The following is a 143,376-nucleotide window of genomic DNA, read 5'->3' on the forward strand; positions in this document are numbered from 1 at the left end:
TTCAGCTTGTGTTGCTCTCTGTGTGGACAGACACAATGTGAGCTCATTCTTCATGATTCCTCCACAGAGTGGACCAGCAGAGCTCAGAGGGTCCCAGTGGTCCGTCTGCCCAGCAGCATCAAACACAGCTGGACTCCATATTTATGGTCTGTACATGTACAACAACTACTTTCCCATCTGTTCTGCTCACAGCCATCTCCATGCTGCACTCTGTAGGCCAGCGGGTTGTCAGTGTGTCCAACATGGATCTGATGTTTGGCTCCATGGTTTCAGTCTGATGGGCTCATTCATATAGTTTTCTGTTCCAGCTGCTGGAGGACAACATGCTCACTTTTGTGAAGGAGGAGCTGAAGAAGATGCAGAAGGCTCTGAGTCCAGATTACCCAGAATGCTTAGAGAGTCAGAGGGAGGGTGAGGATGAAGAGCAGAGGAGCAGCAGAGAGGCATTAGTGAAGATCACAGTTCACTTCCTGAGGAGAATGAAGCAGGAGGAGCTGGCTGACCGTCTGCAGAGCAGTAAGAGGATTTCTCTAAAGGTTTAACCTGCTGGATAAATGACACATTTACTGATGTCTCAGCACACAGAACAGCAGATGTTCAGATACTCATTCTGTACAGGGTGGAAATGTCTGTTCACTGATGTTATTTCTTGTCTTCATTCAGAACTTGTTGCTCCAGCGTGTCGTAAACTTAAATGTGCTCTGAAGAAGAAGTTCCAGTGTGTGTTTGAGGGGATTCCTAAAGCAGGAAAGCCAACCCTTCTGAATCAGATCTACACAGAGCTCTACATCACAGAGGGAGGGAGCGGAGAGGTCAATGATGAACATGAGGTCAGACAGATTGAAGCAGCATCCAGGAAAGCAGGCAGAGCAGAAACATCCATCAGACAAGAAGACATCTTTAAAGGCCCACCTGGAAGAGATGAACCAATCAGAACAGTGCTGACAAAGGGAGTGGCTGGCATTGGGAAAACAGTCTTAACACAGAAGTTCACTCTGGACTGGGCTGAAGGCAAAGCCAACCAGGACATCCACTTCATGTTTCCATTCACTTTCAGAGAGCTGAATGTGCTGAGAGAGAGAAAGTTCAGCTTGGTGGAGCTTGTTCATCACTTCTTTACTGAGACCAAAGCAGCAGGAATCTGCAGCTTTGAACAGTTCCAGGTTGTGTTCATCTTTGACGGTCTGGATGAGTGTCGACTTCCTCTGGACTTCCACAGCAAGGAGCCCCTGGCTGATGCTACAGAGCCCACCTCAGTGGATGTGCTGCTGACAAACCTCATCAGGGGGGAGCTGCTTCCCTCTGCTCGCCTCTGGATAACCACACGACCCGCAGCAGCCAATCAGATCCCTGCTGGCTGTGTTGGCATGGTGACAGAGGTCAGAGGGTTCACTGACCCACAGAAGGAGGAGTACTTCAGGAAGAGGTTCAGAGATTCAGAGCAGGCCAGCAGGATCATCTCCCACATCCAGACATCCCGAAGCCTCCACATCATGTGCCACATCCCGGTCTTCTGCTGGATCACTGCTACAGTTCTGGAGGATGTGTTGGACACCAGAGAGGGAGCAGAGCTGCCCAGCACCCTGACTGAGATGTACATCCACTTCCTGGTGGTTCAGGCCAAAGTGAAGAAGCTCAAGTATGATGGAGGAGCTGAGACAGATCCACACTGGAGTCCAGAGAGCAGGGAGATGATTGAGTCTCTGGGAAAACTGGCTTTTGAGCAGCTGCAGAAAGGAAACCTGATCTTCTATGAATCAGACCTGACAGAGTGTGGCATCGATATCTCAGCAGCCTCAGTGTACTCAGGAGTGTTCACACAGATCTTTAGAGAGGAGAGAGGGCTGTACCAGGAGAAGGTGTTCTGCTTCATCCATCTGAGTGTTCAGGAGTTTCTGGCTGCTCTTCATGTGCATCTGACCTTCAGCAACTCTGGACTCAACCTGATGGGAGAAGATGAACAATCCAAAAGGCCTAACGTACTTGATCTGAATTATCTCAATCAATGGGCCGTGTACAGGGCCTTAGAGAGTCCAAACGGACACCTGGACCTGTTCCTGCGCTTCCTCCTGGGTCTTTCCCTGCAGACCAATCAGAGGCTCCTACGAGGCCTGCTGACACAGACAGGAAGTAGCACACAGACCAATCAGGAAACAGTCGATTACATCAAGAAGGACATCAATGAGAATCCGTCTGCAGAGAGAAGCATCAATCTGTTCCACTGTCTGAATGAACTGAAGGATCGTTCTCTGGTGGAGCAGATCCAACAGGCCCTGAGTTCAGGAAGTCTCTCCACAGATAAACTGTCTCCTGCTGAGTGGTCAGCTCTGGTCTTCATCTTACTGACATCAGGAAAACATCTGGATGTGTTTGACCTGAATAAATACTCTGCTTCAGAGTGGGATCTTCTGAGGCTGCTGCCAGTGGTCAAAGCCTCCAACAAAGCTGTGTGAGTACAGAGATAGAGGGATGTGTATGAATATCCTGCTGCTGTTTCTATAGGAGAGAAAGTCCCAGATTCCTACTTCTCTCATTATTTCCTCCTCAGGCTGAGCAGCTGTATCCTCTCAGATGAAGGATGTGCAGCTGTGTCCTCAGCTCTCAGCTCCAAGTCCTCCAGCCTGAAACAACTGGACCTGAGTATCTACGGCTCAGGAGTGAAGCAGCTGTCTGATGCACTGCAGAGTCCTCACTGTAAGCTGGAAGCTCTCAGGTCAGGTTTCTCTGCTGTTTCAGCTTCATACAGTCTCTGTGATGCAATAATCTGAAAACATCTTCACATCTGTTTTAAATCCACAAAGTAAAACGTCTCCAGATCTGTGTCCCTTTCCTCTGATCTAGTCTGCAACAACCCAAAGCTTGGGCTGGTGTAATTCTAAATGGTATCAAAGTTTTGTTAAAGTACAACAGTTACATATAAGAAGAAAAAAGATTTACAGAAATCTTGAGGTAGAACATTGACACACAGCCCTTTTTAACCTTAAAAGAGGTTAAGTAAAGGGCACACAAAAAGAAGAAAACATGTGAATTTTTCTTTAATTAAAAGTAGTTGGCGGGCTTATTAAAATCATATATCTGTGGATCAGCCTTCATGAATCCCTAATAAAGTGTTTCTGTGTATAGTGAGATATTTGTGGGCGATGGGAGACATTTTCATCTCTGCTGTGGATCAGTAATTAAAGTCCATTAAAAACATGAATATAAAACACCAAGAATGGAACCATAGTGCACATCACCAGATTCAGAGACTCCTCAGTAGAAGTTACAGAGATATTGTGGCTGCAGAGCAGCTTCACATCATTACTGTCCCTTATGTGACTGTTCTTATTAAATGTGACTGAATGTAAGACTGTTTAACATCTTCTCCTCAGGCTGAGCGTCTGTAACCTCTCAGATGAAGGATGTGCAGCTCTGTCCTCAGCTCTCAGCTCCCAGTCCTCCAGCCTGACACAACTGGACCTGAGTAACAACAACCTGCAGGATTCAGGGCTGAAGCAGGTGTCTGCTGGCCTGAAGAGTCCAAACTGCAGACTGGAAACTCTCAGGTAACAGAACACCTGTGGATGCTCTTTGTATGATTGTTCCAGCAGCTTTAGGCCTCTGACACCACAGGAACTCACCTGAACCTGGAACCTGAACCTGGAACCTGAACCTGGAACCTGAACCTGGAACCTGAACCTGGAACCTGAACCTGGAACCTGAACCTGGAACAATCTGGAAAGTCTTTTTTGGCTCATTTGCTCAGTTTCCTTTTGGGCTGCGTTCTCCTCCAGTAAATAATGTAGAGTGCAGATTCCTACAAAGTTCTTTGAGTGAGTTGTCCTCCTGAGCCCACCTGATGGGCGGGGCCAACCAGCTGTAAACAAGCGTTGGACCTGGTTCCTTCTGCCTGAACTGATACGCATGACATTACGTTCCCTTTCAGTGGATTCCCTCGCTACAACACATACAGTACGGGACACGTATACTCGCCCCGCAGAGCAGCCGTCAAACCTGGCTCAGAACCGTGTTCAGGCTTCTAGGGGCCCATGATTAAGAGGGGCCCAGAGAGGCCCCCATAAAGTTATAACACTGACAGAAAATAATGTGACACTAAGTTATTAACTAACTTACAGTCACAAATATATTTTATTTACAATGTTCCGGTAACAATAACTTTATTTGTTTTGGAAACATTAACCCCCCCCTCTCTATTTATGTGAAATGGTTCAGTCCGACTGGATCAGCTGCAGCGCCGCAGCGGGTAAGAAGGCAGAGAAGGCAATATGCCTCAAAGTCAGGTAGCCACACACGAACAGAAAGGAAAGAAAGAGGAGAAGGAAAAGTAGAAGGAACACATTTTTGAAAACCAAAAACGGACTGAAAATGCCATCAAAAATAGCATCAAAATGCATAGTTTTATGTAAAATAGCATCATAAATTCATCATAATTCCTCATAAAGCCTCCTGACCGGCTGTTTGGGGCCCATGAAAATAATTGTTAAATCCCTAGCGGCGCCCCTGCTGACGAGCGTCTCAGGTTCACATCAGTGAAATCAGCTTCTTCTTCACTGCTGCTCTCACTGTGGTGCAGAGCATATTTCTATCTGAACAGGACTCAGTGGGGAGGGGCTGCATGTGTTCGGGGCTAAAATGGCAGCAGAAATCAGGTCCATCCACGTGTGTGTAGTTTGATTGTGACTCAGATTTCTGAAGACACAGAGTCAGTAATGTGAGACAGCTGCAGACATTCAGCTTCAGAGCAGTTCTCTCAGAGTTTCTGTTGTTGTGTGTGTCTGCAGCCTGTCAGGCTGTCTGATCACAGAGGAAGGCTGTGCTTCTCTGGCTGAAGCTGTGACCTCCAACCCCAAATCCCATCTGAGAGAGCTGGACCTGAGCTACAACCATCCAGGAGCCTCAGGAGAGAAGCTGCTGAGGGCTGCACTGAAGGATCCACACACACTCAGGTATGGAGAGGCCTGCTGCAGCCTCACAATGGGCCTCATGCAGCAACCGTTCGTACGCACAGATTTGTTCTTAAATCGTGCGTACGAGTGATTTAAGAGAATGTGCGCATTCACCAATCTTTTCGTATTTTACATTTTCTTTCCGGTACGAACAGAATTTACGAGTGATCCAGAGCTGTCGTAGGAGTTTCCTAAAATAGTCCGCTGTTATTCAAATCACGTTTGCTTTACTAATGGATTGTATATTTAATTACTTTGAAGAAAACATAAATAAATATACATTATACCCAACAATGATGCTGACATTATTCTGTTTGACTTAAAATATGCACTAATCGAAGGTTCATTTGAATCTTAATGGGAAGTGTAACCAGCGGCTGACTTGCTACTTTAGCGCGTCAGGTTCTTGGAAGAGACCGTGTGGAGACAGACGAATGGCTGACATCGCGATTAAGATCACCAAGGACTGTGCTGCTACAAACATGCAGCTTGCTAGAGCCACGACTCCAGAGAGAAACACGCCGATTAAACCCAATTCCACCACACGTCCAGGTCCTCACCAGCCTTGGATTTTTGGCCACGGGAACCTTTCAGAGGGAGATTGGAGACAGATCGGGGGTGTCCCAGTCCTCTGTGAGTCATGTGCTCCCCTTGGTCATCAAAGCTCTCATCAGTTTATCACCCATGGTACATCAGACTCCCATACACCGCTGTCCAACAAGTACAGATTAAGAGGGACTTTCATCCCGTGGCTGGACTGCCAAACATAATTGGAGCACGAGACACATATACGCATCAAAACACCCGTGAGCTGAAGGCCAGGTGGGTGTGTCTCGATACCTCGTTCATGGCGCAATATTGCCATGAACGAGGGTCTCCCACTACCTGAACCAGCCCAGGCAGACCAGAAGGTGCCAGAAGACCCCCCTCATGGACCACCCCATCAAAGTGCTGAGTGATGAGGCAACAACTGATTGCACGGCTTTAGTTGCAGTCATCGAGCGCCTGGCCATGGCGAGACTTTTTTTAAGCCATTTTCATATCAAACCATTTCTTTTTTTATTTCGGTGACATGGTATTAACAGCACTCCTATTTGCTTCCCATTTCTTGGCTTTAGCAGGTCCCGTTATTCCACTGCTGACACTGCTAAAAATGACAGATTTCCCTTTCTGGATCTCTGAAAGCAGAACTTCAGTCTCAGAGCCCCTAAAGTTGTTCTTTCTGGATCTCTGAAAGCAGAACATCAGTCTCAGAGCTCCTAAAGTTGTTCTTTCTGGATCTCTGAAAGCAGAACTTTAATCTCAGAGCCCCTAAAGTTGTTCTTTCTGGATCTCTGAAAGCAGAACTTCAGTCTCAGAGCCCGTAAAGTTGTTCTTTCTGCACCTTGATGCCATTCTCATGACAACACTCAACACTTCCTGCTACAGGAGAGTGGAAGCACAGCCTAATATGGCATCATTTAGGGCATGGAGTCTGCAAATCTACTATCCTCGTGCACGTGAACTTAAGATACGCACGGGTGGCATTCATCATTTACGCAGGTCGTTTACACACTTTTTACGAAGTTAAGAGCGTTTGTTGAATCTGACGTGGCGTGTTCGTACGAGACCTTCTTACGAAAAAAGTAAGAGAAATTTAGAATAAAAATACGAAAATGTTCTTGCATGAGGCCCAGTGTCTCATAAAGAGCCGACAGGACTCCAGCGGTTAGTAAAGATGGACTTTAGGAGCCTTCATAGATCTGTAATGTGCTCCATCTGATGGAGGCCCCAAACCTTCTGGATCCAGATGTTATATGAAGGGGGGGTTCAGCCATCTAATAGTTCTGCAGCTCAGTGCTGCTGTGAGTAATATATTTACAGATGTTTCTCTGGCCTCCCATTCAGCCCTTTAGGCATCACTCCTAATAGAGCCACAGCAGCATCCCGAGGTACAGAGCATCAGATACCTCTCCCCAGAGTGTCTTTACTTTGGGACATAAGCAGAATATATGGCTATGACTGGCAGCATGTGCTCCACCGTTCCTCCAGCATCAGCTGGAATGGGACCGGCTCATTCTAGATGCTATTTCTGGAGTCCTGAAACATGTGACAGTTATTTTCCTGCTTTCAGGGTGGAGCCTGCTGGAGAACGATGGCTGACACCAGGGCTGAGGAAGTGTGAGTGTGTTCTTTATCTGATTCATGACATCCAGCCATCGCCACACTGTCACATCACTCATTGATCAAAGTGAACAGATGATGGATCAATAACTGCAGCTGGACTGTGTTTGTTCTCTCCATCAGATTCCTGCCAACTCACAATCGACACAAACACAGTGAACAGGAGACTGAAACTGTCTGACAACAACAGGACGGTGACACATGTGGAGCAGGTTCAGTCATATCCTGCTCATCCAGACAGGTTTCATGGCAGGTGTCCTCAGCTGCTGTGTGGAAATGTTCTGACTGGTCGCTGTTACTGGGAGGTCGAGTGGAGAGGAGATGTTAATATATCAGTGAGTTACAGAGGAATCAGCAGGAGAGGAGGCAGAGAGTTTGGAGGGAACGATCAGTCCTGGAGTCTGATCTGCTCTGATGGAGGTAAATACTCTGTCTATCACAATAACAGAGGAACATCCTCCTCCTCCTCCTCCTCCTCCTCCTCCTCCTCCTCCTCCTCCTCCTCCTCCTCCTCCTCCTCCTCCTCCTCCTCCTCCTCCTCCTCCTCCTCCTCTGTCTGTAACAGAGCAGCAGTGTATGTGGACCGTCCTGCTGGCACTCTGTCCTTCTACAGAGTCTCCTCTGACACACTGATCCACCTCCACACCATCAGCACCACATTCACTGAAGAACCTCTGCATCCTGGGTTTACAGTCTGGTTTCCTGGTTCCTGGTTGTCTCTGTGCTGAGTACACAGAGTGTCCTCCTGTCAGAGAATCCCTGCTGAACAGATAGTTCAGGCTGTTCATGTCTGTCTCTTTCACTCAGAAACACCTTTTCAGACTCATGGACTCAGTCAGTTTCTGTGTGAAACTCTTCTGAATGATTCCTTGGAAACTTCTTCCTCTTCCGGTCCTTTAAAGATGGAAGCTGCCATTCTTCCAGGAAGTTGTTTTTCTGTGTGTTTCCAGTCAAAGCTTCACACTGAGCCCATTCAGTTGCTGTCAGCTGCAGTTAGTTTGCTGCACATGTGACAAACTGATACTTTTAATGTAGAATTTCTATGTAAAAAAAAAAAGTTTAAAAATGAGATGAAATAATTTGCAGTTTGCTTGTGAACATGAAAGCATATTTCTGAAATATGTGCTTGATACCCTGAACTATAAGTGGATGTCTGGGCTTTGCCATCAGTGCTGTAATTCAGGACTTTACCTTTAGAAGCCTCCTAAGATGATGTTTGTTGTGATTTATAAATATCATGTCAAAATAAAACTGAACTGAATGTGACTGAATTGTGCTTTTATTTGCACCGGAAATAGTTTTATCTCCACGCTGCAGCACGTCCGAATGAATAGAAGCCAAGTGTGTGAAAATAAAAGCTCCAATGAAGAATATTAGCAAAAAAATGACTGAAAACCACTTTGAGCTGTAGTTCCTGTGGGTGAGTGATGCCACGAGCTGAGCTTCTGTAGCGTTTAAAGTAAGGCACGTCCCATCACACGTGGCTGCTAAACAGGAGCAAACATAAAGAGACCCAAAGTGATCCGTTTTCATACGTAAGGTTTCAGTTTCATCCCATCTTTGGTCTGTGAAATGTGCATTTCTGAGTTGTGTTTCAACACTGTAAGCAGGTGGCATAGCTTTGCTTGGATCTTAATCAGACTGATTGTAATTTGAGCGGCAGGTAAGTTTGGTAAAATAAAGCCAGATATCAGAGTCTTTGTTGGAGAAATATTTTCAGCCACAACTCTGGCCGACATTCTTAGTAAAAGGAAAGAAAAAGCAGGTGCATGAAAACTTACTAAAGCAGGAGTTTTCCCTTCAAAAAGTCCATCTTTGGAGAATAAAACAACAGAGTTATTAACAGAGTTTCTCAGAGTTTGGGGCTGGTTAGGGGCTTTTGAATGGATTCTCCCATTGAATTCTGGGTCCCTGCGAGAGGCCAAAAGACAGCTGATACTAATATTCTTCTCAGCACTGATGAGTTGTAATAATAATAATAAATGAAGTAAAGAAAGAAGAGAGGAAGAGACTGGGCCGGCACATTTCCCATCATGCCTGTGTGTGGCAGAGGAAAAGCCGAAGGAGGTGAAGCAGCCCGAGTTCTCCCACCTTGACCAACTGACAACTGAAACTGCTAACTGGTAAAAAAAAACATGTGTTTCTCAGTGGAGTCTGGTGGCTGAGAGCGAAGCCGTCAGCTGCTGCTTTAAGCGGCTGCTCGACACCAACTACAGCAGAGGAAACATCCCAGATGTAGCGGACACTGGAGTTTCTGCAGGTGGCCTTTTAGGCGTGCTGAAGGGGTTTTTGGGGTTCACTCCTCAGCTGCTGGACTCCTGTCTGCTCCTCCAAAGCCTGAAACTTTCTGCTGCAGCTAACCCTTAAAACATGGAGCTAACTTTCCTGTTAGCTGGAACATTTCAGAGTTCTCCTCAGACTGGATTCAGTGGGCATAAAGGTGTCTTTAACAGAGAGCTCTCTGGATTCATCTCTGTGCTTCAGCCCATCAGGGGGCGGGGCCTGTTCCAAACCCTCCCATTGGTTACTGCTCGTGACGTCAGAGACGGACAGAGCTGCTACTGGCTCCTGCAGCCGGAGCAGCGGAAGTGTTTCTGGAGGAACGGCAGCAGAGCCGCTGGTAATGTTCACAGCTTCTGTTCTCCACCTCAGAGTTTATAAAACTCATACAGCACCATCAGAACACATGGTCACCACATGGACCTTTAGGAGTTCAGGCTTTCTGAACACACACATCAGTTCCATCCAGATGTTTTCCACATCTTTTCAGGGTTTCCTGCTGTGGCTTCATAACTCAGATGGAATCAGTCAGTGAGAAACACAGCCGGCTGTGAGAGAAAGTAAAGGTGTTCACCGAGGCTGAACCTGAGTGTTGCTCCCTTCAGTTGGAATCACCAACACAAGTCCTTCCTCTCATGCACGGGCGTTTATCTGCACAACACTGTGGTCAGTCATGCTGTGAGAACTGGAGAAATGAAAACAAACAAATCATAAACTGAACTTCGCAGGATACAAAGCCTTTCCAAAGAGAATAAAAATTAAAGGTGATAGAGAAAGGTTGAATGGGGCATTAATCCTTGTTCTGTGATGTGATATGTAGCCCAAAAAAAATTGGTTGGGTCTGTAATGGCTCAGAACCTCCCTAAAAGGCTCTCTGAAACAGCTGTTACTATGCTGGGTTTAGAATGCGTCGTTTGCCCTTATTGGCGTCGTTTCAGAGCTTATCTGGCAACCTCATTATGAAATGCAGGTAGGTGTTGGCACTATTCGGTTGCCGTTGCTTGATTGGCTGCCCTTGCTCTCACTGAAAAGAAAGCTCATTCCCTTTAGATGAACAAGCCAGAGCTAACGTGCAATTCTTACAACAGGAATATGGCACAACACACATTTAAAACAAAATAAAATGTGATACCTACATGCTGTACTGATTGCTGGGGTTGATTTGTTCAGAATCAGAATCAGGCTGCAGCCGATCACCTTCTCAGCGGAGCGCACACCTCGCTGCAGTCTGTAGCCCCTTTCACACTGCGACCCGCTACCTTAGCGGGTCCAAATTGCACCTTCGACCCGCGTCGAGCAATGTGAACGCTTGGCGTGTTGGTGACCCGTGTCGCCTGAAGCCGAGTTCAGGGGGCGTTGCGTATGGCGTGATCTTTGTGCCACCAGGTTGAGCGCGCAGTGACACTGATTTGAGGGCACAGATCTATCTGAAGGAACAATCATTTTAAGCGTGTGCTTATGAATCTCACACACGCTCGCTCATAGGTGCTCGGACACGCGCTCAACTCTGACAAACTGCTCGCGCTCGGCTCTATCTCTTCGCTCGCTCGCGGCTGCGTGTATCCCTTTTCAAACCCAGTTTAGACATAGTCAAAAATGTCTCGAACTTGATGTAGGCTAAAACAGAGTGAAACTTGTCCTCACCTGTCGCTGTTGTTCTGAATCAGCTGTCCATTCTGTCTTTTAAACTCCTCACGTCACGCATCGATTGCGTTCACACCAAACTCGGCTCGGCAAAAAGACTAGGGTCCGACGCGGGTCGAAAGGCGAGTCGAGTTGACGCGGAAGCCCGGGTCGGCAGTGTGAACGCAACAGCGGACACGCTAAATTCGCGGATTAAACGCGGGTTATTCCTCAGTGTGAAAGGGGCTTGTCTCTGTCCCTGTCGGAACTGACCCTCACTGAGCATTAAATTCCAACTGAAGCCTGCTCGGAATCCTGCAAGGTTTGTGAAACTGTCCTCCGTGAAATGCGCAGCGCAAAGGAAAAGTCGGCGGTTCAGTGGCGGCTCCTGACATTTTTTTTAGGTAGTGCAATTTCCAGTCTGTGAAAGCTGCATCAGAGTGTGCTGTGTGAAGCTGAACCGATTGCACTGATGCAAACCTGTTATGTTCCCACGCAGGAAATAAAATGTCCAATCGTCCAGAAACTCCTTGTCTTCCTTAAATAAACACAACGCAGTCGAGGGGTTATTTGGTCTGCCAAATAACCAAAGTGACTCTGCAATTTCCCCCGTTATGTCCATAAGTACCATAAAAGTCCATAGGACTGAGCTATATTTGTATAGGTAGCATAATTTATTGTAATAATTTTAAATTATTTTTTGTTATTTTTTGCATAATTTGCCAATCAGTTAATATTACACCTTAACCATTATTTATTTATTTTCCTCATATTGTTCCAGGATTCTATGAAATAAGTAAACACATAAGCCCTTAATGATAAGATTCATTCAATTTTCATTCTAAAGAATGTAATTAAAATGACAGCATATAAATCCAAGTCAAGTGTTTATTGAAGTTTTGGAAAATATGACTTAGAAAAGCATAACCAGTTGTCAAACATGGTTAAGTGCAGCTTACTTTTGTGAGATTTCTCTCTTTTTTAAATATAATACTGCACCATTAACAATGAATGTGTCATTATACATTCTACTATTATTTTCAACATTATATAAAAGATTTCAATCATTACAAGTCAATGACTGAGCACAAAAGGGTAAGTTATTTAGCTACATCAAATACTACCTGGAAAAATAGCAGGGTTGGTGGAGCCCTGGGTTTCATCTTTGCCTCGCAGGGCGAGCCCGAAAATCCTGCAAAATTCTTCCAAACTTCCTTCTCCGCATTAGTACGACGACTAAAGGGTACTTCTGTCAGAAACACTACCGTATTGTTGCACTCGACACTCGCCATCTTCTTCATAGAATGTTTTTTTTTTCTTTCTTTATTGAAAACCACAATGTTACAACAACAAGTAGAAAGTTCATGGTCCCGCGCAACAGACATATGACGAAAGCACGTTGTGCGTCGTTTGTGCGAGCACACAAACCCTCATAGAAAATGCATTGGGAGCAGGATTTTTGAAAAAAACCGAGATTCATGTCAATGGGAGCTTCCTGGTGCAAATTCGACCCTGACAGAAATCGCACAAAATGGGCGTAGCAACACCAGCCGCGACCTTAATCTGATTGGACAATGACATATACAACCAGTTTGCCTAGTAGATCAGTCCCGCCTTAGCAACTAGATTAAAAAAAATAAATTAATAAAAAATCCGTGTTTGGTAGTGCGTCGCACAAATCGCCCCTATGGAGGAGCCGCCGCTGCGGCGGTTGTATGTACTGGGGATGCTGTTAAAAATGAATAAAAGCCATTGATCGCGAACATTGCTTTCCGGGATCGTAGTCCGCATTCACAGCCTTGGGAGGCACACCAGTTCCTGTTTCTTCGCCGAAGGGGCGTGTCTGAAATGGGGGTGGCTGTGGACTTGGGTGTGGGGGGGGCGATTGCTGAAAAAGTGACGTCACTTTTTCACAAAAACGGATTGGCACTTTTTCTGGGGGATATTAAAGCTGCAGTCGGCAGGTTTTCAAAATTGCGAGTCTAAAGTCGGAAAATTCGAACTGACACAACTTTCAGGTCCCTCCCCCAACCTCTAACAAGCTCCGAATCGCCTCCCAAACCCCTCCCCCTCTGTGGGCGAGGTTGTGCACGTGAGTTCACACCAGTGTGAGCGCACACAAGCTGGGGCAGACTCACGCTCAGCAGCGTGTGCACAAGCTGTGATTGACAGGTAGGATTCCTCCACCCTAACTTGATTGGTTAAAAACAGCCGGGAGCGCTCGGTTTTTGCAAGTGTAACACACCTGAAATATTGGCTAAAGCCAAGTATGTGTTAATATGTTTTGGTGCACTAATATATGTTTTAAACAAGAGTTTTAATAAGCATCTAATGCAATGTATTGTATTTCTAACATTGTAGACAACTTGTCATATGAACTTTTATTCTGTTGACGGAGTATTATAGCTTCCTATACGGCCTGCTGTTCGGTTGACAGGGTAACGAGGTTGTCATGGAAACGAAAAGAGAAGCGTGGAGGGGAGGTGAACGGGAGAGACATCGGACGAGACGGAGTTGGAAAAGAGTTTAATGAGTTATTTTTAAGTCAACATGTCAACTACAGACGTTTAGGAGAAAGAGCAGTTCGACACACTGTCTTTCTGTGTCCGTTTGGTTTCAGTTCTTGAGTTATGTTTCGTTTGAGAAGTTTAGTTCACTTTCCACCGTTTGACAGTTGGATACTTTCTACCGTTGGACACTGACAGTTGGATAATGCTATCGAACGAACGGGCAACAACGGAGACTCTGCTAGCCTGTTAAGACCGGGTCGCGGTGTTAAGACCAACAGAGGAGGCTACTTCGTGTCAGAGAACCGTTACCTTGGATGGTCATGGAGTCGGTACTCGGGTGACATCGGTGGACGTTGCGTTTGTGGATACGAGTGTGGATTACATGTCGGCTCTCTGTGAGTAAGCGCTTCAGGTCAATAGACGGTATGAGCTCCATCGCGCGCCATCAGGGTACCCACAATAACTTTGCTTAACCCCGGCCGGGTATTTTTCTTTTTCTTGTTTGTGTATTGTTTTGTCAGTGTCCTGCATTTCTTGCCATTGTGTTTGGGCTTATCATTTTCAACTGTGGGCTCAAATAAATGGTTATTAGTTTAATATAACTTATGTAATGTTTCACTCTGTTTTATTTCTGTGTGATTGATCAGCTAAAATATGAGCAGTGTGTGTTAAATGAATCTCTGAGGTGTAATTCAGAGTGGGGGCTCGAGAGCACAACCTTAGAACGCACAGCAGTCATCAGTAAACATTACCCCAGGCCTCTGGTAAAGTGAATAATCATCTCTAGACCGTTAATAGCTTAACGCCATACAATGCTGATGAGCAGGTTGGTTACACAAGCATGATTACAGGCTTCAGAGGGAGCTACAGATTTCGTTATTTTTCCTAAACAGCCTATTTAATATTCTACTTCCAGAATCCCATTACAGCTCAAGCTAATATGACAAAAAAAAAGTTATTGACCGCAGCTTTAAAAAAGGGGAGAACTTGAAACAGAGGTTCTGACACTTGCTGGCACTTCGTGTGTACTCCCCACAGCGGGGAGACTCAGAACTAACACCAAAAACGGGAAAAAGACGATTTTGATTATCTGTCCCCTTTAAAGAAACATCTCCAGCACAGACAGCTTCCATAATGCGCTCCATTTGCCTGCAACGTGCCGTGTTTGCATGCAGTGAAGCAGGTGATGTGAAAGCGTCGCTGCAGCATCTGAAACACGTGGGAACACCATGTGAACACTCTGCAGACCTCACTGGCCGCGTTAACTCAAGGGCAGCGAGACAGGAAACTTCCAGCGCTGGGTCTCATCCAAACCTCCGAAGCCTTCAGGCTCTAGCATGGTTGCCGCGTCTGCAGGCGCGAGCGGTGTTGATGACGTCACGAGTTCGTGCCCGCCATAGGACCCTATATAGTGGCGCAAGTCGTTGCGCGCCAGTAGTTGCAATCTTCTCCGTCACAGAGGTGGCGCTGCTACGTGAAGGTTACCGCTACTCTACAACCACGAAAGTGGAGAAGAAAACAATGCCGCTGTCAAGAGCAAGAATACTGTAATTAATCATGCTGCTGCAGTTTTCGGATCATTTTAATTTTTTAATTCAGTTAAAAGAGGTGAATCAACACCAACAGAGTCTCTGCCCTCTTCTTTGCCTTCACGTATCTGTCCGGTAGCTTCTTCCACACATTCTTACAGAACTCTCCCTCTTTCCCCAAAGTTCTGCCAATCTCTGTGCACCAGTTTTGGGAGTTTACGTGCTCCCTGTGCTGTTTCACTGCAGTTTCGTACAGCTGTCTGTACAAACGCACCTCCTGACTGAGCCTGGTCTCACATCGGCTCATCCGGTTCGTTGTGCTCGGCGCCGCCAAGTTACAGAAATCGACTGGTGCACGACAACGCGCTGCGCCGTCTGTTCAAGGGAAGCGCCATGCCTGAAACGTCATTTTGACGTCACGGTCCACCACCGCCGTGACAGACGCGGCAACCATGCTACCGCCTTTATTCAGCAGCTGCATGACGTCATCTTCTGAGTAACACGCAGCTGAGGAGCTCTGCTGCTGTGGGCTGATGGTCTGAATAAGGCCCCGCCCCTCTACAACACAGCAACACTCCTTCCACTGTTGGAACATCTCTCCGGGACGTGGTTTACAGCTCAAACATATAAACCCAACAAGCAAATAGCACAGGTGTAACTTTTCTTTGTCCTCTGCTGCTTCTCCTGCTCTGGTAAAACCCACCGGCCCCCGCCCAGCCCATCCTGGTGCTATACCAGTCCCTGAGCTTACAGGAGATGGACCCACAGTTCTTCCTGTCTAACAAAGAAACAAAGAAACACAAAACTAACAATTATTAACCTACAAATAAACTCTGTCAATAACCCCCCAAAATATAAAGTAAACTCAGAAAACATTTGAACCAAATTCAAAGTAATGAAGATCAGGAATAAACAGCTCCAACAGTATTTATGTTTCCAGGATTTATTTTACCGACTCACAGCTCACAGCTCTCTCTCCCTCTCGGCTTTATTTTGAAGGAAGCGGGAGTTCCTTCATTCTGTGCATAATTATTTTATTCTAATGGTGCAGAGTTGAATGTTAGAATATTATTACTTTGCACTATAGTTCAGGTTATTTAAATGTTCTATTTGTGCACAGTTTCATACATTTTATTATAATTTTGCACTGTTTCACACTGAATGTTAGTTTATTGGCTGTTTGGGTTATTAGAATTTATTTAGAGAGAAAGAAAGAAAAATAAATGTTTGGCCTTGGAGACTTCTGGACTTTTAGCCTTTTTCACAATGATTTGGGACGTGCTTTGGAGAGTATCCCATCACTACATTGAAATGTGGGAAATCTTTATGAAATTAAGTTTTATGATGGAAGAGAGCAGTCATATTAATACTTTAACAACACTGTCATAGATAGATAGATCAGTTTCAAACTAAACTTCTCCTAAAGGTTGTTGTACTTTGTCAGTTTGAATGTTTTACTGACAGCATTGTTGTCCCGTTGTGTCTGAAATGGAGGGAAATCTGTTCCAAAGTCATTTTGTTCATATGATGCAGGCAGCCAGCTGCAGTCTGCAGATTCAGTCTTTATGCTGTGAGCAGGGCGTTTCTGCCCTCTAGTGGCCACAGGTGGTATCTACAGAAAAGGTCAAGCTGGAGATGTTACAACCAGAGAGTGTCTATTATGAGGAGAGGGAAAACTGGCGGCTATTTCCGGGTGGTACTGCACTCTAGGGGCGCCAACGAAGCAGTGCAGAGCACGCCGAACTCTATGGTGGTACTATGAAATCCACCTTAGATCCAGCCATTGCTTTGGATATAATTTTTTATATTTTTTTATTTTCATTTTCCTAAAGGCAGGATAAATTATCCTTTCAAACGGCACTTGGTTTGATTTTTTTAGACTCACTAGATTTGTTTAAAATACACATTTATTGTCAGTATTGCCTCACTAGTGACGTCAGGCATGTGGCATCACTTTACGGCATGGTCAGTCCTAGCGCTGAGCTAGCAGAGAGGTGTTAGCTCAAATAGTTACAGATTTCAACACAGCCCATTTCCATACTCTGTGACTAGCCTCTGGTTTAGCTTTGGTTGTTGTTAGCGGCACCAGGTTAGCACTCTGGCACAGTGGACGAGTGCCGTAAAGCAGCCGGTCGTAATCTGCCGTGCGTTCTTCAGATTCCGTTAGCTAGATGCTAGCAGATACTGACTCGCAAATGCCAGACCTGTAAGAAAACAGAAAGCTATAACTCCCAGGTTATTGTACTTTCGAAATAAATCCACATCCCTCTGTCAGAAATCACAGTATTATTTTCAGGTTTCAGCCGCTAGCGGGGACATTTTTTGAGTTATTAGCGCCAGCCCTATGGCCAATGATCATTCTGCACTCGCTCGCCAGCGCCCCCAGAGAAAATCAACTGAACTGCAGCCAAATTTTTTATAATGGGGCGAATAGGAAGTGGAACGGCTGTCTGTAAAAGGGCTGTGTTACAACTGACTGACACTTCCGGTGGTACCTTTCACAATAAAACGCTGTTAACGCTGTGCTGCACCTCACAGACGTAATATAAAGCTGTTTGATCTGTTAACAGCGGAAACTTGTTTTACTCAGGAGTGACTGAATGTAAATAAGTTGGTGGCCTCTTTGTGTGAAAGGCGCAGGTTTTTTCTTCAAGTGTAAACTAAGCTACAGCTAACGCTAGCTAGTTAGCAGCAGTTAGCTAGCATCTGTGTTAGCTCCGGTTATATTTAGTTTAAAAGGTTAAGCAGAGAATGAGTGAATGTGGTGCTAAAACGTGGCTGCTTCATGTGACAGTAAATTTAAACAGAGCAGACTTTATAGTTCTCGCTGTACCATGGTGCTGGTGATCTGACTTCCGGTTAAATCATGAAGCATTGCTTGATGTAGCTGTGCGGTTTAACCGCTAGAGGGCAGTAATAACGGCCGTTTCATTTCCCAGCGCTTCTTCATGGCAGATATGAATGAATAAACACACACAATAAGGTCTGTGGAACACACACATGATGCATGATGAACTTCTCCACTGTAACATGTGTTTAGGTAGAATTAAGACTCTTCTGAGGCTCCAACAACTTTCTGCTTTCAGCCTTTCTGCTGCTCAGGATGCAGAAGCTGCAAACTCTCCTGAAAAACCTGCTTTTTAAAATGGAATTATTATTTTTCAGTGCTTTTGACAGTTCTGACTCTGTGAATATAAGGTGACTCAGACATATTGCATCATAATCAGACCTCTACGTGATGAAGGACACTGCTTGGCCACAGAGTTGGAAACATGGCTGCTGATGGAAACTGAAGTCTCAGCTTTTAACTCAACATGAAACTTTTCTTTGGACACGTTTCCCCTCCTGTGGGCTCATTCACTCCTTCAGGCATTAAGCTGCTGCGCTGCCAACATCTGGACACAGTACAGATGCAGATGACTCTGAGCGGGTCCGAGGGCTCAAATGAAAAGTTGATCTGTATGGATGGGGAACATTTTGCTCAGTTTAACTGAACGCTCACATGTAAAGTAGAAACACACAGTCTCATGTGAGGGAAAGTAAATAAGTGTCCCAGTTAGAACTCATTTGGACAAATAAAAATCATGGTATGAAAGAATAAGCACTAAAGGCTGATCTGATACGTGATTGATAACAGTCGAGCCTGATGGACAATCCCTGCACTTACACACATCTCAAGTAGTTTGTAAAAGGGGAATAAAAGGAACTTTAATCCTTTTCAGTTCTCATATTGTTATGTTTTCATGTTGTTGTAGTGGCTCAGGTTTCTAGCATCTAATAATGAAGCTTTGATCTAACTTTATACTCCCTGTCTCCAGCCTGTGAGCTTGTATTTGGACCCTTCCTTCATTTCTTACGAGACTCTTGGGCTTCCAGCAGAAGAATGGGTGTAACGCTGCCGGGGCCGCCTGAGGTCAACAGGATGCTGAGCTGCATCAGTAACACCAGGACCTTTAACCACTCTGAAGCTGTGAAGGAGCTTCTCTTCTCTTCACACACTGAGTTAGCGGCTCCACCAGCTAAAGCTGACATTTTCAGCAGGTTGTTCAGTGAACAGAGGACCAAAGCAGCAGCCACTTTAAATAAACTCCCTCATTTCAGCTCCACATTCAGTCCGTTTGATGTCATCAGAGATTCAAAGTCCCTGCTACTGAGTGGCATCAGAGTGCAGTTACCCAAACGTTTGCTCCATGTGCTCCATCCATCCATCCAAACAGCTGCAGGCTGACACACAGGAAGTGGAAGAGTCCAACCACATCTGTAGAGGAGGGCTCCACACATAGATGTGTATAGAATGGCTCGATGTGTTACGTCTGAGTTTAGAACGTCCGCACAAGTCGGCCATCTTACCACAGGCAAGCTGCCTGGCGGGAGACAGTCAAACCTGAGGTAACCATAGTTACGCTAAGTGATCTGCTCTGACGCTGTTACTCTTATCTCGCAGAAATCTCCACCATTTTACACTGTTTGTTTTCCACATTCAGTACTTTACATACTAAAAGACCCTGTGTGATATTTTATTTATTCGGTCATCTGTGCAATAATTCACGTCACTACTGTGCAATATCTTTTCTATTTATGGTCAGACTGTGTGCATACAATGTGTAATTAACACAAGTGTAGTGCAATATGGGCAATAACTCAACCATAGTGCTATAACTTATTTTATTTAACTCTCTTTACTTTGTATATCTTGTATAGCCTATATTCTTTTTTACACTTTGTTTTAGATTATTCTATATTAATTATATATTATATTAATTATTCTATATTATACTGTATTTTAGATTTATAGAGATCCTATGTGTGTGTTTGGAGCTACTGGGGACTTGAGTTTCCCTGAGGGAGTCATCCCAAGGGGTAAATAAAGTTGAGTCATGGGGCAAATAAACGTGAAATATTTACGTTTTTATTTAAAAAAATAAATATGGACTTCGTCTGTAGTGTGATAATTAGCTTACTACTTTGATGTTTATAATAACCTAAACGTTTGAGAATTAAGCAAGTTATGTCTTGAATGTTTCACCATCAACACAACGAGAGAGCTGCCTGTGGTAAGATGGCCGCCATCTGCGGACGTTCCACTGCGTTGCCCAGCAACGCGGACGAGACATCTAGCCATTCTATACATATCTATGATTCTATATATATCTATGATTCTATACATATCTATGATTCTATACATATCTATGATTCTATACATATCTATGATTCTATACATATCTATGGGTCCAGATTGGACCAAGAGCGGCTTCACTGGCAGCTGGAAAACCAGCTTAAAGGTGGATTGTTGCCCCCTGGTGGACTGGAGTGAGGGACATGAGCTGAGGCAGGAAAAGGAAAAGGAGATTCTTTTACCTCCACTTGTCTTCTAAAAGTGAACTAGAAGTAAATCCGTCTTCTGATGCATTTTGCAGTGATGTCAGAGTGATTTCTCTCCCCTGTGGTGTCCCACCGATGTGTCTCCTGCTCCAAAAGTCTCTGATCCAGTTAAAAGCTGTTCTGTGACTGCTGCTCAGTGTTCTGCTGTGTCCACATGAGGGACATTAAGCCAGCGGCTCTGTAATCTGCAGGATTACTTCTGTCTTTGCCTCGGTTTCAGAAGAACAATCAGTGGTTACAGGTTATTAAAGATGGATGCCATCACAAAAGTCTGGAACAACAGCTAAAAACAGCCCCTTCCAGTGGTTATTGATGTATAAGTTCCCCCACTGGAGACTGCGGTGATCTACACTTGAAAATCGAGTGCGAGTCTACATTGCGTCTTACGGTAAAGAAGTTTGAGCCCAATGCATGGTGTATATGGCCATGTTAAAATATTCATAACAAATAAAAAAAGGATTGTTTTCCGCAAACTCCACCAGATTCTTGTTCTACATGTCCACAGCTACCTCTGTGGTGATTTTCAAGTTGTTTCACTGCATCATTGTTTAATAATTTAATGCTGAAATCATACCCAATGCATGATGTATATGGTTTAAGGTTTATAGTTTCAGGTTAAATATTTTGCTGATAAACTGATGTAAAACGCACATTCAGTTCTATACATTACAATGTTTTTATTGAATAACTCAAGTATCTCAAGTTATCCAGAAACAACTTTCAGCAGAACATCATCATATAGCAGAACTGAAGCAAGAAAAAACAGCACACCACACCACACACACAACACAGAGGGAACAATCCAAGGCCGACAGGACCAGGGCCAGGCCCCACAACTTTCACTCTTGATTTGTGCAACTTTTACAGTTCCATTCTTCTGCAGTAGTGTCCAAAGCTTTGTGTGGGACAGACACACAATTGGGGTGGTACCAAGTACTGCAGTTGCTGCACTGCACCATCACCTCTCTGTTGTGTGAGGTCCTGCAGATGCAGTGAACCTCAACTTGAACTGAGGCCCTTTCAGGTTTTACCTTTATGTTTTTATACTGAAAGACTGGAGCCATTTTGTTCAGCAAAGCTCTGTACAGTCTTTGTCTCAATTTTTTTTCCTGAAACTGGCACTCCTCTGGCCTTACTCCCTCACATAACACTGACGCAAAAGCCAATGCAAAAAGTCCACAACTGCTAGTTGACTGCTGCATCTGCACAGCAGGCCTTCTGATAAGGAATTGAGGTGCTTGTGGACGAATTAACCAGGAAAGTTTTTGCTTTGTCTTCTTGTTGGTGTTCGTATTCAGACTGTCATAAATGCAAAGCTCATTGGGTCCACAGAAAATATTACTAGCTGTGACCCAGTGGTTGTCATTTACATTTAATATTTGCACAAATGACTTCTCTGGTGTCCCAACCACCCCTCCCTGGTGAAGAGCCTGATAGCAAAGGCAGGACTGAAACCCATCTACATCAGGGAACTTCTGCGCAAGATGAAAACAGGCTGAATCCACTTCGTCACTACTGAGCCACGTTTTGTGGTCCAGGATGCTTAGCATTTGGTCTTGGTGAATGAATGGCTGTTTTTTTAATTTGATGGTTTGGATGACTTCCTCTGGTGAGTGCTTTGTCCAAAGTGGTCCATGGCTCCTTTGCTTTTTTCCTGTAGGCCTATGCATTTTCTTCCTTTTCTATGAGACAAACAGCATACAAACACACACTTAGTTTCCTGTAAAATTTTGGCCTACAATTGACTGTCCAGCTACCCTCCTTCTTAAACATTTCTTTCATCAGTCTGTTTGTGTAACCTGTTCATGCCATGTGGATTACATAAATCAAGTTAGTTTTTGGATAAAAATGTGTTTATGCATACAGATCTGAGACATCATCAAGTCTGTAAATGTATCCAGCATTTTTGGCAAATCAAAATCAATCATTTAATTTGCTCTTCAACCGCAAATCCCATTTTTTGCAATGAAAATGTTCTATGAACATTACAAAAGGCAATTAAATAAAGTGCACCTTCAAACCATGTGTGTCCTGGCTAACTGGTTTTTGGTCCCCATGGTTCTTGGATGCCACTGATGCTGATTGGTTATGAGCTGGAGCTTGGCTTGTTGTCACCGGAGCTGCAGCCACCTGATTCATTTAAGGAGAAGCATTAGAAACTTGCATTTAGTTTTCAAACTTTTTTATATGCTAAGTACCATTTACAAAGGTGCTTCATATTACCTTTTTTTTTTCTGTTTGAACTGGAATGGCTGTTTGATGGAGGTAACATAAACTCCTCTCCTACTTTGCTTTCGCTGCCTCCACTTCTCCTTCACAATACGGTGCTCCTTTAAGAAGAAACATATGAATTCACATATAAGTAATATAACTCGTTTTGTGTTCAAAGTGACTCTTTTAACCTATGGTATGTAACAGATACATTAGAAAAAAGATAATCTCCATCTTTAAATCTGTATTCAATACTTGAGTTACAACTAATCACAAATTTTGTATGTCTTTGAGTGTTACTCTCCATGTTAATTTCCCAACTGTCTTGGAACGTGCCACTCACTGACTTAAATTAATTATTGTTAGAAGTTATTCATTTTGACTGTAACATATATACCGCTTAGCTGGCCAGCTGTTGATGCTACTTTTGATTAAGGCATTAACTACTGGATTACAACAAGCCACTGCCTTCTGGAACTGTTCCCTGCTGCTTTTGACCAGGTCAGGAGAGTGGAAGCAGTAAGGGAAATAAAGTTTGTTCGTGATGGTTAAAGGGTGGTGAAAGGGAAAAGATCACAAGGTAACCTAAACTGAAAAATGTCATCATATGGTAAATCATATGAATGTTATTATATGAATGTGCTTTCCACATTTCATTGACTGTCTGCTGATTACATTTTGAAGGCATGCCGTAGGCCTTGGACTTGAGCCCCCCTCCCCTTTTTATTTAAAAGGATGGACTGTTTTATTGGCATTCTAAAGCAACACGTTACAAGTGTCTGTGTCACACACAAGTGACACAGACACAAGCTATCAATACATAATGATAAAAAACACTTTCCAAGATTTATTTTGTGCATTGCGAAGCACAAAACAAACTTGAATTGCACTCAATGACATATTGTGCTTGAAGCATGGATAATGTTTTAGTCTCTGTAGTAATATGGTGGTAAATTAACATCTTTGTCAATTATAACCTCTTTTTTAAAGCTACAGATATATAAAATATACTATTAGGTGTCTCACCTTTCTTTTAGTGATTCGTTGCGAGTCATGGAATTCCCTTAAAAGGGCTTTGTGAGTGTCTTTGTAAGTATTAATGAAGTCATCTAGTCTGGTCAGTCGTCTTCCTTTAAAGCGGATTTTTTTCAAGTCCCACTGACTCTTTTCCATCACTCCCTGTGTCTTGTTGTCTTGCGTGAAATTCTGATCAAAACAAAAGAACAATTATTGTGTTACCAAATTATTGTGTAAAATGCATTCCACTCCGTTACACCATAACGTTAAAATCAAAAGTTTAAAATGTCAGGAACCTTAAGAGAAAGCAATTATTGTGAAAAAGGCATCTTCTACTTTACTATACTTTATGACTAAAGTAATAGGTTTAAACTCTCAATGAAATTTCTAATATTCATCCAATTTATACTTCACCTGGCTTTTTTTCACTGATATCTTGGCAAATTTCTTTGAGAAGTTCTGATAGGGGAGCCCTTCACCATGCCTGCCGATGTCACCTGAAGATGTAAAACATTAATTTTAGATCATTTTTGGACACAGTTAAAGGACATATGCATACATTGTACTCAATCAGAATTGACTGGGTTAATCCTCAGGGGACTGTGAATGTGCTTACCACAGGTCTCAACAATACACCCAATATACATTGACATGTAGATTTTTATCAAATGTTGGTGGGAGAGGTAAGGTGATTTCATGTTTAGGATGGAGGAATAAGAACAGAGTCACCACAGCAATCCACTAATTGTATTTCCTGATAGCTGACATTTTGACTTGATGTTTACAGGAAACTGGCAAGGTTCATGACCCTTGAATTTATTAACTTGATTTCATGTCAATCAAACAAATAGATGGCAAGATATGTTGCCTTTTGAGCAAAGCCAGTGTTAGTTACTGCAGTGGCAGTGGCAGTTAGGGACAGCTGACAAACAATTTTGGGTCACAGGAAGTGATGTCTTTTTAACCATAAAAATTTTTAGGTTATTAATTGGTCTCATCAAAAATGAAAACATTTAAAAGTGTAACTGACCCAGCATCATACTTGTCCAAAGAGCTGCCTGAGGCAAGAAGTAAGCTTCCAATGACGAGATGAATGTCTCAGAGTAATAGACATTAGGATCCCCTTCTTTGTCTAGGGGTGCGTTGTTTATGACATCCATGAAGTGTTCTTGAAATGGTGTTGGCCCGAAGGTGTCCTAAAAGAAGAAAAAGAAAAAGAAATGTATATATATATATATGTATATATATATATATGTATATATATATATATATATATATATATATATATATATATATATATGATTTTCAAAGTAAGTTGATTAACAAAAGACATTATTTCAAAACATTAATTAGAGATTTAGTGGGTACCTCAAGGTCCTCAGGAACAATGCTGCTGTCATCAACAGTTGAGTCCCCAATGGTTGTCAGCTTTGTTTGAATGTTGTTGAAGTGCTTCTCAACATTTTCTGAGCTGCACGGGCTGGAGAAGATGACAGTGCAGCTGAGGAGCCTTTCATCTAACTCACCAATGGAACTAGCTGATGTCAACAGTCCAAACACATGCATGGCCAGCTTGTAGTTCTTGGGTGCACTACGAGAGAAATACAAATTATTGCATTGTCTTAATCAACACTTTGTTGCTAGTAGTGTAGAGATCTGCATTCTTTAAAAAAAAGTGTTTCACTTACTGCTTTTTGCACAAAGTTTTTGCATTTTTCATGATGTGACTGAGACAGCGGTGGAGGATAGGATGGCTGAAGTCTTGAGCAGTGCCTTTCCCTGTTAATATGTTAAAATAACTGTGGAGCAAGGCATTGAGGTTTGTTTTGCAGAAAGCCATCGTTAAGGCCTGCATGAGGACCATGGAGCCATCACATATAACCATGAGTGGAATTATGTTTTTTTGTCCATATTGTTTGGCGTGATCTGTCTGAAAGGAAGTAAGAAAATAAAGGACAGAGGCCGTTGTGTGGTCACAGGTCACAAACGTAGCAACAGGAAAAGGAGAGGAACCCTTCTTTGTGTTTCTGACCACCAACTCATACACATAAAAAGGACCCTCGCAGTGTTTGGATTTCTTAATAATGCTTCCAGTTGCATCTAGGTAGACTATGTCCTCTTTGGATCGGTTGTGGAATATGCTAATGCTTCTCTTGGACCAAAGCATCACACCCTTTGGATGAAGTATCACTTTCTGAAGCACTTCATCAGGTTCATCTTTTTTTTCTTCCACCATCTTCAGGAGACTAAGAGTTTCATTTTTATGTTTCCTTTCCTTCATTCTTAGTCGATGTGAAATGGATTTAAGAACACCTGATGATGGTGCTTCATCTCTACAACCTGACTCAACCACTGATTCCTCCAGTTTTTCCAAGCTTTCAAGGTAAAGTGCCCTTGGGAGAGTGCTTAGAAGTTGCTGGTGTATTATTTTTTGATTGTCTGCTCTGACAGGTCGCCTTTGCAGCTCTGTTTTACAATGCACTACTGTTTCGCCTCTGAAGTACACATCTGCTTTAAGTGTGGTCTCACTGTGCACAATGACATCAACTTCCACTGGGCAGTCACTGAACAAGCAATGTGCAGCGCATTTAAAAATAGGTGCATTCCTGGTTGATCCACAAACTTTGACCCGGTGTCCTGAAAATGCAAAACTGCAATGTGGATTGATTTTTCGAATACCGGCTGAAATTATGTTAGTCCATTGCAGTCCCTTGAAGTGGTCCTTCTTTTGAGTTTTCCGTAGTTTTGTCCAAGCATTGCGAGGAACAAAAAAAAATGAAGGTGGTGCTGGAAGACTCTGTATAAAGAATTCCTCTTCTTTGTCAGTGTCATCATCTTCATTGTCACTCCAACTGTCACTGTCTTCTTTTTGGACCTGCAAGACAAAAAATATTAATTTATGAAACTATATTTTGTTTGTAAAGTAGTTTTACACATTTTATTGTGTAATGATTTGAGATTAAACATTTGAGATGGATTTGTAAAGCCGGCTACGAGTAGTATACATAGTAATAAATGTGTACCATATGTATTAAATGTAATTCCTTACATATTCCTCTGGCTGTGCATATTTCGTCTCCTGTGCAAAATCCTCTTTTAAGTCCATATCTTCTTCCTTTTGAAAAACATCCATCTCTTGTGTGTCTTCGTCCTCTTGTGCAGCTTCCATCCGTGGTGCATCTTCTTCTTTTTGAACCATTTGTATCACCTTTGATTCCTTTTTATTTCCATCCTCTTCAAATTCTTTGTCTTTTAAAGCTCTGTCCTTTTCATTATCCTCTTTTTTTTGTCCTCATTGGGAACAACTCTCAACTCAAGTGCATCTTCACACTCTTGTGTTAGGTCTTTTTCCTGTGCATCCTCTCCTGTTATGTCCTTGTTACTTTGGACATTGCACCTCTCCTGTTCATCTTCCTTCTCTGGTACGAGTTCTGGTACATCATTGTTGTCCTCAACAGTGTCAGGCTGAGCCTGATATTTAAAACATGAAAAACAGTTTAAAAATATACTATTACATAGATAGATAGATAGATAGATAGATAGATAGATAGATAGATAGATAGATAGATAGATAGATAGATAGATAGATAGATAGATAGATAGATAGATAGATAGATTTGACAGACCTTAATACTTCTAATGTGTGCCCTCTTCAGTCGATATCTATTTGTCGATGTGTTCGGTACACCCAAAGCAGTGCACAGTTCTGGCCAGAAGTTATCCTCGCTTGATGGACATTCCCCTGTTTTCTGCTCAGATAAGGAATCCTTAAGTTTCCGGATGTGCTTTGAAATATCCTCATGAGCTATATATTTTCTTTTGGACTGTTGAGGCAAAAGCACATTTTTGTACCAGTGAAAAACAGGTATGTTTTACACATAAATATAATATAAAAATATATTATAAAACACAAATAATTTACCAGCTTAAAATGTTTTGTTATTGTCAAAAATTATTTGCCTCTCTTAGTGCATATTAAAATTTGGAAATGCATTAGAGTCTGATTCTTACCTTTCCAAATGTTTTGAAGACAATTCTAGATGGAAAATATTCAAGAAAAAAGCACAATTAATTAAGAACAGTTAGTATTAATAGTAGGGAACTTAGGCAATTCTTTAGTCTATTTCATGATAATATTTTCCTAGACACTAACGATATAAATGTTGTCCAATTCCCATAAAACAACAACACTGTTATTAAAAAACAAAGAGCGGGCGCGGTCGGTGGCGCAGTGGGTTAAGCAGCCGCCCCATGTATAGAGGCTTAGTCCTCGATGCAGCGGGCCCCGGTTCAACTCCCGCACCGAGCGGCCCTTTGCTGCGTGTCTTCCCCATCTCTCTGACTCCTGCTACCTGTCTCTCTCACACTGTCCTATCATTAAAGGCATAAGACGCCCCAAAAAATACTTTGAAAAAGACAAAACAAAGAGCACCTAAACAAGAATCAAAAGCAAGCACAAAAAGTTCATATCAGTATGAAAAAACAAACTCACCCATGTTTTCCCTTCTTCTCCGTCATTCTTTCAGATCAATAGAAATTTCCAATGAGAAGAAACGAGGAGTTGCGATTCAATATTAGGAGGGTTTGTCAATTAAGCTCGGCCAATAGGATAGCGTAATGCATGCATGCATTAAAGGCATGCGTTAATCATGTAGGCTAATTACAACTCTCGTGAACATGTGTCGTACAGTCATGCAGGATATTTACCTATGGGTGATCACTGCGTGTTTATCCAGGTGGCCTCTTAGTCTTCCTTGTTTAATTTCACATTAATTGTCTATATTTCACATTTTATGCTTTTTCTCTTTATACTTCTTTTAATATTTTCTTATATTAAGACTTTTTGTTATTCAGTGTTTACTGTTTATTTTACCGTGGTGAAGTTGGTTTGATATTGGATATTCGACAGATATTCGACAGATATTCACAATAAGGAAATAAGGTGTCTTTTTTCCCCAATACCTCCCAAGCCTTGTGACTCCAAACCAATGCAGAATAGTTCTCCTAGTACCAACCACACACACCTTTTTTAAAGCTAATTGTATGAACACGCTATTTTATAGAGACCATTCCCTATAGGAAATAATGGCCTTTCCTTTAAAAAATCATATAAAATAGAATGTGAATACAATTGATGTAAAAAAAAAAAGGTGTGTGTGGTTGGTACTACATAGGAGAACTATTCTGCATTGGTTTGGAGTCACTAGGTCACAAGGCTTGGGAGGTATTGGGGAAAAAATATGTTTATTTAACAGTGTATGTTTTAATTCCAAAATGTCTTTATAGGAAATTCCTGCAGTAAAGCAAAATTAAAAGCTATGTCAGAAGTAGCCGTCAACCTTGTGTTTGAAATCTCAATATTTAGGAATATGCAGCAGTAAAGCAACATGAAAGCCAGGAGCCATAGGAGTATCTGGAGATGTGTTGTAGATTACATGCTGCATATATATTTGTCACATCCACTGTTGCTCTGAGCTCTGGAATTGCCAGTCCATGGTGCTAAAGCTCCACAACAATATTTTAATATGCCCATATACGTCATGCATTTCAACATCAAATTATTAAAAGATGATGCAGTGAAATGACTTGAAAATCACCACAGATGTAGCTGTGGATATATAGAACAAGAATCTGGTGGAGTTTGCGGAAAACAATCCTTTTTTTATTTTTTATGAATATTTTAACATGGCCATATACATCATGCATTGGGCTCAAACTTCTTTACCGTAAGACGCAATGTAGACTCGCACTCAATTTTCAAGTGTAGATCGCGCGACCGTGCCTCTCTGAAGCGCAGATGGCGTGACCGCAGTCACTGGAGCTGGTCTGCACTCAGAAACACTCTGTGATCAGACTGTCTCTGCAGTTAGGTGGAAACAGAGATTAAATACACACACCAATAAATACAGAGTAAAAGAACTGAAGCAAAGCAACCAGCTGACTGTCCCAGGAAGACACGATGAGGGGAGAAGAAGAAAAGCTCGAGTTAGCAGCTGTTAGCTGCTGTTTATTTCCATAATGAATATTTTTCATTGGAAAAAACAAAACAACCAAAATCATGACTCAGCACATGTGAACAGAGAATATTTTTAAATACAAAAAATATCACATTTCTGAAGAAAATACATTATTATACACATAAATATAGGATGAAATGTACCTCATGAATATAAATGTAGAGTATTATGGTAATATATTCTGTTCCAGCACTTAGACTGATCCACTGGAGAAGTTTACTCATATTAAAATAAAACTAACAAACAGAAATCAGTAAAAATGGATCTGATACTTTGGGAGTCTTTGCTTGTTTGTCCGAAATTAATTCTTTGTGAAGCTTTTATTTTCTGTCCTCACCGGAAGTGATATCTAACTGCGTCTCTGCTAACTTAACAGCCTCTTTGCATCTGTCTCTGTGCTTCCCTCTGGTGGCCATAAGCTGTAACTACACCCTCAGTCAGGATGAACATTGAAATGTGGGAAATCTTTCTAAAATGAGGTTTTATGATGAAAGAGAGCAGTCATATTAATACTTTAACAACACTGTCATATTTAGTTCATGCTGGAGTTTCACCACAGCTCACATTTCTCATTATTACTCAGTGAAGATGGAAACTAGGAGCAGTTTCAAACCTGCACAGTAACTGGAAAAAAGCTTTAAGGATGAAACTTCTCCTAAAGATTGTTGTACTGTGTCAGTCTGAATGTTTTACTGACAGCATTGTTGTCCCGTTGTGTCTGAAATGGAGGGAAATCTGTTCCAAAGTCATTTTGTTCATATGATGCAGGCAGCCAGCTGCAGTCTGCAGATTCAGTCTTTATGCTGTGAGCAGGGCGTTTCTGCCCTCTAGTGGCCACAGATGGTATCTACAGAAAAGGTCAAGCTGGAGATGTTACAACTGACTGACACATCACAGCAGCTTTAAAATCTTTACTCTGGCTTCCAGTCAGTCACAGAATAGATTTTAAAAGCCTGCTGATGGTTTACAATCTGATACTGTTCAGAGAATATAAAGCAGGTGTAACGTTGTTAAAAATGCATCTTATTATTTGTTATTTCCAAATCGTATTTGTAAGTTTTATTTATCATTTCATGATTATTTTGAGTCTTTATGAATTTTATCTCCGAGTTATATTCATTTACCATTATTTTATACATTTTCCCTGAGCACACCTGGGCTTCTGTAGCCCCTCCCCTCTGCCCTCACAGTCCCGTTGTGTTTTGCTGAGGATAAGTTGTGTGAAAAATACAGCAGTGACATCGTGTTATTTTCTTTGAAAATTTAGCCATTTATGATTTAAATATTTGTTGTACATTATTCTCTGTTATATACTTTATGTTACCAAGCTGTCTTGTGTTAATTGTTTTATCGTTAATATAAGTTTTATGGATGTTTTTAGGTTCGCGTTTTTGGCGCGATTTATCCATGCGTTAGGTTAGCATCAGGTTGCTGGTTTGCACTTCCTGGCGGCGTTAACATTCTATGTGTGCATGTTTACGAGCAGAGGTGTAGGGAGAGACAGAAGGCTAACAACCTCTGTTGATGTCTTCTGCAGAAAATTAAATACAGAAAAGCAACGTCTTGAGTCCTCTTCCTACAGGCCCAAATACACACCGGTTACACCAGCAGAGCTCTGAGACCCAAGGCCTCAGGTCAGCTGGTCCAGTCCAGAGTCCAGACTAAACATGGAGAAGCAGCATTTAGCTGTTATGCTGCAAACAAGTGGAACAAACTGCCAGTGGAGATTAAACTTTCACCAAATGGAGACATTTTTAAATCCAGGTTAAAGACATTTCTGTTCTCATGTGTCTATGCATGAAATCTGCACGATATCTTTGAACTTATCTGGACTGTTGCTGGTTTTTAAATTCATTTAAAAGATTTTATTTGTTTCTCTTTATATTCTTTTATGTATTTTAATGCTTCTTCCACTCCCTGCTGCAATGCTTTTATTTTATGTAAAGCACTTTGAACTGTTTGTACATGAAATGTGCTACAAATAAATTTGATTTGATAGATTTCATAATGCACACAAAACTTAAAGGCAGGAATGGACATCTTTATTTTGCACATAAAAAAATGAACTCTGAACAAAGTATTACAGTTTCTATGGAACATTTTCTCTACAAACTTCCAAAATATGATGGGGAGTGTGAAACGGTGTGTTGTGATCAGCTGGAAGGTAACGCACTCCAACTCCTTCAGCATCTGCAGCAGGTGTTTGTTGGAATATCTGGCTGCGGATAAGGGTCGTCTCCACTCCTCTCGATACTCCTCACCGTGGCTTTCAGAGGTTGTGAAGCACACAGCATGTGAACACCATGGACTTCTCTCTCTCAAGGCTGCAGTCATTGCGCTTTTGTAGGCTTCGCCATCTTCCTTTCAGTCTGCCAAAAGCATTTTCAACCACAACCCTTGCCCTGCTTGTTTTCAGGTTGAACGTCTCCTGTTGGTGAGTGAGGGCACCGTTGTCTGGGAAGGGCTTCATGAGCCAGCTCGTCAGTGGATAGGCAGCGTCTCCGATGATGTAGTAGCCAACATCCTGTCCTCCAATGCCCCTGTGCTGCTGTGATAAAACCTTCGCTCCCTCTCCCAGCTCCCACTGTGCAGACAAACGTAGAACTCTGGCATCATGCAAGCTGCCAGGTGGCCCAGTGTACACGTTCCAAAACAAACCTCTTCCATCAACGACTGCCTGCAAAGTAACAGAATACCATCCCTTACGGTCGAAAAACTCTGGGTGGTACTCTTCGGGTGCCAAAATAGGAATGTGTCAAAAGCACTGAAAAATAATAATTCCATTTTAAAAAGCAGGTTTTTCAGGAGAGTTTGCAGCTTCTGCATCCTGAGCAGCAGAAAGGCTGAAAGCAGAAAGTTGTTGGAGCCTCAGAAGAGTCTTAATTCTACCTAAACACATGTTACAGTGGAGAAGTTCATCATGCATCATGTTTGTGTTCCACAGACCTTATTGTGTGTGTTTATTCATTCATATCTGCCATGAAGAAGCGCTGGGAAATGAAACGGCCGTTATTACTGCCCTCTAGCGGTTAAACCGCACAGCTACATCAATCAATGCTTCATGATTTAACCGGAAGTCAGATCACCAGCACCATGGTACAGCGAGAACTATAAAGTCTGCTCTGTTTCAATTTACTGTCACATGAAGTAGCCACGTTTTAGCACCACATTCACTCATTCTCTGCTTAACCTTTAAACCAAATATAACCGGAGCTAACAGAGATGCTAGCTAACTGCTGCTAACTAGCTAGCGTTAGCTGTAGCTTAGTTTACACTTGAAGAAAAAACCTGCGCCTTTCACACAAAGAGGCCACCAACTTATTTACATTCAGTCACTCCTGAGTAAAACAAGTTTCCGCTGTTAACAGATCAAACAGCTTTATATTACGTCTGTGAGGTGCAGCACAGCGTTAACAGCGTTTTATTGTGAAAGGTACCACCGGAAGTGTCAGTCAGTTGTAACATCTCCAGCTTGACCTTTTCTGTAGATACCACCTGTGGCCACTAGAGGGCAGAAACGCCCTGCTCACAGCATAAAGACTGAATCTGCAGACTGCAGCTGGCTGCCTTCATCATATGAACAAAATGACTTTGGAACAGATTTCCCTCCATTTCAGACACAACGGGACAACAATGCTGTCAGTAAAACATTCACACTGACACAGTACAACAACCTTTAGGAGAAGTTTCATCCTTAAAGCTTTTTACCAGTTACTGTGCAGGTTTGAAACTGCTCCTACTTTCCATCTACACTGAGTAATGATGAGAAATGTGAGCTGTGGTAAAACTCCAGCATGAACTAAATATGACAGTGTTGTTAAAGTATTAATATGACTGCTCTCTTCCATCATAAAACCTCATTTTAGAAAGATTTCCCACATTTCAATGTTCATCCTGACAGAGGGTGTAGTTACAGCTTGTGGCCACCAGAAGGAAGCATAGAGACAGATGCAAAGAGGCTGTTAAGTTAGCAGAGACGCAGTTAGATATTAGTTATCTGTAACAACAGCTGATCTTTAATAAAAAAATAAATAAATAATGCAACGTGAATGTAATCCCCATTTAGGGCTTAATAAAGTATTATTTAACCGAATATAGCTATATTTCCACGTTTATTTGTTGTTTGTTCAGCAGGTTTGTCCTTTTTGTGGCTAGTAATCCCACAGCTTTCACCACATGGCTGCAGAAGCTCCCCCTCTTATCGCTTTTTATTGTTTTTCTAGTTTCTGCTCCCTGAGACTGCAGAGAGAGTCGGAGCTGCTCTCCAGCGGCTGCCTGGTCGAGCTCAACCCGCATTTAGTGGCCCAGACGGCGGGGAAGCAGCAGAAAAAGCAGTCTTCAGATGACCGACCTAACTGTGCGGATCCTGCTCACCGCTGATTCTTCCTCACTCCGCCTTCAGTTTGACTCCGGGTCCGCTAACCGGAGCCGATGAGCAGCTGCTTTCACTGTTAAATGACACCAACTCTTTGCAGCTTATATAAACGAGTCAAACATTAAAAACTGCTTCCATTAGCTTCAAATTGGTGGTTTAGGCGGAGAAAATCACCTGCGTCACAACACTGATGAAATAAAGCATTCTCACCTCTCTTGAAAATGGTCATTTATTTATTTATTTATCATATTTTATCAATGGAAATAAGTAATATCTAAGAATATAAATAAATCTACTGTTAACACTTTTCTAATTATTACTTTTGAATTGGTGCATTTAGTCACTCTTTTGCGTTTCATTGTGTGAGTCACCTCTTCAATAGAAGATCTTTGAATTCTGCATCACATTTCTGCTCCCACGATGCTGGAGTTGGTGCTTCACAGTCACAGTTTAAGAATGAAATAAGGGATGGGCACGGTGATCACATGAGTAAAACACTAAAAAGTAAAGTCAATAAATAAACCCTGTATGAAAATTACAGCTCAAATCTGGACCTACTGTGGCCTGCAAAAAAAAAAGCAGTGAAATGGCCCATGTATCAATAGACGATCTTTGACTCGTGTTAAACCAACGCGGGATTATGGAAGTATCGCGATACCGACAGGTTCAGCAGCAGTCTCCGCAGGCTGCGGGCGGTGTTGGTGTTTTTCTGTAAATATCGCCTGAAAATGCCCGGTGAACTCGACTGTATGTAAAGGAATAATTCGACGGAAACGTTTTTCATCCCCAGCGCTGAGAACTGACGGCAACATGGAGGCAGGAGACGGTGAGAACAAGGGTTTATCGTGCTAACGATGCTAAGTTAGCTTCAGATGCTAACGTAAATAAAGCTGCGGAGCTTCATGTTTTGGTGTTATTTTGAGCTGAATCTTCGGCCTGCGGGCGGGTTCATCGCAGTCCTCAGTCTGGTGATGGTGTCCTTCCCCCCCTCCCCGGCCAGGTGTCAGCGCTTCCACGCCCACAGAGGAGATGAACGGAGCTGGAACCCTGATGGACTTCCTGGACGAGCCTTTCCCCGACGTGGGCACGTACGAGGACTTCCACACCATCGACTGGCTCAGAGAGAAGTCCAGAGACACGGATCGCCACCGCAAGGTGTTCTTCCCCCGTCATGCAGCAGGTGTGATGAGGTGTGGGAGGCGGTGCTGACTGTCTGTTTGTCCCGCAGATCACCAGCAAGAGCAAAGAGTCCCTCTGGGAGCTGATCAAGAGCCTCCTGGACGCCTGGTCGGGATGGGTGGTGATGCTGCTCATCGGCCTCCTCTCAGGTCGGCACATTTGCATTCATTAATGCACACGGCCCACAGCGAGGTGTCAGAGCTCTGTCTGCTGAGGGAGGGGGGCCTCGTCAGTTTGGTGGAGAGACGGAACATTTATGAGCAAATGTGGGGTTGAATCTGTCTTCCACTTTCTGGAAAAGCATCAACAATGTTGTCTGCTACACGGAAGAGGATTTACTTTCCATTTCAGTTGGAAAACAGGTTGAGCTTTTGATCATCCTGGTGAAGTCGAACCATTAAAACCCGTTTTTAAACATTTTCAGTGCTTGGCTCTTTATCTGTTTCCAGTGAAAAAGATAAAGTTGTAAAAGCTGTTTCTTGCGCTTAAAGGGATAGTTCGCCTCTTTTGACATGAAGCTGTATGACATCCTACATCAGCAGCATCATTTCTGAACATCTTCTTACCCCCTGCTGCGTCCTGTGAGCAGAGTTCCAGCCTCGTTTTGGTGTTGATGAAGGTAGTCCGGCTAGTTGGCTGGGGTTTAAAAAATAAAGCATTTTGCTTCTCAAAACAATATGCGCTCAAACCGTGCGTCTGCACGGTCTGCACCGCAGGCAGTGATACGAAGGGAGAGAAAATAGGGCCAAGCGATTGTGAGTTCTGACTTTTTCCTCAGTTTTTTCGAGTTTTATGTGGATTTAATGACAGAAAAACATGAAAAAGATCCGACTGAAAGACATTTTACTGAGTTTTATGTGGATAAAATGACAGAAAAAGGTGAAAAAGATCCGACTGAAAGACATTTTACTGAGTTTTATGTGGATAAAATGACAGAAAAAGGTGAAAAAGATCCGACTGAAGACATTTTAGTGAGTTTTATGTGGATAAAATGACAGAAAAAGGTGAAAAAGATCCGACTGAAAGACATTTTACTGAGTTTTATGTGGATAAAATGACAGAAAAACGTGAAAAAGATCCGACTGAAGACATTTTACTGAGTTTTATGTGGATAAAATGACAGAAAAAGCCTGCCTGCTGTGTAGACCGAAGTGCAGAGCGAGCAGCAAACACCGAAACAAGCGCGGCAGGCGGCATCTCGGGACTTGGTGGCCTTTTATTTGTACCTATCTGGGGACTTGGTGGCCTTTTATTTGTACCTATCTGGGGACTTGGTGGCCTTTTATTTGTACCTATCTGGAGACTTGGTGGCCTTTTATTTGTACTTATCTGGGGACTTGGTGGCCTTTTATTTGTACCTATCTGGGGACTTGGTGGCCTTTTATTTGTACCTATTTCAGGACTTGGTGGCCTTTTATTTGTACCTATCTGGAGACTTGGTGGCCTTTTATTTGTGCCTATCTGGGGACTTGGTGGCCTTTTATTTGGACCTATCTGGGGACTTGGTGGCCTTTTATTTGTACCTATCTGGAGACTTGGTGGCCTTTTATTTGTGCCTATCTGGGGACTTGGTGGCCTTTTATTTGTGCCTATCTCGGGACTTGGTGGCCTTTTATTTGTACCTATCTGGAGACTTGGTGGCCTTTTATTTGTACCTATCTGGGGACTTGGTGGCCTTTTATTTGTACCTATTTCGGGACTTGGTGGCCTTTTATTTGTACCTATCTGGGGACTTGGTGGCCTTTTATTTGTACCTATCTCGGGACTTGGTGGCCTTTTATTTGTACCTATCTGGGGACTTGGTGGCCTTTTATTTGTACCTATCTGGGGACTTGGTGGCCTTTTATTTGTACCTATCTGGAAACTTGGTGGCCTTTTATTTGTGCCTATCTGGGGACTTGGTGGCCTTTTATTTGGACCTATCTGGGGACTTGGTGGCCTTTTATTTGTACCTATCTGGGGACTTGGTGGCCTTTTATTTGTGCCTATCTGGGGACTTGGTGGCCTTTTATTTGTACCTATCTGGGGACTTGGTGGCCTTTTATTTGTACCTATCTGGGGACTTGGTGGCCTTTTATTTGTACCTATTTCGGGACTTGGTGGCCTTTTATTTGTACCTATCTGGGGACTTGGTGGCCTTTTATTTGTGCCTATCTGGGGACTTGGTGGCCTTTTATTTGTGCCTATCTGGGGACTTGGTGGCCTTTTATTTGTACCTATCTCGGGACTTGGTGCCCTTTTATTTGTGCCTATCTGGGGACTTGGTGGCCTTTTATTTGTACCTATCTGGGGACTTGGTGGCCTTTTATTTGTACCTATCTGGGGACTTGGTGGCCTTTTATTTGTACCTATCTGGGGACTTGGTGGCCTTTTATTTGTACTTATCTGGGGACTTGGTGGCCTTTTATTTGTACCTATTTCGGGACTTGGTGGCCTTTTATTTGTACTTATCTGGGGACTTGGTGGCCTTTTATTTGTACCTATCTGGGGACTTGGTGGCCTTTTATTTGTACCTATCTGGGGACTTGGTGGCCTTTTATTTGTACCTATCTGGGGACTTGGTGGCCTTTTATTTGTACCTATCTGGGGACTTGGTGGCCTTTTATTTGTACCTATCTGGGGACTTGGTGCCCTTTTATTTGTACCTATCTGGGGACTTGGTGCCCTTTTATTTGTACCTATCTGGGGACTTGGTGGCCTTTTATTTGCACCTATCTGGGGACTTGGTGGCCTTTTATTTGTACCTATCTCGGGACTTGGTGGCCTTTTATTTGTACCTATTTCGGGACTTGGTGGCCTTTTATTTGTACCTATCTCGGGACTTGGTGGCCTTTTATTTGTACCTATCTGGGGACTTGGCGGCCTTTTATTTGTACCTATCTGGGGACTTGGTGGCCTTTTTATTTGTACCTATTTCGGGACTTGGTGGCCTTTTATTTGTGCCTATCTGGGGACTTGGTGGCCTTTTATTTGTACCTATCTGGGGACTTGGTGGCCTTTTATTTGTACCTATCTGGGGACTTGGTGGCCTTTTATTTGTACCTATCTGGGGACTTGGTGGCCTTTTATTTGTACCTATCTGGGGACTTGGTGGCCTTTTATTTGTACCTATCTGGGGACTTGGTGGCCTTTTTATTTGTACCTATTTCGGGACTTGGTGGCCTTTTATTTGTGCCTATCTGGGGACTTGGTGGCCTTTTATTTGTACCTATCTCGGGACTTGGTGGCCTTTTATTTGTACCTATCTCGGGACTTGGTGGCCTTTTATTTGTACTTATCTGGGGACTTGGTGGCCTTTTATTTGTGCCTATCTGGGGACTTGGTGGCCTTTTATTTGTACCTATCTCGGGACTTGGTGGCCTTTTATTTGTACCTATCTGGGGACTTGGTGGCCTTTTATTTGTGCCTATCTGGGGACTTGGTGGCCTTTTATTTGTACCTATCTGGGGACTTGGTGGCCTTTTATTTGTGCCTATCTGGGGACTTGGTGGCCTTTTATTTGTACTTATCTGGGGACTTGGTGGCCTTTTATTTGTGCCTATCTGGGGACTTGGTGGCCTTTTATTTGTACTTATCTGGGGACTTGGTGGCCTTTTATTTGTACCTATCCGGGGACTTGGTGGCCTTTTATTTGTGCCTATCTGGGGACTTGGTGGCCTTTTATTTGTACCTATTTCGGGACTTGGTGGCCTTTTATTTGTGCCTATCTCGGGACTTGGTGGCCTTTTATTTGGACCTATCTGGGGACTTGGTGGCCTTTTATTTGTGCCTATCTGGGGACTAGGTGGCCTTTTATTTGGACCTATATCGGGACTTGGTGGCCTTTTATTTGTACCTATCTGGGGACTTGGTGGCCTTTTTATTTGGACCTATCTGGGAACTAGGTGGCCTTTTATTTGGACCTATCTGGGGACTTGGTGGCCTTTTATTTGTACTTATCTGGGGACTTGGTGGCCTTTTATTTGTGCCTATCTCGGGACTTGGTGGCCTTTTATTTGGACCTATCTGGGGACTTGGTGGCCTTTTATTTGTGCCTATCTGGGGACTAGGTGGCCTTTTATTTGGACCTATATCGGGACTTGGTGGCCTTTTATTTGTACCTATCTGGGGACTTGGTGGCCTTTTTATTTGGACCTATCTGGGAACTAGGTGGCCTTTTATTTGGACCTATCTGGGGACTTGGTGGCCTTTTATTTGTACCTATCTGGGGACTTGGTGGCCTTTTATTTGTACCTATCTGGGGACTTGGTGGCCTTTTATTTGTACCTATCTGGGGACTTGGTGGCCTTTTATTTGTACCTATCTGGGGACTTGGTGGCCTTTTATTTGTACCTATCTGGGGACTTGGTGGCCTTTTATTTGTACCTATCTGGGGACTTGGTGGCCTTTTATTTGTACCTATCTGGGGACTTGGTGGCCTTTTATTTGTACCTATCTGGGGACTTGGTGGCCTTTTATTTGTACCTATCTGGGGACTTGGTGGCCTTTTATTTGTACCTATCTGGGGACTTGGTGGCCTTTTATTTGTACCTATCTGGGGACTTGGTGGCCTTTTATTTGTACCTATCTGGGGACTTGGTGGCCTTTTATTTGTAACTATCTCGGGACTTGGTGGTCTTTTATTTGTACCTATCTGGGGACTTAGTGGCCTTTTATTTGAATGTTGGCCGACGCATGCAAGCGACGGAGAGCGTCTCCGTAGGCGACCATAAATCAGCCTTAAATATTTCTTCTTCTGTCTGTGCTTGACACGGACAGAATTGGATTGTCAGTAAGTCTCTTTTCTCGTTTTTCCGGCTCCCCACAGGTACGCTGGCCGGCGTGATCGACCTGGCGGTGGACTGGATGACGGACCTGAAAGAAGGCGTGTGCCTGTCGGCCTTCTGGTACAGCCACGAGCAGTGCTGCTGGACGTCCAACGAGACGACGTTCGACGACCGGGACAAGTGTCCGCAGTGGCAGAAGTGGGCGGAGCTGATGACGGGCCACGCCGAGGTGGGACGCGATCGGACGGGTTTTCATCACGGGGGCAGAGGAATGAAATGAACCCTTTTCTCATGTTTCAGGGGGGCGGAGCCTACGTGTTGAACTACTTCCTGTACGTTCTGTGGGCGCTGCTGTTTTCCTTCTTGGCGGTGTCGCTGGTGCGAGTGTTCGCTCCGTACGCCTGCGGCTCAGGAATCCCAGAGGTAACTTACAGATGTTACGCCCTGATGTTGAGCTCTTGATGCGAGGAGTAAAACCAGTTCAGGAGAGTTTTGAGATGGTTCCATCTTTTGGTTTCCGTGTAGATCAAGACGATCCTCAGCGGCTTCATCATCCGGGGCTACCTCGGGAAATGGACCCTGCTCATCAAGACGGTCACCCTAGTGCTGGCGGTGTCGTCGGGCCTCAGCCTGGGGAAGGAGGGTCCTCTGGTCCACGTGGCCTGTTGCTGCGGAAACCTCTTCTGCAGCCTGTTCTCCAAGTACAGCAAGAACGAGGGCAAGCGGCGAGAGGTACGCCGCGTCCGAGTCGCTCGACGATTTGCTTGCCGATTCGTAGAAAGCAGCAAAGTTGGGCTTCTGGTCTGGGTGGGACGGGTCTGGTCTGGTCTGGTCTGGTCTTGTCTGGTCTGGTCTGGACGGGACAGGTCTGGTCTGGTCGGGACAGGTCTGGTCTGGGAGGGACAGGTCTGGTCTGGTCGGGATAGGTCTGATCTGGACGGGACGGGACAGGTCTGGTCTGGACGGGACGGGAAAGGTCTGGTCTGGTCTGGTCCGGACGGGTCCGGTCTGGTCTGGACGGGTCTGGTCTGGACGGGACAGGTCTGGTCTGGTCTGGACGGGTCTGGTCTGGGCGGGACAGGTCTGGTCTGGTCTGGACGGGTCTGGTCTGGTCCGGACAGGTCTGGTCTGGTCTGGTCTGGACGGGTCTGGTCTGGAAGGGACGGGACGGGACAGGTCTGGTCTGGTCTGGTCCGGACGGGTCTGGTCTGGTCTGGACGGGTCTGGTCTGGACGGGACAGGTCTGGTCTGGTCTGGTCTGGACGGGACGGGACGGGACAGGTCTGGTCTGGTCTGGTCCGGACGGGTCTGGTCTGGTCTGGTCCGGACGGGTCTGGTCTGGTCTGGTCTGGACGGGACGGGACAGGTCTGGTCTGGTCTGGTCCGGACGGGTTTGGTCTGGTCCGGACAGGTCTGGTCTGGTCTGGTCCGGACGGGTCTGGTCTGGTCTGGTCAGGACGGGACGGGACAGGTCTGGTCTGGTCTGGTCTGGTCTGGTCTGGTCTGGTCCGGTCCGGACGGGTCTGGTCTGGTCTGGTCTGGTCTGGACGGGACAGGTCTGGTCTGGACGGGACAGGTCTGGTCTGGTCTGGTCTGGACGGTTCTGGTCTGGACAGGACGGGTCTGGTCTGGTCCGGACAGGTCTGGTCGGGTCTGGTCTGGACGGGTCTGGACGGGTCTGGTCTGGACGGGACAGGTCTGGTCTGGTCTGGTCTGGACGGGATGGGAGGGGACGGGTCTGGCAAAGTTGGGCTTCATTTCGCTTTGTTCCTTCAGGTGTTGTCGGCGGCGGCGGCGGCTGGAGTGTCGGTGGCCTTCGGCGCGCCCATCGGCGGAGTTCTGTTCAGCCTGGAGGAGGTTGGTACCGACCCGTTTTGCCTTGTGTGATTCAGGACTCGGCTCTGAGAGCACTTTCTCCCGCAGGTCAGCTACTATTTCCCCCTGAAGACGCTGTGGCGTTCGTTCTTCGCCGCTCTGGTCGCTGCTTTCACGCTGCGCTCCATCAACCCGTTTGGCAACAGCCGCCTGGTGCTGTTCTACGTGGAGTACCACACGCCCTGGTACATGGCCGAGCTGGTTCCCTTCATCCTGCTCGGGGTGTTCGGTGGTCTCTGGGGGACCCTCTTCATCCGGGCCAACATCGCCTGGTGCCGACGGAGGAAGACTACCCAGTTGGGGAAGTATCCGGTCCTGGAGGTCATCGCCGTGACGGGGATCACCGCCGTGCTGGCGTACCCCAACCCCTACACCCGCCGCAGCACCAGCGAACTCATCTCGGAGCTCTTCAACGACTGCGGGGCGCTGGAGTCGTCGCAGCTCTGCGACTACGTCAACAACCCCAACATGAGTCGGCCAGTGGACGACATCCCGGACCGCCCGGCCGGGCCCGGCGTCTACAACGCCTTGTGGCAGCTCGCGCTGGCGCTCGTCTTTAAGATCGTCATCACCATCTTCACCTTCGGCATGAAGGTGAGTGTGACGGCCAATCAGAACGCAGAGGTGGATCGTCCTTTTAGACGATGCCAAACACGTGAGCCGGTGCTTCTGCTTCCTCCTCAGATCCCCTCGGGGCTCTTCATCCCGAGCATGGCGGTCGGAGCGATTGCTGGGCGGATCGTCGGGATCGCCGTGGAACAGATGGCGTACCACCACCACGACTGGATCATCTTCAAGAACTGGTGCCGGCCAGGCGCAGATTGTGTCACACCGGGCCTCTACGCCATGGTTGGAGCGGCCGCCTGTCTGGGTGAGTTCTGCAAAGGGAAGGTGTCACGTGAAGCCCCCGAACTGAGGTGACCTCTTTGAGCCCCCAAACGGGGCAATGGACGGGTCGGGGGGAGGAGTTTGGATTGGGTCGGTTCGGGACCGGTCAGTTCGGGGGAGGAGTTTGGATTGGGTCGGTTCGGGACCGGTCAGGTCGGGACTGGATGGGTTGGGTTGGGTTGGATCGGGACTGGTCTGGTCGGGTTGGGTCGGGACTGGTTGGGTCGGGACTGGTTGGGACTGGTTGGGTCGGGTTGGGTCCGGTAGGGTCGGGTTGGGTCGGGACTGGTTGGGTCGGGTTGGGTCGGGACTGGTCGGGTTGGGTCGGGTTGGGTTGGGTCGGGACTGGTCGGGTTAGGTCGGGTTGGGTTGGGTCGGGACTGGTCGGGTTGGGTCGGGACTGGTTGGGTCGGGTTGGGTCGGGACGGGTTGGGTCGGGACTGGTTGGGTCGGGACTGATTGGGTCGGGTTGGGTCGGATTGGGTCGGGACGGGTTGGGTCGGGACTGGTTGGGTTGGCACTGGTAGGGTCGGGTTGGGTTGGGTTGGGACAGGTTGGGTCGGGACAGGTTGGGTCGGGTCGGGACTGGTCGGGACTGGTCGGGTTGGTTCGGGACTGGTTGGGTCGGGACTGGTCTGGTTGGGTTGGGTCGGGACTGGTCGGGTTGGGTCGGGTTGGGTCGGGACGGGTTGGGTCGGGACTGGTTGGGTCGGGACTGGTTGGGTCGGGACTGGTTGGGTCGGGACTGGTAGGGTCGGGTTGGGTTGGGTCGGGACTGGTTGGGTCGGGTTGGGTCGGGACTGGTTGGGTCGGGACAGGTTGGGTCGGGACTGGTCGGGTTGGGTCGGGACTGGTCGGGTTGGTTCGGGACTGGTTGGGTCGGGTTGGGTTGGGTTGGGTCGGGACTGGTCGGGTCGGGACGGGGCCGGAGTTTGGATCGGGCCTGAATCAGTGAAAGATCACCACATGGCTTCTGTTTCCGTGATAAAGCCGCTGTTGTTGCGTCCCTTCAGGCGGCGTGACCAGGATGACCGTGTCCCTCGTGGTCATCATGTTCGAGCTCACCGGCGGGCTGGAGTACATCGTGCCTCTGATGGCCGCCGCCGTCACCAGTAAGTGGGTGGCGGACGCCTTCGGGAAAGAAGGCATCTATGAGTCGCACATCCAACTCAACGGCTACCCCTACCTGGACGTCAGGGACGAGTTCACTCACCGCACGCTGGCCACGGACGTGATGCGCCCCCGCCGGAACGACCCCCCGCTCGCCGTGCTCACGCAGGACAGCACCACGGTGGAGGACGTGGAGACGCTCATCAAAGACACCGACTACAACGGCTTCCCGGTGGTCGTGTCCAGGGAGTCGGAGCGGCTCATCGGCTTCGTTCAGCGCCGTGACCTCACGCTCGCCATCAGTAAGTCAGACGATCAAACATCAAAACTGTTTTCAGACGCGGAAATGTGATTGGCTCCTCCCTCCCCCAGAAACCGCCCGTCAGAAGCAGGACGGCGTGGTGAGCAGCTCGGTGGTCTACTTCACAGAGGACGCGCCGCAGCTGCCGGCCAGCAACCCGCAGCCGCTGAAGCTGCGCCGCATCCTGAACCTCAGCCCCTTCACCGTCACCGACCACACGCCCATGGAGACGGTGGTGGACATCTTCCGCAAGCTGGGCCTCCGCCAGTGTCTGGTGACCAGGAGTGGGTGAGTCTGTCCAAAGGGCCGTTCCTCTTACAGCGAACCAACATCGGTTTGCGTGTGATGAGCGGAGTCGTGGTCGCTAAGTAAGAAGCAAAAGTTCCGTCCTTTTTGTCTCAGTCGTGTTTATTCTGTCGAAGCAGAAACTAGAGATGCACCGATCAGGATTTTGGGGGCCGATCACCAAAAGCAAGATTCAAGATTTATTGTCATTTGTACAGAGAGACACAGGGTCATACTATACATTGAAATTCTTGGTGACGAGGCGTCGCCAAAAGCATTGAATAAATTGAGAAGGATGAAAGAAAACCAAAGAAGAAGATAAAGTAGAAAAATTGTGCATTAAAAAAAAAAACAATTTTTTAACTGTGCATAAAAATTTAAGTGAAATGTGCAAATATATACTGTGTGTGTGTATATATGTATATATATATATATATATATATATATATATATACAGGTGGAAATAAGTACATAGTATCTGCCGATCACAGCGTCAAATCCATAAATTCTTCAACATTGTTGTCTCATGTACACAACATTGACATTGTATCATGAAGTATAAAAATTAGGAGATGAGAAAGTATCATGAATTGACCGCTGTTTTATTCCAGGCTGTGCAATATTTCACACTCTAGAGACTCTCTTAAGCCGCATTCGGACAGAAAAGCTCTAAGGACGGTCCTCCTGGAATCCCGTTCTGATAACTGTCCTTCCCCAGGGGAACTGTTTCAGTTTGCAATTATCGATGACTCAATTGTCCATCCTTTCCATTCTCCTGACATACGTCAGTGTTAGACGTAACTGAGTGATTAGTTTAGCTCACTTCTTCTCTGGATGACCGTTCTTTTTTTTAAGGCTGAATCTTTCTGGGTCTCTGCAGGCGTCTTCTGGGCATCATCACCAAGAAGGACGTCCTGCGCCACATGGCTCAGATGATGAACCAGGATCCAGAGTCCATCATGTTCAACTAACCACAGACTGAAGGTGTAAATAAAGCTGCTCCCCCCCCCCTTTCTCCCCCCTCATGGTAACCACAGCAGCCATTCATCATGTGTCTCGTTTATTTATTGTAGCCGGTTTGCAGGATCTTCATCAGATTCCGTGCTGACAGGAAGAAGCTGCTTCCAGATGTAATGAAACGACCTTTAAACAACCCGTGGAAGGCTTCGGCCTCGGCACCGGGACCAGTCTGAGCAGACGTGAAGCTCACATGTATGGAACGCCATTTTAAACCGGAAAGCATGCAAAGATAACTCCAGGAAAGAGCCAATCGGGTCGGCGTTAATGTTGTTTTGTTTGTATTTTTCAATCTTTTAAAATGAGAGACGGTGATTTATTCATTTTTTTTTAACTTGGGATGAAATGGCTTTCCATACGCACTTTATTTTGCACTTAGAATTTTGTGTCCTCGTTGTTGCCATTTTTCTGGTGTGGATCTTTCTGCGTCCGTGGACCCGAGCCGAAGGTCCGCGGGGTCGTTTCGGGGTCCGCAGACGCAGGCGGTACGTCGGTCCGCGCTCTGAAGCAGGAAGAGATGGTACCAGAAGCTCCCTGTGCACAACACTGTACCTCTGACACTAAAATGAAACATTAAGGAGGCCGTTTCTGCTGAAGGAGTTATTTCAGTGTTCGTCCCCTCCGTTAATCTGTTGTGATTGTTGTCGTAGAGCTGCTGTCGCTTCAGACTGAAAACACGCTCCTTATCGTTGCTTTCAAATGCCAAGAGAATGTACTGTAATAACAACTGTCTTTTTTCTATATATATATATATTATATATATGTGTGTTGCAGATTTATCGTGGGGTTTTTCTTTTTTTAATTTAAATGTGTTGGAACACAAATGTTGAAGCCTGGATGATCAAATGCACTTTTTGTTTTCCGGGTTTGTTAAAGAGGGGGAAAAAATAAACGTTTGAACTGTCCGGAGACGAATTTCTGCCTCTTTAATGTGGTCACGGGTGAATTATGTGTCACCCTAAAGGTCCAACTGAAAGAAAAGAGCCTGTAATGCCCCTTTTCCACCGAACATTTTCGTACCGGTACGGCTCTACCCTGATTGGGAGCTTTTCCATCGCGGGTTGAAGGTGGGACCCGTTACGATTTTTAGTACCGGCTAGTACCTGCTTCAGAGGTGGGTCTAGTCGGTACTAGCCGATATTAAAACGTCACGTGATCAGTGCTGTCCACTGATTGGTCAGGTGAAATTACGTCATACACGCGACGAAGCTCGGGGAGCTTTAAATAATCACCCGCCATGTATGAAAACACACCTGCGAGAGCAGAAGAGAATAAACAGAATTGCGAAAATGGAAGACCAGAGAAGGAAAGCCAACCCATGGACGATGAGCGAGGTGCAGACCTTTCTGTGTGTGGTGGACCGCATACAGAAGGAACTGGACAGAGCAACACGAAATGAGAAGGTGTTCCAGGATATAGCCAAGCTGATGGCTAACCATGGCTATCACTGGAATTCTCAGCAGTGCCGAGACAAGCTGAAGAAGCTGAAGAGCGATTACCGGCAGTTAAAGGACCACAACAGCCGGAGTGGGTCAAACAGAAAGACATGGAAGTGGCTCAACCAAATGGACGGCATTTACGGTCACCGCCCGGCGAACGGCGTGGATACGGCGACGTCTTTGTTGGAGGCGATGGAAAATGGTAAGTGTTGTTCTTATCCCCTTGGTGCAACGCTTATATCTTAACAAATGCATGTTTTATATCGTAACAAATACATGTTCAGTCTTTAACTTGTGTAAAACGTTACACAGGTGTCTCATGTAAGTTGTTCTGAGTGAGCTAGCAAACAACGCTGTTTTGGAAGGCTAGCACAGTGTCTCACCTATGCGGTTACGTGTATGCGTTTCGTATGTTCACACTTTTTATTTTTTTCCCCTCAAGACTCGGTTTGTGCAACCGATGAGTGTTCGGTTGCTGAGGTCAGCGAAGATCCTCCAATCCCACAGGCTTCAGAACCGACACTGGCATCGCAATCTGCAGCTGAGCAACAGCTGCTATCTGCATTCCACCGGCACCAACACTCCTGCTGTTTACTTTTGTATTGTCTTTTTTAATAAAGAGCTTGGTTTAACTAAACAATATGGATTGTCAACTGCATTACACATTACACTCCATCGTTGTGTTTACTTTTGACTAACCGCGGCGTGACACTTTGTAGTCACCTGAAACTGACGTCACGTTAGTGGTGAACGGGCCGACTCCGCCCACTTCCAGGCCACAGTTTGTGTGGAAAAGGAAATGGTACTGGTGCCGTGTAGTGTCGCGCTATATCGAACCGAGTAGAGAAGGGCTAGCTCGGCGGTGGAAAAGGGGCATAAGTCGCCACATTTAGACACGCTTTATGATCAGTTGGTTTAAAAAGACAGAAAATCTTTGACCCTACCTCTCTGTGTTTTAATGATTTAGTTTCTATATTCTTCATTACTCCATATGAAAGCACCACTTTAAGTGTTAAAGCCTAAAAGAACATGTGAACTTTCTCATCCTCCCTGAGAAGAGAAACCTCACGTCAGTGATTAAAGATGCGTTGGGCACAACTTTTAAACGAATAGATAAACCACGACTCTTCACTCTGGAAAAGGTTCTTTTTTGGGACTGAACAGAACCGAAGATGGAGGTTTCTATTTATTAATTTATTTTTGTGTCTGAACCTAAATGTTGGCCACATCTGTAGTTTCCTTTGCCTCACATTTGATTCAGAGTGACTTTAACTGTCTAAACTCGGACACGTATTCCACCAGAAATTTAGAAGATTATTTGTAATTTTTGAGGGGCATTTGGACCACAATTAACCTCACAACACATGCAATATTTGAGGGGGGCTCCGAGTCCAAGGATTTTATGATCTTTTAGCTGGTTGCTTTAAGAAAAATCAGATGAGACCGAAAAGTTGCTCGATGTAGCCACATAATCGCTAGGTGTAGTTACGCGTTGCTGCCAGCAGGTGTCGTCGTTCTGCGGTTTTATTTAGTCTGTCCGACGGCGTCTGATAAGGGACAAGCTTTATATCAAAAATAATCACTTTATTGTCTTTTTAATCCAGATGAATGACTTGTTTTCACCCAACTGGAATTTATATTTGTTAAACCGAGTAAGGTTTGAGTGGCTGTCGCTGCAGTTTGTGGGACGGTGAGCGCCGGGCTGTAATGTGAAGTAACGGTAGTTTGTAGCCAGAGGCAGCATCGCCACTTCGGACTTTTTTCCAGGGAGCGAGTCGGTCCATCCGGTGAGTGGATGTGTCGCCGGTCGCCGCATTAATAACTGATTAATTAACCCGCTAGAAGCCGGTAAGTAACGTCACAGGCCAACGGTTCTTACTCCATTAGTCTCCAGAAAACTAGCTTAGCCCGCTGTGCTAACACTAGCTTCACCGTGTTTTGCATTGAAGGGGGTTAGCTGGTGAGCTAGCAGCAGGAGCTAACACTTTATCTCAATGTTTACCTGTTAGCCGAGAGGTTAGCCGCGCTTAAACTAGCTCTGCTGTCAATGATTAAGAGCTGGGAGTCGGCAAGCTTGATTCCTACCAAACATTCAGTCACTACATGTGAATTTAAATGAGCTAGTTTGGAAACTTTGCCTCATTCTCGCTGTTTTTCTTCTTGTTTAAATAAAGGACAATGAAGTGCATCCCATCTCAGGACATTATGCTGCTCATCTCACCGTCATTAGCTGCTTCCTAAAGACTGTCACCAGTTTTTTTACGCGGGGCTCAGTGTGAGGACTTTTCCCGGACCTAAAACCCTGAGGAGAGACGCCGGCTGATCCCAGAGCTGCCATGGAGGAGGAGGAGGTGAGCATGGAGTACCTGCTGGAGCAGGTGATGCAGAAGGACCTGGGGGGCCGGCTCCAGGTGGGCCAGGAGATCACCGAGCTGGTCCTGAGCCCGGAGAGGTGCCCCGAGCTGGAGCAGGACCAGAGTGCGCTGGACAGGATGGTGGACACGGTGGCCAGCTCCTGGGTCAACTCCAGCAACTTCAAGGTGAGCTCAGCCCCGTCAGAGGTGCTGCTGAGGGCCCCACGTGTGGGCTGGTTCTGGGCCTGAAACCAGGCACCAGGACCCTCTGTGTGGGCTGGTTCTGGGCCTGAAACCAGGCACCAGGACCAGGGTAAAGGCAGCAGCTCTGTTCCCCACACAGACCAGGCTGTAAGGGCCGGTTTCCTGTTGATAAATGTCCGCTGAGCTGCAGAACAAAGAGGAAAAAGAACTAAGTGAACCCCCGATCCAGCAGCTGGCAGCAGCAGTGAGTGAGAAACTAAGTGAACCCCTGATCCAGCAGCTGGTAGCAGCAGTGTGTGAGAAACTAAGTGAACCCCTGATCCAGCAGCTGGTAGCAGCAGTGTGTGAGAAACTAAGTGAACCCCTGATCCAGCAGCTGGTAGCAGCAGTGATAAACTAAGTGAACCCCTGATCCAGCAGCTGGTAGCAGCAGTGAGAAACTAAGTGAACCCCTGATCCAGCAGCTGGTAGCAGCAGTGAGAAACTAAGTGAACCCCTGATCCAGCAGCTGGTAGCAGCAGTGAGAAACTAAGTGAACCCCTGATCCAGCAGCTGGTAGCAGCAGTGAGAAACTAAGTGAACCCCTGATCCAGCAGCTGGTAGCAGCAGTGAGAAACTAAGTGAACCCCTGATCCAGCAGCCGGTAACAGCAGCGAGTGAGAAACTAAGTGAACCCCTGATCCAGCAGCCGGTAGCAGCAGTGAGTGAGAAACTAAGTGAACCCCTGATCCAGCAGCTGGTAGCAGCAGTGAGTGAGAAACTAAGTGAACCCCTGATCCAGCAGCTGGTAGCAGCAGTGAGTGAGAAACTAAGTGAACCCCTGATCCAGCAGCTGGTAGCAGCAGTGAGTGAGAAACTAAGTGAACCCCTGATCCAGCAGCTGGTAGCAGCGATGAGTGAGAAACTAAGTGAACCCCTGATCCAGCAGCTGGTAGCAGCGATGAGTGAGAAACTAAGTGAACCCCTGATCCTGTTGATGAGCCAGTTTCAGCCCAGCTTTAGCTGTCGGACAGACGGCCTCACATCTGGCTCATTTCAGCCTAACAGCAGCCTAGCTTTAAATCGTTGTGGCTTTATTTTATAGTGGTTTAATTTGCTCATCACGAACAGATATTAGCCTAAAAGTTGAAACGTTGTGCAAGGAGTCAAACTATCTTGTAAAGATGCCGGTAAAATATGTGGGAAAAGTGAATTAAATCGCATCAAAAAAGAAGGAATCAAAGGTCTCACCAAACACCTGAAGGACTTACAAATAAAACTAAGTCCCTGTGTGTTGCTAATGAATGATCGGATACTAATCTAGAAGTACTCAAGATTAAGAGTGAAATCTGGGTTTAATCTTCATGATTAGTGAGTAAGTCATGCCGTGACTCTGTGCTGAAGGCACACGACACTCAGCTGTGGTCAGACTGCCTTCTGTAACGGGGCCGCGGCTCCCTGGTGGCTCTGAGCTTATTTTACCGGCACCATTAGCCCAGTTTCCTTCCCTCTGGGACAGAGCCGGCAGAGGGAGGAGCCGCAGTGACGTGTGGAGAAGAGGCGCTTTCTGGGTGCTGACCACGCACTTTATCATCTGCACATCTGAGGGAATCAGAAGATGATCACAGTCGTGACATCACTGTGAAATAGTCTGATGTTGGGGGCGAATGCAACTCCTCAGAAACTCTTCTTCCTTTCATACCGTTTACACGTGTTTTATTCAGCGTGTTCCCCTGTAAATATATAAAGGTGATAAGACCCCCCGGTCTGTGGTTTGTGCCTGAATTTAGTCTTTATCTGGATGAAATGATGAAATAATTTATCTGGATGTGTCAGAAGGTCCTTTGTTCCCACAGCGATAAGGCTTTATAACAGTGACTGCTGAGTTCTTCTCAAATTGATTGATTTTTATTTATTTGTTTATTTTGTCATTTATTATCATTTATTTAGTTAGTAGTAGTATTATTATTGTTGTTAATACAATCATTGTAAATATTAAAAAAAATGTTGAGCTACTTGACGAATTTGAATTTCAATTACTTTAATGAATAAAGTATTTTTCTATTTCTATTCTATAATGAATGAACGAGTTGGAATTATATTACCATGACAACCCGGAAGTCGGCTGCATTCTATGCCACTCTTATGTATTTCTACCACGTGGCCACAAGATGGCGGCGGAGCGCGTGCGATCACATGTTCCAAAAGTTTCCAGGTTTTTTTTACATTTAGAAAGAGAAGTTTGTTCCAAAAATTGCACCATAATCCGAGCACGCGGCTCAGGTGATGCGAATGTGTCGATTTGGTGTCAGCGGGAGACTCTCACTATACGTTCATTGAGCTTCCCATACCACCCCATGACAAGGAAAGTTAAACTAAGCATGCGCTGTGAGAGTCTAGTAAGATGCGAACAGCGTCCTCGGTCACGGTTTGTGTGTCCTGCTCGTGTTTCAGTCCCTAAATTCAAAGGTTACACTCTTATATTTCCATTTAATTGATTTAAAACCGTAAGTCTGGTTTATTTTGTGGTTTTAATAACAAAGATTCCTGCTTATGTCTGATTACCCATGATGCTTTGCGGCGCAGCTTCACACACAGCGCTGCCGTAGTGATCAGCTGTGGGGGTGGGGGGGGGGGATAAACCCACTCAAACTGCGCTGATGACGGCTTAATTTGAAGTTTACTTTTTTAGTTTCGTGCTGGGTGTATTTTAGTTGTAATTAAACTGCAGAAAAGCAGAATTTGTAGTGGGTTTTTTGGTACTTTTTACTTAAAAGACACATCAGAATGTGTTCAAGCTTACCAACATGCTTTGTTCTTATTTTATGGGTTACAACAAAATTAAGCCTCAAATATGATTTATAATAAGCTTAAACTTTATCATATTTGAACATATATTTGAAAAATATGCTAAATACTGGATGTTTGGCTTAAAATCTGAAGTAATTACGCGTACTTCAGTAACTGCAGATAAGTTCAAAGTGTGACATTAGCACTCTTATGTATTTCTGCATATTACACTCGGATTTATTGACAATGTTTGTGTTGCAGGTGGTTTTGCTGGGGATGGACATCCTGTCAGCTCTGGTCAGCAGACTGCAGGAGAGGTTCAGGACACAGGTGGGAACAGGTGAGCGGATACAGGTTACAAAACGACCTTTATGGTGATAAAGACCCTGTGTGGGTGTCTAAGACGACAAAACTTCTCTCATTTTTAGTTGATCAAAGCTTCTTATTCCCTCGGCAGATGATTTAGCTCATTTTAAGTCACTTACTCCTCATTTTCTCACATTTTTCATATTTTTTAAAGCTGAATTTTTAAAATAAAACGTTAAAAACCAGCGGGCCCATTGTTCTGGTGACAGAAAATAACACGTAATGTGATGAAAGAGTGGATCCATGATCATAAATGTAGGTGTGAGACCAGATTTCAGTGTGTAAGCTGACAGTTTTGATGTGGATCCACAGAAATCAGAGCAGAAATATAAACGGTGAGCGCTGATATGACGGAGGACGCTGAAGTTGCGTGTTTGTGCTTCTGTGTTGGCTCAGTTCTGCCGAGTCTGATGGATCGCCTGGGAGACGCCAAAGACCAGGTCCGAGACCAGGACCAGGCGCTTCTGCTGAAGATCATGGACCAGGCCGCCAACCCGCAGGTACACCGCTGGACGCTCACTCAGATTACTTCTTCATGAGTCTTAGTTTCACACGGCTGCTGTGTTTCTGTGCCTCCTCAGTATGTGTGGGAGCGAATGACGGGCGGCTTCAAGCACAAGAACAACAGAACCAGAGAGGGCCTCTGCCTCTGCCTCATCTCCACCTTGAATGTGTGAGTCCACATCAGATCCATGAAATGAAAACAACTTTGCCAGATTTTCTTGGTTGTTTTGTCTGTAAAACGTAAGAAAGGACTCGTCAGAGGTCTCATTTAGCTCGTTTTGTTCAAATAAAACCTGAACATTTTTCAGGTTTGCAGCCACAGAATCAAAGAAAAGCAGTAAATTTTCCCAAATGATTGATCCCAACTGAGAAAGTTCTGTAAAATACGGAGGATAAAACATGATGATAGAACGTCTTGAAGAAACTATGGTGAGCGGTCCAAATCTGGAGGCAGCTTTTATGGCTAATAGTTGTACTAAAACAGCAGGGGTCCTAGGATAGACCCCTGGGGAACACCGCAGAAAGAACCAAACCCAGCCGGGGCCATGAGCCACATAACCACATTAAAATCAATGTTTTTGTTCTGTGCCGTTTCAGGTTTGGATCTCAGAGTCTGACGCTCAGTAAAATCGTCCCTCACATCTGTAACCTCCTCGGGGATCCAACAAGCCAGGTATGATCACGTTTTCTGCTCATTGACTCATTAGATTCAGCTCACAGGTACACTTCCTTTTCAAAGTGTTAATAACGGTACATTCAAGGATCGGGCCGGGTTGTAGCAGCAGGATTATTGGTCTGTGAGCGACGCTGCAGCTCAGAAGGGTTAATGAGGACATTTGAAGGGATAAATGCTTCTTCCCTGAACATCAGAGCCTCTCACTACAGTTGTCTCAGTTTGTTGCTCCCTGATAGGCCGCAGACGTCTGTCATCACCTGAATCTTACTTCCTCCTGACGACAGGAAGCCCTGCCCATGAGCTTCACATCCTGAAGCCAAGCACACTCTCTAAAACAGTGGATTTTAGAGAAAAGTACCAACGAAAAACTATTGAAATACTTGACTTGACTCGAGAAAGTCGAGTTTCACATGCGGTGAGCTTAGTGATGTTTGTGGCAGCCCATTTGGTAATAAATACTCACATGTTAGCAGCTGTGGCTGGTTACTGTTAGCTGGTTACAGTTAGCAGCTGTGGCTGGTTACTGTTAGCTGGTTATAGTTAGCAGCTGTGGCTGGTTACTGTTAGCTGGTTACAGTTAGCGGCTGTGATTGGTTACAGTTAGCGGCTGTGGCTGGTTACAGTTAGCGGCTGTGGCTGGTTACAGTTAGCGGCTGTGGCTGGTTACAGTTAGCGGCTGTGACTGGTTACAGTTAGCAGCTGTGACTGGTTACAGTTAGCGGCTGTGGCTGGTTACAGTTAGCGGCTGTGGCTGGTTACAGTTAGCAGCTGTGGCTGGTTACAGTTAGCAGCTGTGACTGGTTATAGTTAGCAGCTGTGGCTGGTTACAGTTAGCGGCTGTGGCTGGTTACAGTTAGCGGCTGTGGCTGGTTACAGTTAGCGGCTGTGGCTGGTTACAGTTAGCAGCTGTGACTGGTTATAGTTAGCAGCTGTGGCTGGTTACAGTTAGCGGCTGTGACTGGTTACAGTTAGCTGGTTATAGTTAGCAGCTGTGACTGGTTACAGTTAGCAGCTGTGGCTGGTTACTGTTAGCTGGTTATAGTTAGCAGCTGTGGCTGGTTACTGTTAGCTGGTTATAGTTAGCAGCTGTGGCTGGTTACTGTTAGCTGGTTACAGTTAGCGGCTGTGATTGGTTACAGTTAGCGGCTGTGGCTGGTTACAGTTAGCGGCTGTGGCTGGTTACAGTTAGCGGCTGTGGCTGGTTACAGTTAGCAGCTGTGACTGGTTACAGTTAGCGGCTGTGGCTGGTTACAGTTAGCGGCTGTGGCTGTAGCTGCTTACAGTTAGCGGCTGTGGCTGGTTACAGTTAGCGGCTTTGGCTGGTTACAGTTAGCGGCTGTGACTGCTTACAGTTAGCGGCTGTGGCTGGTTACAGTTAGCGGCTGTGGCTGGTTACAGTTAGCGGCTGAGACTGGTTACAGTTAGCGGCTGTGGCTGGTTACAGTTAGCGGCTGAGGCTGGTTACAGTTAGCGGCTGTGACTGCTTACAGTTAGCGGCTGTGGCTGGTTACAGTTAGCGGCTGAGGCTGGTTACAGTTAGCGGCTGTGGCTGGTTACAGTTAGCGGCTGTGGCTGGTTACAGTTAGCGGCTGTGACTGCTTACAGTTAGCGGCTGTGGCTGGTTACAGTTAGCGGCTGAGGCTGGTTACAGTTAGCGGCTGTGACTGCTTACAGTTAGCGGCTGAGGCTGGTTACAGTTAGCGGCTGTGACTGCTTACAATTAGCGGCTGTGACTGGTTACAGTTAGCGGCTGTGGCTGGTTACAGTTAGCGGCTGTGACTGCTTACAATTAGCGGCTGTGACTGCTTACAGTTAGCGGCTGTGACTGCTTACAATTAGCGGCTGTGACTGGTTACAGTTAGCGGCTGTGACTGGTTACAGTTAGCGGCTGTGGCTGCTTACAGTTAGCAGCTGTGGCTGGTTACAGTTAGCGGCTGTGACTGCTTACAGTTAGCGGCTGTGGCTGTAGCGGCTTTGACTGGTTACAGTTAGCGGCTGAAGCTGGTTACAGTTAGCGGCTTTGGCTGGTTACAGTTAGCGGCTGTGGCTGGTTACAGTTAGCGGCTGTGACTGGTTACAGTTAGCGGCTGTGACTGGTTACAGTTAGCGGCTGAGGCTGGTTACAGTTAGCGGCTGTGGCTGGTTACAGTTAGCGGCTGTGGCTGGTTACAGTTAGCGGCTGTGGCTGGTTACAGTTAGCGGCTGTGGCTGGTTACAGTTAGCGGCTGTGGCTGGTTACAGTTAGCGGCTGTGACTGCTTACAGTTAGCGGCTGTGACTGCTTACAGTTAGCGGCTGTGGCTGCTTATAGTTAGCAGCTGTGGCTGGTTACAGTTAGCGGCTGTGGCTGCTTACAATTAGCGGCTGTGGCTGGTTACAGTTAGCGGTTGTGGCTAGTTACAGTTAGCGGCTGTGGCTGGTTACAGTTAGCGGCTGTGGCTGCTTACAATTAGCGGCTGTGGCTGGTTACAGTTAGCGGTTGTGGCTAGTTACAGTTAGCGGCTGTGGCTGCTTACAGTTAGCGGCTGTGGCTGCTTACAGTTAGTGGCTGTGGCTGCTTACAGTTAGCGGCTGAAAACCTCAGGTATGCATTGTGGTTGAAGCTGGTTTAAAATCAGTTGTGATCAGATGAAAATACTGGGTTGTATCACCATGTTTGTTTACTTTCTGTTTCACTGCGTCTTTGTTTCAACTTGTGAGTAATAAAAGGTCTAAAATGTAGTTCTGTACTGTTGACCTGAAGGTGCGCGATGGAGCCATAAACTGCCTGGTGGAGATCTACCGCCATGTTGGAGAGCGAGTGAGGATGGACCTGGGGAAGAAGGGGCTGCCTCAGTCACGGTGCGTTCAAGTGCTCTCAGTCATTCCTGAGAAGTTTCATTCCATTGAAGTCTTCTGCTAGCTTTTATCCGCCTGAGCAGACAGCAGAAGCCTTTAAGACTCTTATAGGCTGAAAACTCTTTACAATGATGGCCATAAAGGACCAGTAACAGGACGCCATGGCAACAGGTCTGTCACATGATTGGGTATAACGAGAGCACCTTAGAGAGGCAGAGGTTCAGAAATCTGTGTCTACAAATTGTAGTAAAACTGAATCCTTTGAAAAGATTCTGTGAACAAGGGCATATTTATTGATGAGATTTTAAAATCCCTGATTTCTGTTTTTCTCTAAGTCTTCCACACCGTCTCGACTCTTTATGAAAGGGGGTCGAGCCTAAAAAGGTTCTGCTGCAGATAAAACAAACTGAAGTGCGGGTTTAATCTAAAACTGTATTTTAGGATGACCCAGGATGGGGTTTGATTTGTCCGACCAGCAGTCCAAAACCCAAAGACGCCCATTTCCCAGCAAGATGAACCATCAGTTTGTCATTTGGTCAATGAAAAAGTAAAAAAATGTGGAAAACACCCAAATATTTTGTTTGATGTCGGTCCAGAAGTCAGACTGGCTGTGTTCGAAACCGCATACTTCTCCTACTATTCATACTAACTTTTTGAGTTAGTATGCGAGTTTGAGTAAGCAGAAGTTCCCGGATGCATACTAGATTCTCTGAAATGTTGGGTATGCATCATGAGGTTACTACTCATACTCAAACTACCCAAGATGCAACGTAACGTGACGTCACCGATCGTCATTTCCTGTCAAAACGGCACTTTCAAGCTAGCTACAACAAGGGTAGGTTCACTTCCTGTTTTCAAAACAAAAGCACCAATTGTATGGTAATGGCTTTCCCTATGATAAAAGGCAACGGGTATTTTATTTTGTGAAAATAACAGGAAGTGCGTTGCTCACTGCGGCTAGCTTTAGTAGCGCCGAATTCGTGGGAACTAAATTGTAAACAGCCGGTATTTTGTCAGGTTTTCAACACGTTGGGGATCTAAACGACTACTTTCTCACCTGAAAATGTTTCAAATGTTGCTAAAGTTTACAGAGTTTAGAGCTTAAGGGAAATCAGCTTCAGGCCGGCTGATTTCGGCTCGGGCAGGAGCAAAATGCATTGTGGGTAAACGCTCTGCATACTGTGTGATCGATGAGTATGTAGTATGCAGTATGCAGTATGTAGTATGGAAGTATGTAGTATGCAGTACATAGTATGTAGTATGTAGTATGCAGTATATAGTATGCAGTATGTAGTATGCAGTATGAAGTATATAGTATGTAGTATGCAGTATATAGTATGCAGTATGCAGCATGTAGTATGCAGTATGCAGTATGTAGTATGCAGTATATAGTATGTAGTATGCAGTATGCAGTATGTAGTATGCGGTTTGGAACACAGCCACTGAAGTGTTTTCAGTTTGAACTGAAATCCTCCAAACAGGAAGTACTTTTGTCTCATGTCTGGTTCTCTGTGTGCAGGCTGAACGTGATCTTCAGTAAATTCGATGAGGTGCAGAGGTCGGGGAACATGGTGCTGTCGCCCGTCTCAGGTAAGATCCGCGTCACCGGGACAGTTTCACGCTCATCAGCAGATCCTTTGCTCTTTGTTCGGAGGAAGGCCTCGGACTAAGGCCCGACCGATTATCGGCCCCACCGATATATCGGGGCGATATTTAGCATTTTGGGGATATCGGCATCGGCCATACCTTACATAAATTTCCACCGATAAGTTTATATAATTTTCACAACAAATTTTGCAGCCGTTTGGTTCTGAACGCGTCTTCTGCTCTCGCTCTCGCCACTTTGAGTTCATGAGCATTGCCCCGCCCGTCACAGCATCTGATTTGTTTGGCACACGGAACCAATCAACACGCAAGGCTGCGAACGGTTTCAAGGCGGCCGCGGCGCAAGTGGGGGGCGGGGTGGCAGTACTACTTGAAGCAGAGAGAACAAACTCCCTTCAAGGTAAGCATATACGAAGCCTTATCCCCTGCAATATGTCACAAACACACCAACGTTGCAAAAGCACGGCACCACGTCTTTATTAGTGTATACAACTAGTGAAAATGGTCCATTTGATCTGTGTAACGACGCAAACCTTCAGCTCACTGAAACGGTTGTCCATAAAGCAGTCTCGGCATAGTGTACAGTCATTTTTAAACCCCCACATGGAAACGTGAACGTGTCTGTAGTTCTACACGAAAGGTGGACTGAAAGCCATGGTCAATGAAGACCAAATAAAACGTGTTTGTGTTTGTTCCTGCGACTAACCGTTTGTTAGTGCAAGCCTGCTAGCTACTTGGTAGCCTGCTGGTGTGAGAGCCTATCTCGTTCCGTAACGACTGGTTACCAGCACGTTAGAACCAACGGTGATTGGTCGTAATGTCCCTCATAATAAACTTTAATAGAATTAAGTTTTGGCCAGTCGCTGCGTTTCAAACATCTGGAGTAACATCTTGTTACGGGTAGCCAGACAGGCTGTCACACCACCACCAAGTAGCTAGCAGGCTTGCGCTAACAACCATGGTGTTAGGTGAACAACTTCATGAAGCCGAACGCGACGCGACTCAGATGGTGCATTGTAAAGTTGTACAGGGATGTTTATGTTTATTTTACTGTTTAATAAAAATGCTATAAGCAGCTCCCTACACTTGCTTTTTAGTTCTCAGTCAGTTCATTTTCTATTACTTCTTAATATAAAAATAGCATATATTCAAGTATTCTCAGAATCAGAATCAGAATCAGAATTCGTTTTATTGCCATTGTTAGTGAACAGTGTTCACTAACTAGGAATTTGCTGCGGCGTAAGGTGCAAACATGTAACAGGGATACAATGATAAAAAATAAAGAATAAAAATATATGAATACAAAATGTACAAGGTGTGTACAACAATACACAGTAACCAATATACAGAGCAACAAGAGTGCAGCTTCGTTAGTGCAATTTTAATGATGGTAAAGTAAAGTGAAGTAAAGTGACTTGGGCAGGTTATGAGGTGATTATGAAGTGTTTATAAGTCTGACTGCAAATGGGAAAAAACTGTTTTTGTGACGGGAGGTTCTAGTCCGAATGGACCGAAGCCTCCTGCCCGAGGGGAGTGGTTCAAATAGCAGGGAGTGATTTATTTTTTTATTGATAATTTTGTATTTATATTATTATTTTATTACATTACATTAGTTGTGTTTTGCTTTATTTTACAAATGCTGCTGGCAGCTCCCGGCACTTTTCATTTTTACAATTAAAAAGACTAAATGGATATGAAAGTTTGTGTCAGGGCATGCTATTTTTAATTTATCGTGAATAATGTTTCTATTTAATAGTTGCACATATCGGTTATCGGCCTCCCATTTCCATAATTATCGGTATCGGCCCTGAAAAAAACATATCGGTCGGGCCCTACCTCGGACAGCCGGGTTCCAGCTCGTCTCATTTCTCATTTAAGAATAAAGTTTGGAATTCTTCCAGCTGGGGCTGCTCACGTGTCTCAGAACCAGAATCCGGATTCGTCTCGGTCGGTGTCTCCTCAGCTTTTTCACTCTTTTTACACCTATGATGTAGTTGCCATCTCTCGTGTTCTTCACCAGCTTTATGCTCTTCGGTATCTGTCAGGGAGAAAACAAGCACCCTTCTTCTTCTTTGGTGCCCTCAGAACAGAAGTCTTCTTGGTTTTTCCTCTCAGAGACGTTTACAGCCCCTGACGTCTCACACTGAGACTCACAGCTGCCCACATCTGCGTCTGAATCTCAGGACGTAAACGCACCGAAGTCATGCTGAGGTCTGAAATATTCCACGCCCTCGGCTCCGGAGGCGTAGATTCCTTTAACAAGCAGACTGGATTTCTGACCAAAGCGTGCTCTTATTGCTGAATATCAGTGGGCAAAGAATCCCAGTCCAAGCAGGAGCTGACTCGTCAGACAGTGTTCCAGCTCTGGTCTCATCGTAGAGGGGAAAGATGCAGATGGAGCTTCGGTCTGCAGATATGAGCTGGTCTGCAGCAGCAGTTTGAAACATGATGGAAGCCCCACGCTGTGCTGAGACAAAGTGATCTGAGCTGAAGATTCAAACCGGTTCGATCAGTCATGATGCAGAGCTAAAAAGAGGTTTAAACACGATACTTTTGGTTTCATAGACTAATGAAACCAGTGATGTGAGCAAAGAAGAAGTGAGAAGATGAGTCTGAGCATAAAACCCAACATTTGGGCTGTGTTCGAAACCGCCTACTTCTCCCACTACTCATACTGACTTTTTAAGTTCCCGGATGCATACTAGATTCTCTGAAATGTTGGGTATGCATCATGAGGTTACTACTCATACTCAAACTACCCAAGATGCAACGTAACGTGACGTCGCCGATCGTCATTTCCTGTCAAAACGGCAGTTTCAAGCTAGCTACAACGAGGGTAGGTTCACTTCCTGTTTTCAAAACAAAAGCACCAATTGTATGGTAATGGCTTTCCCTATGATAAAAGGCAAAGGGTATTTTATTTTTGTGAAAATAACCGGAAGTGCGTTGCTCACTGCGGCTAGCTTTAGTAGCGCCGAATTCGTGGGAACTAAATTGTAAACAGCCGGTATTTTGTCAGGTTTTCAACACGTTGGGGATCTAAACGACTACTTTCTCACCTGAAAATGTTTCAAATGTTGTTAAAGTTTACAGAGTTTAGAGCTTAAGGGAAATCAGCTTCAGGCCGGCTGATTTCGGCTCGGGCAGGAACGAAATGCATTGTGGGTAAACGCTCTGCATACTGTCTGATCGATTAGTATGTAGTATGCAGTATGTAGTATGCAGTATGTAGTATGCAGTATGGAAGTATGCAGTATGCAGTATGGAAGTATGTAGTATGCAGTATGGAAGTATGCAGTATGGAAGTATGCAGTATAGAAGCATGTAGTATGGAAGTATGCAGTATAGAAGCATGTAGTATGGAAGTATGCAGTATGGAAGTATGTAGTATGCACTATGGAAGTATGCACTATGGAAGTATGCAGTATGGAAGTATGTAGTATGGAAGTATGCAGTATGGAAGTATGGAAGTATGTAGTATGCACTATGTAGTATGCAGTATGTAGAATGTAGTATGCAGTATGCAGTATGTAGTACGTAGTATGCAGTATGTAGTACGCAGTATGTAGTATGCAGTATGCAGTATGTAGTATGCAGTATGTAGTATGTTGTATGTAGTACGTAGTATGTAGTATGCAGTATGTAGTATGTAGTATGCAGTATGTAGTATGTAGCAGCATTCAAGAGAAGGTACCACTGTTGTGGAAGACATCCTGTCTGGTTCCGGTACCAAAGAAAACTCATCCTTCAGTCATCAATGACTACAGACCTGTTGCCCTGACATCCCACATCATGAAGGTCCTGGAGAGACTCCTGTTGACCCACCTGTGTAAGCAAACCAGCACACATCAGGACCCCCTGCAGTTTGCTTATCGCCATGGAGTTGGAGTTGAAGACGCTATCATACACCTGCTTCAACAAACCCACTGTCATCTGGACAAATCAGGCAGCACTGTGAGGATCATGTTCTTTGATTTCTCCAGTGCATTTAACACAATTCAGTCTGATCTGCTCCGTCTGAAACTCCAGAAGACTCAGGTGGAGGCCTCAACAATCACCTGACAAACAGACCACAGTTTGTCAGACTGAAGAATTGTGTGTCTAACCAGGTGATCAGCAGCACAGGAGCACCACAGGGGACTGTACTCTCAAGCTGAGTACAGAGAGCTGGTGGACCGCTTTGTGGCATGGTGTGGGAACAATCATCTCATCTTGAATGTTAACAAAACAAAGGAGATGATTGTAGATTTCAGGAGAAACAGGGTCAGATCAAACCCTGTTTCCATCATGGGAGAAGAAGTGGAGGTGGTTGAGGAATATAAATACCTTGGTGTTCATGTGGACAACAGACTGGACTGGAGACACAACAGTGAAGCCATCTACAAGAAAGGACAGAGCAGACTGTACTTCTTGAGGAAGGTCGTTCAAGGTTTGCAACAAGATGTTGCAGATCTTCTACAAGTCTGTTGTTGAGAGCGTCATTTCCTCTTGCGTCATCTGTTGGGGCAGCAGCATCAGAACCAGGGACCTAAAAAGACTCAACAACCTGATAAAGAAGGCTGGTTCTGTTCTGGGGACGACTGTGGAACCTCTGGAGACAATAATGCAAAGAAGGATTTTGCATGAAATCAAGAGAATTATGGACAACCCTGAACATCCTCTCCATGAGACTGTTATCGGAAAACAGAGTCTCTTCAGTCAAAGGCCTGCCCACAGCCATCAGCATCTATAATAACTCCTTGATTTAATTGAGTTACATCAACATTTAATTTCCCTCTGGGATAAATAAAGTATTTTTGAATTTGAATTGAATTGAATTGAATTGCTAACACCAGAGCTGAGCTGAATAAACACGGCTCACATTCATACCACACTAACTGAACTTAAGAATGTGGAAGCAGTCACCTGTGAGAGTATCAGTTATTATCGCTTCACCAGGGGGGGGGGCTTGCTGCCTTTCAGGCCTGATGCAACCTGAGGCGCTGCCTTTGTTCACCCCTCTGAAAGCTCCTGGAAAGGTTTCTCCCACAGAACCAACACACGGAGAACAGAAAACTGGAGTTTTCATTGTCCCTAAACTTCCTGTTCACACAAACATGGGTGAAGGAAAGAAACAAAAGAGTCAAACCATCCAGCTGGGACAATAAATCCGAGTCAAACAACCCAAAAACAGTCGAGCAAAGGACCAAATGAGCCTATTCCCGTCTCATTTAACACGCTGTTTTTATGGGATTTCATTCATTTCACCTTCTATTTGATTTAAAATGCTTGCAATCAGATCAGTTCTCAGCGTTAGCCTCTGGAAAGGTAAGCGAAACCCAGAGGAAGGAACTCTGCCACCTGCTGGCCGGCAGCGATGTCCCTTTACTGATCTTATCTGGGGCTTGGATGCACCAAAGTCCCAGAATGCTTCAGTGTCCTGTGGTCGGGGGCGTGTCCCCAGCCTGCAGAAGCCTCAGACCGCTCCATTATTAAACCTGCGGAACGCTTCAGCTGAGCAGGTGAACAGGAAGCGTCGCTCTGAGCTCTGAGCTGGATGTGTGGCAGAGGGAAGAGACAGGAAGTGACGGGACAAAGGAAAGTCCGGAGTCAGAGAGTCGGAGCAGAAAGCAAAGAGGAAGAAAGGCAGAGTGAAAGCAGGGCTGTTAGTTAGGGGCAGCAGGGAGGAGGCGGGGGGGCATCAGCTGTGGGTGACGGGACGCAGACTTTCTGCTCCGCTGGATCCTCAGAGGACGGATCGTCGGGCAGAGCCGGGCCGGTTCTCACAGGTAAACCCGTCATCTTACATCTTAAAGGGACAGTTCGCCTCTTCTGACATGAAGCTGTATGACATCCCATATCAGCAACATCAGAACATCTGAACATTTCTGAACATCTTCTTACCCCCTGCTGCGTCCTGTGAGCCGAAAAGTCAGACCTCCCTATTTTCTCTCCCTTCGTATCACTGCCTGCTGTGCAGACCGTGCAGACCGAAGTGCAGAGCGAGCAGCAAACAGCGTAACAGGCGCGGCTGTCGGCAGGCGGCAGCAGGCAGTGATACGAAGGGAGAGAAAATAGGGCCAAGAGATTGTGAGGTCTGACTTTTTCCTGGAGAACCATTCTGTGATGCAAATGTATTACTCTGTTGAACGCATATTGTTCTGAGAAGCAAAACGCTTTATTTTTTAAACCCCAGCCAACTAGCCGGACTACCTTCATCAACACCAAAACGAGGCTGGAACTCTGCTCACAGGACGCAGCAGGGGGTAAGAAGATGTTCAGAAATGATGCTGCTGATATGGGATGTTACACAGCTTCATGTCAGAAGAGGCGAACTGTCCCTTTAATGCAGCTGTGTGGCCGGCTGCTGAACATCTGTCAGGATCTCTGTGCTGATGGAGCCATCAGAAGGAGCTCCTGCTGCTCTCTGCAGCCTCACATCTCATATATGTCACCTCCACAGCTCCCCTCTCGGCTCATTATTGTCTTTTTAATTCTGCACAGTGACCTGGAAGTCTTGTTTTAAGGGATTTCTGCTTGTTAAAGGTGCTTTTATGCTTCGGGAAAGGAGATAAACCAAAGCAGATAAAGCAATTCTGCAAAGGGAAACCCATGAAAGCTGATTTTCCGGCCACTCTCTGGGGAACACGAGGCTTCTTGTGGGTCAGAGACATTAGCTGGAGTCGGCCCAGCTGCTTATGAGTGAAGAATTGATTTTCTGCAGTTGTCCTGAAGCCAGTGATTGTGTTTCTATTTTAATCCGGCTGCCCTCTGCACCACCTGAGCACAATTTAGAGGCTGAATAGTACCAAAAAGCCATAAATCACGTTAAATTCCTTCGCTCCTGGGAGGAGTTCTGCTTTTATCTGCTGGTTTCATGTGTTGGTTCTGGGCAGGATGGCCGGCGGGGGGCCGGCGGGGGGGGGAGCTGAGAGCCTGGGACGGGTCCTCTCTGCTCGCAGCACTTGGGTTGCATGGGTGAAACCTCCTGAATAATAAAGGCTGAGCAGAGATGGGGAGGACAGGGCTGCAGCCAGGAAATAAAAGATGCAATTCATCCCGACATGAAACCAGAGCCAATGATCAAATGCCACAAGACTCAAGACAAAGTTCCAGTTTCTGCCTCTTTCAGAACATACTGTTGAAAGCAACCTGCATCCAATCAGTGGCTTTGCTGAGAGAACGGGAGGCACATTGTATAGAAAGACGAAACAAGCTTTAGGTGGGCGAAGACACCAAAGATCTCCCCAAACATCCGCGGCCATTTTGTGAATCTGCATCTGGGGGATCGGCTGTCGGACTGCGTCAGGCTCTGAGCAGCAGACTTTGGGAGGCTGACAGGAGGGAAACTTGTGACCTGGCATGCAGAGGAGCCGCGCAATTACCATGGGGATTAACGGCCATCGGTAACTTTGGTTTAAATGGGAACGGGGAAGTTTAGAGGATACGGGCGCTGGTTTCACACGTCAAACCAACTCCAGTGATGTCAATAAAGGACAGAGAACAGAGAAAAACACCCATCACAGCCGAATTAAAAGAGAAATACTGGACAGTCAAGATAAAATAGAAACCTTTACAGACATTTAACCTGTTGGAGTCATAGGTTTTAATCATTGCTGCTGATTTACCAGTTGATCTACGTTCCAGCTGTGTGTGGTGACCAATGGATGGATGGATAATGGATGGATGGATGGATGGATGGATGGATGGATGGATGGATTAATGATGGATGGATGGATGAATGATGGATGTATTGATGGATGGATAAAGGATGGATGGATGATGGATGAATGATGGATGGATGGATGGATGGATGGATGGATAATGGATGGATGGATGATTGATGGATGGATGAATGGATGGGTGGATGGATGGATTGATGGATGGATGATGGATGGGTGGATGGATGGATGGATGGATGGATTGATGGATGATTGATGGATGGATGAATGGATGGGTGGATGAATGGATGGGTGGATGGATGGATGGATGGATGGATTGATGGATGATTGATGGATGGATGAATGGATGGGTGGATGGATGGATGGATGGATGGATGGATTGATGGATGATTGATGGGTGGATGAATGGATGGGTGGATGGATGGATGGATGGATGGATGGATTGATGGATGATTGATGGATGGATGAATGGATGGGTGGATGGATGGATGGATGGATGGATGGATGGATGGATGGATGAATGATGGATGGATGATGGATGAATAAATGGATGGATGGATGATGGATGAATGGATGGGTGGATGGGTGGATGGATTGATGGATGAATGAATGGATGGATGGATGATTGATGGATGGATGGATTGATTGATGGATGGATGAATGGATGGGTGGATGAAGGATGATGAATGGATGGGTGGATGGATGATTGATGGATGGATGGATAATGGATGGATTAAAAACATTGGGTAAAAAGAAAGGTTGTCAGGCCTGTTTTAAAGTGTTCCACAGTCTGTGGAGCCCTCGGATGTGGAGGCAGAGCGTTCCACAGCCGAGGGGCAGCGCAGGAAAAGGCCCGGTCTCCCATGGTGCGGGAGCCAGTTCTGGGAGTGTGAAGAAGGGTGGTGTTGGAGGAACGGAGAGAGCGTGAAGGACAGTGAAGGGTGAGAAGGTCTTTTAAGTAAGATGGAGCATTACCATGCAGGCAGTGGAAGGTGAGCAGAGAGATCTTGTAAGTGATCCGGGCAGAGACGGGAAGCCAGTGAAGAGATTGGAGAACAGGGGTGATATGTTCATGTTTACGCACTCTCATCAGGATCCTGGCAGCACAGTTCTGAACATACCGTAATCTCTGTATGTTCTTGCCAGGAATCCCAACGAGAAGTGCGCTGCAACAGTCAAGTCTGGAGGAGACAAAGGCATGGACGGGCCTCTCTGCATCAGAAAGAGAGAGTAAGGGCCGAAGTTTTGCAATATTTCGGAGGTGAAAGAATGAAATTTTGCAGATATGCTTAATATGGCTTTCAAAGGTGAGCTGTGGATCAAAAATAACACCAAGATTGGTGACCATACTGGAAAGAGAAATGTTCTGGCCAGAGAAGGTAATGTTGAGAATTTTTTGTTGTTGAATTTGATGTAAGGTACCAATTTGAATCATTTCAGTTTTTGAACTGTTAAGATGGAGAAAATGTTGCTGCATCCATGCCTTTATCTCCTCCAGACCAGCTGTAAGTGTGGAGAGAGAGGATAATTGGCAAGGTGAGGGCGCTGGCAATGATGAAGATGGAATGGGTTGGGTCTCAGGTACATTGCTACCTAACTTAAGGTAAAGCTGAGTATCATCAGCATAGCAATGAAAAGAGACCCCATAGCTGCTGATAATGCGCCCAAGTGGGACCATATATAGATTAAAAAGAAGAGGTCCAAGAACTGATCCTTGGGGCACACCACAGGAGACAGGATGGCTCAGTGATCTGGCACGACCAATGGAGACAAATTCGGATCTGTCCATCAGGTATGATCGGAACCAGTCCAGGGCCGTGCCAGTGAGTCCTGCAAGGTGCTGCAGGCGGTGGAGAAGGATGTGCTGATCTACAGTGTCAAAGGCTGCTGACAAATCAAGAAGGATGAGAAGTGAAGAAGAGCCACGATCAGCAGTCATCAACAGGTCATTTGTGACCCGGACCAAAGCTGTTTCAGTACTATGGGCCGCACGGAAACCAGATTGAAATTTGTCCAGAATTCTATTGTCATGGAGGTGCTCTTGAATGTAAACTGAGACTAATTTCTCCAGAACCTTAGCGAGAAAGGGAAGGTTGGAGATGGATGAAGTCCTTCGGGAACCTTTGACCTCCCGGTGAAGGACACATGAGAGTCCAGCTGTGGCTGTGGTTATAACATCAGGACTTTATTAGAGCAGAGCGACAGCCTGGAAATGCTTTTAGTGAGCTGACTCATAGTCTCAATGGGCTGTGGTGCAGATGCTGTTTTACGTCATTTAGCAGGCCGCTGAGTCACTGATTTGACTCGCAGCGGTTTCCCAGACGAGTTGCCACTGATTAGTGGGGGCACAGCGGACCCAAATCAGAAGATTTAACAAGTCTAACTGAATCTAAAAGGAGAAAACAAATAAGCAACAACACAAACATCGTTTTTAACATTATTAGAGAGACTCTCATCATTTGATTCAGAGAAAACATTTTAAAAGTTTCACATGAGACTATTGTTGATTAAAAATAAGGCAAAAATATTACTTTTTATTCAGTTTATTTACTTACATTTTATATTTTTAATCTAATCTAATCAGTTTAAATTGAGACGTTTTTTAAATTTTCTTTATTTTAAATGTGTTAAATTTAATAGATTTTAGTTTTTTTTGTCCATTTAATCATTAAATTTTAAGTTTGACTTAATCTAATTTAATCAGTTTAAATTTAGACATTTTTTCAAATGATTTAATTGAATTTTCTTTATTTTAAATGTGTTAAATTTAATAGATTTTTTTTGTCCATTTAATCATTAAATTTTAAGTTTGACTTAATCTAATTTAATCAGTTTAAATTTAGACATTTGTTAATTATATAATTTAATTTTCTTTATTTTAAATGTGTTAAATTTAATAGATTTTAGTTTTTTTTTAGTCCATTTAATCATTAAATTTTAAGTTTGACTTAATCTAATTTAATCAGTTTAAATTTAGACATTTTTTCAAATGATTTAATTGAATTTTCTTTATTTTAAATGTGTTAAATTTAATAGATTTTAGTTTTTTTTGTTCCATTTAATCATTAAATTTGAAGTTTGACTTAATCTAATTTAATCAGTTTAAATTTAGACATTTTTTCAAATGATTTAATTTAATTTTCTTTATTTTAAATGTGTTAAATTTAATAGATTTTAGGATTTTTGTATTCCATTTAATCATTGTGATTGATTTCTGTTTTACTTCAATTAAACAGTTTAAATTTTAATCAGTTTAACAGAATAGATGTTTGAATTTTTTAGTTTTTTCACACTTTAAGTTTGAGTTGGTTTAATTTAAATGTGTTAAACTGATTCGGCTTGGTTTTATTCAGTTTTTTAATGTATTAAACTTGATTAGATTTGCTCCATTTTTCCATCTTTAACTGGTTTTAACTGAAGCTTCAGACGGATGAAGCGAGGAGCAGCTCCCTCCTCCTCCTCCTGTCCTGACTCATCACTTCTGACTCCACCTCCACTGAAGGCTCCCCTGGCTGACCCCTCCCTCCTCCTCTGATTGGCCGGCTCCTCTCCACCCTCTCCATCCTCTGTCCTCCACTTCCTCCGTCCTGTCTGCTGAAGTGGCTCAGAGGACGCAGGCAGAGGAGGATCGTGTTGAAGCTCACGCTGCCCGACAGGAGACGGGGGAGGCCGGCCTCCCTGCTCCCCTCTGGGCTCTGGGACCCCCGGAGAAGCCCCGGAGAAGCCCCGGAGAAGCCCCGGAAAAGCCCCGGAGAAGCCCCGGAGAAGCCCCGGAGAAGCCGAGGACCTTCCCTCCCTCCGTCTGCCGGCATGCTGAGGAAGCTGGTCTGCAGGAGGATCTGCTCCTGTAAGCTGCTGCTCCTCCTCTGGGTCTGTAGAGGACGCTCAGGGCAGGAAGTGGAAACGGCTCGGGGGGGTTTGCACGCCGGCTGGGGGCCGGATTGTTGTGTGGTCGCCCGCTGCTCAGGACGGGACGCTGCCGTGTTGTCAGGAAACAGGACGGCGGGCTCACTGCTGCTGCTTTCTGTCTGACTTGGGAAGACGGAGGGTGTCGGGGTTAAGACCTGAGGCTTTTAAAGTGGATAGAACAGCTTCTATAGGCCATGCTGCAGGTCATCATCAGCTTTAAAGGGACAGTTCGCCTCTTCTGACATGAAGCTGTGTAACATCCCATATCAGCAGCATCATTTCTGAACATCTTCTTACCCCCTGCTGCGTCCTGTGAGCAGAGTTCCAGCCTCGTTTTGGTGTTGATGAAGGTAGTCCGGCTAGTTGGCTGGGGTTTAAAAAATAAAGCGTTTTGCTTCTCAGAACAATATGCGTTCAACAGAGTAATACATTTGCATCACAAAATGGTTCTCCAGGAAAAAGTCAGACCTCACAATCGCTTGGCCGCCTGCCGACAGCCGCGCCTGTTACGGTGTTTGCTGCTCGGTCTGCACAGCAGGCAGTGATACGAAGGGAGAGAAAATAGGCCCAAGCGATTGTGAGGTCTGACTTTTTCCTGGAGAACCATTTTGTGATGCAAATGTATTACTCTGTTGAACGCATATTGTTCTGAGAAGCAAAACGCTTTATTTTTTAAACCCCAGCCAACTAGCCGGACTACCTTCATCAACACCAAAACGAGGCTGGAACTCTGCTCACAGGACGCAGCAGGGGGTAAGAAGATGTTCAGAAATGATGTTGCTGATATGGGATGTCACATAGCTTCATGTCAAAAGAGGCGAACTGTCCCTTTAAGCTTTATCTGATGCCTCCACCTGAGGCTTTTTGAGCTTTTTCTGTGATGTATTCTGAAGAAGGGCAGGTAGACGGCCTTCAGACGTTCAGGACGGGACGGGAACGCGGTCTGGAGACGCGGTTATGGTCCAGGAAAAGTGTCCTTTAGCTGCGTCCAAACTGCGAGAAGGTTCCCTTATCCCAGTCTAATTAAGTTTAATACATGAAAACTACATTTAAATAATCTAATTTAAATTAACTCAAACTCAAAGTGTAAAAAAAAACTAATAAATTCAAACATTTATTCTGTTAAACTGGTGCAAATTGAAACTGCTAATCAAAGTAAAACAGAAATCAATCACATGAAATAAAAAACTCAAATTTAATTAGTTTAACACATTTAGAATAAAGGAAATTCAATTAAATAATTAAAAAAAAGGCTAAATTCAATCTGATTAAATTAGATTCAGTCAAACTTAAAATGGAATGATTAAATGGAATTAAAAAAAAACTAAAATCTATCCAATTTAACACATTTAAAATAAAGAAAATTTATTTAAATCATTTAAAGAAAAAGGCTAAATTTAATCTGATTAAATTAGATTCAGTCAAACTTAAAATAGAATGATTAAATGGAATAAAAAAACTAAAATCTATTCAATTTAACACATTTAAAATAAAGAAAATTCAATTAAATAATTAAAAGAAAAAGGCTAAATTCAAACTGATTAAATTAGATTCAGTCAAATTTAAAATGAAATGATTAAATGGAATAAAAAAAACAAAAATCTGTTAATTTCCCGCCACGCTCTGTGTGCGTAGTTCAGTGGCTGCCCGCGGTTTCTCTGGGGAGGGAGGGAATAAGGTGGATAGAGCAGCTTCTATAGGCCGTGCTGCAGATCATCATCAGCTTCTTTAACCATCCACCCACCCATTTTCTACACCCGTTTAACCCAGTTCAGCTTTGCTGGGGGGCGGAGCCTATCCCAGACGCCACTGGGCCAGAGGAGCCTTAACCTCTGACCTCAACTGGCTGGATTTAAACTGTAACTACAGAACAGGCGGAGGAAAAACTGCCGCCTGATGGGACATGACGGATGTGGGGGCTGCTGGGTGGGGGTGTGATGAATAATAAAAAAGGATCGATGCCTGAGGGCTTCAAACTGAGCTCCTGGTTCTGTGCTCAGTAACCTGATCACTTCTGAGCATTCTGCTCTGATAAAGATGATGCCAATCAGGCTGTTTGCTGCACCCAGTTCCCTTCATCATTCTGATGTTGGAATGGGAGAGTTTGATGGTCGGGGTTATCTTTTTGAACCAGAATACACTGATGAAGAGTTGTTGGCACAAGATGCAGCGAGGATGTATCATGTATGTCTGTGCTAGCTAGCGGTATGGTTAGCCCCTGGGTTGAATTGTGTTGCTACTGACAACGCGGCCAATTCGGTCAAAAGTATTTTGATACACGTTAAGAGCCTCAGGAAAGGTTAAATGCTTGCCCGATAGAGCCCACTTTCATGGAAATCAGCGCAATTGGACAACTTTGCGCGGCGGGCATGAACATTTCTCGCGGTTTTCCCTTTGGCCAACTTCCCTGGGTCTCCAACAGATGGGATATGTTTGTAAAATGGCCGGAATTCTCCTTTAAGTTGCTTTATTTTAGGGCTTTGGTAGGGCGGGTCATTTCTGACCCGTAGGACAAAGGGGAGTAAACACAACATTAAGACCACACAAAGGGTTAAGTTTGATCATATTTCTGAAATCAGAGCTGTGGCACCTTCCCACAGGGTGGTGCCAGCTCCACCCGCTCCGCTGCCATCGTTCCTCTCAGCTGAGATGAGCCGGGGCGATGGCTCAGAAAGGGAATAGATGCAGAAGTTTCCCGTCTCTGACATCTCAGAATGATTATTCAGCTCAGTGTGGGAGGCTCCTGTGTGAGAGCAACACAGGGCCGATTGTTGGGCGCCTCCATCAGCTGCTGCGGCAGCAGGAATGTGAAACATGTCCTCCGTCAGTGCAGGAATGTCCCGTCTCAGCTCCCTCCTCTTCCTCCTGCAGATAAAACCTTCGAGGACGATGAATCGGTGGACGGCGGCCGCTCCTCGTCCTCGTCCAAAGGAGCCTCGCTGTCCGGCAGGAAGGCGGTGAGCATGGGCTCGTTCCGGAGGCCCGCCCCCGCCGGCAGCAGCAAGCCTGCAGGTCAGAACCGGGTCAGAACCGGGCCGAACCGGGCCGAACCGGGTCAGAACCGGGCCGAACCGGGTCAGAACCGGGGCCGCCCCCCCACACATCTGGCTGGGCTCAGGTTTGCAGCGTCTCACAGCGTTTTGTGTGCAGGGCGGGACGGGTCGGCGGCCGGAGCCGTGGACGAGGAGGACTTCATCCAGGCGTTTGAGGACGTTCCCACGGTGCAGGTAGGACGCCGCCATGATTCCACACACCTCTCACACCTCCCCCCCCCTCCACCCGCAGTAAGCCTCCGTCTCCCATCAGATCTACTCCAACAGGGAGGTGGAGGAGGCCATGACCAAGATCCGGGACGTGCTGTCAGACGACAAGCGGGACTGGGAGCTCCGAGTGGCCGCCGTAAGCCGCGCTCGCCTTCTCACGCCTTCTCTCGCAGTTTGAAGCATCACTTCTGTCCACTAACCGCCTCTCCTTCTTCCTCTCCTTCTTCCTCTCCTTCTTCCTCTTCCTCTCCTTCTTCCTCTTCCTCTTCCTCTCCTTCTTCCTCTCCTTCTTCCTCTCCTTCTTCCTCTCCTTCTTCCTCTTCCTCTCCTTCTTCTTCTTCCTCTTCCTCTCCTTCTTCCTCTCCTTCTTCCTCTCCTTCTTCCTTTCCTTCTTCCTCTTCCTCCTCCTCTTCCTCTCCTTCTTCCTCTTCCTCTCCTTCCTCTCCTTCTTCCTCTTCCTCCTACTCTTCTTCTCCTTCTTCCTCTCCTTCCTCTCCTTCTTCTTCTTCCTCTCCTTCCTCTCCTTCTTCCTCTTCCTCCTCCTCTTCCTCTCCTTCTTCCTCTTCCTCCTCCTCTTCCTCTCCTTCTTCCTCTTCCTCTCCTTCCTCTTCCTCTCCTTCTTCCTCTCCTTCTTCCTCTTCCTCCTACTCTTCTTCTCCTTCTTCCTCTCCTTCTTCTTCCTCTTCCTCTCCTTCTTCCTCTTCCTCCTCCTCTTCTTCTCCTTCTTCCTCTCCTTCTTCCTCTTCCTCTCCTTCCTCTCCTTCTTCTTCTTTCTCTCCTTCCTCTCCTTCTTCCTCTTCCTCCTCCTCTTCCTCTCCTTCTTCCTCTTCCTCTCCTTCCTCTTCCTCTCCTTCTTCCTCTCCTTCTTCCTCTTCCTCCTACTCTTCTTCTCCTTCTTCCTCTCCTTCTTCTTCCTCTTCCTCTCCTTCTTCCTCTCCTTCTTCCTCTTCCTCTCCTTCTTCCTCTTCCTCTCCTTCCTCTCCTTCTTCCTCTTCCTCCTACTCTTCTTCTCCTTCTTCCTCTCCTTCCTCTCCTTCTTCTTCTTCCTCTCCTTCCTCTCCTTCTTCCTCTTCCTCCTCCTCTTCCTCTCCTTCTTCCTCTTCCTCCTCCTCTTCCTCTCCTTCTTCCTCTTCCTCTCCTTCCTCTTCCTCTCCTTCTTCCTCTCCTTCTTCCTCTTCCTCCTACTCTTCTTCTCCTTCTTCCTCTCCTTCTTCTTCCTCTTCCTCTCCTTCTTCCTCTTCCTCCTCCTCTTCTTCTCCTTCTTCCTCTCCTTCTTCCTCTTCCTCTCCTTCCTCTCCTTCTTCTTCTTTCTCTCCTTCCTCTCCTTCTTCCTCTTCCTCCTCCTCTTCCTCTCCTTCTTCCTCTTCCTCTCCTTCCTCTTCCTCTCCTTCTTCCTCTCCTTCTTCCTCTTCCTCCTACTCTTCTTCTCCTTCTTCCTCTCCTTCTTCTTCCTCTTCCTCTCCTTCTTCCTCTCCTTCTTCCTCTTCCTCCTCCTCTTCTTCTCCTTCTTCCTCTCCTTCTTCTTCCTCTTCCTCTCCTTCCTCTCCTTCTTCCTCTTCCTCCTCCTTCTTCCTCTTCCTCTTCCTCTCCTTCTTCCTCTTCCTCCTCCTCTTCCTCTCCTTCTTCCTTTCCTTCCTCTCGGGTGGTTCCAGCTGAAGAAGGTGCGCTCGCTGCTCCTGGCCGGCGCCGCAGAGTTCGACGGGTTCCCGCAGCAGCTGCGGCTCATGGAGGCGGCGTTCAAGCTGTCCGCCAAAGACCTGCGGTCTCAGGTGGTCCGGGAGGCCTGCATCACTCTGGGGTGAGACGCCATACTATGAATGAACTATGAATAAACTATAATATACTAAGCGGTCTCAGGTGGTCCGGGAGGCCTGCATCACTCTGGGGTGAGACGCCAGGAGAGAGCTCACAGAGCTGCTGCATCAGCTTCCAAAGCTCTACCATATACTATGAATAAACTATAAACTATAATATACTATGAATAAACTACAATATACTATGAATAAACTACAATATACTATGCATAAACTACAATATACTTTGAATAAACTACAATATACTATGAATAAACTACAATAAACTATGAATAAACTATAATATACTATGAATAAACTACAATAAACTATGAATAAACTACAATATACTATGAATAAACTACAATATACTATGAATAAACTACAATAAACTATGAATAAACTACAATAAACTATGAATAAACTACAATATACTATGAATAAACTATAAACTATAATATACTATGAATATACTACAATATACTATGAATAAACTATAAACTATAATATACTATGAATAAACTACAATATACTTTGAATAAACTACAATATACTTTGAATAAACTATAATATACTATGAATAAACTATAAACTACAATATACTATGAATGAACTATAAACTACAATATACTATGTACTTTAACTTTTCTGTTTTTGTTCATTATTCAAAGTGTTAAAGCTACAAGAAACAACACAAGAAACAGCAGATTATTACCCAGAATCACAGCTGTGTACATCTCAGACCTCGTGAAATCAGGATTTTACCCGAGCAGAGCTGCAGGTTCCACAGACAGGGGAACAGCTCAATGAGTTTGGGTTTTAGAACATTTAAACAGCTGTAAACTTGCTCTCACCAGACTCCATTGAAAAAAAGTCTAATTTACCTGTTGGAGCTGTTGCTCCGCCGCTGATCGGGCAGAGTAGTATTGGAAGGCCGACGAAAGCACAAAGTTAGTGAGTTAGCTTGAAGCCAAAGAGGTGTTGGGAGGTTTCTTTGAGCAGAGGCGTCAGACGCGACCGGATTTTTGCTGTTGTTTTAAAGTGCAATGAGACGTGACTGACAAACGGACGAAACTTTGTGTTTCCTGTTAACTGGACCGATCGGCTTAGCTGACCAACCGCCCAGTCTTAGAGGGGAATTATGGGTAAAGTTGGGTATCATCTGCAAAGCAGTGATACCAAAAGCTGTGAGAGAAGACGACTGAGCCCAGTGAGGTGCCGTGGAAGGCAAAAAGAAGTGGTCCCAGTACCGAGCCCTGGGGCACCCCGTTAGAGAGGAGATGCAGCTGTTTGACCTTCATGATACTTTGAATAAACTATAATATACTTTGAACAAACTATAATGTACTTTGAATAAACTATAATATAGTTTGATACTTTGAATAAACTATAATATACTTTGAATAAACTATAATGTACTTTGAATAAACTATAATATAGTTTGATACTTTGAATAAACTATAATATACTTTGAACAAACTATAATGTACTTTGAATAAACTATAATATAGTTTGATACTTTGAATAAACTATAATATACTATGAATAAACTATCATATAGTTTGATACTTTGAATAAACTATAATATAGTTTTCAATAAACTATAATATACTTTGAATAAACTATAATACAGTTTGATACTTTGAATAAACTATCATATAGTTTGATACTTTGAATAAACTATAATATAGTTTTCAATAAACTATAATATACTTTGAATAAACTATAATACAGTTTGATACTTTGAATAAACTATCATATAGTTTGATACTTTGAATAAACTATAATACAGTTTGATACTTTGAATAAACTATAATATACTTTGATACTTTTTTTAATAAACTATAATATACTTTGATACTTTTTTGATAAACTATAATATAATTTGAATAAACTATAATATACTTTGATACTTTTTTTAATAAACTATAATATACTTTGATACTTTTTTGATAAACTATAATATAATTTGAATAAACTATAATATACTTTGATACTTTTTTTAATAAACTATAATATACTTTGATACTTTTTTAACAAACTATAATATACTTTGATACTTTTTTAATAAACTATAATATAATTTGAATAAACTATAATATACTTTGATACTTTTTTGATAAACTATAATATAATTTGAATAAACTATAATATACTTTGATACTTTTTTTAATAAACTATAATATACTTTGAATAAACTATAATATACTTTGATACTTTTTTAATGAACTATAATATACTTTGATACTTTTTTAATGAACTATAATATACTTTGATACTTTTTTAATAAACTATAATATACTTTGACACTTTGAATAAATATAATATACTTTGATACTTTTTTAATAAACTAATATACTTTGATACTTTTTTTAATAAACTATAATATACTTTGACACTTTTTTAATTAACTATAATATACTTTGATACTTTTTTAATAAACTATAATATACTTTGATACTTTTTTAAATAAACTATAATATACTTTGATACTTTTTTAATAAACTATAATATACTTTGAATAAACTATAATATACTTTGACACTTTGAATAAATATAATATACTTTGATACTTTTTTAATAAACTAATATACTTTGATACTTTTTTAAATAAACTATAATATACTTTGACACTTTGAATAAACTATAATATATTTTGAATAAACTATAATATACTTTGACACTTTGAATAAATATAATATACTTTGATACTTTTTTAATAAACTAATATACTTTGATACTTTTTTTAATAAACTATAATATACTTTGACACTTTTTTAATTAACTATAATATACTTTGATACTTTTTTAAATAAACTATAATATACTTTGATACTTTTTTAATAAACTATAATATACTTTGACACTTTTTTAATTAACTATAATATACTTTGACACTTTGAATAAATATAATATACTTTGATACTTTTTTTAATAAACTATAATATACTTTGATACTTTTTTTAATAAACTATAATATACTTTGATACTTTTTTTAATAAACTATGATATACTTTGATACTTTTTTTAATAAACTATAATATACTTTGATACTTTTTTAAATAAACTATAATATACTTTGATACTTTTTTAATAAACTATAATATACTTTGAATAAACTATAATATACTTTGACACTTTGAATAAATATAATATACTTTGATACTTTTTAATAAACTATAATATACTTTGATACTTTTTTAATAAACTATAATATACTTTGATACTTTTTAATCAACTATAATATACTTTGATACTTTTTTAATGAACTATAATATACTTTGATACTTTTTTAAATAAACTATAATATACTTTGATACTTTTTTTAATAAACTATAATATACTTTGATACTTTTTTAATAAACTATAATATACTTTGATACTTTTTTAATAAACTATAATATACTTTGATACTTTTTTTAATAAACTATAATATACTTTGATACTTTTTTTAATAAACTATGATATACTTTGATACTTTTTTTAATAAACTATAATATACTTTGATACTTTTTTTAATAAACTATAATATACTTTGATACTTTTTTTAATAAACTATAATATACTTTGATACTTTTTTTAATAAACTATAATATACTTTGATACTTTTTTTAATAAACTATGATATACTTTGATACTTTTTTTAATAAACTATAATATACTTTGATACTTTTTTAATAAACTATAATATACTTTGATACTTTTTTTAATAAACTATAATATACTTTGATACTTTTTTTAATAAACTATAATATACTTTGATACTTTTTTTAATAAACTATGATATACTTTGATACTTTTTTTAATAAACTATGATATACTTTGATACTTTTTTTAATAAACTATAATATACTTTGATACTTTTTTTAATAAACTATAATATACTTTGACACTTTGAATAAATATAATATACTTTGATACTTTTTTTAATAAACTATAATATACTTTGATACTTTTTTTAATAAACCATAATATACTTTGATACTTTTTTTAATAAACTATAATATACTTTGATACTTTTTTTAATAAACTATAATATACTTTGACACTTTGAATAAATATAATATACTTTGATACTTTTTTAATAAACTATAATATACTTTGATACTTTTTTTAATAAACTATGATATACTTTGATACTTTTTTTAATAAACTATAATATACTTTGATACTTTTTTAATAAACTATAATATACTTTGATACTTTTTTAATAAACTATAATATACTTTGACACTTTGAATAAATATAATATACTTTGATACTTTTTTTAATAAACTATAATATACTTTGATACTTTTTTAATAAACTATAATATACTTTGACACTTCGAATAAATATAATATACTTTGATACTTTTTTAATAAACTATAATATACTTTGATACTTTTTTTAATAAACTATAATATACTTTGATACTTTTTTTAATAAACTATAATATGCTTTGATACTTTTTCAATAAACTATAATATACTTTGACACTTTGAATAAATATAATATACTTTGATACTTTTTTTAATAAACTATAATATACTTTGATACTTTTTTTAATAAACTATGATATACTTTGATACTTTTTTTAATAAACTATAATATACTTTGATACTTTTTTTAATAAACTATGATATACTTTGATACTTTTTTTAATAAACTATAATATACTTTGATACTTTTTTAATAAACTATAATATAATTTGATACTTTTTTTAATAAACTATAATATACTTTGACACTTTGAATAAATATAATATACTTTGATACTTTTTTTAATAAACTATGATATACTTTGATACTTTTTTTAATAAACTATAATATACTTTGATACTTTTTTTAATAAACTATGATATACTTTGATACTTTTTTTAATAAACTATAATATACTTTGATACTTTTTTTAATAAACTATGATATACTTTGATACTTTTTTTAATAAACTATAATATACTTTGATACTTTTTTTAATAAACTATGATATACTTTGATACTTTTTTTAATAAACTATAATATACTTTGATACTTTTTTTAATAAACTATAATATACTTTGACACTTTGAATAAATATAATATACTTTGATACTTTTTTTAATAAACTATAATATACTTTGATACTTTTTTTAATAAACTATGATATACTTTGATACTTTTTTTAATAAACTATAATATACTTTGATACTTTTTTTGATAAACTATAATATAATGTGATACTTTTTTTAATAAACTATAATATACTTTGACACTTTGAATAAATATAATATACTTTGATACTTTTTTTAATAAACTATAATATACTTTGATACTTTTTTTAATAAACTATAATATACTTTGATACTTTTTTTAATAAACTATAATATACTTTGACACTTTGAATAAATATAATATACTTTGATACTTTTTTTAATAAACTATAATATACTTTGATACTTTTTTTAATAAACTATAATATACTTTGATACTTTTTTTTAATAAACTATGATATACTTTGATACTTTTTTTAATAAACTATGATATACTTTGATACTTTTTTAATAAACTATAATATACTTTGATACTTTTTTTAATAAACTATAATATACTTTGATACTTTTTTAATAAACTATAATATACTTTGATACTTTTTTAATAAACTATAATATACTTTGACACTTTGAATAAATATAATATACTTTGATCCTTTGAAGGAACAACCAGAGTTTTTTAATCCCATTCCTGTGATTCCCCTTTGATAGGAATGGAAGAAGTGCATTTGGTCGGTGGTTTCCAGCTGTTTTCAGCTGTTTCCAGCTGTTTCCAGCTGTTTCCAGCTGTTTTCAGCTGTTTTCGGCGCATCACACCATTCATTTCAGCTGCTTTTGTACTCTTAGCGGTTTCTAACGTCAGTGAGAAACACTGAAGATGGGCCTTTCAGGGCGGCTTCAGGACCACGCCTCTACTTTAACCCGACTTTAGGAAATAAAACTCGTTTTCTGTTTTCTCTTGTGTCTCCAGCCACCTGTCGTCGGTGCTCAGCAGCCGCTTCGACCACGCCGCGGAGGCCATCATGCCCCCCCTCCTCAACCTGGTCCCCAACTGTGCCAAAGTCATGGCCACGTCCGGCGTGGCCGCCATCCGCCTCATCCTGCGGGTACGTTCCAGCTCTCCTCCTCCCTATTCTAATGGTCGTCACGGTGACACCACCACGACCGTTAGATCTCACAGCTGAGCAGGAAGGAACGACTTTTAATGGCTTTTAAATCAGCCGCCACATGGCCTGAATACGCTCACGAGGCAGCGTGTAACGACGTTAGCTTGATGTAATAACAGCATGGAAGTCACCCACAGATGTCATTTGGTTATGAAAATCAGATTTAAGGTCCAAAAGAAAAGACAGGTCAGAGCGAGCAGATTCATTCCTGTGAGAGTTTCAACACCTGATGGTCAGGAGCTCCTGGTGGTCACCGGTGGTACTGCAGAGGACTCTGTTCACGGTTTATTTACGGTTTATCTGACAGACGCTGCGTTTACCTGCGCTGCATATCTTATTTATCCCTATTTATCCTGCCTTTTAAAGCATTTTGTTTTGTTCTGCAGCACACACACTACCCACGCCTCATCCCCATCATCACCAGCAGCTGTACCGCCAAATCTGTGGCTGTCAGAAGGTGAGAAACTTTTATTTTATTTTAGTCTATTTTATTTTATTTAGTTTTATTGTTTTATTTTGATATTTTGATTTTACTTTATTTTACTTTTATTTTGTTTTATTTTATTTTGTTATTTTATTTTTATTTTATTTTATTCTGTTATTTTATTTTATTTTATTCATTTTATCATTTTATTTTATTCTGTTATTCTACTTTATTTTTATTTTATTTTTATTTATTTATTCATAAAATCTTATTTTGTTTTTTTATTTTATTTTATTCTGTTATTTTACTTTATTTTAATTTTATTTAATTTGTTTTTATTTATTTATTCATAAAAATCTTATTTAGTTTTTTTATTTTATTTTACTTTACTGTATTTGCCTGAATCTGCTCCTCCTCCCGTCATTCTTATATCCCTCTGTTCACACAGGGTGGTGAGTTCAGGGTCACCTCATTAAATTGATAATCAGTACAACCAGCGGAATGTAATTAAGGTTCTGGTCTGGTTTGCAGGCGCTCCTTCGAGTTCCTGGACCTGCTGCTGCAGGAGTGGCAGACGAGCTCTCTGGAGAGGTGAGACCACCAAAGCTTCTTCATTTGTACAAAGTGAAACCCTGAAAGAGAAGCCAGGGTCAAACCAGCAGAGGACAAGGCGAAAGCTGACACAGACGGGTGGAGGCTGAGCTCAGGGCTGGCTGAGTTCTGCCCGGCTGCTTCCGGCCACCGGAGAGACACCCGAGCCGCCCCCCCCCGTGTCAGGGGAGCTCTCCGGTTGGGATGGATCAGCCTCCCAGAGAAGCTCGGCTTACAGAAAGATCCTCGGCTCTTAAGGCGTGGAGCCTCCCTGACTCCACAGTCAGATTCCTCCTCCTGTTGGTTGGTTTTCTGATCAGATAATCTGATTTGCATCTTCTGGCAGATTCCCCGCGCAGCTGCTGGTGTTTACAGCGTGCTGGTCCAAAGTAGAGTTAGATAATAAGATAAAATGCAGCGATTACTGCAGCTTTAACAGCCCAAAGTGTTGCTTTTACATCTTAACGCAGCTGCCTGACAGCAGAGTCCGACACATGAGCGTCTGCTGATGTGGAGGCTGTTAAACAGCTGTTTCCACTCATAAACAGCCCTGATCAATGAAAATAAGCTCATGTTCATTTTCTTTTAAGTGATTATTTGAGAGAAACGAAGCAAATGTGTCTCAGCTGAATTATTTTTATGGTGATTCTGACTTTTTTATTTATTTGAGCAGTTTAAAGGTGAGATATCCCCTTTGTTTGAAAGTTCCTCATCTAACGAGCCGTTCTGATTGACTCCGCCTCCTCTGCTAAGCCCCGCCCACTTACATCCCCCCTGCCGGACACATGAAGCCAGCTTCTGGTGGAAATGTTTTGCTGTCAGCTGCACTGAGGAGCATGCATCTTCCATCCAGCAGCAGCAACAGAGGATATCAGAGCCCAGTGGATAAACTCTATCTGAGGCTAATGTTCCAGCAGAGTTAGCTAAAGACTGTGGATGAACTCTATCTGAGGCTAATGTTCCAGCAGAGTTAGCTAAAGACTGTGGATGAACTCTATCTGAGGCTAATGTTCCAGCAGAGTTAGCTAAAGACTGTGGATGAACTCTATCTGAGGCTAATGTTCCAGCAGAGTTAGCTAAAGACTGTGGATAAACTCTATCTGAGGCTAATGTTCCAGCAGAGTTAGCTAAAGACTGTGGATAAACTCTATCTGAGGCTAATGTTCCAGCAGAGTTAGCTAAAGACTGTGGATAAACTCTATCTGAGGCTAATGTTCCAGCAGAGTTAGCTACAGACTGTGGATGTGCAGCAGCCACTTTTCATCCCACTGTTTTAACAACTTGGTCCAGTTCAACGCTGGATTGAAGAAACTGAGCCACAAAGAGGGATCAGTTCCAACTCTCAGAGCCTGGACTTCAGAGCAGGGAAATGGAAGCATCTGAGAAATAACTCCTCATGGTTTATTTATTGAGTTATTTTCTCCTTTAGCAGCAGGTAACGCTAACAGCTTAGCTAATGAAGCTGACGTACACCAGCTTCTAAGGAGTTATTGCTGTTCCTTTAGCAGCAGCTAACGCTAACAGCTTAGCTAATGAAGGTGACGTACACCAGCTTCTAAGGAGTTATTGCTGTTCCTTTAGCAGCAGCTAACGCTAACAGCTTAGCTAATGAAGGTGACGTACACCAGCTTCTAAGGAGTTATTGCTGTTCCTTTAGCAGCAGCTAACGCTAACAGCTTAGCTAATGAAGGTGACGTGCACCAGCTTCTAAGGAGTTATTGCTGTTCCTTTAGCAGCAGCTAACGCTAACAGCTTAGCTAATGAAGGTGACGTACACCAGCTTCTAAGGAGTTATTGCTGTTCCTTTAGCAGCAGGTAACGCTAACAGCTTAGCTAATGAAGGTGACGTACACCAGCTTCTAAGGAGTTATTGCTGTTCCTTTAGCAGCAGCTAACGCTAACAGCTTAGCTAATGAAGGTGACGTACACCAGCTTCTAAGGAGTTATTGCTGTTCCTTTAGCAGCAGCTAACGCTAACAACTTAGCTAACGAAGGTGACGTACACCAGCTTCTAAGGAGTTATTGCTGTTCCTTTCTGAAAGATGAACATTATTGTTCCCACATTACTTTGTTAGCTGAAGCTTTATAGCTGAACGGTTCCTTTGTTTGCTAGCATCTCCTGCTAGCTTACAGCTAGCTACGCTGCTTGGTTATAATTAGACCAAAGTCTGTCTCATTCGTCTCAATAAAACCTCAGAAAACTGAGTCAAACTGTTAGAAAGGGCAGAATATGTCACCTTTTCAGTACATTTCACATTGTTTTTCACACAAAGCTAATTCAGACGGTTTCCAACCTTCTTCCCGTAGACACGGCGCCGTTCTGATGGAGACCATAAAGAAAGGGATCCACGACGCAGACGCCGAAGCTCGCTCTGTGGCCAGGAAGTAAGTAGCGCCCCCCCCCCCGTCTTCCTGAATGAGTAAGTGAACTGGCAGAGAGGAAGCGGCTGATTTTTGGCCCTGCGGCTTGCCGTTGTAGGTGTTACTGGGGTTACCACGGCCACTTCAGCCGGGAGGCGGAGCAGCTGTTCCAGGGCCTGGAGTCGTCCTATCAGAAGGCTCTGCAGGCCCACCTGCGGGGCGGCGGAGACAGTCTGGTGTCGCTGCCGGCCTCCGATCGGTCCTCCTCCTCGTCTCAGGAGAGCCTGAAGTGAGATTCCTCTTCTCCGATCCATTTATTGATCAACCCTGTCTCGTCTTTCTTCACTTCCCTCTTTCACTTATTTACCCTCTAAGTCAGGGGTGTCAAACTGGTCCATGAAAGGGCCGTGTGGGTGCAGGGTGCATTTTGTTCCAACCCTGCGACAGCACAGCTGACTTGTTTCATTCAATCAACTGAACTGTCTGCACTGAAGGTCTTACCAGTTCAGTTGATTGAAGGAAACAAGTCAGCTGTGCTGTCGCAGGGTTGGAACAAAAACCTGCAGCCACACGGCCCTTTCATGGACCAGTTTGACACCCCTGCTCTAAGTTATCTTTGTTTTCTCTCACAGTCGCCCCCTGTCTGTGAAAAGCAGCATTGGAAGCAGCACCAGCAGATGTAAGTACCTTTTACCAAGGTTAAAGGTCACCCCAAGGTCAGAAACCCAAGAGCTACATCTCAGACTCTGCAGGCCTCAGATAGCATGTTAAAGGTTAAAGGTCACCCCAAGGTCAGAAACACAAGAGCTACATCTCAGACTCTGCAGGCCTCAGTTAGCATGTTAAAGGTTAAAGGTCACCCCAAGGTCAGAAACCCAAGAGCTACATCTCAGACTCTGCAGGCCTCAGTCAGCATGTTAAAGGTTAAAGGTCACCCCAAGGTCAGAAACACAAGAGCTACATCTCAGACTCTGCAGACCTCAGTTAGCATGTTAAAGGTTAAAGGTCACCCCAAGGTCAGAAACCCAAGAGCTACATCTCAGACTCTGCAGGCCTCAGTTAGCATGTTAAAGGTTAAAGGTCACCCCAAAGTCAGAAACACAAGAGCTACATCTCAGACTCTGCAGGCCTCAGTTAGCGTGTTAAAGGTTAAAGGTCATCCCAAGGTGATCAGGTCATCAGCATCAGCTTTAAATAAAACCTTCCATCAGTCAAAAAATGAAATTAAATCTCTTCCTCCAGCCAAAGCCGCCCACTCCTCACGGACGTCCGCCGCGGCCTCCTCTCCGGGCTCGCTCCAGCGCTCCCGCAGCGATGTGGATGTCAACGCTGCAGCCACCGCCAACGCCCGCACCAGGATGCCCGCCGTTTCCTCTGCCATGCCGTCGTCGAGCTCGCCGTTCAGCTCAGCCTCCGCTCTTCCCCCCGGATCCTACGCTTCACTCGGTAAGACGGCATCAGAAGCACGGGTAGCAGCCTGAGCGGCGTGCTGCTCTTGGGTGTGTTGGTGCTGTTGTTGGTCCTTAAAGCTGCTCTTACACTACATGTCGTCGTGTTTATCACGGCTGCCTCGTGTATCCTGTGTTTCTTTGGTGCGTCGGTTGTGCACATCCTCAGAAATTAACGCTGCAAAATGCAGGTGTAAGCTAACTTTTGATGTTTCAGTGCTTGGTTTAGGGGCCTCACAAGCCGCCTAGGATAGCGTCGCGGTCACTTCTTCTGTCCCGATGTCCACAGAATGATACCCACACCCCAGCCGGCTGTTCCTTCAGGACTTTATGACTTTATTTTATTTTCACAAACTCCTGTATGGAAGTATGTAGTTTTTAGTATGGAAGTTTGTAGTTTGGAAGTATGTTGTTTGTAGTATGGAAGTATATATTTTGGAAGTATGTAGTTTGTAGTATGGAAGTATATATTTTGGAAGTATGTAGTTTGGAAGTATGTAGTTTGGAAGTATGGTGTTTGTAGTATGGAAGTATATATTTTGGAAGTATGTAGTATGGAAGTATGTAGTTTGTAATATGGAAGTTTGTAGTTTGGAAGTATGGAAGTATATATTTTGGAAGTATGTAGTATGGAAGTATGTAGTTTGGAAGTATGTAGTATGGAAGTATGTAGTTTGTAGTTTGGAAGTATGTAGTATGGAAGTATGTAGTTTGTAGTATGGAAGTTTTAAGTTTTGAAGTATGTAGTTTGGAAGTATGTTGTTTGTAGTATGGAAGTATATATTTTGGAAGTATGTAGTATGGAAGTATGTAGTTTGTAGTATGGAAGTTTGTAGTTTGGAAGTATGTAGTATGGACGTATGTAGTTTGTAGTATGGAAGTATATATTTTGGAAGTATGGAAGTATGTAGTATGGAAGTATGTAGTTTGTAGTTTGGAAGTATGTAGTATGGAAGTATGTAGTTTGTAGTATGGAAGTTTGTAGTTTTGAAGTATGTAGTATGGAAGTTTGTAGTTTGGAAGTATGTAGTATGGACGTATGTAGTTTGTAGTATGGAAGTATGTAGTTTATAGTATGGAAGTTTGTAGTATGTAGTTTGTAGTATGGAAGTTTGTAGTATGGAAGTATGTAGTTTGTAGTATGGAAGTATATATTTTGGAAGTATGTAGTATGGAAGTATGTAGTTTGTAGTATGGAAGTTTGTAGTTTGGAAGTATGTAGTATGGACGTATGTAGTTTGTAGTATGGAAGTTTGTAGTATGTAGTTTGTAGTATGGAAGTTTGTAGTATGGAAGTATGTAGTTTGTAGTATGGAAGTACAGTGGAAACCGCTTATAGTGATCACGTTGGTCCAGAGCCAATTTGAACACTATAAGCGGTTGATTACTAAAACCGAAGTTGTATAACAGTACAGGTATTTCACTTATTTTTTATGGAGAATATCATCTAAATGCCATTTGTATCGTTTTTCAATGAGAAAAATTAAATAAAACGGATAGCTTCAGCATTTACTGAATTTTATTATCATGCAAGTTTAATTACAGTACTGCGCAGTGCGCAGACATACTGTAGGCTAACTCAAATACAGTACGTTACTTATTCTCTGCTGTGCCGCCGGTGCATTTTTTTTCTTACAAGTCAGAAAATAAAGTTTGAATTCAATCCGCCTTTCAGCACCCCTGCTCGGATCTATGCTCCTCCGTGCCGGTGTTCTGTCGATTTGTGCTACTTGGCGTGAAAACGAAACTTAGAAAATCGGCTCGGCGCATGCGCAAAACCACAAAGTAGCAATTCTCGACAAGTAGGAGAAATCGAATGAACACCGGCCTCCCATCTTACAAGAACCAGCCTGGAGCTTCCAGCGGTCACACGCGCATTCAATCCGCTCTCCAGCACCCATCCTCGGACACATGCTCCTCCATGACTTCCTTTTTCCAGCCATGATTCGCGCGCTTGCTGCCCGGTGTCAACTCGTTACGTTAGCTAGCGAGGCAGAAGCAGATGTCCAGAAAGGAATCAAGGGAGTAAAAAATAAAATAGCTACACGTAGTTTTAAAATCATTTTTGCACATGTTTACATTGATAAAATGGCCAAAAATGAACATTATAAGCGGATTTCTTGATCACTATAAACGAATTATTTAAACAGCATTTGTATAGAAATGATTCCGTCCCAAGCCTTTTGATCCATATAAGCGGTTGATTACTATATCCGTGACCACTATAAGCGGTTTCCACTGTATATATTTTGGAAGTATGTAGTATGGAAGTATGTAGTTTGTAGTTTGGAAGTATGTAGTATGGACGTATGTAGTTTGTAGTATGGAAGTTTGTAGTTTGGAAGTATGTAGTTTGTAGTATGGAAGTTTGTAGTATGGAAGTATGTAGTTTGTAGTATGGAAGTATGTAGTATGTAGTTTGTAGAATGGAAGTTTGTAGTATGGAAGTATGTAGTTTGTAGTATGGAAGTATGTAGTTTGTAGTATGGAAGTTTGTAGTATGGAAGTATGTAGTATGGAAGTTTGTAGTTTGGAAGTATGTTGTTTGTAGTATGGAAGTATGTAGTTTGGAAGTATGGAAGTTTGTAGTTTGGAAGTATGTAGTATGGAAGTATGTAGTTTGGAAGTATGTTGTTTGTAGTATGGAAGTATATATTTTTGAAGTATGTAGTATGGAAGTATGTAGGATGGAAGTATGTAGTTTGTAGTATGGAAGTTTGTTGTATGGAAGTATGTAGTTTGTAGTATGGAAGTTTGTAGTTTGGAAGTATGTTGTTTGTAGTATGGAAGTATGTAGTTTGGAAGTATGGAAGTTTGTAGTTTGGAAGTATGTAGTATGGAAGTATGTAGTTTGGAAGTATGTTGTTTGTAGTATGGAAGTATATATTTTGGAAGTATGTAGTATGGAAGTATGTAGGATGGAAGTATGTAGTTTTTAGTATGGAAGTTTGTAGTTTGGAAGTATGTAGTATGGAAGTATGTAGTTTGTAGTATGGAAGTTTGTAGTATGGACGTATGAAGTTTGTAGTATGGAAGTTTGTAGTATGGAAGTATGTAGTTTCTAGTATGGAAGTTTGTAGTTTGTAGTATGGAAGTTTGTAGTATGGAAGTATGTAGTTTGGAAGTTTGTAGTATGGAAGTATGTAGTTTGTAGTATGGAAGTATGTAGTTTGTAGTATGGAAGTATGTAGTTTGGAAGTTTGTAGTATGGAAGTATGCGGTTTCGAACACAGCCACAGTTTGACAGACAGAAAATGCTCCGTACTTCCTACCACAAAACAAACAGTTAAATCTTTGATCTGCTGATCAGTTTGAATGTTAACACACGTTAAAGTTGTTTCAACTGAAAATATCAACAGTTCAACAAGTTGTTCTGGAGTCAGAGAGAGACGGGTGTTGGAGCCGGTCCATTAAGTTGGAAAATAACCGTTTTAACGTCTCACTGGCCTCAGAACAACCTTCCACAGACGAGTTGTTACCTGAACCCAGGAAGCCGAAACCCTTGGTGATATAAGTTTAAAGCTCTGTGGGGAACTTTGGTCTTTCAGCATCCACACAGCAGAGTACAGTGAACCGTCACCGTGATCAATACAGCCACGTGGGCTGAGGAGGAGCCGGCAGAACCACGTCCACTCAACAGGGTCCAGACATGTGAGCTGAAGCTGCATCACACCAGCAGCCTCCACCTTCACCTCTTCTGTTCCCGCCTCCGCAGGTCGAGTCCGGACCAGGAAAACCAGTTCGGGAACCGCTCCTTCGGTGATGGACAGCCGCGGTCGGAGCCGAGGAAAAGTCGTCTCGCAGTCTCAGCGTGAGTAACCTCGAACAAAGCGTTCGGTTGGGACCTCTTTCTGTGGAATAGATGCGTTCCATCAGATCTGATTTATCCGAGTATTTGACATAAAATATATTAAATCCTGTGTTTCAGCCGGCAGTCGGTCGGGTTCTCCGGGGCGACTCCTGGGTTCCACCTACGGCAGGATCCCCAAGACGAGCATGGCCGCCGCCGCCGCCGCCAACACCCTGACTGAGAAGAGCCGACCTCGAGGTCACCGCAGCCAGGGCTGCAGCCGGGAGACCAGCCCCACCAGATCAGGCCTGGGTAAGGAGCCGTTAAAGTGAAGGGGGGGCAGCTAAAGTGGTGGAGTTAGAGCAGCTGTCGGCAGCTCAAACATCTGTTTCCAACGCTGAGACGCTCCATGAGGCTGATTCAACTCGTTTATTCAAGAGTTAAATCAGTCAAATCTGCTGTTGCTAACCGAATAATTCTCAAAGATGGGGCTAAAGTAGAGACCAGAGGACATTTTCTATCTACAGTCAAATAAATTCAGCATCGATTCTTTAAAAAAAAGCCCCTTTAAATGAATAAATACGGCCAAAAATGTCCTGATCCGAAGCCTAGAGAGTTATTGGTTTCAGTCTCTGAGTATCTTTGAGTAAAAGCAAATTAAATAATAAAGTAAATATCTTTGAGCGTTCACCAAAGCTGTTCTCAACCCGTAAACGCTCATTTTCTTCGCACCGATCTTGCTGAATCAGTGGGTGATCAGTGGATATCCAAACTGGCTGATCAGCTGTTAAAGGTGGATCTCTTTTGAATAAGAGGATGGTTTTCCTTCTAAAAGACCAACCAAAAGGAAGTCTAGCTGACCGTGTTCGAGCTGTTTGGGTTCCCATGACCTGGAGCGTCTGCGCCGTAATATAAACCAGAGATCTTCAGATCTTCCATCTGTTGTTAACCAGCTCTGTGATCCTCCTCCTTTCCTGTTAGCGTTCTGTCTGCGGTCTCTGTCTGCCTGGATAGTCTTAACCCATTTAGGCCGGGAAAGCATTGCTGCATTTCTACCTTTAAAGCCGGGGGCGCTGTTGCGTTATTCTACTATTAGGCTGGGAAAGCGTACACGTCTTTTTTCCTGTATAAGGGTTGTTTTGCACCAATTTTCTTCAGATACTTTTATTTTCTTACATTTCTCCATACTTGGCCTACCTGGGGTTGAAAGTCTTAATAATTGCACAGCGTTTTAGCGGGCATATACCGGCTTTCAGCGAGTGATTTTGAGCGACAAAAAAAAAAAATCTATATGTATACATATATATATAAAATTTATTTTAATATTTCAAGATCACAATAATCTTCCAATTTAGAACTACAATAAAAAAAAAGTTTAAAAAAACACAGATAAAATACACTTCAATTGGATACTTTTTAAATTTATTTTCTTAAGCCAGGCGGAGCTGCAGCATCAGGATGAAAGAGCCGCATGCGGCTCCGAAGCTGCGGCTCGCCGACCCCTGATGTAGCAGAAAGGTGTGATTCTTACAAACTCAGCGTACCGAGTATAAAACGTAAACTCACTTTGAAGTAGTGCTGCAGGTCTCGGCAGGTGAGTTTTACTCCAATTTCTTTTTCCACCAGATTTTCAGGTGACAGAAATGCTGGGATGAGGTTAACCAGCGTAACAGCCATGTTTTCTACGTACAGGAAAAAAGACGTGTACGCTTTCCCGGCCTTAATGGTAGAATAACGCATCAGCACCCCCAGCTTTAAAGGTAGAAATGCGGCAACGCTTTCCCGGTCTAAATGGGTTAATGCTGAGCAGAGAGCTGTTAGAGCTGTTCCTGCAGCCAGGTCTCTGCCTGATATTCCAGCTGTTTCTTCATCAGGGCTCCAAGCTCAGAGATCTCACATTCCCCCTGATGATCAGGGGAAGAAATGCTTTAAACTTCCTCCTCCTTTTCCTCCATTTTGTTCCTGCTCTGCATCCCAGACGTCTCCTCTTCTTACTCCAGGCAATTCTCGGGCTTTTCTTCACAGCGAATTCCTTTCTACTTCCAGATGTTTACAGATTCTTTCTGTTCCGAGAATAATCAGGATTATCTAGGACATTATTATTATTATTATTAACGTACATTTTTAAGGACTGAAACTTGGACTGTTTAGAGCGGACGATAAGTTTCTGAAACTTATCTGACATGTATGTTTCCTCCTGTTGGTTAACGACCTGCATGCTCCTCCCACTAACCCCCCCAGAGCGCCGCCTGACTAACGTCTGTGCAGAGCTTCAGGTGTGCTACCAGCTAAACTCTGCCCTGCACTGCTGTCTGTCTGTCTGTCTGTCTGTCTGTCTGTCTGTCCGTCTGTCCGTCTGTCTTCTTCTGGCCTCTGCAGCCCGGAGTCGAATCCCTCGACCGAGCATGAGTCAGGGCTGCAGCCGCGAAACCAGTCGCGAGAGCAGCCGTGACACCAGCCCCGCCAGGGGTTTCTCTCCCCTGGGTGAGTAGGGCACTGAGGGCCCCTGAACCCCTCCCAAACTGTTTCCACCCCTGTTTCTCTGCATGCTCTAATAAAACTGCTGTAGGCTCTGAGAAAGGTTTTTAAGTGTTTGTTTTTTTACCTTAAAGGGATAGTTCGCCTCTTTTAACATGAAGCTGTGTAACATCCCATATCAGCAGCATCATTTCTGAACATCTTCTTACCCCCTGCTGCGTCCTGTGAGCAGAGTTCCAGCCTCGTTTTGCTGTTGAAGAAGGTAGTCCGGCTAGTTGGCTGGGGTTTAAAAAATAAAGCGTTTTGCTTCTCAGAACAATATGCGTTCAACAGAGTAATACATTTGCATCACAAAATGGTTCTCCAGGAAAAAGTCAGACCTCACAATCTCTTGGCCCTATTTTCTCTCCCTTCGTATCACTGCCTGCTGCTGCCTGCCGACAGCCGCGCCTGTTACGGTGTTTGCTGCTCGGAAGCAGGGGACTGCTCGCTCTGCACTTCGGTCTGCACAGGAGGCAGTGATAGTAAGGGAGAGAAAATAGGGCCAAGAGATTGTGAGGTCTGACTTTTTCATGAGTTTTTTCTGAGTTTTATGTGGATAAAATGACAGAAAAACATGAAAAAGATCCGACTGAAGACATTTTACTGAGTTTTATGTGGATAAGATGACAGAAAAACATGAAAAAGATCCGACTGAAGACATTTTACTGAGTTTTATGTGGATAAAATAACAGAAAAACATGAAAAAGATCCAACTGAAGACATTTTACTGAGTTTTATGTGGATAAAATGACAGAAAAACATGAAAAAGATCCAACTGAAGACATTTTACTGAGTTTTATCTGGATAAAATGACAGAAAAACATGAAAAAGATCCGACTGAAGACATTTTACTGAGTTTTATGTGGATAAAATGACAGAAAAAGGTGAAAAAGATCCGACTGAAGACATTTTACTGAGTTTTATCTGGATAAAATGACAGAAAAACGTGAAAAAGATCCGACTGAAGACATTTTACTGAGTTTTATGTGGATAAGATGACAGAAAAACATGAAAAAGATCCGACTGAAGACATTTTACTGAGTTTTATGTGGATAAAATAACAGAAAAACATGAAAAAGATCCGACTGAAGACATTTTACTGAGTTTTATGAGGATAAAATGACAGAAAAACATGAAAAAGATCCGACTAAAGACATTTTACTGAGTTTTATGTGGATAAAATGACAGAAAAACGTGAAAAAGATCCGACTGAAGACATTTTACTGAGTTTTATCTGGATAAAATGACAGAAAAAGGTGAAAAAGATCCGACTGAAGACATTTTACTGAGTTTTATCTGGATAAAATGACAGAAAAACGTGAAAAAGATCCGACTGAAGACATTTTACTGAGTTTTATGTGGATAAGATGACAGAAAAACATGAAAAAGATCCGACTGAAGACATTTTACTGAGTTTTATGTGGATAAAATAACAGAAAAACATGAAAAAGATCCGACTGAAGACATTTTACTGAGTTTTATGTGGATAAGATGACAGAAAAACATGAAAAAGATCCGACTGAAGACATTTTACTGAGTTTTATGTGGATAAAATAACAGAAAAACATGAAAAAGATCCAACTGAAGACATTTTACTGAGTTTTATGTGGATAAAATGACAGAAAAACATGAAAAAGATCCAACTGAAGACATTTTACTGAGTTTTATCTGGATAAAATGACAGAAAAACATGAAAAAGATCCGATTGAAGACATTTTACTGAGTTTTATGTGGATAAAATGACAGAAAAAGGTGAAAAAGATCCGACTGAAGACATTTTACTGAGTTTTATCTGGATAAAATGACAGAAAAACGTGAAAAAGATCCGACTGAAGACATTTTACTGAGTTTTATGTGGATAAGATGACAGAAAAACATGAAAAAGATCCGACTGAAGACATTTTACTGAGTTTTATGTGGATAAAATAACAGAAAAACATGAAAAAGATCCAACTGAAGACATTTTACTGAGTTTTATGTGGATAAAATGACAGAAAAACATGAAAAAGATCCAACTGAAGACATTTTACTGAGTTTTATCTGGATAAAATGACAGAAAAACATGAAAAAGATCCGACTGAAGACATTTTACTGAGTTTTATGTGGATAAAATGACAGAAAAAGGTGAAAAAGATCCGACTGAAGACATTTTACTGAGTTTTATCTGGATAAAATGACAGAAAAACGTGAAAAAGATCCGACTGAAGACATTTTACTGAGTTTTATGTGGATAAGATGACAGAAAAACATGAAAAAGATCCGACTGAAGACATTTTACTGAGTTTTATGTGGATAAAATAACAGAAAAACATGAAAAAGATCCGACTGAAGACATTTTACTGAGTTTTATGAGGATAAAATGACAGAAAAACATGAAAAAGATCCGACTAAAGACATTTTACTGAGTTTTATGAGGATAAAATGACAGAAAAACTTGAAAAAGATCCGACTGAAGACATTTTACTGAGTTTTATGGATAAAATGACAGAAAAACGTGAAAACGATCCGACTGAAGACTTTTTACTGAGTTTTATGTGGATAAAATGACAGAAAAACATGAAAAAGATCCGACTGAAGACATTTTACTGAGTTTTATGAGGATAAAATAACAGAAAAACATGAAAAAGATCCGACTGAAGACATTTTACTGAGTTTTATGAGGATAAGATGACAGAAAAACGTGAAAAAGATCCGACTGAAGACATTTTACTGAGTTTTATCTGGATAAAATGACAGAAAAACGTGAAAAAGATCCGACTGAAGACATTTTACTGAGTTTTATGTGGATAAGATGACAGAAAAACATGAAAAAGATCCGACTGAAGACATTTTACTGAGTTTTATGTGGATAAAATGACAGAAAAAGGTGAAAAAGATCCGACTGAAGACATTTTACTGAGTTTTATCTGGATAAAATGACAGAAAAACGTGAAAAAGATCCGACTGAAGACATTTTACTGAGTTTTATGTGGATAAGATGACAGAAAAACATGAAAAAGATCCGACTGAAGACATTTTACTGAGTTTTATGTGGATAAAATAACAGAAAAACATGAAAAAGATCCGACTGAAGACATTTTACTGAGTTTTATGTGGATAAGATGACAGAAAAACATGAAAAAGATCCGACTGAAGACATTTTACTGAGTTTTATGTGGATAAAATAACAGAAAAACATGAAAAAGATCCAACTGAAGACATTTTACTGAGTTTTATGTGGATAAAATGACAGAAAAACATGAAAAAGATCCAACTGAAGACATTTTACTGAGTTTTATCTGGATAAAATGACAGAAAAAGGTGAAAAAGATCCGACTGAAGACATTTTACTGAGTTTTATCTGGATAAAATGACAGAAAAACATGAAAAAGATCCGACTGAAGACATTTTACTGAGTTTTATGTGGATAAAATGACAGAAAAAGGTGAAAAAGATCCGACTGAAGACATTTTACTGAGTTTTATCTGGATAAAATGACAGAAAAACGTGAAAAAGATCCGACTGAAGACATTTTACTGAGTTTTATGTGGATAAGATGACAGAAAAACATGAAAAAGATCCGACTGAAGACATTTTACTGAGTTTTATGTGGATAAAATAACAGAAAAACATGAAAAAGATCCAACTGAAGACATTTTACTGAGTTTTATGTGGATAAAATGACAGAAAAACATGAAAAAGATCCAACTGAAGACATTTTACTGAGTTTTATCTGGATAAAATGACAGAAAAACATGAAAAAGATCCGACTGAAGACATTTTACTGAGTTTTATGTGGATAAAATGACAGAAAAAGGTGAAAAAGATCCGACTGAAGACATTTTACTGAGTTTTATCTGGATAAAATGACAGAAAAACGTGAAAAAGATCCGACTGAAGACATTTTACTGAGTTTTATGTGGATAAGATGACAGAAAAACATGAAAAAGATCCGACTGAAGACATTTTACTGAGTTTTATGTGGATAAAATAACAGAAAAACATGAAAAAGATCCGACTAAAGACATTTTACTGAGTTTTATGAGGATAAAATGACAGAAAAACTTGAAAAAGATCCGACTGAAGACATTTTACTGAGTTTTATGGATAAAATGACAGAAAAACGTGAAAAAGATCCGACTGAAGACATTTTACTGAGTTTTATGTGGATAAAATGACAGAAAAACATGAAAAAGATCCGACTGAAGACATTTTACTGAGTTTTATGTGGATAAAATGACAGAAAAACATGAAAAAGATCCGACTGAAGACATTTTACTGAGTTTTATGAGGATAAAATGACAGAAAAACATGAAAAAGATCCGACTAAAGACATTTTACTGAGTTTTATGTGGATAAAATGACAGAAAAACGTGAAAAAGATCCGACTGAAAGACATTTTACTGAGTTTTATGAGGATAAAATGACAGAAAAACATGAAAAAGATCCGACTGAAGACATTTTACTGAGTTTTATGAGGATAAAATGACAGAAAAACGTGAAAAAGATCCGACTGAAGACATTTTACTGAGTTTTATGTGGATAAAATGACAGAAAAAGGTGAAAAAGATCCGACTGAAGACATTTTACTGAGTTTTATGAGGATAAAATGACAGAAAAACTTGAAAAAGATCCGACTGAAGACTTTTTACTGAGTTTTATGTGGATAAAATGACAGAAAAACATGAAAAAGATCCGACTGAAGACATTTTACTGAGTTTTATGAGGATAAAATGACAGAAAAACATGAAAAAGATCCGACTGAAGACATTTTACTGAGTTTTATGTGGATAAAATGACAGAATGCAAATGTATTACTCTTTATTTTTTAAACCCCTGCCAACTAGCCGGACTACCTTCATCAACACCAAAACGAGGCTGGAACTCTACTGATATGTTGCTGATATGGGATGTCATACAGCTTCATGTCAAAAGAAGCGAACTGTCCCTTTAAAATAAACGTGTTGACTCAAAGGAGACAGAAGTGATGCATTAAAAGAGTTCCCTGTGGTTTTTTACGTCCTCCTCCAGCGACCCGCCGCCACTCCCGCTCCACCGGCGCCCTGTCCTCCGCAGAGGGCTGCTCAGGTGACCTGTTAGCCGGACACAGCTCCAGCTCTCTGTGCCGTCCGCCTGCATGGTTACAGCTCATGTGGTCAGAGAGGGACGCTTTCCTCAGAGCGGTTTCTGCTCTGATGGAAGTTTCCCACTCGGATGGACCTGAAGCAAATCAAATCAGATTTATTTGTAGCACATTTCATGTCCAAAACAATTCAAAGTGCTTCACATAAAATAAAAGCATTGCAGCAGGGAGTGGAAGAAGCATAAAAAATACATAAGAGAATATAAAGAGAAACGAATAAAATCATTTAAATCAATTTAAAACCAGCAACAGTCCAGATAAGTTCAAAGATAGCGTGCAGATTTCATGCATAGACACATGAGAACAGAAATGTTTTTAACCTGGATTTAAAAATGTCTCCATTTGGTGAAAGTTTAATCTCCACTGGCAGTTTGTTCCACTTGTAGTGCATCTCATTCACCTGCAGGGGGCGACGTCACCCTGTTCTTGGGTTAAAAACTGCAGGAAAAAGACCTCAGATTTGTTCTTTTTGCTGTCCAGAACATGCTTTCTTTCACTCTTTTTTTTCATTTTGAATGAGCACGCCTGAGTTCTCGGCCTCTTTTGTGTTCTTTTCGCAGCGTTGACCATTTGCTTTGCTGCTTTTTCTGCTGGTTGCTTTCGGTCGGTTTAAATCTGTAACCGTTGAGCCGAGCCCAAAGAGTTGTTGGGTTTTATGTGACTCTGATGTGTCTCCTTCCTCTGCTGCAGACCGGCTGGCCCATCAGGCTCGGATCTCCGCCTCCGTCAACGCCATGAGGATCCTCAACACCGGCACCGAGGTGGAGGCTGCGGTCGCTGACGCTCTCGTAAGAACACGCACGTGCACACGCACACGTTTTATGATGACCAGCTCTGATTAAAGGTGATGTTGATGCTCCTTCTTTGTCTGAACTGTATTTCAGCTCTTAGGGGACTCCAGGAGTAAGGTACAAACCCGCCGTGTGGCTGCATGTGGAGCATGAGCTTTAGCCTTAGACAGTTTAGTGGTGTTAGCGGGTACAGGTGTGTTAGCGGGTACAGGTGTGTTAGCGGGTACAGGTGTGTTAGCGGGTACAGGTGTGTTAGCGGTGTGTTAGTGGGCCGGGTGCAGGTGTGTTAGCGGGTACAGGTGTGTTAGCAGGTGCAGGTATGTTAGCGGGTACAGGTGTGTTAGCGGGTACAGGTGTGTTAGCGGGTACAGGTGTGTTAGCGGTGTGTTAGTGGGCCGGGTGCAGGTGTGTTAGCGGGTACAGGTGTGTTAGCGGGTACAGGTGTGTTAGCGGGTACAGGTGTGTTAGCAGGGTACAGGTGTGTTAGCGGGTACAGGTGTGTTAGCGGTGTGTTAGCGGGCCGGGTGCAGGTGTGTTAGCGGGTACAGGTGTGTTAGCGGGTGCAGGTGTGTTAGCGGGTACAGGTGTGTTAGCAGGTGCAGGTGTGTTAGCGGGCCGGGTGCAGGTGTGTTAGCGGGTACAGGTGTGTTAGCAGGTGCAGGTGTGTTAGCAGGTGCAGGTGTGTTAGTGGGTACAGATGTGTTAGCGGGTACAGGTGTGTTAGCGGGTGCAGGTGTGTTAGCAGGTGCAGGTGTGTTAGTGGGTACAGGTGTGTTAGCGGGTACAGGTGTGTTAGCGGGTACAGGTGTGTTAGTGGGTACAGGTGTGTTAGCGGGTGCAGGTGTGTTAGCGGGTGCAGGTGTGTTAGCGGGTGCAGGTGTGTTAGCGGGTACAGATGTGTTAGCGGGTGCAGGTGTGTTAGCGGGTGCAGATGTGTTAGCTGGTACAGGTATGTTAGCAGGTGCAGGTGTGTTAGCGGGCCGGGTACAGGTGTGTTAGCGGGTACAGGTGTGTTAGCGGGTACAGGTGTGTTAGCGGGTACAGGTGTGTTAGCGGGTGCAGGTGTGTTAGCGGGTGCAGGTGTGTTAGCGGGTACAGGTGTGTTAGCGGGTGCAGGTGTGTTAGCGGGTGCAGATGTGTTAGCTGGTACAGGTATGTTAGCAGGTGCAGGTGTGTTAGCGGGCCGGGTACAGGTGTGTTAGCGGGTACAGGTGTGTCAGTGGGTACAGATGTGTTAGCGGGTACAGATGTGTTAGCGGGTACAGGTGTGTTAGCGGGTGCAGGTGTGTTAGCGGGTGCAGATGTGTTAGCTGGTACAGGTATGTTAGCAGGTGCAGGTGTGTTAGCGGGCCGGGTACAGGTGTGTTAGCGGGTACAGGTGTGTCAGTGGGTACAGATGTGTTAGCGGGTACAGATGTGTTAGCGGGTACAGGTGTGTTAGCGGTGTAGGTGTGTTAGCTTGTTTATGAGTGTTGAACCGCCTCCACCCTCATCAGAACTCCAGCCCACTCCATCTGCTGTAGCTTCTCTGAACCCGTGTCTCCTCCCACCCAGCGGCGGCCCGTGAGGCGGCGTTTCGAGTCGCCCGGCATTCACTCCGACGACGACGCCAACAGCGACGCCTCCAGCGCCTGCTCGGAGCGCTCCTACAGCTCGCGCAACGGCGGCGTGGCGCCGCACTTCCTGCGCCAGACAGAGGACGTGGCCGAGGTGCTGAACCACTGCGCCAGTGCCAACTGGTCCGAGAGGAAGGAGGGTCTGCTGGGCCTGCAGAACCTGCTCAAGAGCCAGAGGACGCTCAGGTGGGTCAGCAGGCCGGGGCAGCTTAAAGGGACAGTTCGCCTCTTTTGACATGAAGCTGTATAACATCCCATATCAGCAACATCATTTCTGAACATCTTCTTACCCCCTGCTGCGTCCTGTGAGCAGAGTTCCAGCCTCGTTTTGGTGTTGATGAAGGTAGTCCGACTAGTTGGCTGGGGTTTAAGAAATAAAGCGTCTTGCTTCTCAAAACAATATGCAATCAAAAGAGTAATAGTGATGCGAATGTATTACTCTTTTGAACGTAAGAAAATGTTCATAAATGATGTTGCTAATATGGGATGTCATACAGCTTCATGTCAAAAGAGGTGAACTATCCCTTTAAGGCCAAGCCCAACAGGTGGAACCCCTCAGAGGGTAGGGCCGAGAGGAAGTGGGGTTCTGTTGGGTTTCTGTTGGGTTTTCTTGGGTTCTGTTGGGTTTATGTGGGGTTCTGTTGTGTTTATGTGGGGTTCTGTTGGGTTTATGTGGGGTTCTGTTGGGTTTATGTGGGGTTCTGTTGGGTTTATGTGGGGTTCTGTTGGGTTCTGTTGGGTTTATGTGGGGATCTGTTGGGTTCTGTTGGGTTTATGTGAGGATTTGTTGGGTTCTGTTGGGTTTATGTGGGGTTCTGTTGTGTTTATGTGGGGTTCTGTTGGGTTCTGTTGGGTTTATGTGGGGTTCTGTAGGGTTCTGTTGGGTTTATGTGGGGTTCTGTTGGGTTTATGTGGGGTTCTGTTGGGTTCTGTTGGGTTTATGTGAGGATCTGTTGGGTTTATGTGGGGTTTATGTGGGGATCTGTTGGGTTCTGTTGGGTTTATGTGAGGATTTGTTGGGTTTATGTGGGGTTCTGTTGGGTTCTGTTTGGTTTATGTGGGGTTGTGTTGGGTTTATGTGGGGTTCTGTTGGGTTTTGTTGGGTTCTTTTGGGTTTTTTGGGTTCTGTTGGGTTTTGTTGGGTTCTGTTGGGTTCTGTTGGTTTTTGTTGGGTTCTGTTGGTTTTTGTTGGGTTCTGTTGGTGTTCTGTTGGGTTTTGTTGAGTTCTGTTGGGTTCTGTTGGGTTCTGTTGGTTTTTGTTGGGTTTCTGTTGGTTTTTGTTGGGTTCTGTTGGTTTTTGTTGGGTTCTGTTGGTGTTCTGTTGGGTTTTGTTGGGTTTCTGTTGGGTTTCTGTTGGGTTTTGTTGGGTTCTTTTGGGTTTGTTGGGTTCTGTTGGGTTTCTGTTGGGTTTCTGTTGGGTTCTGTTGGTGTTCTGTTGGGTCTGAATCTGCTGCTTCTTCCTCTCTCAGTCGTGTGGAGCTGAAGCGACTCTGCGAGATCTTCACCCGGATGTTTGCCGACCCACACAGCAAGGTGAGCCTCACCTGAGCGCAGCCCAGAACTCCAGGAGCCCCCCGACCCGAGCGCCGCCTTAACCTTTCAGTCCAAGTGTCCGTTAAACCCACTAACAGCCTGTGTTTTCTGTTGCATGCCTCCTCGCTGCCGGACTCTAACAAACACCAGAGAGTAAGTGTTGCTCGCCTGCCCACACGGCGGCTCTCCTGTAGCCCAACCTCCTGTAGCCCAACCTCCTCTCTCTGTTTGCCGCAGGTCTTCAGCATGTTCCTGGAGACGCTGGTGGACTTCATCGTCCTGCACAGGGACGACCTGCAGGACTGGCTGTTCGTGCTGCTCACCCAGCTGCTGAAGAAGATGGGGGCCGACCTGCTGGGCTCCGTCCAGGCCAAAGTCCAGAAGGCCCTGGATGTCACCAGGTCGGCAGCACAGAAAGCGTCTCTGACATCTTTAAAGTCTTCTGATGAATGGTCCGGTGTTAATAACCCGATAATAACCGTGTCCCCGCAGGGAGTCCTTCCCCTACGAGCAGCAGTTCAACATCCTGATGCGCTTCATCGTGGATCAGACGCAGACGCCCAACCTGAAGGTGAAGGTGGCCATCCTGCGCTACATCGAGGCTCTGGCCCGCCAGATGGACCCGGCCGACTTCGTCAACTCCAGCGAGACGCGCCTCGCCGTCTCACGCATCATCACCTGGACCACTGAGCCCAAAAGCTCCGACGTCCGCAAGGTAGGAAGGCGTTTGGCGTCCGAGCCCTTCATCCGTTCATCCTTTTGTTTTGTCACTTCAAATTTCTTGGTTTTGTTTTTCCAAAAACGCCGTTCTGTCCACAACAAACCCCAGACCCTCCATAGCTGGGCAGGGGAGGAGTGTTCAGGCCGGGCCAGCACCGTGGCCTCTCTGCCTGGGGAGGGCAACCTGGAGGAGAGGTGCAAGCAGGTAGATTCTCCCCCGAACAGCATGAGCAGCTCAAATAACCTGCCGGAAAGCTCCCAGAGGACACAGCTAACTGCTCTCTAACCGCAGCCTGAATCCTGTTTGGGGTCTTGTTCTGGTCTGAGCTCTGAGACTAACCGTGACGCCTCTTTTTCAGCAGCGTCTGCATGAGTTTCTGTTTGAAAAAAGGTTTGAATCCTTCTGAGGAAGGCTCGGAGCGGGAGCTGCAGTGGAGCTGCATGACCTCAGCAACAGATTGCGCTTCTTAACATCAACTCTAACTGCTTGTTTTTCGAAGCTGTGTCCTGGTTTTTTCTGTATTTCAGGAGCAGCCGGCGTGCTAAAAGGCCCAGATGCTTTGTCCCTGAAGCATCCTAACCATAAAGGGTTGTTTGCAGTGTTCCTAACTCCGCCCACAGCAGAGCGTAGCCTTTAGAGCGATGCCAGTAAAGTGATGTGTGTGTGCAGGCGGCCCAGGTGGTGCTGATCGCCCTCTTTGAGCTCAACACTCCAGAGTTCACCATGCTGCTGGGCGCCCTGCCCAAAACCTTCCAGGACGGGACCACCAAGCTGCTGCACAACCACCTGAGGAACGCCAGCAGCGGCATCAGCATGGTAACCCCAGACGCATCGCTTCTGTTCACGCCGTGGTCAGCAGGTGGCGCTGTGATGGCGCTTAGTCCCACAGTCAGGATACAGGAAAGAACACCTGGTGGAAGGAGACTGTTCGTAGTGACACCAGCGTCATAGAAACTAATCTGGCTGTGTTCGAAACTACTTACTACATACTACATACTTCCATACTATATACTACATACTACATACTTCCATACTACATACTACATACTTCCATACTACATACTTCCATACTACATACTTCCATACTACATACTGCATACTCATCAATCAGACAGTATGCAGAGCTTTTACCCACAATGCATTTCGCTCCTGCCCGAGCCGAAATCAGCCGGCCTGAAGCTGATTTCTCTTAAGCTCTAAACTCTGTAAACATTAGCAACATTTGAAACATTTTCAGGTGAGAAAGTAGTCGTTTAGATCCCCAACGTGTTGAAAACCTGACAAAATACCGGCTGTTTACAATTTTGTTCCCACGAATTCGGCGCTACTAAAGCTAGCCGCAGTGAGCAACGCACTTCCGGTTATTTTCACAAAATAAAATACCCGTTGCCTTTTATCATAGGGAAAGCCATTACCATACAATTGGTGCTTTTGTTCTGAAAACAGGAAGTGAACCTACCCTCGTTGTAGCTAGCTTGAAACTGACATTTTGACAGGAAATGACGATCGGCGACGTCACGTTACGTTGCATCTTGGGTAGTTTGAGTATGAGTAGTAACCTCATGATGCATACCCAACATTTCAGAGAATCTAGTATGCATCCTGGAACTTCTGCTTACTCAAACTCACATACTAACTCAGAAAGTTAGTAGGAGTAGAAGGAGAAGTATGCGGTTTCGAACACAGCCACTGTGTGAGCCCTGCACACGCACAGCCATGAACTTATTGTCACGTGGAAGAGCCCACAAAGATGTTCAGGGTTCGGTTCTGTGCAGGACAGGAAAGCAAAGCTGCGAACTTTGGTATCTCAGCTGCTGGTTTAAGGTCAGCGATGGTCAGGACTGTAAGTGGTCCGCTCCACGGAGGCCCCACCTCCCAAATTACAGAGATTAAAGGCAGGTGGTCATAATGTTATGGCTGTTCGGTGCAGTCGGCTTCCACTTTGTGGACCCGTGTAATTCCTGAAAACAAGTGAAAGAGACAGTGCACGCGTTTGAATGTTTAAATCAACTTTAAGCGCTGTCATTTGCTCAGTAAAGCCGTGTTCTGATTCATCAGAATCCCATGAAATATATTTCTCTGTTTTAAAGGTATTTATTCTCATTTTTGACCATGTTTTTCGGATGGATGATGGATATTTGAGGCTTTTTTCTGTGTGAATGTGGCTGAATTGAGGGAAATCTGGTGAGTGGGTTGGTTTTGTGCTCAGCAGGCGTCTCCCAGTAACCCGGCCGGTCGAACGCCTCCACGCCAGCCCGGCGGCCGCAGCAGCCCGCTGACCTCGCCCACCAACTGCTCGCACGGCGGCCTCTCCCCCAGGTGCGTTCAGGAGGCCTGTTGTGGTGAACACTGTGAACACTTTGAACACTTTGTGTGCAGCTGATCCTCTCAGAGTTACAGTTTTCAGGGCGTCACTAACAGACTGACAGCAGCTGACTTTTCTCACATCTCTCTCTGGGCTCCTCTTCTCCTTCCTCTTCCCCTCCCGGCCGGCTGCAGTCGGCTGTGGGGTTGGAGCGCAGACGGGCTCTCCAAGTTCCCTCCTCCACCCTTCCCCTCCCCTCTTCCTGCTCCTCCTCCCGCTGCCCACTCCTCCCACAAGGCCCTGCGGCGAGCCTACTCCCCCAGGTAACCCCGCCCCCTTTCTCCTCGCCTTCCCTCCCCCTGACGGGGTTTCACAGCCTAAAAGAAATAAAATGGAATCGGTTTAGCTGTGAGACCCCAAAGCCCCCTCTGTGCCTCCATCTGCTCACGTCGTCTCCGCTGTCCGCATGTTTACCTTCTGTTTCCAGCTTCAAACTGTTTGTCTGTCAGCTGTTTGTGAGCCGGGTCGCAGAAAAGGTGGACGCCGTGCTGCCTCTTTCTAGTCATGGACTAAACCTTTTGTGGTTTTACCTTTTTTGGAGAAGTTTAAAGGAAAGAAAGTTTTTCAATCTGAAGATTTGGAACCAAAATATTCACAGATACCAGCCAGGACTGTGTTTGGTCCATGTCTACGAAGGTTCATCTTTCACAAGTAAATAAGATGTCAGGGTCAGGTTCAGTGAAGACTGAAACTGCAGCATTCAGATGTCTTTTTCACAGGTCAGGATACTCCAAACATGTTTAAGCTTCCTAACAGCAACTATGGACAAACTCTGCTGTCCAATCTTAGCTTTCTGATCATATATATACATATTTATACACCAAAACCCTGTTAAAATCTGCCTTTTCTGCCTAATTCTGAGTAACCAAGATTTTATTCACAAGCAAAGCAAATCTGAAACAGTCTTTTGAAAAGATGCATGAAAGAAATGTGAGTCGGACACTTCCCGAGACCTCGAGGACAAACAAAACAACAACAACTGCGGTGGACACCCACAGGAGTAAGATATCAGACACTCCTCGAGACCTCGAGGACAAACAAAACAACAACTGTGGTGGACACCCACAGGAGTAAGATATCAGACACTTCTCGAGACCTCGAGGACAAACAAAACAACAACAACTGCGGTGGACAGCCACAGGAGTAAGATATCAGACACTCCTCGAGACCTCGAGGACAAACAAAACAACAACAGCTGCGGTGGACACCCACAGGAGTGAGATATCAGACACTTCCCGAGACCTCGAGGACAAACAAAACAACAGCTGCGGTGGACACCCACAGGAGTGAGATATCAGACACTTCTCGAGACCTCGAGGACAAACAAAACAACAACAGCTGCAGTGGACACCCACAGGAGTGAGATATCAGACACTCCTCGAGACCTCGAGGACAAACAAAACAACAACAGCTGCGGTGGACACCCACAGGAGTGAGATATCAGACACTTCCCGAGACCTCGAGGACAAACAAAACAACGACTGCGGTGGACACCCACAGGAGTAAGATATCAGACACTTCTCGAGACCTCGAGGACAAACAAAACAACGACTGCGGTGGACACCCACAGGAGTAAGATATCAGACACTCCTCGAGACCTCGAGGACAAACAAAACAACGACTGCGGTGGACATCCACAGGAGTAAGATATCAGACACTCCTCGAGACCTCGAGGACAAACAAAACAACAACAGCTGCGGTGGACACCCACAGGAGTAAGATATCAGACACTTCTCGAGACCTCGAGGACAAACAAAACAACGACTGCGGTGGACACCCACAGGAGTAAGATATCAGACACTTCTCGAGACCTCGAGGACAAACAAAACAACAACAGCTGCGGTGGACACCCACAGGAGTAAGATATCAGACACTTCTCGAGACCTTGAGGACAAACAAAACAACGACTGCGGTGGACACCCACAGGAGTAAGATATCAGACACTTCTCGAGATCTCGAGGACAAACAAAACAACAACTGTGGTGGACACCCACAGGAGTAAGATATCAGACACTTCTCGAGACCTCGAGGACAAACAAAACAACGACTGCGGTGGACACCCACAGGAGTAAGATATCAGACACTCCTCGAGACTTCGAGGACAAACAAAACAACGACTGCGGTGGACACCCACAGGAGTAAAATGGAGAAAGCTCTTCTTCACTATTGACTGTAATCAGTGGAAGTTCTGTTCATTCTTATGGTTTCCATTCACAGTTTTTAAGTGTTTAGCAGCATTTATTCCAGCGTCAGGTGACTGCGGTTGTAGCAGGTATTTATTGGCTCTGGCTCTGATTGGCCTTCAAGGGAACCCAACACCAGGGTGCACAGGCTAACGTTTAACAAGGCTTGGCACGTTGAAGGCTTCAAGAGTGTTCCCTTTAGCCCTTTCCCTTCATTTTAAAGTAAAGTAAAGCTCCCTCTGGTCGGTCTTAGTGTTGTTGGCTTTTTCTATTGCTAACCAGAACCACGCGTTTACTAACCAGAGGTTCTGAAATTGACAGATGTGGTTAAACACAGCCCACACGATACGGTGCTATGACATCATCTCCTCTAGGTGTAGTTTACAGGTTTGTCCCCTGGGAGGCTCTTGTTTCACCAGCAGCACCAGGGATAAACGCACCACACCAGGCAAAGGAAAGGGTTTAACCAGCCTGCTTTAGTTGGTTTTCCAAGGTTTAAAAACACTGCTTTGGGTGTAAAAGGGGCGTTAATGACCAAAGGCCCAGAGGCAACATGTGATGGGTATGAGAGCAGTGGCGTCCCGCTCTACCCTCAACACTTCTTCCTTCATCACCTCTAACACATCTTACCCACGTTTGTCCGTCTCTCCCAGCTCTACTCGTTCCCTAACCTATAGAACCCTTTAGTGGCGGGATGTCTCGCTGTACTGAAGCTTCAGTTTGGTTCCCGCCTGTAAGTCGCTTTGGATCAAAGTGACTCCCAAATTACAGCCTGTTTTTCCTCAGCTGTGAAGGTGAAACAGAGATTCTACCCGGCACGAAATGTTAAGCCCCGGTTCCACTATGCAGTACAGTACGGGTCGGTTCAGAACAGTACGGAACGGGTCGCTTTGGGGTCAGCTTGCGTTCCCACTGCACTAGGGGGACCCTCGGGTGGGCGGAGCCGAAGCGTAAATAGCAAATAAAAGCAAACATCCATAATGTGGAACCAGCTCCCAGCTTCTTCAGCTTAACGCCACACCGGCTCGCGGTCCGGTTGAAACCACTCTCTGCCATTTCTGCGGCAATCAGCTGGAAAACTTTTTGGTTTGGTACAGCGCCATCGAGCTCCGGCTGCACAGCCTCCTCACCGACACCGGAGAGCAGAGCCTGGAACCGGTCCTGTGTGCCCGGTACCCCAAGCAGAAGGGTTACAGACATGGTAACGGCTTCCATGGTAACGGCTTCTATGGTAACGGCTTCCATGGTAACGGCTTCCATGGGACCGGTACGCTTTGGTGGTAGTGTAAACACTGAAATAAGAGAACTGTTCTGAACCGACCCGTACCGTTCTGAACCGAGCCGTACCGAACTGCATAGTGGAAACGAGGCTTTAGTAAATCTGGCCCCAAAGCGGTGCCGATTCCAGGCCATCACATGAACCCCATCCAGGCTTCAAGACCTGTCTCTGCACATCCCCAGATCTCTCAGTGCAAGGTTCCTTCAAAGAACCAGGGCCTACTTCTTTCAAGCGGCCCGCCTCTGCTGATGAAGCCTGAGCCCTGCGCCTGTTTTATATCCTGCCGTCTGTTTCTGGCCCTGCAGCATGCTGGAGTACGACAGCGAGAACTTGAACTCCGATGAGATCTACAGCTCGCTGCGCGGCGTCACCGAGGCCATCCAGAACTTCAGCTTCCGCAGCCAAGAGGACCTGATGGAGCCGCTGAGGCGGGACAGCAAAAGAGACGGCATGGTGAGGACTCTGGGCTCAGGGAGCGGGTCATTGCAGCGTTGAAATGATGGAAGTTCCAGCTTCATTTGTCCGTGTCGCCTCAGGCCGGCGTGGCGGCGTCCTCGGACTCGGACCCTCGTCACGGTGCGGATGTGGTGGAAGGTGGGCGCACGGCTTTGGACAACAAGACTTCCCTGCTCAACACTCCCTCGCCGCGATCCTTCGCCGGGCCGCGCTTCCGCGAGTACAACCCGTACAACTACAGCGACGGCTCGCTGGACAAAGCCGCCCTGTACGACGACGCCATCGAGCAGCAGCGAGACGGTGAGGCTCTCCTCTTCTCTCTCTGTGCTCTCCTATCAGTTCCCAGAGTCAGAACCAGACATGCTGCGTTCAGCTTCTATGCTCCACATGTCTGGAACAAACTCCCAGAAAGCCTCAGATCAGCTGAAACACTTAGTGATTTAACCTTGTAGCACCCACAGTTGCAGACAACAAGCTTTTTCTTTATTTACATTATATTTTTATTTATATTTTGATTTACATTATTAGATTTTTTTTAAATTGACATACATTATTTACATTCATGTGTTATATTTTTTTACATTACATTTGATGTGCCGACAGTTGTCACAGCATCATTTTCTTGGCTCAGTGAATTACACTCTGCTTTGCGGTGGTCTGTTCTAGTTCCTTCTGCTCTCGTTTGGTGTGCTCTGCTTTGTCCACCTTTCACAGCGGTAATGGGAGCTCAGGTCTCCAAATTGTATTATTACAAAATTAATCAAGAAAGCCCACAGTTGCATATATGCAACATTGCCTAAAATGATCAAAAATAGCCCAATTCCAAAAATTCCAAAAATATTGGTTTATTCCCACCCAAAAACATGCAAGAACAGCCTAAATGATTTTTTTCAATGATTATTCATTTGCTTGGGTGCTACAAGGTTAATTGTGCCGTACAGATAAACCTGCCTTGCTTTCATCGCCTTGTGTTTTCATCACGCTTACGGTTTCTGTTTGCAGGCCGCCGACAGGAATGCGTGGAAAACAAGATGCTGAACCCCAAAAACTTCCCAGGTAAGCGCATGTCTGAGAGCTCTGAGAAACATGACAGGAGCAGTTTGAGGGAACCCATGTTGTTCCCTGTTGGTGCAGCCGGGCCCGCGGAGCAGCTGGAGCTGGTCGGGGAGCTGCTGAAGGGGCTCTCCCAGGGTCCGGCCGGAGAGAAGGGCCCAGAGGAGCGCCGGGGGACCCTGCTGGAGCTGCTGAAGGTGGCCCGAGAGGACAGCCTGGTGGTGTGGGAGGAGCACTTCAAAACCATGCTGCTGCTCCTCCTGGAGACGCTCGGAGACAAAGACGTGAGGAAAATCTGTCCTTTGAGACGACTGTTGAAATGTTTCTGGGGTTTCTGACTTGTCGCTCCGCCCTCAGCACACGATCCGAGCGTTGGCGTTACGGGTCATGAAGGAGATCCTGAGGAACCAGCCGGCCCGCTTCAAGAACTACGCCGAGCTCACCATCATGAAGACGCTGGAGGCTCACAAGGACTCGCACAAGGAGGTGACGGCAATACTCGCACATCTGTATTTTACACTCTTCTGTTTGTGCAATTTCCCTCAGGCTGAGTGCATTTTATTTATTTTTTATATTTTTTTATTCCGAGTGCTGGCACATAGCACTTCCATACCGATTTTATATTGTACAGTACTGTATACACTGGAAAAAATGCCACTCCAAATATAAGTAAAAAAACAACAAATAAAAGAAATCTGCCAATGGAACTAGTGAAAATCGGCTTGTCCAGATTTCTTGAAATAAAATGTGATATTTAGGACTTTTGAGATAAAAGTGATCTTGAAATTAGCTTAAAAACCTCTTCAAATGAAAAAAAAAGCTTGTTTCATATGATATGTGACTCAAAACAATTTGTTTTCAAGACTTTTTCATTTAACAAGATATTCCAGATGTATTGTATTAAAACAAGTCCCTATATCTGGCTGAAATGGTACATTAAGTGTAATGAGATACTCAATGAGACAAATATACTTGGTAAGAATTAGATTTTTTCCAGTGTAGCTTAAAATTTAGCGCTGTTGACCGGAAGTCAAGTAACGACATTTCGTTGTCAAGACTCACCTGTGTTATTTGTGCGATGACAATAAAAGAAAGTCTTTGGCTGTGTTCGAAACTACATACTACATACTACATACTGCATACTGCATACTACATACTGCATACTGCATACTACATACTACATACTACATACTACATACTGCATACTGCATACTACATACTGCATACTGCATACTACATACTGCATACTACATACTACATACTGCATACTACATACTGCATACTACATACTACATACTGCATACTGCATACTGCATACTACATACTGCATACTACATACTGCATACTACATACTGCATACTGCATACTACATACTGCATACTACATACTACATACTGCATACTACATACTGCATACTGCATACTACATACTGCATACTACATACTACATACTCATCGATCAGACAGTATGCAGAGCGTTTACCCACAATGCATTTTGCTCCTGCCCGAGCTGAAATCAGCCGGCCTGAAGCTGATTTCCCTTAAGCTCTAAACTCTGTAAACTTTAACAACATTTGAAACATTTTCAGGCGAGAAAGTAGTCGTTTAGATCCCCAACGTGTTGAAAACCTGACAAAATACCGGCTGTTTACAATTTTGTTCCCACGAATTCGGCGCTACTAAAGCTAGCCGCAGTGAGCTAACACACTTCCGGTTATTTTCACAAAATAAAATACCCGTTGCCTTTTATCATAGGGAAAGCCATTACCATACAATTGGTGCTTTTGTTTTGAAAACAGGAAGTGAACCTACCCTCGCTGTAGCTAGCTTGAAACTGCCGTTTTGACAGGAAATGACGATCGGCGACGTCACGTTACGTTGCATCTTGGGTAGTTTGAGTATGAGTAGTAACCTCATGATGCATACCCAACATTTAGGAGAATCTAGTATGCATCCGGGAACTTAAAAAAGTTAAAGTTAGTAGGAGTAGTAGGTGAAGTATGCGGTTCCGAACACAGCCATCGTCTATATCTCAGGACCGTTTGCTCGCTAATGATCCTGGTTCGCCCCCTTATCGCGCTCTCTTCTTCTTCTTCTTCGTCTGCTGCAGGTGGTGCGGGCGGCCGAGGAGGCGGCCTCCACGCTGGCGGGCTCCATCCACCCGGAGCAGTGCATCAAAGTGCTCTGTCCGATCGTGCAGACGGCCGATTACCCCATCAACCTGGCCGCCATCAAGATGCAAACCAGGGCCATCGAGCGCATCACCAAGGAGCCGCTCCACCAGCTGCTGCCTGACATCATCCCCGGGCTGCTGCAGGTGAGGCGCGCTGCTCCCGGAGCCGCCGCTTTCTCAGCTGTACGCAGTGTTGTGAGTCATCCTGTTTGGTGCGGTCGCTTGTTGTCAGTTAACATCGTGTGCTGTCGCAGGGCTACGACAACACAGAGAGCAGCGTGAGGAAGGCCAGCGTCTTCTGCCTGGTGGCCATCTACTCCGTCATCGGAGAGGAGCTGAAACCGTACCTGGCCCAGCTAACTGGCAGCAAGGTACCCTCACTGTGAACTGCCATGAAAACTGAGCATGAGACAGGATTTACTGCATGAGTTCAGAAAATCAGTACGTTTAAGGCGAGACAAATCAGGCCAGGAATGATTTATCAACAAATCCTTCTGTAAATATCTTCAGAATACTGCTAAGTGTATAACTGAAAAGTTTGATGTTAGTAGGTGCTCCATAGGCTGAGATATTGATACTGGAAAAATACAAAAAACTGATTTTGAGAAAACGGCATTTAAAGATTTAAATAGGGGAATTCAATACATTTGTATTGGAAACAATTGCTCAAAAACAGAATAAATGCTCAGGCCCTAATACTAATATTGAATAAAGTAATCTTATTAATAAAGAATACAAGCTGTCGCTAACTTTGCGTCTGAGCGAATCACGTTAGCAGAAACGAGCAGCAGCCAATGAGATTTTTTCATTAGCTATAAATCCGCCTTTAGACATTCCTGATTGGTTACTGATAGAAAGGAAGGGCCGTTATTTGGGTGACATATCATCGTGCAGGAGACTCAGAGCTTTACAACTATACCGGTCATGACTTCAGTAAACAGACGAAGCTCGGCATGGCTCATTGGAATGCTAACGTTTTGGTAAATTCAGGCGAAACGTGCTGCCGCGAGTAAACAAAATGTAATAAAATAAACATTTTAATTTATTAACGTTTTCTTTATAGCAGGTTGAAAGAACACATGTTGAAGGAGTAGACTGGCCCAAATCTCAAAATCACTGTTTTTTCCGGCCGTGTCTCGCCTCAAAAAGAAATACGGACAGCCAAAAGGGTCATAATTCACCTGCCCTTCGATGTGCAGCTGTTAGACATCAGGTGGTGCTTATTTAATGCCTGGCAGCGGCTTCTTAAACACAACGACTCCCTGGGAAACTGACGGGTTGTTCTGAATGTTTCCCTCCTGCAGATGAAGCTGCTGAACTTGTACATCAAGCGAGCTCAGACCTCCACCAGCAACAGCAGCAGCTCCTCCGACATCTCCTCCTACTGAGTCCTGGGCTCGCATTGTGCTGCTCGGTGATGAATCTAGAGTTAAGCGTCTGTAGGACCAGGCCCTGTGCCCACACTTTCCAGCCAGCTTTCTTTCACCCATCTCATTTCCTCAGCAGCCTCGCTGCTGAAGCCATCTTGAGGAGCTGGTGCCACCACGGCACCAAGCTCGGTTCCTAGGAGCAGATCTTCCACACTACCCTTAGAGTCATGAGCCTTAAGACGTCTTCTTCCGTCATCGTGTGAAGGAAATAAGAGTAGAAACCATTCTTAGAGGCCGTGTATCCTAAAATAAGTTCTCCTCATGTTGAAACCAAGACTTTTTGTCGAGTGGAGCTGAAGAGTATCTCCGCTTCGTCTTCTTAAACCCATGAAGGACCTGAGGTGAGTCTGGGATCCTGCACGAAGCAGCAGGAACCTCGTGGCTATCAGTATTTGTGTTGTTTTCGGTCCCTTTAATCCGCTTCTCGGAACAATGTTTTGCTTTGACACATCAAACCTTACAGTATATCGAATGTAAAGAGCTCCTCCTCCCTCCTGGACCACTGCCTCGTTGCACCCGGTGGATCGGTCTTAGAAGAGTTCCGCTTTTTAACTTTGAGTGAATTTTAAAGAAAAGCAGCTCTGTGGTCTTTAAAAAGGCTGTTCTCCTTTTTTTTTTTTCAAAATTAGTACAAACGACGAGCTTCCATTCAAAAAGTGAACGATGGGAAGCTCGTCTTAGTTTACAGCGACCGATCATTTGGCTGGCCAATGATTCTCAGTACCGCAGATGTATTTTAAAGAAAAGATGATGTTTTATTCTGGGCCCAAACACCAGCAGAAGACTTCACAATCTGCTAAATTACTGCTCAGGTATGAGCAGAAGAAGAAGCCAGTCTGTGCGACACTTATCCGTTCAAACCTTTCGCCAATGAGCTTCTACCAGGATGGAAAAAGGTCAAATTAAAGGTCTCAGCCGTGAAAAAATCCTTATTTTCTGTCAACACTGTGAGGCGGAACTTAGTTTATCTTTAGCATCATGACTGAACAGCTTGTACATTCTGTGATTAAAAACTAAAATCCCAGTTAAATCACTTTTGAACCATGTTTCCTGCCTGTTCAGAGACGTGTTGGGAGTTAAAACTGTGATAATAACAATATTAACCAATCTGCATTTAGTCATATTTAGACTAAAACATCAAATCATGACATTATCATCTGTATGAACACCCTCAGTCGAAACCTTTGATCCAGGTTTTCATTCGCTAGCAAAGCAAATTCGATCCGATCTGTTCTGACATGTTTCCATTAACTGGTTCCAAAGCGGTTAAACTTAAGTTAAATGACACGAGACGGGACCAATTTATACGCTTTATTATTGTGATCCAGAAAAAGAATAAGGAAAAAAAATGACATCTTAAATACTGGAAGGCATGAAAGGATCAATTTCATTGAAGACAATCCCTTAAATATAAAGTTTGTGGTTTTAAGCGATGCCCAGAGAATGATCTTTACTGTCATCTGTCTTCACTTTACTTCAATAACAGGGAAAAAGTTAGTTTTCTGTTCTATTTTTTAGTAGAATTTCAGAGTTTTTAATTTCCTGGAAAAGGGTTAAAAAGTGCCGATGACTCATCCTGTACTCATGGGCGTGTACTAACCTCACAGCCAATGAAATGCTTTCCTTGCTTTTTTTTTGTGGGCGGAGACTAACTCCGCCCACAGGAGCTGACCAATCAGAGCAGACCGGGAGGAAGCTGGCCTCTTAGCTTCTGCTTTTTACAAAAAAAACACAAAACATAAGAGCGAGCAGCTTTTTTAGGAACTTAGGATTTCACAAGTGAAGCACGCCGCTCCTATCGGGACCATGTTTGATATAAAACATTCCTTTTAAAAATATGTTTGTTGTTCCATTTGTTTTTTTAAATCCATACTGAAATATTTTGCTGTCAATGAAAGAAAAAAAACAAGCTTTAAACTGTAAATATTTAGTTAGTTGAAATGTCGTAAAAAGAAAAATGTCGAAAATTAAGAAAACAGCTCAGTTTAATGAGCAAAAAGACCCCCAAAAAGCTGCTTTAACGACCTGTTAAACTGATAAGTGTCGCACAGCTGAGATTATTTTGTATCTATGCATATTTAAAACAGCTCAGCAGAGTCTGAAAGGCTGTAAAAACACACGAGGAAGTGACTGCAGTGGTGTTCTGACCTGTGAATCTTAAGCTGGGAGTTTATTAGTTTTGATTTCTACTGTCAAGTCAAGACTACTGTTAGTTGAGTTTCATTCCAAAATACATCCGTAGATGTGTTACCTGAAGGTTAGATCAGAGGGTTAGTTCAGTTCTGGGGAGGAATCTCTGAATAAGGCCAATAAATCGAATGTAAAGCCACTTTGAGACTCCAACCTTCGAAATGTGAAGTAGCAAAACAATGGGCGACGTGTAAATGTGCCAGAGGTGGACGATCTGAGCCGTGAGGTGCTGATGGGGGGCAGTTGTGGGGCAGTTGTGGGGCAGTTGTGGGGCAGTTGTGGGGGTTCCCGCTGATCATGAGTGTTGGTTACCTGGACTTTAGCAATAAAACTGAGAAATCCACGTCGAAGCACTGTAAATTTCCATTGTGTTCCTGTCGATGTACAGAAGTGTCATTCTTTTTAAAGTGCACCTATAACGCTAATACTACTAATAATAATAATTATACTAATGAAATGTTACTGCTGCTTCTTCTAACACTAACAGCCTGTTAACTCCAGAGAATGTGCTGCGCCTGAAAAAGACTCAAGAAACCGACAGAAAGAGGACCGAAATGCAGACGAATTAGACATAAATGTGGGTAGATTTACATCAGTTCAGATCTATGACTCATTTATATACTTTTCCCCGGTTTTAAAGCCTCCCCGAGTTATTTATTTATTTATTTTTGGTCCCTGGGAATGATTCCCCCAGAATCTGCCTCCACGGTGTGAGCTCGGATAGTTCCTGGAGGAAGACGGAATTAGGAAATAGCAAAAGAAATTGGGGGGGAAAAGTAGATAAATGGTAAAAAAGTCTTAAAACATAAAAAGATACATTTAAAAATGAAGGCCCTGGACGGCTTTAGTCTTTTTCGTGGCAGTTACTTCCTCCTGAAATCCTCTGACTGGTTGAACTTTCCTGGGGCTAAGCTCCGCCCCCCCGGCCGGCGCACCCAGCGAGTCCAACCAAACGCTCCAGAGGAGCCAGAAGATGAGGGCACTGTTGGACGTTTTTGGGAAATGTTCTCATTTGATTTCTCGCTGAGAGTTTATTGAGTTCCTGTTCACTAAGAAATCAATGAAAGTTGCTGAGAAAAAAAGCTTTGTGTCAAATTCTTTTGAGTTAAGAGCAGCTGGCTGCTTCGGGTCTTAGTCACGCCTTTACGAAAACAGATTTCTGAAGTCACATTCGGGCCTCTGCCTTTGGCAAAATACACTTTTATGATCCGCACTGGCAGTAAATCTCACCAGGAAAAGGATGAAATGAAACTGAATCTCTAACTGAGAAGCAAAAAAGAACATTTCCAACTGTAGCGTTTGTCTTTAACGCAGAAAGTGAAGGATAATGTTACCCAATACTTCCAGGCCTTACTGTATCTCTTCAAACACGACACTCTTTTAACTGTACTGTAGCGCTCTGGACTGAACGCCGGCTCCAGGCAGCGACGGCCCGCCTCCCTTTACATGCAGCGTGACTCCAAACCTGAGATATCTGCCGTCAAACGTAGTTAGTTTGACTTTAAAAAGCAGAAACTTTTGATTTCCTGAATGCGTGCCTTTTGGGTAAAAGAGTTGTGGGAAAACACCTGGTTGTCCTGTGCAATGCTAACCGTGCTAACGCTAGCATCGCGGCTTGGCACGGCGGAGGGAACACATGAAGAGATGCAGCGCTGTAAATACGCCTCCGTTTTTCCATGAAACCGCTCACATTGCATGGCTCCTGTTTTTGTTTTAGCCGACTAGTTTTACTTCATGATACACGATATTTATATTCAGTTTTATTTCCTGTGTATGACTGTATATATTTACATGTTTGGTTCTCTTTCACCTGTGACTTTGCAGAATTGAAATAAACTATCAGACTTCTTTTCTCTCGTCTCTTCATTTGTTTTTAACAGCTTTTGTAAAGATGGAGTACAGATTTGTGACGCTTTATTTTCATTTATTTGTAGTTTTTATGATGTTTCACTCTGAAATGCTCTGATGTGGCTCCTGTCTCTTTAAGACCCCGCCCACTAACAGGCTCCGCCCTCTAGGGGTCGGAGTCTCCTCTGATTGGTTAGCTTACTGCTAATTGTGGGAAAAGTGGCATTAATAAGAGTGACATTAATGCTCTTTGTCTTGTGCAGCTGCACAAGGAACTGATACTTTTCAAAACTGTTCCCTGAACTTTTCTCAGGTTTTTAGCGGGAAAAGTGTCAGACTGCAAAGCAGCTGCATATTTTTCTCTCTGGTGACTGATGAAGTGAACATTTGTAAAGCTGGAAGAAAATGTGTTTCACACGTGCAGGAGAGGATAACTCCTTTAGTTTCAGACGTTTAGAATTTCTACAAACTTAATTATTTAAACACCAAATTGGGTCGAGCAGCCAGACCGAAAAAAACAGGTTGAAAGTCTAGTTTGCTCATCAAAGCTTGTTTTTACTCACTGCCACTAGATGGCAGACTTGTTCTTTTTAAATTGTACCCCCGAATAGGTTGCTTTCACGTGATGTCACATTGCTGCATCGCGAGAGCGGGAAATTCAGATTGAGGGCAGGAAGTGAACTGAGGATGTGCCGTCTGAAAAAATGCTAGTTGTGTGGTTTATGATTGCTCTAATCGTTCTAACCGAGAAAAGGAAAAAGTTTTTTTTTTTTTAGAGTATCGAAGATAGTCGTTCATAAAGGTGAGAAATGTAAAAAGCTCACAGAACAACGCTGTAAAAAAAGTGGATTTTAAACCTACGTCTGCGGTCGGAAGGGGCAGAGACTGCTGATGCCTGCAGCGACCATCTCGTCAGAGGTATGTTAGCTCGCTAACTTGGTTTTTGTGGCTGTGTTTATATAGCATTAGTTTGTCGTTAAATGCTCATTTACTTAGTAATGATTATATAGTCACCGGTAGTCTAATAGGGACTTCATTGGGACTTTTAGGCTGCCCTAGCTGTTGTGATGTCAACAGCCTCGATTGTCGGCAAATCTTTATGTTCTGTCAGAAAGTCACTCATCTTCATGTGATACGGTCCTGGTCACATTAATTGTTTGTAACTTTGTCTCGAAACTGGTTCAAAATCTGTACAATACGGACTCTCTGCAACGGTTTCCTACATAGATGCATTCTCCATTTTAACTTCTCGTGCAGCTAACAGGAAGTCATTGACCGTTAGCTCATGTTAGCTCATGGAGCTAACAGGAAGTCTTTGACCTGTTTGCTCATGGAGCCAACAGGAAGTGTTTGACCGTTAGCTCATGCAGCTAACAGGAAGTGTTTGACCGTTAGCTCATGGAGCCAACAGGAAGTGTTTGACCGTTAGCTCATGGAGCCAACAGGAAGTGTTTGACCGTTAGCTCATGCAGCTAACAGGAAGTGTTTGGCCGTTAGCTCATGCAACTAACAGGAAGTGTTTGGCCGTTAGCTCACGCAGCTAACAGGAAGTGTTTGGCCGTTAGCTCATGCAGCTAACAGGAAGTGTTTGATCGTTAGCTCATGGAGCTAACAGGAAGTGTTTGACCGTTAGCTCATGGAGCTAACAGGAAGTGTTTGACCGTTAGCTCACGCAGCTAACAGGAAGTGTTTGACCGTTAGCTCACGCAGCTAACAGGAAGTGTTTGACCGTTAGCTCATGGAGCTAACAGTAAGTGTTGACCGTTAGCTCATGGAGCCAACAGGAAGTGTTTGACCGTTAGCTCATGCAGCTAACAGGAAGTGTTTGGCCGTTAGCTCATGCAACTAACAGGAAGTGTTTGGCCGTTAGCTCACGCAGCTAACAGGAAGTGTTTGGCCGTTAGCTCACGCAGCTAACAGGAAGTGTTTGGCCGTTAGCTCACGCAGATAACAGAAAGTGTTTGGCCGTTAGCTCACGCAGCTAACAGGAAGTGTTTGACCGTTAGCTCACGCAGCTAACAGGAAGTGTTTGACCTTTAGCTCACGCAGCTAACAGGAAGTGTTTGACCGTTAGCTCATACAGCTAACAGAAAGTGTTTGGCCGTTAGCTCATACAGCTAACAGGAAGTGTTTGACCGTTAGCTCATGGAGCCAACAGGAAGTGTTTGACCGTTAGCTCATGCAGCTAACAGGAAGTGTTTGGCCGTTAGCTCATGCAACTAACAGGAAGTGTTTGGCCGTTAGCTCACGCAGCTAACAGGAAGTGTTTGGCCGTTAGCTCACGCAGCTAACAGGAAGTGTTTGGCCGTTAGCTCATACAGCTAACAGAAAGTGTTTGACCGTTAGCTCATACAGCTAACAGGAAGTGTTTGGCCGTTAGCTCATACAGCTAACAGGAAGTGTTTGACCGTTAGCTCACGCAGCTAACAGGAAGTGTTTGACCTTTAGCTCACGCAGCTAACAGGAAGTGTTTGACCGTTAGCTCATACAGCTAACAGAAAGTGTTTGACCGTTAACTCGTGCAGCTAAGAGGAAATGTTTATATGGAAGATGTCCGAGTGAAATTTAGAGAAAATGAATGAAAATATTTAACAACAGAAGATGTTTTGGTTAAATTCTTTGATAAAGATTCATAGGGTGACGGATCGGAGGATAGCGAGGGTCGACGAGGTCGTGATGACGGTACGAACAGATATGAACACCAGTTTTTGGCCACTCAAACACTGAAGCCAGAATCAGGGTCTGATTTTCTGTTTTTATGTGGATAAAAATGACAGAAAAACAGGAGTAAGATCAGCTTGTTTTGCATATAAATCACTGGGTTTGGGTCATTTCATACTCACCTCTCACCTCTTTGACTCCTGAGTGAGACTCAAACTCACGTTTATTTCCAGCCTCTGAACAGACCAAAAAGGTTTTTACCCGGATGATCATCAGTATCTTTTAAAAACTATCGATAATTAGTCTTGGAAAGAGTTTATTTTTCCTTCTTCCAGCCCCTGTGGGCCACATATGAAGCTGGAACTACATTTCCCATGAGCCCTTGCACGTTGACCCGCAGGTGTTTTCCATTTGAGCTCTCAGGAAACGCTTGTTTGTTCAGATGGCGCTCACCTCCCCGCCTGATGGATCTGACGGCAGTTTTTTCTGATGTTTGCTGGTGTTTCTGCTCCCAGGTGGAGACTTTTTGAATGATTTATTCCACCAGCAGATGGCGCTCGCAGCTCTCTTACAGCTTTTGTTTTGGGTTCCGTGTGTCTTCGCTGTAATTCAGCCTCTGAAACCTCCAGGTGTGTTTTCGCTGCTCCGGAGGCTCGCACTTCCTGTCTGTTGGAGGTCAACGGCGGCGTGAGTCTGGGGTACGTGCAGGCACACGCCATCACAAACACTGACCTTTGACCCTGACGCTCTCCTTCTGCTCAGCAGCTTAAAGCTTCTCCTAATTTAACTGTGTGATGAAACGGATCCCCGATCGGGTAAATCTGAGGGCAACAGCCACGGTTCTGCTTTCACTGGGTCAGAAAAATAATTAATCTGTCGCGTAATGAGGAAAATGTACAAATTAGATCAATAATGCCGGACATTAAAGAGCAGTTGAGGCGTAAAAGGACAGAAATTTCAAACAAAATCGATAAAAAGGAGAGAAATAAAAACAAATTCAACTCTTATTTGGAGCTAAGTTTGTGTTTTATACCAGACTTTGACTAACAAGGTCAGAAAGACACACGAAGCGTCTCGTAAATCAGCAAAAAAAACAGAGAAACATCCTAAAACGTGAATAAATGAGGAGATTTAAGCACAATTAATGCAATTAATTTGTCTGTTTATTTGTGTAAATATTAGTTTTTATTTCTGAATAAATAAATCCGTTTTATGCAGATAATTTAATGTTAATTTGATAGTTCATTTTAATACTCAGTTTTCGTCTTTATATTTTTCTAAATGTTTCCATATTTGTCATTAGTTTTTATCCCTTTTGCTGATTTTATTGACTGTTTTTCACCGTTTATTTTTTGCTTCTTCTCTGCTTCCTCTTTATTAACAAAAACTACTCAGTAAAGAGGAAGCAGACGAGTCGAACCTGGTTAAATAATAAAGGGCTGATTAAACACCGTTAAAGTCCTCATTTTTCCTTTAAAAAAATCTTTTAACAGTTAAGTTGTTTCGTAGTTTTTGTCTCCACTGACCGTAAAATTTGAGATAAAATGTCAATTCAACAGCAGAAGAATGCGGTTGTAAAATATGCGGGAAAAGATTTAGAAGGACGCAGATGTTGCACTGAACCCTCTGAATGAAAAACAGCTGGAATATGAATCCAGCTCGGCGGCGTTTGCAGTGAGAAGTCGGAGGCGGATGCAGCTGAACACGAGGAACCGGAGGGTGTAGGTGGAGATGTTGAGGCTGAAGCAGGTTTACTTTAATCTGAGGGTCTAAACCCCCCCGGGACGCTTCACCATCAGTTTACTGGAACATTTTCAACGTGAAGTTACCTTAATTCAGATAAAACGTGTCCGTTATGGGCCTGTTTTATTCAGGGTGGGGGGGGGGGCTTGTTACATGTGACCCGGCCACCCCTTTGCTTCGCCTCTGGCTTTGTGCCTCATTCCTGTCGGAGGTTCTTTGCTTTGGCGGAGGTTAGGCGGAGGTTAGGCGGAGGTTAGGCGGAGGTTAGGTGGATGTTTGGCGGACGTTAGGCGGACGTTAGGCGGAGGTTAGGCGGAGGTTAGGCGGATGTTTGGCGGATGTTTGGCGGACGTTTGGCGGACGTTAGGCGGACGTTAGGCGGACGTTAGGCGGAGGTTAGGCGGAGGTTAGGCGGAGGTTAGGCGGACGTTAGGCGGAGGTTAGGCGGATGTTTGGAGGATGTTAGGCGGAGGTTAGGCGGAGGTTAGGCGGACGTTAGGCGGAGGTTAGGCGGATGTTTGGAGGATGTTAGGCGGAGGTTAGGCGGAGGTTAGGCGGACGTTAGGCGGAGGTTAGGCGGATGTTTGGAGGATGTTAGGCAGATGTTAGGCGGACGTTAGGCGGACGTTAGGCGGACGTTAGGCGGACGTTAGGCGGACGTTAGGCGGACGTTAGGCGGATGTTAGGCGGACGTTAGGCGGATGTTAGGCGGACGTTAGGCGGACGTTAGGCGGACGTTAGGCGGAGGTTAGGCGGACGTTAGGCGGAGGTTAGGCGGAGGTTTGGCGGATGTTTGGAGGATGTTAGGCGGATGTTAGGCGGACGTTAGGCGGACGTTAGGCGGAGGTTAGGCGGACGTTAGGCGGAGGTTAGGCGAATGTTTGGCGGATGTTTGGAGGATGTTAGGCGGAGGTTAGGCGGAGGTTAGGCGGATGTTTGGAGGATGTTTGGAGGATGTTAGGCGGACGTTAGGCGGACGTTAGGCGGACGTTAGGCGGACGTTAGGCGGAGGTTAGGAGGATGTTTGGAGGATGTTTGGTGGATGTTTGGTGGATGTTCGGCGGATGTTCGGCGGATCTTTGGCGGATCTTTGGCGGATCTTTGGCGGATCTTTGGCGGATCTTTGGCGGATGTTTGGAGGATGTTTGGAGGATGTTTGGAGGATGTTTGGCGGACGTTTGGCGGACGTTTGGCGGACGTTTGGCGGACGTTTGGCGGACGTTTGGTGGATGTTTGGTGGATGTTTGGCGGATGTTTGGCGGACGTTTGGCGGACGTTTGGTGGACGTTTGGTGGACGTTTGGCGGACGTTTGGTGGACGTTTGGCGGACGTTTGGCGGACGTTTGGCGGACGTTTGGCGGACGTTTGGCGGACGTTTGGCGGATGTTTGGCGGATGTTTGGCGGACGTTTGGCGGACGTTTGGCGGACGTTTGGTGGACGTTTGGTGGACGTTTGGTGGACGTTTGGTGGATGTTTGGTGGATGTTTGGCGGACGTTTGGCGGACGTTTGGCGGACGTTTGGTGGATGTTTGGTGGATGTTTGGCGGATGTTTGGCGGACGTTTGGCGGACGTTTGGCGGACCTTTGGCGGATCTTTGGCGGATCTTTGGCGGATCTTTGGCGGATGTTTGGCGGATGTTTGGCGGATGTTTGGCGGACGTTTGGCGGATGTTTGGTGGATGTTTGGCGGATGTTTGGCGGACGTTTGGCGGATCTTTGGCAGATGTTAGGCGGATGTTAGGCGGATGTTTGGCGGATGTTTGGCGGATGTTTGGCGGATGTTAGGCGGACGTTAGGCGGAGGTTAGGCGGATGTTTGGAGGATGTTAGGCGGAGGTTAGGCGGACGTTAGGCGGACGTTAGGCGGAGGTTAGGCGGACGTTAGGCGGAGGTTAGGCGGAGGTTAGGCGGATGTTTGGCGGATGTTTGGAGGATGTTAGGCGGATGTTAGGCGGACGTTAGGCGGACGTTAGGCGGAGGTTAGGCGGACGTTAGGCGGAGGTTAGGCGAATGTTTGGCGGATGTTTGGAGGATGTTAGGCGGAGGTTAGGCGGAGGTTAGGCGGATGTTTGGAGGATGTTTGGAGGATGTTAGGCGGATGTTAGGCGGACGTTAGGCGGACGTTAGGCGGAGGTTAGGCGGAGGTTAGGCGGAGGTTAGGCGGATGTTTGGAGGATGTTTGGAGGATGTTTGGCGGACGTTTGGCGGACGTTTGGTGGACGTTTGGTGGACGTTTGGTGGATGTTCGGCGGATGTTCGGCGGATCTTTGGCGGATCTTTGGCGGATCTTTGGCGGATCTTTGGCGGATCTTTGGCGGATGTTTGGAGGATGTTTGGAGGATGTTTGGCGGACGTTTGGCGGACGTTTGGTGGACGTTTGGTGGACGTTTGGCGGACGTTTGGCGGATGTTTGGCGGACGTTTGGCGGATCTTTGGCGGATCTTTGGCGGATCTTTGGCGGATCTTTGGCGGATGTTTGGCGGATGTTTGGCGGATGTTTGGCGGATGTTTGGCGGACGTTTGGCGGACGTTTGGCGGACGTTTGGTGGATGTTTGGCGGATGTTTGGCGGACGTTTGGCGGATCTTTGGCAGATGTTAGGCGGATGTTAGGCGGATGTTTGGCGGATGTTTGGCAGATGTTAGGCGGATGTTTGGCGGATGTTTGGCGGATCTTTGGCAGATGTTAGGCGGATGTTTGGCGGATGTTTGGCGGACGTTTGGTGGATGTTTGGAGGATGTTTGGAGGATGTTTGGAGGATGTTTGGAGGATGTTTGGCGGATGTTTGGCGGATGTTTGTGCCGCTGCTGATCCGCAGGGCCACACTGTTTAGTCTGCACGCCCCGGCACTGTGTAAATGTTTAATCTCTGGATCAGCGGCTCCTAATGGGGCGTTTCATTCAGGGCCCGTGTCATCAGTATGCATGCGCTGTTAGGCATTAATTTCATTAAAGGCCCCTCTGTCGGGGCCCCCCCCCCTCCTGTTTAAAAGCCCTCATAGTGTATGATTAGCGCGCGTTTCCCCAACCTGGCTGCCGGGTCGGGAGGTCGCCCAAATGAAAGAGAACAACTTCATTGTGAGATGACTGGCCCATAAATCATCGGCCGTTTTCTATAAATCACGGCAGATGGCAGGGAGCGAGCCGGGGCTCCTGGGAGCTCGCCGCGGCCCCTGTGCATGATGGGAAGGGCTGGGCCGAGCTGCGGCGGAGGCTGGCAGAAGCGCCGGGTCAGTTCGGGTTTGAGGGAGGACGTGAGGGCTGGCGGAGGCGGGCCCGATGAGCCGGGGCCCCGGAGGTCCGCGGGCGGCACCTCTCCTCGCTGCCCTCCGTTTAACGGGTCTAATGTGCTGCTTAATATGGAGACGACTTCATCCCCGAGCTGCACCCGGACCTGTCAGACTGACAGGAGGGCCGCTCACACCTTCATTATTCATCATGATTATTTAACAGCACTGCAGCCCTGCTCTGCTGCAGCGTCGCTCTACCTTCAAACCCCGGAAAAAAGTACAAGTTCTGTCCAGAAAACCCACAGTTCCTGCTGGAATCTGCCGGAGAACTGAGCCGCTGCTCTTTGTCTTCACAGGAATCAGAAAACTGTTTCATTTACCCTGTTTACAGCCTGAAAAACTGACAGAAAACACCAGATGTTGGGCCGAAATTTGGTGAAATTGTGCAAAATCGAGCTGGAGATTTGTGGAATATTTCTGTGGGATGAATGAATGAGCTGGCAGGAAATTAGATGTTTAGTTTTTTAGATTTAAAGGGAAACATCAGTAAAAGTGAGGGTATTTCTGATTAAGTGAAACAGGACGGGCAGCAGCGAGTCAAGTCCTTTATTTTATTCCTTTTTCAGGGCGCCGCTCTGCTCTGACATGTCTGGATTTAACTGTCCGTTCAGAGCTGGAATCCAGATTCTTCCGTGAGGCCCAGTAACGTTATCCCGCCTGCGGCCAGCAGAGGGCGCCTCAGAGCCCTTTGAAACTTTCTTTCTTTTCTTGAATAAAATAATCGAGCGTTGCTCTGAAATCTTCTCCTTCCTCCCATAAAAGATGCTCGTTGTATCCTGTGCTGAAGGAGGTCTGAAAGGAAGCTTTGGAGCTCCTTTTCTTAGCATTTAGAGACTCAAACGGCTCTGATCTGCTGCTGCTACTGAGACACTCGGAGGTTAGGAAGGTTCCAGAGTAAAAATGGGCTCATCGGAGCATTCAGCTGATCTCTGGTTATAGACCAGTTACAGCTTCAGGAACCAGTCACAGCTTCAGAAACCAGTCACAGCTTCAGAAACCAGTTACAGCTTCAGAAACCAGTCACAGCTTCAGAAACCAGTTACAGCTTCAGAAACCAGTTACAGCTTCAGGAACCAGTTACAGCTTCAGAAACCAGTTACAGCTTCAGAAACCAGTTACAGCTTCAGAAACCAGTTACAGCTTCAGGAACCAGTTACAGCTTCAGAAACCAGTTACAGCTTCAGGAACCAGTTACAGCTTCAGAAACCAGTTACAGCTTCAGAAACCAGTTACAGCTTCAGAAACCAGTTACAGCTTCAGGAACCAGTTACAGCTTCAGGAACCAGTTACAGCTTCAGAAACCAGTTACAGCTTCAGAAACCAGTTACAGCTTCAGAAACCAGTTACAGCTTCAGGAACCAGTTACAGCTTCAGGAACCAGTTACAGCTTCAGGAACCAGTCACAGCTTCAGAAACCAGTTACAGCTTCAGAAACCAGTTACAGCTTCAGGAACCAGTTAAAGCTTCAGGAACCAGTTAAAGTTTCAGGAACCAGTTACAGCTTCAGGAACCAGTTAAAGTTTCAGGAACCAGTTACAGCTTCAGAAACCAGTTACAGCTTCAGGAACCAGTTAAAGTTTCAGGAACCAGTTACAGCTTCAGAGAAACCAGTTACAGCTTCAGGAACCAGTTAAAGCTTCAGGAACCAGTTACAGCTTCAGAAACCACTTACAGCTTCAGGAACCAGTTACAGCTTCAGAAACCAGTTACAGCTTCAGGAACCAGTTACAGCTTCAGAAACCACTTACAGCTTCAGGAACCAGTTACAGCTTCAGGAACCAGTTACAGCTTCAGAAACCAGTTACAGCTTCAGGAACCAGTTACAGCTTCAGAAACCAGTTACAGCTTCAGGAACCAGTTACAGCTTCAGAAACCAGTTAAAGCTTCAGAAACCAGTTACAGCTTCAGGAACCAGTTAAAGCTTCAGGAACCAGTTACAGCTTCAGAAACCAGTTACAGCTTCAGGAACCAGTTAAAGCTTCAGAAACCAGTTACAGCTTCAGGAACCAGTTACAGCTTCAGGAACCAGTTACAGCTTCAGAAACCAGTTACAGCTTCATAAACCAGTTACAGCTTCAGGAACCAGTTAAAGCTTCAGAAACCAGTCACAGCTTCAGAAACCAGTTACAGCTTCAGGAACCAGTTACAGCTTCAGAAACCAGTTAAAGCTTCAGAAACCAGTTACAGCTTCAGAAACCAGTTACAGCTTCAGGAACCAGTTACAGCTTCAGAAACCAGTTAAAGCTTCAGAAACCAGTTACAGCTTCAGAAACCAGTTACAGCTTCAGGAACCAGTTAAAGCTTCAGAAACCAGTTACAGCTTCAGGAACCAGTTAAAGCTTCAGAAACCAGTTACAGCTTCAGAAACCAGTTACAGCTTCAGGAACCAGTTACAGCTTCAGAAACCAGTTAAAGCTTCAGGAACCAGTTACAGCTTCAGGAACCAGTTAAAGCTTCAGGAACCAGTTACAGCTTCAGGAACCAGTTACAGCTTCAGGAACCAGTTACAGCTTCAGGAACCAGTTACAGCTTCAGGAACCAGTTACAGCTTCAGAAACCAGTCACAGCTTCAGGAACCAGTTACAGCTTCAGGAACCAGTTACAGCTTCAGGAACCAGTTACAGCTTCAGGAACCAGTTACAGCTTCAGAAACCAGTTACAGCTTCAGAAACCAGTTACAGCTTCAGAAACCAGTTACAGCTTCAGGAACCAGTTAAAGCTTCAGAAACCAGTTACAGCTTCAGGAACCAGTTAAAGCTTCAGAAACCAGTTACAGCTTCAGAAACCAGTTACAGCTTCAGAAACCAGTTAAAGCTTCAGGAACCAGTTACAGCTTCAGGAACCAGTTACAGCTTCAGGAACCAGTTACAGCTTCAGGAACCAGTTACAGCTTCAGAAACCAGTTACAGCTTCAGAAACCAGTTACAGCTTCAGAAACCAGTTAAAGCTTCAGAAACCAGTTAAAGCTTCAGAAACCAGTTACAGCTTCAGGAACCAGTTAAAGCTTCCGAAACCAGTTACAGCTTCAGGAACCAGTTACAGCTTCCGGAACCAGTTAAAGCTTCAGAAACCAGTTACAGCTTCAGGAACCAGTTAAAGCTTCAGAAACCAGTTAAAGCTTCAGAAACCAGTTACAGCTTCAGGAACCAGTTACAGCTTCAGAAACCAGTTAAAGCTTCAGAAACCAGTTACAGCTTCAGAAACCAGTTACAGCTTCAGGAACCAGTTACAGCTTCAGAAACCAGTTAAAGCTTCAGAAACCAGTTACAGCTTCAGAAACCAGTTACAGCTTCAGGAACCAGTTAAAGCTTCAGAAACCAGTTACAGCTTCAGGAACCAGTTAAAGCTTCAGAAACCAGTTACAGCTTCAGAAACCAGTTACAGCTTCAGGAACCAGTTACAGCTTCAGAAACCAGTTACAGCTTCAGAAACCAGTTAAAGCTTCAGGAACCAGTTACAGCTTCAGGAACCAGTTACAGCTTCAGGAACCAGTTACAGCTTCAGGAACCAGTTACAGCTTCAGGAACCAGTTACAGCTTCAGAAACCAGTTACAGCTTCAGGAACCAGTTACAGCTTCAGGAACCAGTTACAGCTTCAGGAACCAGTTACAGCTTCAGGAACCAGTTACAGCTTCAGGAACCAGTTACAGCTTCAGAAACCAGTTACAGCTTCAGAAACCAGTTACAGCTTCAGGAACCAGTTAAAGCTTCAGGAACCAGTTAAAGCTTCAGGAACCAGTTACAGCTTCAGAAACCAGTTACAGCTTCAGAAACCAGTTACAGCTTCAGAAACCAGTTACAGCTTCAGGAACCAGTTAAAGCTTCAGAAACCAGTTACAGCTTCAGGAACCAGTTAAAGCTTCAGAAACCAGTTACAGCTTCAGAAACCAGTTACAGCTTCAGAAACCAGTTAAAGCTTCAGAAACCAGTTACAGCTTCAGGAACCAGTTAAAGCTTCAGAAACCAGTTACAGCTTCAGAAACCAGTTACAGCTTCAGAAACCAGTTAAAGCTTCAGGAACCAGTTACAGCTTCAGGAACCAGTTAAAGCTTCAGGAACCAGTTACAGCTTCAGGAACCAGTTACAGCTTCAGGAACCAGTTACAGCTTCAGGAAAGACGAGTGGCTTAATGATCTCTGGGCTCTGATGGTTCGGTCCATCCGGCTCTGAGAGGAATTCTCTCACAGAGGGAGTGTGTTCAGGCTCAGGTTTCATCTTTCATTCGTTTTTTGCACAGAAGTCACACTTTCTGATATCCTGAGAATTGGTCCTGAAACGTGTCCGGAGGTTCAGGCCCGCTGAGTCATGGTTGGAGCGGGTTCATTAATCCTCATCTTCCTGAGATAGAAGCCTCATGAGTTCCCTTTAATTTCCCTCTGGGATAAATAAAGTATATTTGAATTTGAATTGAATTGAATTTATTCACCGTTATCAACAAGCTTCAGTCGGTGAAAATTAAAGGGCAACTCCGGGGCATTTGAAGTGTGTTTCCATTGCTAGAGGTTGTCAAATACTGACAGTAGGACACAGAGAGGTCCAAATCTGCGCTCCCTGTGTGGAGATCGCGCTGTTCGCTCAGCCTGTCATGCGAGGCTAATACGTGGTGGCTAAGGGGCAAGCGCTAACCCTTCCACGTAAAACAACAACTTGCACACTGCAGAAACGTCACACCACCACTTTATAACCCATCCGACAATAAAGTCACAAGCCTTACCATCAAAACCATATGCATGGTTCTCACATTACTGGCATGGAGACGTTACAAAACAACTTTATAAACAGCATGTCACTCACCGGCTGGTTGTAGGCTCGCACATGTGAAAGCCCAAAAGAGTCGATGGAGGATACGAAGCAATTATCTTCTCTAGAAAAACTGCGTTCAAGTATTTAAAACATTACAACAATACATGCCCAGTAATATTGTTGTAATGTTTAAAATTTTAACTCATCTTGACTCTGACTGGGTATTAAAAGAGCACCTCAGAGAGGCAGAGTCTCTCAGAAATAAAGAGTGAAACTGTGAATCATCATCATCTGTAGTTCAACATGTGAAAAGATTCAGATAATCTGGAGACATCTCTGTCAACAGAGCACCTTAAAAACAGACCTGATTCTGGGGGGGGTATTAGTGCCTATGGAACTGGAAACCTGCACATCTGGAAAGGCTCCATCAGAGCTGAAAGGTATAAACAGCTGTTAGAGCAACATCTGGATCTTCTTCAGGGCAGGCCTTGCACATTTCAGCAGGACAGAGTTAAACCACATCCTGCATCTGTTGCAGCAGCTTCATGGTGGAAGAGTCCGGCTGCTGCAGTCCAGATGTTTCACCAGCTGAAAACATGTAAAATACAGCAAAGAAGACCCAGGAATCCAAAGGTCCAGCAGCTGGTTTACCGCAGGGTCCGACCACAGGGACGGACCGACCGACCTTAGGGAGGGACGGACCGACCGACTTTAGGGACGGACAGACGGACCTTAGGGAGGGACGGGCCGACCGTCCTTAGGGACCAATCTTAGGGACCGACTTCAGGGACGCAGGGATGGACCGACCGACCTTAGGGACGGACGGACCGACCTTAGGGACGGGCCGACTGTCCTTAGGGACCAATCTTAGGGACCGACTTCAGGGACGCAGGGATGGACCGACCGACCTTAGGGACGGACAGACGGACCGACCTTAGGGAGGGACGGACCGACCGACCTTAGGGACGGACAGACGGACCGACCGACCTTAGGGACGGACAGACGGACCGACCTTAGGGAGGGACGGACAGACGGACCGACCTTAGGGACGGGCCGACCGTCCTTAGGAACCAATCTTAGGGACCGACTTCAGGGACGCAGGGATGGACCAACCTTAGGGACCAATCTTAGGGACCGACTTCAGGGACGCAGGGATGGACCGACCGTAGGGACAGACGGACCGACCTTAGGGACGGACGGACAGACGGACCGACAGACGGACCGACCGTAGGGACGGGCCGACCGTCCTTAGGGACCAATCTTAGGGACCGACTTTAGGGACGCAGGGATGGACCGACCGTAGGGACGGACCGACCGACCTTAGGGAGGGACGGACAGACGTTAGGGACGGACGGACGGACGGACGGACGGACCGGCCAACCATAGGGACAGACCTTAGGGACGGATGGACGGACGGACCGGCCAACCATAGGGACAGACCTTAGGGACGGACGGACGGACCGGCCAACCATAGGGACCGACCTTAGGGACCGACTTCAGGGACGGACGGACGGACCGACCGTAGGGACGGACGGACGGACCGGCCAACCATAGGGACAGACCTTAGGGACGGACGGACGGACCGGCCAACCATAGGGACCGACCTTAGGGAACCGACTTCAGGGACGGACGGACGGACCGGCCAACCATAGGGACAGACCTTAGGGATGGACGGACGGACCGGCCAACCATAGGGACAGACCTTAGGGACGGACGGACCGGCCAACCATAGGGACAGACCTTAGGGACAGACCTTAGGGACGGACGGACCGGCCAACCATAGGGACAGACCTTAGGGACAGACCTTAGGGACGGACGGACCGGCCAACCATAGGGACAGACCATAGGGACAGACCTTAGGGACGGACGGACGGACCGGCCAACCATAGGGACAGACCTTAGGGACGGAAGGACGGACCGACCTTAGGGATGGACGGACTGACCTTAGGGACCGACAGCAGGGACAGACTGACCTTAGGGACAGACTGACCTTAGGGACCGACCTTAGGGACAGACTGACCTTAGGGACCGCCCGCAGGGACACACTGACCTTAGGGACCGCCCGCAGGGACACACTGACCTTAGGGACCGCCCGCAGGGACAGACTGACCTTAGGGACCGACCTTAGGGACAGACCTTAGGGACAGACTGACCTTAGGGACCGACCTTAGGGACAGACTGACCTTAGGGACCGCCCGCAGGGACAGACTGACCTTAGGGACAGACTGACCTTAGGGACCGCCCGCAGGGACAGACTGACCTTAGGGACCGCCCGCAGGGACAGACTGACCTTAGGGACCGCCCGCAGGGACGGACGGACGGACCGACCGTAGGGACGGACGGACGGACCGGCCAACCATAGGGACAGACCTTAGGGACGGACGGACGGACCGGCCAACCATAGGGACCGACCTTAGGGAACCGACTTCAGGGACGGACGGACGGACCGACCTTAGGGACGGACGGACGGACCGGCCAACCATAGGGACAGACCTTAGGGACGGACGGACGGACCGGCCAACCATAGGGACAGACCTTAGGGACGGACGGACCGGCCAACCATAGGGACAGACCTTAGGGACGGACGGACCGGCCAACCATAGGGACAGACCATAGGGACAGACCTTAGGGACGGACGGACCGGCCAACCATAGGGACAGACCATAGGGACAGACCTTAGGGACGGACGGACCGGCCAACCATAGGGACAGACCATAGGGACAGACCTTAGGGACGGACGGACCGGCCAACCATAGGGACAGACCTTAGGGACGGACGGACGGACCGGCCAACCATAGGGACAGACCTTAGGGACGGACGGACGGACCGACCTTAGGGATGGACGGACTGACCTTAGGGACCGACAGCAGGGACAGACTGACCTTAGGGACCGACCTTAGGGACAGACTGACCTTAGGGACCGCCCGCAGGGACAGACTGACCTTAGGGACCGACCTTAGGGACAGACTGACCTTAGGGACCGCCCGCAGGGACGATCTGAATGTGTTTCAGCGGTTCAGGCAGCAGAACCTGCAGCCTATCAGTGGTTCTGTGATATATCAGATAACGTTGGTGAGAGGAAACCCACGAACATCCGGAGGAAAAAGTTCTTCCAGAGGAGGTTTGTGGTCAGGTCGGGTTTGTTTCCCTGGGCGGGTCGGTCCCGGTAGAGCCTGCTTTGGGCCCTTTCTGCCCCTCATGATGGAAGGAGCCTTGAGATTTCTCAGATTTATTCAGATAAAGACCAGCTGACTGAAAGAGAGTTTCATGTCTGAGAGTGACAGTGAAAGCTGAGCTGTCAGGACAGCATGTCGAGGATCCGCGGGGGGCCAAGGGCAGGCGGAGCTTTTCAAGGTGGACTCTCTAACAAGCCGGGCCTCCGCCACCCCCCCCCACCCCCACCTCCGTCCCTGCAGCCGGCATTAATGCAAATTATGGTCTGATAATTTAATAACGTCGCCGGCTTGATCTGTCCTTTTTATTACAATTATCATCAGGCAGGGGGTTGCGTTCCATCATCAGAGAATAAACACCATCGATCATCCTCGCGGCGATTAGCCGCTGACAGGCCGGGCGGCGCTCTGCATAATGCGGCGGCGGCGGGGGCGGCGGCGGGGCTTCCTGCTAACTTTGGCAGGTCGTGGCAGCGGCGCTCCTTCATGCTGCAGAGCGGAGCGCCACTTCTTGGAGGATTACGTCAGGAGAAGAAACTCTGAGCCAACGCCGGCCTGTTAAGTCCTTCCAGGAACCAGAGGGCCGTTGCCAGCGCTGGCAACAGCCGGGGCCTCCCCCCCTCTGTGGAAAATGATGCTGCATGTTGAACGGGGCCGTAAAGAAAACAACCCCCCCCCTCCTCTGGAAGAGAAAAGCTTGATTTATAAACCAGCAGGACAGTCGGGCGTTGGAGGCCGCTTGGCCCTCGCTGAACAAACCGAAGTTACATCAGGTGCTGAATGTTTGAAGCCGTTGTTGTTTGTTTGAAATGACAGAAATGAGACAATAAATGACCAAAATGAGACAAAATGACCAAAATGAGACATAAAATTACCAAAATGAGACATGAAATGACCAAAATGAGACACGAAATAACCAAAGTGAGACAAGAAATGACCAAAATGAGACACGAAATAACCAAAATGAGACATGAAATGACCAAAGTGAGACACGAAATAACCAAAGTGAGACAAGAAATGACCAAAATGAGACATGAAATGACCAAAATGAAACACGAAATGACCAGAATGAAACACGAAATGACCAGAATGAAACACGAAATAACCAAAGTGAGACAAGAAATGACCAAAATGAAACACGAAATGACCAAAATGAGACACGAAATGACCAAAATGAGACACGAAATAACCAAAGTGAGACAAGAAATGACCAAAATGAAACACGAAATGACCAGAATGAGACACGAAATGACCAAAATGAGACACAAAATGACCAAAATGAAACACGAAATGACCAGAATGAAACACGAAATGACCAAAATGAGACATGAAATGACCAAAATGAGACACGAAATGACCAGAATGAAAGACGAAATGACCAAAATGAAAGACAATATCGCCAAAATGAAACACGAAATTACCAAAATTAAACACGAAATGACCAAAATGAAACATGAAATGACCAGAATGAGACACGAAATGACCAAAATAAGACATGAAGTGACCAAAATGAAACACGAAATGACCAAAATGAAACACGAAATGACCAAAATGAAACACGAAATGACCAAAATTAAACACGAAATGACCAAAATGAAACACGAAATGACCAAAATGAAACACGAAATGACCAAAATGAAACACGAAATGACCAGAATGAGACACGAAATGACCAAAATGAAACACGAAATGACCAAAATGAAACACGAAATTACCAAAATAAGACATGAAGTGACCATAATGAAACACGAAATGACCAAAATGAAACACGAAATGACCAAAATGAAACACGAAATGACCAAAATGAAAAACGAAATGACCAGAATGAAACACGAAATGACCAAAATAAGACATGAAATGACCAAAATGAAACACAAAAGGACCAAAATGAGAAATAAAATCACCAAAATGAGACAAAAAATTACCAAAATGAGACACGAAATGACCATAATAAAACACGAAATGACCAAAATAAGACACGAAATGACCAAAATGAGACACGAAATGACCAAAATAAAACACGAAATGACCAAAATAAGACACGAAATGACCAAAATGAAACACGAAATGACCATAATAAAACACGAAATGACCAAAATAAAACACGAAATGACCAAAATGAAAAATAAAATGACCAGAATGAGACACAAAATTACCAAAATGAAACACGAAATTACCACAATGAAACACGAAATGACCAAAATGAAAAATAAAATGACCAAAATGAAACACAAAAGGACCAAAATGAGAAATAAAATTACCAAAATGAGACAAAAAATTACCAAAATGAGAAATAAAATCACCAAAATGAGACAAAAAATTACCAAAATGAGAATTAAAATCACCAAAATGAGAAATAAAATGACCAGAATGAGACACGAAATGACTGAATCAGCTGTTTTTAGATGTTAGTCATCAGGTCGGCTGGAGATAAACTGACGTTTGTCCTTTTTAATGCTTGAAATAGTCCAAAGGCTCAGAACTGGAACTGTGTATCTGCGGGGTCGGAGGTTCTCAGGTGAGGTTCTCCTGCAGGAGGAAGCTCCACAGACTTCTGTTCCAGCATCTTTCCATGTGTGCGAGGAGGACGGGACGCCTCGTTCTCATTCCCAACCACCTGAAACAGCAGATCCACTGCTTCCCTTTCTAATCAGAGCCCTGCAGCTGTCAGAACACCTGCCGGATGACACCTGGACGGGCCTGGCATACGTTTAGCAGCGTGACTCCTCAGAGGAGGGGCAGCGGGTGGTGGTGAGCAGGAGAGGGCAGAGCGATGGGAGCTTTTAATGAGGACCTCCATCCTTAAAGCCTCCGGAGAGCAGAGACCTGGAGGGCCCGGCGAGGTGGCGAGGTGGCGGCGGTGACCTCCCTCTGCTACCGCCGGGATCCATGACTTCCTGCACATCGCCCATCAGCCACAGAATTTTAACCCGACCCAGAACCATGGCTGAGAAGTTCAGAAAGGCCTGAAAATATCTACTTTTTACCTAAAAACTTCTGTTTCTGCTATTATCCCAGAATTATCATGAATATCCCAGAATTAGACAAAAAATGGACAAAGGTATGTGAATCAGAGTTAAAAACAAACAAAAAAACGGTATCAGAAAGATGTAAAAGAGGAAAAGAACAACTAAATGAGACAAAATGAGACAAAAAGATGTGAATCAGAGTTAAAAACAACAAAAAAACAGCATCAGAAAGATGTAAAAGAGGAAAAGAACAACTAAATGAGACAAAATGAGACAAAAAGATGTGAATCAGAGTTAAAAACAACAAAAAAACAGCATCAGAAAGATGTAAAAGAGGAAAAAACTACAAAATGAGACAAAAAGATGTGAATCAGAGTTAAAAACAAACAAAAAACAGTATCAGAAAGATGTAAAAGAGGAAAAAAAACAAAATGAGACAAAAAGATGTGAATCAGAGTTAAAAACAACAAAAACAGCATCAGAAAGATGTAAAAGAGGAAAAAAAACAAAATGAGACAAAAATTATCAAAATTTGGGGTAAAATCAACTATAAGAGTAAAAAATGAGATTCTAAATTATGCAAAATAAGAATAAAAGTTTTTAAATCAACTGAAAAAGAGACAAAAAACCCCACAAAGATCCAGAATCTGAATAAATAAAGAACATGGAGATCATATCCTCAACCAACAGAATAAAAACAGGCTATGGGGAACCTTTCAGAAATGCAAAATAACCTGAACAATCATGAAACGGATTAAGGACAAGATGATCCGTCTGAGACTCAGTTTGGTTAAACTGAACCAAAAAAACATCCAGAATGAGAATTAGACAAAAATCTGATGTTTTTCAAATTTCTATGTAAAATAAGATGACAAAAAGATCCAAATGAGCAAAATGAAACCAAAGTTGAGGATAAAATTTGACAAAATAAGAACTATAAAACACAAAATTACCACGTGAACATGAATAATGACCAAAATGAGACATAAAATTACACAAATGAGACATAATTCACACAAAGCATTAAACTTAAACAAATCAGTCATATCGAAACTACAAAAAGATGAAGAATTCTTATCATAAGACATGTAACACGATCCAAATGAAACCATCGTGCAACATGAACCAATAAAACTGTGACGCTGATCAGTTTTTAAAGTTTAAGTTGCCATATTCTAGTTATTGTTACCCATCAGTAGCTAGCTTACTCACCTCATGTTGGACTAATTTGTGCCAAATCTCAGGTCACTTCAAAGATTCAGTCCGATTCAAGCCAATTCATTGGAATCCAATCAAATTCATTAAATTCCAAATGAGTCCAATTCATACGGAGCCAATTCAAAAACAGTAGCTTAGCTACGTAAAAACCAACAGATCCTCGTCCTGAGCGTGCAGGAGGCGACTGTGGGGAGGAAAACTTTTAATTTCAGTTTCTCAACAGAAGGAGCAGCTCTTAAGAAGGAATCGGGACAAACAGGCGGCAGTTCAAGTGATGGAGAGCCTTTAAATGACAGCAGGCTCAGAAAACAGAGAAGAAATTTACACATTTGATTGATTGGTTTGGTTTGAGCCCTCACTTCTTCTTTTTTTTTAAAATATGTTTATTGCACATTTTGTTAATTTTCCAACGGTGAACAACATAGAACATTAAGGTACATACAAGAAAAAAAAAACAACATTAATAATAGCAATAATAATTATTAAAATAGAATTAATAAATTAATAACTGGAAGAAGAAAAACAAAAAAAGGGACGTTTTTAACCACCAAACAAAAATCATTGCTTGTGTAAGAATCATGGTGGTAGAGAGATAAATAAATGAAAAATATATGCGTATATCTATATATACACACTTAATCAATATCATACTATATCATACTAAATCAAGAAAGTATGAAAAGATGGATAAATCTTCATTCCAGCCATCTACTTCAATATTATTTTTCTCAAGGAAATTACAGAAAACCTTCCAGATTTTCCAAAACTTGTCTTAAAGCTTATTTTTCGTGGTGTAGCTCATCTTTTCTAAAGCCAAGTAAAAAGACTTCCCTGTTAACCACTGCGAAGGACAACAAGGTTTATCTCTTTTCCATGAACAGGCTGCACATCTTTTAGCTTCCAGAAAACAAATATTGAGTGAAGATTTTTTATTTTTGGAGGTCACAAAGTTGTCGGGGTGAATATTTCGTAAACTTTGGTTTGAGAGGGATTTCTTTTTCAATGATTCTACAGGCCAGGTTCGACCCTCTCACTTCTGAAATGGCGGCTACGCCCTCAAACCTGGGCGTAAAAACAGCCGAATCAGTCGAAATGTGGCATTAAAATCTTTCCAGCCAGCACACACCTTGATGTTCGGTGTCTCAGACGGTCAAACTCGTCCCTTAAAGTTCAACAGGAGGAAACGACTCCTGATTACATGCGGATGAAGAAGACCCTGCTCGCACTGACAATGACCACCATCTCGGTGTTGTTTTTTTCACCCTGATGAGTTGTTAAAATCACAAAGTCCCTCAAACAGATGGCACCTTGTTGGAAAGCAGCTGTTATTTTGCATGGGAACGCATCATGAATATGCATGCTGAATTAGTTCCTGACACCGAAGGCCTGGCTGGTGATTGGCCGGCTCAAATAAACCCTGTAACAGTCCGACTCTGCTGTCCTGCTCAGCGCCACACTTTTTATTATTAGTGCACGGAGGATGAATTTAAAAGGTTAAAGACCACGGTGCATCACGTGTTCCTCAAACCTCTGACGGAGCTTAATAACTCAGTCAGCAAACTTTTTCACATTGCAACGCTTTGTTTGAGCTCCTGTCTTTGAGGCCCCGCCTCCCGAGAAGTGCAATCTGCTCTGATTGGCCACAATGCAAATGTTTGATGACGTCATCGAGTTCAGGAAGTAAAACCTGGGCTGTGTTCGAAAACCGCATACTACATACTACATACTTACATACTACATACTACATACTTACATACTTACATACTTACATACTTACATACTACATACTACATACTTACATACTTACATACTACATATTACATACTACATACTTACATACTACATACTTACATACTACATACTTACATACTTACATACTACATACTTACATACTACATACTTACATACTTACATACTACATACTACATACTTACATACTTACATACTACATACTACATACTTACATACTTACATACTACATACTACATACTACATACTTACATACTACATACTTACATACTTACATACTACATACTTACATACTTACATACTACATACTACATACTTACATACTACATACTACATACTTACATACTACATACTTACATACTTACATACTACATACTACATACTTACATACTTCCATACTACTTACTACATACTGATCGATCAGACAGTATGCAGAGCGTTTACCCACAATGCATCTCGCTCCTGCCCGAGCCGAAATCAGCCGGCCTGAAGCTGATTTCTCTTAAGCTCTAAACTCTGTAAACTTTAGCAACATTTGAAACATTTTCAGGCGAGAAAGTAGTCGTTTAGATCCCCAACGTGTTGAAAACCTGACAAAATACCGGCTGTTTACAATTTTGTTTCCACGAATTCGGCGCTACTAAAGCTAGCCGCAGTGAGCAACGCACTTCCAGTTATTTTCACAAAATAAAATACCCGTTGCCTTTTATCATAGGGAAAGCCATTACGGTACAATTGGTGCTTTTGTTTTGAAAACAGGAAGTGAACCTACCCTCGTTGTAGCTAGCTTGAAACTGCCGTTTTGACAGGAAATGACGATCTGCGACGTCACGTTACGTTGCATCTTGGGTAGTTTGAGTATGAGTAGTAACCTCATGATGCATACCCAACATTTAGGAGAATCTAGTATGCATCCGGGAACTTCTGCTTACTCAAAGTCATATTCTAACTCAACAAGTTAGTAGGAGAAGTATGCGGTTTCGAACACAGTCTCTCTCTCTGTCAAAATAAAACATTAAAATTTTACGCCGGGGGATAAAAATAATGAGGCGTAGAATACCAAAGAGGTAAGAAGAAAAGTAACCAGCTCATTGTAGCCTAATGTAGCGGAGTAAGAGGACAGTTTCTGCTGCACACATCTACTCAAGTCAAAGTAAAAAGTATAGAAATTTAAAACTACTCCTAGAAGTATCATTTGTTAAAAAACTTACTCAAGTAAATGTAACTCGTTACTACCCCCCTCTGTTCGTGGTTCCAGGCCAAGCTGACAGAAGGCTGGCACACTGACTCCGGTCGCTCTACAAACGAGGGAAAGAACTAGCTAGCAGTTAGCTGCTGTCATAACTCCCTTTCGTGCATCTTTTGTCACTTATCAAACATTTCCAGTTCCAAGCTTTTCCCCGATAATCTGTCTTTAAGTTCCACTTCTCTGTATTCTTTACATGTTTTGTCAAAAATGGTTCGGGCTAAAAAAAAACTTGTGACCTGATGTGATATTCGACAATATCGTACGAAAAATCCGAACTTGGTGTGTAAAGTCAGACCTGATCATCCCACAGACGGTGTACATATGGGGGAAACACTTTGTGATTTAGGAAACCTTTAAAATGATTCATCAAAGAGCAAAAAGCCCGAACTGGAGCAGTTTGAATGTGACCTTTGACCTGGACCTGGTCCAAGGGGGTCTGGTTGCATCTGATGGTGGGCGACAAATGGCTCGGTTTAAGAGGACTGAGGTTTGTTTATACCAGAAACAGGAAGTGATGTCGACTTGCATCAAATAGGTGCAGCACTCACAGAAGAACCCCTAAAAAAAGACCCCCCCCCCCCCTTTTAGAGGGTCCGAAACTCTGAATTCAAAGAAAAGAGCAGCGATTCGACCTGTTCGCTGCATAAAAATCAAATGAACCCGGAGAATCTGTGTGGTTAATGTTTCCTTAAAGGACCAAACTTGTGTTTTTCGTCCTCTCAGACCTCAGTTTCTGAGGTTTATCCAGAGGTCCTTGGTTAATATTAAGCAGGCGGTGACATGGGGGGCCCCTCAGCTGGGAGGTGGCCCTATTGAAATGAGGAGCTGTGATTTAATAATACATTCGACCCGCAGGGCCCTCCCAAGCAAAAAAAAAGGTCTATTCCTGGATGTGTTCGGTGCTTCGGGCAGATGTGAGGAGGTAACTTTCCTCTGAATCGGATGTTTTTCTGGTTCACAACCATTCAAAAGTAATTGTCCCGACAAGTGATGGCTAACCTGTGGCAGCGTGTGAAGATGAACTTTCTGTATCCCTTATAATTAGGGCTGGGCAACGATTAACATGTTTAATCTAATTAATCACATGATTTCCCTGATTAATCATGATTAATCGCATTTATACGCAGAATCCAAAAATGAATCCAAAAGTAGCGTATAGCTTTTAGCATTTAGCTTTATTTTAAATGTGCTGCCATATGAATGAAAGAGCCATAACATTTGTTGTGCAAACACACTTTTAACATCAGCATCTTTCTGTAGTTTTTATGTAGAAGCCTCGCTCCACTGTCTGTTTCCTTGAATGACTTGCTGCTATCAGTTGTGTGTTTTGCCTTTAAGTGATATTTTAGACTGGAACTACTACGCTGAGAAGACAATTCAACTTGGCAGTGTTTACAGATGACTTTGGTTCTGTCGACTCCGCCGTCTGGAAGAACTTTAAAATGAAAATGGCCGAGTAAAAGTTCCGTACCCTTCTCCATGTTTGGTGGATCCGCCGATTACTTTCTTTTCCTGTTCCACAGCAGACAGCAGCAGACTTTTACAAAATAAAAGCCTGTGAGCAGCAGACTTTTACAAAATAAAAGCCTGTGAGCAACAGACTTTTACAAACTAAAAGCCTGTGAGCAGCAGACTTTTACAAAATAAAAGCCTGTGAGCAACAGACTTTTACAAACTAAAAGCCTGTGAGCAACAGCCTTTTCCAAATTAAAACCTATAAAACAGGTGGTACAGAGGCTATAGTCCTCGCTGCAGCTGGCCCCGGTTTGAGTCCCGCATCGGACGGCCGTGTGCTGCGTGTTGTTCCCCCTCTCTCTGCTCCCTGCTTCCTGTCTCTCTGAACTTTCCATTAAAAGCACAAAAGCCCCCCCCAAAAAATTTTTTTAAATGAAAAAAATAAATAAATAAATAAAAAACATTCGTTAATGCGAATGTTTAATAGATTAATAATTAATAATTAAATAATTGATGCGTTAACGAGATAATAACGAGTTAACTCGCCCAGCCCTACTTATAACCAATGGTTATATCCTCTAATAATCTAGCCTTTAATTAGAGTTCAATTGTCAGAATTCAGTTAACGGGTCAAAGGTCGACTCAAAGGTGGGGCTGTTGGGCATGTTCAAAGCCAACATTAATGGCTTTACATCCGGAGCCTTTCCTCTAATTTTGATGTGAATAATCTGCACTTTTATCCCGTTTTTAGCTGAATCAGTTTTGTAACTGCGGGTCGAAGCGCCTCCATTTGGGCTCCTTATCGCTCACAGATTGAACCTTTGTGCGTTCCGGCGTCTGTTTTCTGATCTGCTGATCTTCCCGACGCCCGATGATCCGCAGGCGGATGCAAATGGAGACAGACGCACTCCTCAGCTGCCGGTTTGACCACAGGCCTCTGAGATTGATTCCTAAATGAACGTGTTCTCCCGGCTCCTGGAGGCTGAGCGCCTCGGGGAATTTACATACGGCTCTAATAGAAATGAATGAGTGCGGAGCGTTATCCATCATCGGCGCTGACACCGGGAGCAGGAGGAGGGATCGGCCTTGTTAGACTGTCACATGTGTGATAATAAGGCGATAACGCAGAGCTGCCGCGCTGGAGGTCAGAGCAGAAGAAGAGTCTCCTTCAGGTCCGTCGTCACGGCGACATGATGAGGGTTTATATGAAGGAACAAAGGAGCGCTCCTCCTCACTCTGACAGCAGAGGCAGCAGCTTCATATGGGATGATTCTCTGTGACACGCCGGGATATTTACGGGTCTTTTTACGTGTTCAAACGCTTTAAAACTGCGGCATTCTGAGTAAACTCTGCAGTAATGTGCAGCCAATGGAAAGCAAAGTCGCTCTTTGATGCTTCGATGTCGAGTCTTGGGCACTGATAAGGAACATGATGACATGTTGTATTAAGACCCGAGTTCTATGTCTTTATCCTCTTAAATCCTATTTTCACCCTTTTGCTGATGTGATTTGGTGCCGTTCTGGACAGATGCAGCAGATTGAGTTTAGAAAGTCTTTAATGTTTTACAGGAAACTCAGTGAATCCAACCTCAGCACAAAACACCATGTCTTTATTTATGGAGCAGAGACACAGGAGCAGTGAGTGAAAAACTAAGTGAACCCCCTTCCAAACAAGCCATACTTGTTCAGTCTTTTTCTAACTGTGCTGTCATGAACTTTGACCTTTAACATGCTAACTGAGGCCTGCAGAGTCTGAGATATAGCTCTTGGGTTTCTGACCTTGGGGTGACCTTTAACCTTTAAAGCTGCGGTCGGCAACTTTTTTTTAGTCATATTAGCTTGAACTGTCATGGGATTCTGGAAGTAGAATATTAAATAGGCTGTTTAGGAAAAATAACGAAATCTGTAGCTCCCTCTGAAGCCTGTAATCATGCTTGCAAAAACCGAGCGCTCCCGGCTGTTTTTAACCAATCACGTTAGGGTGGAGGAATCCTACCTGTCAATCACAGCTTGTGCACATGCTGCTGAGCGTGAGTCTGCCCCAGCTTGTGTGCGCTCACACTGGTGTGAACTCACGTGCACAACCTCGTCCACAGAGGGGGAGGGGTTTGGGAGGCGATTCGGAGCTTGTTAGAGGTTGGGGGAGGGACCTGAAAGTTGTATCAGTTCGAATTTTCCGACTTTAGACTCGCAATTTTGAAAAC

General features: G+C 44.1%; 3 protein-coding genes and 1 non-coding gene across 20 annotated transcripts in view; 3 read left to right on the forward strand and 1 right to left on the reverse strand.

Annotated features, from left to right (window-relative positions):
- The window catches only part of LOC142391496 (NACHT, LRR and PYD domains-containing protein 3-like), a 12,036-nt gene extending 3,693 nt beyond the window's left edge, over positions 1–8,343 (forward strand). The window contains exons 6-13 of the mRNA XM_075477281.1: positions 68–146; positions 309–516; positions 664–2,449; positions 2,549–2,713; positions 3,372–3,545; positions 4,782–4,946; positions 7,060–7,106; positions 7,233–8,343. Of these exons, the coding sequence (XP_075333396.1) occupies positions 68–146; positions 309–516; positions 664–2,449; positions 2,549–2,713; positions 3,372–3,545; positions 4,782–4,946; positions 7,060–7,106; positions 7,233–7,837 (3,229 nt within the window). The 3' untranslated portion in view covers positions 7,838–8,343. The remainder of the gene's footprint in view (positions 1–67; positions 147–308; positions 517–663; positions 2,450–2,548; positions 2,714–3,371; positions 3,546–4,781; positions 4,947–7,059; positions 7,107–7,232) is intronic.
- A 26,356-nt stretch (positions 8,344–34,699) lies between these two features.
- On the forward strand, positions 34,700–46,379 carry clcn4 (chloride channel, voltage-sensitive 4). The gene is made up of 12 exons (XM_075477285.1): positions 34,700–34,879; positions 35,054–35,208; positions 35,282–35,381; positions 40,040–40,227; positions 40,299–40,421; positions 40,524–40,730; positions 41,775–41,855; positions 41,922–42,467; positions 42,558–42,744; positions 43,775–44,173; positions 44,244–44,460; positions 45,338–46,379. The coding sequence occupies exons 1-12, from the start codon at positions 34,864–34,866 to the stop codon at positions 45,426–45,428; spliced, it is 2,310 nt and encodes a 769-aa protein (XP_075333400.1). The 5' UTR covers positions 34,700–34,863; the 3' UTR covers positions 45,429–46,379.
- A 2,232-nt stretch (positions 46,380–48,611) lies between these two features.
- On the forward strand, positions 48,612–116,925 carry LOC142391499 (CLIP-associating protein 1-B-like). 17 transcript variants are annotated; one of them, XM_075477287.1, is made up of 41 exons: positions 48,612–48,700; positions 49,088–49,453; positions 52,502–52,580; positions 53,003–53,106; positions 53,188–53,279; positions 53,708–53,783; positions 56,529–56,626; positions 58,143–58,213; positions 72,670–72,810; positions 72,949–73,025; positions 73,105–73,197; positions 74,714–74,859; positions 80,837–80,972; positions 81,419–81,489; positions 81,988–82,047; positions 84,355–84,432; positions 84,527–84,697; positions 85,041–85,087; positions 85,651–85,854; positions 89,572–89,667; positions 89,785–89,958; positions 92,026–92,130; positions 97,177–97,233; positions 97,979–98,076; positions 98,173–98,196; positions 99,634–99,881; positions 101,165–101,228; positions 101,466–101,629; positions 101,721–101,943; positions 102,058–102,153; positions 102,619–102,765; positions 104,159–104,268; positions 104,449–104,577; positions 108,082–108,229; positions 108,313–108,532; positions 109,235–109,288; positions 109,367–109,569; positions 109,643–109,771; positions 111,395–111,601; positions 111,712–111,828; positions 112,762–116,925. In XM_075477287.1, the coding sequence occupies exons 2-41, from the start codon at positions 49,250–49,252 to the stop codon at positions 112,843–112,845; spliced, it is 4,845 nt and encodes a 1,614-aa protein (XP_075333402.1). In that variant the 5' UTR covers positions 48,612–48,700; positions 49,088–49,249; the 3' UTR covers positions 112,846–116,925. The 17 variants fall into 17 exon arrangements, with proteins under 17 accessions (XP_075333402.1, XP_075333401.1, XP_075333403.1 ...); XM_075477286.1 differs by having other exon boundaries at positions 48,654–48,761; XM_075477288.1 differs by having other exon boundaries at positions 48,654–48,761; positions 104,162–104,268.
- Positions 51,694–51,821, reverse strand: LOC142393757 (U4atac minor spliceosomal RNA). The gene has a single exon (XR_012772169.1). It is a non-coding gene; the product is annotated as a U4atac minor spliceosomal RNA (small nuclear RNA).
- Positions 116,926–143,376: the final 26,451 nt, after the last annotated feature.

The sequence above is a fragment of the Odontesthes bonariensis genome, chromosome 11 (genome assembly GCF_027942865.1).
Source record: "Odontesthes bonariensis isolate fOdoBon6 chromosome 11, fOdoBon6.hap1, whole genome shotgun sequence".
In the NCBI taxonomy this organism is placed as follows: Eukaryota; Metazoa; Chordata; class Actinopteri; order Atheriniformes; family Atherinopsidae; genus Odontesthes; species Odontesthes bonariensis.

What these genes read in the sequence shown, in the direction of transcription:
- clcn4 (XM_075477285.1), top strand. An exon ending in ACGAGGGCAAGCGGCGAGAG is followed by an intron (nt 40,731 to 41,774) that starts GTACGCCGCGTC and finishes TTGTTCCTTCAG; the next exon opens with GTGTTGTCGGCGGCGGCGGC. An exon ending in TTCTGTTCAGCCTGGAGGAG is followed by an intron (nt 41,856 to 41,921) that starts GTTGGTACCGAC and finishes TTTCTCCCGCAG; the next exon opens with GTCAGCTACTATTTCCCCCT.
- LOC142391499 (XM_075477287.1), top strand. Translation starts at nt 49,250, where the DNA reads ATGGAGGAGGAGGAGGTGAGCATGGAGTACCTGCTGGAGCAGGTGATG. An exon ending in GAGGCCTGCATCACTCTGGG is followed by an intron (nt 74,860 to 80,836) that starts GTGAGACGCCAT and finishes TTGTGTCTCCAG; the next exon opens with CCACCTGTCGTCGGTGCTCA. An exon ending in CATCGAGCAGCAGCGAGACG is followed by an intron (nt 108,533 to 109,234) that starts GTGAGGCTCTCC and finishes TTCTGTTTGCAG; the next exon opens with GCCGCCGACAGGAATGCGTG.